Raw genomic sequence first — 144179 nt, 5'->3', positions numbered from 1 at the left:
CTATTTAATGTTACGAATTTGTTTTACACTACATCAGTTCATGTGTAAACAGTACCTTTAAACAGTATGGAATATGTTGCAAATTAGTTTAGAAAAGTTGACTGCAGTAAGTGGCTATATGTACTCACGAGTCTAAACTTTTGATGGCAAGTATATAATAGAATCACCACTATGTACTTTTTGCAAAGCTGAAAAAGAAACCATTGTTCATTTGATGTTTGAATGCAGATATGTAAATAGGTTGTGGAAAGACCTTATTAATTGGATTGAAAACAAAACAGACACTATTATGAACCTGGATCCTCCTGGGCTTTCATGAAAAACGCAACGATGTTCTGAACGTGATATTTATCACAACAAAGGAATATATATATATATATATCACATAGATAAATAAAACAGAATGCTTTTTCTCCAACATGTTTCGTTCTTTACTCTTCAGCGAGATAAAACTGAAACATGTTGGAGAAAAAGGCATTCTGTTTTTATTTATCTATGTGATATTTGTGACTGAACACCTGTACTATTTTGGACATTTTGTGCGTATATATATAGAAAACTAGCAAATATACGTCCAACTCTTGAAAGTCCCAAAGCCAAATTAGCAATAGTTTCAGTCTCCATAATTACATTGCATACTCTGTATGCAAATACAGCAAGTTAATGACTTTCTGGTCATCATGCCACAACCTATTCACATGTCCTATCCGATCTCACTTATCATGTTTGTTTTCATTGTGCTATGTATCCGAATAGTGTTGTGTATGAATGATATAACTGTACCAAGCAAAAAAAGAAATAAAGTGAAAAAAAATTAGCCTGGGCTGGACAATCCAGTGACTGACAACACACATCGATCTACGAACTGGATACGATGACATGTAGCAAATGAGCGAGGGAGCCTGGTCATCTCTTTAGCAGTTCTTACCAGGATCTTTATGGGAGGAGACAAGCATGGGTTTCTGAAGATCAGTTCTTTCCAGGATCTTCACGGATAACAAACAGATTGGGAGTGTTGACTGACAATTTCAGTTTTGAATTGTCTTTTCACGTGTGCATTTGATCCGTGTCAATTTAGAAACCCTTTTTTTCTCAGATGGATTTTAGTCTCCCACGAGTGTTATCTTTTGCTTACAAGTGTATGGTATATTCATTAAAGCTGATTCTATAAATGTAGGTATTTCAGTGGCGTACATCGTTTCTTGGCTCAGCGAACAAGGTAAAAGCAACAATATTATGTCACAAAGGCCACACACACTTTCATCACCTACAAACTGGCATCACAAGGATCATAATAAATGAAACTGGGATTCGAACACACGAGAAGTGTGACATGGCAACCAAGGGACATAACTCTGTAGACCAATTTAATGTCAATACGTAACTTCTGATTTGGGTTGGATACTGTGCAGCGTTTCATAATTGCTTCCTGTAGGACTACTTTGTTAATGTTAGCACTTCCCTAGTTTACATCTCTCCAGGCAGATGTCACACGATTTCTCTTGATAAACATCTCTTGGTGAAGACCCGTGAAGGTCCGGGGTAGAATTGATCTTCGGTAACCGATACTTGTCGTAAGAGGCGACTGACTGGATCGGGTGGTCAGGCTCGCTGACTTGGTTGACACATGTCATCGGTTCCCAAATGCGCAGATCGATGCTCATGCTGTTGATCACTGGATTATCTGGTCCAGACTCGATTATTTACAGACCGCCGCCATAAACTAAACTCACTCAATCACTCTTGCTGAAACCGAGAAGAGGAGCCTCCTCGGCTACCGCGTGATGTGTATTCCAGTAGATGGTTCACGAGACATTACATGCATCAAGCTGATGCTAGAACGTTGCATTTACTTTAAGAGGTAATGGCCAATAAATACACATTGAACTGTCATGGATACACTTGTATGTCGTAAAAAGAGTTTTTGAAACTCAGATTTAGTGTCATATGTCACAGGAGGGTCATTCTGTTTTAGGGGCGGTGGGGTAGTCTAGTGGTTAAAGCGTTGGCTCGTCACGGGTACATGGGTACAACGTGTGAAGCCCATTTCTGGTGTCCCCCGCCGTGATGTTGCTGGAATATTGCTAAAAGCGGCGTAAAGCCAAACTCAGTCAGTCAGTCATTCTGTTTTAACTGTGTTGACAACTGTTTTAATCATGAACCAGTTGGACAATGAAGTCAACTCGTGTAAAACATTCTAAATGCATATGTCATACTTAAATGAGCAACTAGCAACGGGGCGTGTTGTTCTCCACCTAGGTATTAAAAGATGCACAAGATAACAGTAACCATGCCTTAACATTGTCTATGTTTCACAGATGCTTCTTCAGATAGATGAGAAGACTCACGAAGAATCTTTCTCCGAAAGAGCTACTTCGTCAGCTGTGGAGCTTTAATCCTGTATGTTTCCAGGGGAATTTTATTGTTTTTCACATAAATTTTCAGATGGTTTAGGACCAAATCAAATTACCATCAACCTTTAATGGTTGAGACGCTTGTCCGATTGTTGGAACTATTCCCTGAACAAGGATATACAAACTTCATCCTCTTTGTAATAAAATCACTTGGTCATCCGCTTCTGCTGGATCGTCTATCTCTCGCTCCAAGAGTTCTCACTGGACGTTTTTCGTTTGAAGCTCACTTTGCTCCTTATGTTAATAATAATATTACAGTGTATTTGTAGAGCGCCTGACTCCATGCACTAAGTCCATGCTCAAAGCGCTACAACTTTTGTTACAATCTGATTATTATTACCCCGGATAACCCAAGCTGCCTGTGAGGTGCTGGAAGGTTATAGTCACATGACTTATCCCACCGGGTACCCATTTTTCTGTTTGGTGAACAGAGGCAATTCTGAACAAACTCACTTGCCTACGGTGAGACCACATGTATCCCATGTGCTTCGTTGTGGGGTAGGACTGAAGTCCAAGAAACTCTCAGGAGTCAAGCTGACAAACACGGTCACCCATCCAAAGAGTCTCCGCGCTCGACGTTGCTTAACTTCAACTGATTTGTGACCTGAGCTCTATTCACGGGACCACGCGCCACCACCATATTGTGTCTTCTAGACTAATGCTTAGTCTCTGAATATATATAATTTTGATAGCAACAAACAAGCCCATTTAAACTGAAAAGGAGCCCGGGGGAGACCAGAGATTCAGAACCTGAGGAAATCTAGACTTGCTTTATTTAGGGTTTTAGCACTGCAGATAGGGCTTGGCAGTAGGGAAAATAATGTGGTTCAGGGACTGTGAGACAGACTATGTGTCTTCCTATACTCCAGACTACACATCCACGGAAGCCACTTCTTTAAAGTGTTAGAGCAGGGGAAGGTCGCGGGTTCGATCCCCGACCGCGCCATACCAGCTGCCTTGCTTATATTTACATCAACGGTCTCAACATATTTAGTAATGTTTCAGCGTTGTTGTTTCTTTCGTTAAACCGCTCCCAGCCGGTTCCAACACCATCATCCTATATATTCTCTAGAGATTCTGGATATGTTGAAACTGTCCCTTGGGCCATGAATGAAAATTGCAGTGTAGATTCGGATATGTAACTGGAGTCAAATAAAATTGCGGTGTCTCTAACTCTTATGTCTGACTACTTTCCTTTCTACAGTTGGCACCAGAGGTTGTTTAGCTTCTAGATGTCTCAGTCGAATTGGAGAGGCCAGTTTGGATCCGTATTCTTACTCTCAAACACGACGAACGTGGCGCAGGTCGGTTTTACTCTCTGAAAATAAGTGAGCGAGTGAAAATGTAACCTCGCATTTGCTGTATTTCTGTCATAGAGCGATGAGATCAAGTTAACACATCTAAGTCCATTATATACACAGTATACACATTCGACAGCAATTTTATGCACACATTTTAGCATTACAATATCATTTACAATTCAAATCACAGACTATAACAATATTTTTAACAATTTAAAACATAGCTTTAACAATTTTATGTACAATTCATGACGCAGGCGCCACCAATAATATTTACAATTTGAAACACGGGCTATAAGCCCAAATGTAAAGGCAAGGAGTTTGTAAAACCCTTACATATGATACAGACCAGTTTCTTCAAAGCAGCGTATTTGTTATGCATGTTTGTTAATCTAAATCCCTTTGCAATTGCAAACTCCATGAAATCAGGCGAAACATTATTTTCTTCGCAAGGGATACATTCAGGAGAAACAGTATCTGAAATTGATGAGTTATTAATTTGTAAAGTTATGAATTCACCATTCACCTGCACATTTTCCATGTCAGTTGACCATTTGGAAAGGTAGTACTTTATCCAAATTCTATCCGTGGCTAGTAGAATTTATTACTTATTATTTCATTGTTCATCCTATCGGTTGGGGTTTGAGTTTTTTAGTCTTCGCACCACCAGGAAATTCAATCATAGGTTTATTCAACATGATTAAAACAGTTAACATGATTCACAGAATGACCCTCCTGTGACATAAGACACTATGAATCTGATTTTCAAAAACTCCTTTTTACGACATATATGTACAAGTGTATCCATGACAGATCAATGTGTATTTATTGGCAATTGTGGTATATTTGTATCTGTAGATAGTTCCTTCACATTCAAAATGCAATACGCAGTTTCTACAATAACAGTTTTACAACAAGATCTCTATCATTACTTCATTTTCGTTGGTCCCAATCCACGATTTGTACTATGACTGATGATGGCTTATCAACTAATATAGATGGCTTTCACACTGCTTCCTGCTCAAGGTCGGACTTCCCGCCCTTATTAAGCCAATGCCAGGCTATACAAGCGGAGCACTGCCCATACAGCCTGATCATTATAATTATGTTGTCCAGTATAAGACCCTTTGCTTGAACAGGATCAGCAGTGCCAGTCATGGTCCGCAAATACGAAATGTGACATTATCCTACTGACCCAGTTCGGAGAAACTTGCTACGACAATAAGGCCATGTCAATGAAATGACATATCCCGGTTCGGAACCCGCTGACAAACGGATTAAATATCGAAAACAGTCGTCCAAGGGATCTCTCCCGACAATCTCATCAAGCCAAACGTCATTACCACAACAAGCTTCGCGTCCGCACACCTCGCAACGAAACGTTGTAATTGGGGACGCGTTTACGACGATGTCTGTGGCAGAATTCTGTTTAGTTGGTTATCAATCCGCAGAGAGCATGTTTTACTGATCTAGAACCGATTGGATTTGAGTTATGTTTCATTGTTGTCTATATTCCGCTCCGTTCACTTAATATTGTGTCCCAAAGGATCGTCCGAATAAATGACCACTCACAATACGTGACCATGGGTCATTCAGTCGGAAAGTTATATCCCTAGGGCGCAAATATTCCGTTCTGGGCCAAAAGTTTTGTCGTCCAATGATGGTTAGGATAATGTGAGGATTTACCATTCCAAGTCTCAACCACAAATGATGACTTTGTGCGGAATAATTTGATAGTAGATTTGGACGATTTCCAGCATGTTCAGTAAGTGGACCCATGCGTGTTGTAAGATGCGACTAACGGGATCGGGTTGTCACAAAAACCCAATTTACTTACTCACTCACTCACTCACTCACTGTGAAGATCCTGGTTAGAATTCAGCACCCAATGGTTGTCGTAAGAGGCGACTTACGGGATCGGGTGGTCAGGCTCTCTGACTTGGTTGACACATGTCATCGTATCCCAAGTGCGTAGATCGATGCTCATGCTGTTGATCACAGGGTCGTCTGGTCCATGCTTACAGATCGCCGCCATATAGTTGGAACATTGCTGAGTGCGGCGTAAAACGTAAACACTCACTCACTCACAAACATATAACACTATATATTGCCTATCAATCGTGAGAAAGGTTCGCGTGAGGATGGAGGTCTTACCCATTACCCATTCAGTTGGATCTGCAGGGAGTTCATCCTGGTTCAGGGTAACAAACACCGACTGATACGGCGCGGAAGGTGCAGCAGAGCGGATGCTGGCAGGATTTCATCACCTCTGTATCTTGGTGAGCCAGGGGAAATTAAAGCCTAGTGGAAGTAGTCATCGTTGCATGAACATACAGTAGCACAAACGGTAAGCAAAGGCAAAGTTAGTTCCAGCAACTTCAGAAAAACTTCGGAAACGTGGCATTTAGGAGTTGTACATTGATGTCTAAGATATTTTTATGGATTAAACTTCTTTATAATTTCCCTCACGACGTTTCGAGACCATTCCAGGTCCCTTCATCAGGTGAACTGACCTGGAAGTTCACCTGATGAAGGGACCTGGAATGGTCTCGAAACGTCGGAGGGAAATTATAAAGAAGTTTAATCCATAAAAATATCTTGGACAACTTCGGAAACGTTGACACGACCACTACACCACGGAGGCTGTTTTGTCGCATTGTCCTGCTGTGGTTAATATACCAGGGGAATATTTGTAAAACAGAATATATAATTTCCTTTTCATAATAAAACGGAATATATAATTTCCTTTTCACAATATAACAGAATACATACTTTCCTTTTCATAATAAAACGGAATATATAATATCGTTTTCATAACAAAACATAATATATACTTTCTTTTTCATAATAAAACATAATATATACTTTCCTTTTCATAATATAACAGAATGCATAATTTCCTTTTCATAATAAAACGGACTATATAATTTCCTTCTCACAACATAACAGAATACATACTTTCCTTTTCATAATAAAACAGAATACATAATTTCCTTTTCACAATATAACAGAATATATACTTTCCTTTTCATAATAAAACAGAATATATAACTTCCTTTTCGTAATAAAAAAGAATACATAATTTCCTTTTTAGTATAAATCGAAATTTTAAACCATAGCTCGGAATTACAATCTTTGATTTAAATAAGACAAGGGCATGGACTGATTGGCGGGTCGTGTAGAATGGAAGCCAATGGAAACCCAGACTGTCTGCTAACTCAAATATTGCAATATCAGTTGGATAGTTGCAGATATACTAAACGCCAAAAGAAACGTTACCCTCCTTCCTCAGTGACGGAAGTACCTATCTTCAGCTGGCGTTGTGATGCGTGGACGTCCACTTCTTGGTCTGTCTACGGTGATCCCAGTCTGTCTGAAGCCCTGAATAAGTCTTATAACCGTGATACGGTGGCATCCGTGGGCGTTGGCAACAACATTGTATGTCGACCCCATCTGCACCATCCCAATGGCTCTTTCTCTCCCTTCAGCTGTTAATCGTGGCATATTTCTCGTATTTGTGTATCAGATCATGTCTTCTAGGCTCTCTTTATACCCTATAGAATCATTCTACATGTGAAATGGATGTAAATACTGCTTGAATATTGCTGCATTTGGCGATTGATATTGCTATGTGTAAACAGAAAAAGGAAAAATGTTACTTTGCAAGCAAAAATGTTAACAAAGATAACTTTAGATGTTCCTAGTAAACATTTTTTCACAATATCAAAGACACGTTTTCACTCATGCAAATCAGTACAAAATGTTTTAAAAGACTGAAATCATAGCAATGATTAGTTTACAATTTGTTTCTTGTTTTAATAGTTGAAAAATGGTGAGTTTAAATGGTTTATCATTGTCCCAAAGCAGAATGTTATTTCAACCTTTCTTTTGGACATCAAAATCACTATTATTGGTTTATTTCGGCATGGACGAATATAGGACAATTTAACTCTTCTGAAAAAAATGCATTTCGCCAAATTATGAATGCATTTGAGAGGGTTTTTTCGTGATTTTCATACAGCTGTGTTGTTTAGCTTTCTTGTAAACTAAAACCTTCCAAAATATTTTTGATGGTTTTTCATTAATTCATAAAGGTAGGAGGGTAACGTTTCTTTTGGCGTCTAGTGTATACTCCAGTTCCACGGACACAATATCTCAGCAGAACACACATCATTAAAAACACCGTATACCAGTGAACGTATATATATGGTTGCGCAGGTGCTCACACCAGCAGAAACTGGTTTACTGGGCTCAAGATCCCAGGCACCACCGAAAGGCCACACCAAGGCGACCCGTGAAGATCCGGTTAGAACTGGTCTTCAGCAGCTCATACGTGTCGCAAAATGCGCCTAACGGGATAAGGACTGATTTGAAAGTTGTGAGTTGGCAGCCAGTTGGAAAGTGTATGTGCGTGTCAGGTTGGCTGGTTTTCCTGAATATTCAACTGGTGTGAGTATGATAATGTTATGTTATGTTTCCAGTCAGAATATGACTATGAATTGTGTATATATATATATAGTAAGATTATTGGTTATTTCACCTTAAAGCATGTAACTATAACTTAGGTGAAATATAGGTAATATTATTGCTGTGGTTAGTAATATGATGGAATTGTGATCAGTATGTGGCATTTGAGAATGTCTCTAAGTTAGTTTACTGGCGTAATGATGATATTCATTCAGCAGGTCACGTGTAATGTATAGTGGTAGTGTTGTGTATCAAGTGACTGTAAAACAGCCCTGTAAACATATCCTGTGTATGATCTATATATATGTATATATATAGAAATATAGAGAGTGTACATGTAAAGTCACCAAGTAAAGGGTGTGCTTTTGTATCCAGTGTCCGTAGGTGTTACAACTTCGTAAGGCTGTCCCGCCGATCGTTAGGGATCGACCCCTGACATGCCGCCCGTGGATGTGAAGTAACATCTGTGTATCTGGGGAGAGGAACGTGCCTCGTCAGTAAGGCTGTACCAACTGATCAACAGGAATCAAATGGACATGCCGCCAAAGCATGTAGAGACTTACATGCAGGGAAGGACCCTAACCTACCACCAAAGACCTGAACTGTCTGGAAACCCCACATGTGGTGACAATAACATCGTCAGTGATGTATACAGCATGCAACTGATTCTGTGCTTTTAATGAATTGTTTACTGATATCATCTTCCATGTACATGACATAATCATATGAATTGTTGTGTGTGTTTCTTTAAAAAGACAATTCTGGTGTTGTGATATTTTGAGTATTGATGTGAGTGTATGTGAGAATGTGTGAATGGTGAGGTATGATGTGCTTGTTTGGGTGTGTAGGAAAGAGTGTGAGTGTGTTTAGTAATGCGAGAATGACGTTGTGGTGCAAGCCTATATTAACTACTGTAAATAGGGTAAATTTAGTTAATAAATTATATTAACTTTTAAATCTGGTTTTGTGTTTACTCTAGTATGTGACGGGATAGGTGGTGAGGCATCCTGACTTGGTTGACATCGATGATCGATGACTATGATGTTGATCACTGGATTGTCTGGTCCAGACTCGAATATTTACAGACCGACGCCATATAGCTGGAATATTGCTGAGTGCGGCGTTAAACAATATACAAACAAACAAAAAATAACATCTTCTGGCGTTATCTAATGGAAATATGTGAGATATTACACAGGATAAGGGTTCGCTAGATTAAAGAATTCAGGAAATCACGTTAATTTGCTGAGGGAATCATTCCTGCTTCAACGTAACCAAAAGCAACCGATGTAATACGTAGCCTGGCAGAAGCTCACAAATGGGAAGCGATTGGCAGAATTAGTTCCAGAGACAACCTTCTGGGTTTATAAAAGAATATGATCCGGGATCCGTTGCCGCTGGAAACCCAGACTGTCTGCTAAACCAAATATTGGAATGTGTCAAATCAGTTAGACAGTTGAGGATTACGCCAATTACACGGACCCAATATCTCAGTATAACATTACTAACATTGTCTAGGTCTTGTGTTAAAAGGACAAGATGTCATGGAATGTGATGCCATTTAACAGAATTGTTTGTATGACGCTCAACATGATCAGGTCGTTCGAACACTGGAACTGGTCTCTGAGAAACAGGGGCATCAATATGCGTAAAGGCAAACACATGGCCAAGTTTCTAACGCGCCGCAATTAGCTGTGCCAGAAACCTGTGGTACTGGGTTTGAATAACAGACTCGTTCTGATTTCATTTTTTTGTAGGTTTGTGCGTGGTAGCAGGAGTGCTGTCCCTTCATAGAACACCGGGTGTCTCTGTTTTAATTAAGTGATAGTGTATAAAAAGAAAATAGTTTAAAGGATATCAGTTCCGTTTAAGAAACCCGTGAAAATCCGGGTTAGAATTGGTTTTCAGCAACCCATGCTTGTCGTAAGAGGCGACTAACGGGATCGGGTGGTCAGGCTCGCTGACTTGGTTGACACATGTCATCGTATCCCAATTGCGTAGATCGATGTACATGCTGTTGATCACTGGATTGTCTGGTCCAGACTCGATTATTTACAGACCGCCGCCATATAGCTGGAATATTGCTGTGTGCGGCGTAAAACAAAACTCACTCACTCACCCATTTTCAAAATATCGTTTATCAAAATCGTAAAAATCGCCTTTACAAGGCGTTGTGAAATGTTTTTTTTTTGGTTATTTAAAGTGTTCTGTATGAAAAAGAGAGTGACTATTATTCCGAAGTTATTTACTTTTTTATAGACCCGTGTCATGATTTGTTTGTATATTGTTCAACGCCGGAAAATTAAGTGAATGACAAGACACGGACAAGACTAAACATGTACAGTTTGTTCAGCTTGACCTGGGGGTAGCCGTGGTTAAAGCGTTGGCTCGTCACGCCGAAGACCCGTTTCCCCACGTGGGCTCGTTGTGTGAAGCCGATTTCTGGGTTCGATTCCCCGTGATATTGCTGGAATATTGCTAAAAGCGGCGTAAAACCAAACTCAGTGAGTCAGTCAGTCAGCTTGACCTGAGCTACTCTACGTATGTATGACCCGTGAGGTCAAATGACACAAACGGCAGGTCGAGTTAACTTCATTAAATAGGGGAGCTGAGAATGTTATTAATGTTGCGTTCGTGCGAAGCATGCATACATGGATTCGTTACAGAACTTGTCCCAGAAAACAACACTTCTGACAAAACAATCATTTCATGTTTTAATTGAATTGTTCATACAGTCGTCAGTTACGTCAATCTGATTCACTATCACTTTACACCCAGTTCAATTATTTTTCTATCAACTGCAATTTTCTGTCACAGGAGTTGCGCTTTTTTCTTTCTTGTTCTGTTCGGCCCAGGGTTGCACTGGAAACACCAGTTGCTGCTGCTCGCTAAGCTAAAGGCCCGAATCGGAAACATTAAACTACCTGTAGCTTCTTTTGCTGACGATTTCTCGACACCGAGACGTCAAACGGCGACCTTGTCTCGGCTGTTCGGACAGGCTGGCAATCAACTGACAGAGGTGCACCCCTTCACAATAATAGACCCAACCAGTTGTGACACGGTCACGCAATGCATTAGTATTCGCTTGATCAGGTCAAGCTGAACAAGCTGTAAAACCAACCAACTCCACAAAATGAGCGTGTGATTTTAGGTGTATGTCGTGTGTGTGTTAACGCCACGTTTACAATCAGACTGCGAAGCACGTCACGAAAAAATCGTATCCTGTCACGTGACCAGTGTTGTATGATGGCCAGTGGTGGAGAAATCCACACTCCGCGCTAAGAACGCTTTTTCTGATTGGTCTGAAATTGACTTCCGTCGCACTGATGGGATCTATAAATACTTCTTTCTGATTGGATCTCGATTGAATTCGTTTTTGGTGGTGACCCAGCTTCAGCAGTCGTACTTCTGTGTTGCTTCCTATAAACGATTTATATTTTCACTCGTGGCCATGCAAACCTAGTGGTTTGCTAATAGATTCCTGATATAAATCTGATGGCATCTGATATACCCCAGCAAAGTGCTCGCGTCCTCGTCTAATGATAACTGATTGTACCTTAAAATACAAGTACGAGTGTGGGCTTGCGTGCGTGTGTGCGTGTGTGCCTGTGTGTATATATTTATACAACCGGTCGGATAGAGATGTTTTTCTTCACCATTTGAGGTGAGGTGAGGTGAAATTGGGTTTAACGTCGTGCTTGAGAATATTTCGCTCATATGACGACGTGCATGCGTGTGTGTGTGTATGTGCGGCTGCTTGTACTAGCCCAGACTGAAGCTGGTTTTATAGTGCTAGCCCACTGAGATACCATGCCGCAGTGAAGCATGAATACCCCACTCAGACACATTATACTGACTCCGAGCCGACCAGTCCTTGTTGTACCCATTAATGCCGAGCGCCAGGCAGGGATCAACAAGTACCATATTTTAACGTCTTTTGGGTATGACGCGGTCGGGGATCGAACCCGCGACCTTCCGCTCTCCGGGCGTACGTTCTAACCACTACACCACGGAGGCGGTCTCTTCACCATTTGCAGCCCAGTGAGTGAGTGAGTTTAGGTTTAAGCCGCTTTTAGCAATACTCCAGCTGGGAACACCAGAAATGGGCTTCACACACTGTACCGGACGAGCGGACGCTTTAACCACTAGGCTATGCCACCGCCCCCGTAAGAAGACAGAACGTTGTACGATAAAGATAATATAAGTGATTTGAAGACAGGTGCTGTGGTAGCGAATCGTGTTGCAGTTTTTGTATGATTAACATGCAGAGTAATTCTGAAGGTTTGTTAGTGCAATATGTTCCAAATTGAAAGGTTTCTTGGCAGTGGTAAAACAAAGTGCTTTGTATAAGAATTGTAAGAAGTACTCAAAGACCAAAAATGCTGTGTTAATGATGAGAATGAAAGGATTGTTTGATTGTGCTGATTAAAAATTGTCTCAGCAGTATTCCAGCTATATGGCGGCGGTCTGTAAATTATCGAGTCTGGATCAGACAATCCGCTGATTGACATCATGTGCGTCGATCAACACAATTAGGATATCATGACATGTGTCAACCAAGTCAACGAGCCTGACCACCTGATCCCGTTAGTCGCCTCTTACGACAAGCATGGCTTGTTGAAGACCAAATCGAACCCGGATTTTCACGTTATCGAAGTAGTGAGTGAGTGAGTGAGTATAAGTTTTCGCAGCTTTTCGCAATGTTCCAGGAATATGGTGAATCCTTCGATGGGACGAGTGAACGCTTTAACCACAAGGCTACCCCATCGCCCCATGGGAGATGACTGAATATAGACAACCGGCTAGAGCCTGGACTAAACAATCCGCTGATTGACATGTGTCGATCTACAAATTGGGATACGATGACATGCATCAACCAAATCATGCCTGACCCGTCCCGTTAGTCGCATAGGATAAAAAAGAAATATATTTTACTCGTACTGAATATTCCATACCATATTTTCTATCAGCTTTTATAACTGAATGTGCTAGACGTGGGTAAGTTATTTCGACTTATACAGAAATATCTAAAATAGGGACCTGTGAAGATCCGGGGTAGAATAGGTCTTCAGCAACCCATGCTTGCCACAAAAGGCGACTATGCTTGTCGTAAGAGGCGACTAAGGGGATCGGGTGGTCAGGCTCGCTGACTTGGTTGACAAATGTCATCGGTTCCCGATTGCGCAGATCGATGCTTATGCTGTTGATCACTGGATTGTCTGGTCCAGACTGGATTATTTACAGACCGCCGCCATATGGCTGGAATATTGCTGAGTGCGGCGTAAAACTAAGCTCACCAACTCACTCTAAAATAGGAGTAATTAATTACAAATAATTGCAATGTTCGTTACTGGATGTACACATGATATCGGGCAATCCAGCGTCATTCTTTGTTATGTTTAACACAGAATTAGTTTACATCGGCCAGATTATGGGCTTGTTTCCTGTGGCATATGGACACCTGTTTTCATAAACTGTATAAGACCAACATTTCTTATTGATTTTGTGACTTAAAACCCACCCAAACTGGTCCGTATCTAATTGAAGGTGAGCTCCATGACCATATGATCAATACAAGTGTAGGTCTAGTGAAGGTCTAGACTGGTAAATTACTGTCTGTTTGGCACTGATTGGGAGACTGTTTGTATTTGTGTATGATTAGCTCAAGATGGAACCAGACTTGTTGGACATCAGCAGCTTGTTAGCCCGTATCAGAAACGATCAAGTTTGTCTGGAAATGAAGAATATTAGATGACGCTAGGCTATCAATTAGATTGGGTTGTGGTGCACAATTATTATCAAAGTTTCAGTTAAATTTGTACAACTTTACATGTGCTGTTTTCGGAGCTGATAAACCAATGTTCATAAATACAGGATCTGGGATTCGAACCTATGACCACGGGATCATTGTACCTCCTAGCAGGGGCAGCGTTGTACAACAGATCGACTCCTGTCGTACCTTTGCTCGTCGTCTTTAAGGAATTAAACGTCTATTTATTATGTAACTTTTCTCATATATCAGTTCGTGTGTGAGTTTAGTTTTACGCCGCATTCAGCAATAGTCCAGCTATATGGTGGGGGTCTGTAAATAATCGAGTCTGGACCAGACAATCCATTGATCAACAGCATGAACATCGATCTACGCAATTGGGATACGATGACATATGTCACCCTGCTCCTCTGATTGGATGATAACTCAAACTCACTCGTTCTGTTTGTTTGTTTGTGGTTTAAAGCAATATTCCAGCCATAAATATAATCGTGTATGACCCAGGCAATCCAGTGATCAACAGCATGAGCTTTAATCTACGCAATTGGGGTACCATACCATGTGTCAACCAAGTCAGCGAGCCTAACCACCCGATCCCGTTAGTTGCCTCTTACGACAATCATTGGTTACTGAAGATCAATTCTAACCCTGATCTTCACGGGTTCTCAATATATCAGACAAATGAACACTGTCGTTGTATATCATTAATGTCCATTCTGCCTTTTTTTTTTTTTGTCGTGTGCAACTCTATATGTATTTTACAGTGCAAATTCTGATAACCTCATGATACGGCGGTGTTTGCCTGTTTTCGAATAGATCGCATAATGACTTTTTCGATGATTTTGTGACGTTTCAGCTGAGTGCTCTCATTTTGTTGGGTGAACTTACAAGTTATTGGTCACGTGTGACACTTGACTACGGATCTTTTTTCATTGAACGTGTCATAAATCAGGGGTAGATACAGCTTTTTGAGAACGGGGTGGTGCACAGTACAGAATGAGGGGGGGAGGGGGGGTGCACAGTACATTTTCACCCGTTTGCCCTAGTTTCAATGGTCATTTAATAAACTTTCAGGAATAAAGGGAGGGGCGTGCACACGCACGCACACACCACCCCTCTGGATCCACCTATGATATTGTCTTTGTATAGTTCATCAGATGTACACAATCTGACGTATTACTTACTATGACACGGGATGACACGGAGCAAATATATGTGGTACTGTAATTCATTGTACGACATTCTTTAATTGTGCTGGGGGATAGTTCTTTAAACAATCTGAAGAGGGCAGGGTATGATAATTACTACATAACATGGTGACATGGATAAACAGGAAGATTCTCGACCATCAAGATTAATCTGGACACTTCTGGAAGCCTTTTAAACATTATATAAAGGGGCACATTCTTTTCTTGTGTAACTTCCAACATATCGGACCGCCTCCGTGGTGTAGTGGTTAGAGCGTACGCCCGGAGAGCGGAAGGTTGCGGGTTCGATCCCCGACCGCGCCATACCAAAAGACGTTAAAATATGTTACTTGTTGGTCCCTGCCTGGCGCTCGGCATTAATGGGTACAACAAGGACTGGTCGGCTCGCAGTCAGTATAATGTGTCTGAGTGGGGTATTCATGCCTCACTGCGGCATGGTATCTCAGTGGGCTAGCACTATAAAACCAGCTTCAGTCTAGGCTAGTACAAGCAGCCGCACATACACATATACACGCATGCACGTCGTCATATGAGCGAAATATTCTCAAGCACGACGTTAAACCCAATTTCACCTCACCTCACCTCGAATCACATCGAGGCCAACAGTAGGTGGAAATCGATATTTTCATCATGAACATACAGGCTATTTATGAAAGCTTGACCACTGTGAATATTCTAATCTCTAACTCTGTTGTAGTTATCACTAGTTTTGAATTAACACTTCCACTACATTTTGTACTGGTATTGTAACCCCCATGCAGGAATTTATCAATATTGGTAAAATTAAATAATTTAACATTACAGCCTTTAATTGTGTATCATTTGAATTATAAACCATAAAATTATTTCAGATTTCAATCTAACTTATCTTTTCAACGTGGAAATCGCCACATAACACAAACTCCGAGTATAGCAATATCGTTAGTGGTAAAGCAAACATTGGCTTGCCCCGTGTGAATCATATTACAAATTTAATATTCTTGTCTCATTTCTCATCGGATGTCTTGTGTCTGTACTTCCTTTTTCATATTTCCCGAAAGATTATGAACAGAGGCCAAGTGTGCTTACATCACACAAAGGCTTTGGGAAACAGCAAACAAGTGCTGGCAAGATTTATCGGAGGGTATTTATCAAATAGATTGCTGTATTCCCAAGATAGAACAAAACATACTACTGGAGTAATACGATATCATTCTTCAAAGGCTGTTAGAAAAAAAATGAATTAGACATTTATTGGAGTTGAGTTTCTTGGTGTCCGGGGTTAAGAAACAAACAAATAATTACTGTTTTAAGCAAATTTGGTGAATTTCGCAAACATTCGAAATCATTAATGATTATCAGTACTCTGTTCATATTTTCATAACGTATTTGTAACCACTAGGAATAATGGAATATGTTGCGCCAGGTAATTTAGATTTCTTCTTTTCTGTTGTTAGCGTTACAGATAATGATAGATTTTCCAACCAGGATGAACAGGGAACAAGAGCTATATCTAACAAACCCATAAAGATGATCATTATTGCGTCAAAGCATTGAACTTCGATATATTAGCATATTAACTCAATGAATATATTGACGATAGGGATGCGATAATGCAGCACCACAATCTGCCTCAAATAGTTAATCCGGATGGGCAAAACCCATTACGTATTCAGATAATATCTCTGCTAAAAGAAGAATCGATTGTAACGATTCCAAGTATATCCTAATGTCTACAGACCCGTGAAGATCCGGGTTAGAATTGATCTTCAGTAACCCATACTTGTTAGGCGACTAACGGGATCGGTGGTCAGACTCGCTGACTTGGTTGACACATGTCATCGTATCCCAATTGCATAGATCGATGCTCTTGATGTTGATCACTGGATTGCCTGGTCCAGACTGGAGTATTTACACCGCCGCCATATAGCTGGAATATTGCTGAATGCGGCGTAAATCTAAACTCACTTATAATGTCTACGAAATGTTATCAAACCGTTATGACACCAGGTGTTGGCCAAAATGTATCCTGCCCAGTCGGTGCACTCGTCACAAACACATGCAAAGGCAAGTATTATTATTCAGGTGCAAACAAAATCCTTAAATATTTATCCTGCAGACACTGCTCAGAGACCGGTAACATCACTCTGAAGCCGTTGGCCTCGTTTGTTGTTGACGCTGCACTCACCAATATCCGAGCTATATGACGGCGGTCTGTAAATACTCCAGTCTGGTCCAGACAATCCAGTGATTGGTAGCATGAGCATCGATCGCTCTGTGAAACGGGGCTCTGGTGTGCTACAATTATAACTATAACATTTTAACTTCTTAACATTTTTATACTACACCGTACTCCCTGAAATGACTCTGACTGTCTGTTTAAATCTACAAATACCTTTCCAAACCTTTCCAACCTGAAATGTGTTTGTGTATGTGCCTTTAAAGGGGGCGTTACACAGAACTCAGCAACACCATTACCGAGGTTAAATATATGTTTTCCTCTCTCCTTCCCGAACATATTAAGACACGACGACTCGCGTTATCCCGGAACCACATTATTTGGTAAGAAATCAACCTATCTGATTGGCCATCGCCAACACGTCGTGAAACCAATACAAGACGACTGGCATTATGCTTGACGTGACGTCTTTTGCGACAGCGGTTGCTTCGAGTTACCAAAATGACAGCCTCTCAAGATAGGTCTAATTGTCACTCACAAATGTTCCACAGTAATACAAGTCTTTGTAACTCTAGAACCCGTGATGTTAAATTTGCAGCTTGTGTCACCGACAGGATGTGGGGTATTCCATGAGATGAAGTTCAGGAGGCACATCCTGTCTGGAGGTCTTCTGGTCAACAAGCTAATCTACCTCGTAAAACTAGATATACTCTTCTACTGAAACACGTAACTCCTAACTTCTGGCACCTTGCAGTAGAAATTAGTTCTGTAATTTGAATCGACAATCCGGAAATTTGATGACGACGCTATTAGAATTGCCCTTCAGAGATTCCGGTTGTAATGGCTCTATTTCAACCTATTCTGGTCAAGTAGACTTAATGGATCCGGTGGTCAGGTGACTTGGTCTATTGCATGTTATCATACCTAAAGGCGTAGATAGTTGGTCTTAATATCAATCACTGGATTGTCTGACCAATATTTTACCAATGCTGATGGAATTTATCTTTAATCTCACGCCACCTTAAATAAAACGAACCTGTTAGGATCCGTGTTAGAATTGATCTTCAGCAACCCATGCTTGTCGTAAGAGGCGACTGACGGGATCGGGTGGTCAGGCTCGCTGACATACATGCATCGAATTCCAATTGCGTAGATCGATGCGCATGATTGATTGTCTGTCCAGACTCGATGCTAATCACTTTAACAGACCGCCGTTATATAGCTGGAATATTTCTGAGTGCGGCGTTAAACAACAAACAAACCTCAATATGAATCACTAGATTGTCTGGTCAATATTCCAATATTGACAGGTCACCGCTGTTTAGTTGGAATATTGCCGATTTCAGCGTCAAATGGTAAATAAGCTACTGGAATTTATCTTTAATCTCACACCTATTTCAACTGGTACTGACCTTTTCGCGATATCGGTCCAAATCGAACCAGAAAGAGCTACCGTTCTGGAGATATTAAGTTCAAAGAAACCGAGGATGGTGAGGTGAAGTCAGAGCTGGAAATCTCCTTGAAGTCTTCTTCACAAGCATCCTTAAGTTTCTGTGTTGAGTAAACATCAGTGGTCAACCCGTTAATGATGCTCAAGACTGCAGCTATATATCACGACGACCTGAAAATGGTCCAATGCTGGTAGATGATTTGGCTGTAGAGAGCAGGGTCCGTTTGTAGTCTGGACCACCGACAGGTTGACAGTGAACAATATATTTACTTAATGATAAAAGAATTTCATTAGATTCTATTTGTGGCCACTACCGATAACCATTGGAAAAAACATAAATGTAGTGGGTTGGGTTTTCGCCACTCCCAGTATTTTGTTTTGAATTGTTACATGAAACAAGCGAGTACAGAAAAGTAGCTGAAAACCATAGACATAATCAAGAGAAACCAGGATGCGAATCCATTATTATAGGTGTCTGGTGAACCGAAGGGACACAATTCCTCACTGCGAATTTTGGTGCCTTAGCTTCATGCAAAATCTCGCTCATCACGCCAAAGACCCGGGTTCGATTCCCCACATGGGTACAATGTGTGAAGCCCATTTCTGGTGTCCCCCGCCGTGATATTGCTAGAATATTGCTGAAAGCCATAAAACCATACTCACTCACTCACACGAGCAAAGTCAAAGTTATCAGAAATTTAGTGTAACCTTAATAGTAGGAAGGGTCATTTGTAATATGAAATGTTTATCAAGGCAATCCAGGTAAGAGAGGCTGGTAGGGTATGTCACTGACATACAATATACATATCGTGTACTGTAGAAATTGTCTGTGCAGGTCATTCCACAAGTAACTCACTCTGCACTGAATAATACAAACATTCTTGAATCTGCTAATAATCGCGTCTGAACCAGACAATCATGTGATCAAAACCATGACCTATGCAATTGAAATATGATGACATGTGTCAACCAAGTCAGGGAGCCTGACCACCCGATCCCGTTAGTCTCTCTTACAATAAACATGGGTTGCTGGAGACTAACCCGGACCTTCACAGTGAGTGAGTGAATTGGGTTTTAAATGTTTTCCACTTTCATTAGGGTGTCAGCTGAATGGAAGCGGAACAAACAAACAGATGCAAGTCTAAAGACATTGACCAATTAGATGAACCCCATGGACTATGGTGCTCTCAAAAAACATAATTTGGGCAAACAGGGATTGTAAACCAAAAGTCAATGTGTTCTTTAATCGGTGTGGTTGAAAAACATGATCGAATGGTATTCGATTCCCGGACATTCGCTGTGTATTTAAAATACGTACAAACATCGCTAACACCATTGTATTGTTACGTCGTCAGCTGTGATGACGTCATTCAAATCATATTGTGACGTAAAGTCTGAATGAGGTCACAAACGAGCAGTTCCAGATGCAACGAAGGGAGACAGCCAAAACGGCTGGCTGATGACACTTCACTGCTGTACCCGTTCTCGATGTCAATGAGTGCAGACACAAATGTGGACCTTTTGGTTTACTTTTGTGTTTACAATGTCATTTGGAACCGACGGCGAATTCCCGTGCTTCAAATACTCAATAACACCCGGAAATTGGCCAACACATGATGTTTATATCCTAATTCGAACCCGCAAACATATTTTCCGGTGTGCGCAAGGCATGCAATCCCAAGCACCTCAACTAAAAATGCTATCCGTGCTCCCTTACAATGTGATACTAACCCGGTGTTGTAGTAATGATGAAATGCAATGGATCAAGGCAAACACGTTCACTACGTCACGCTGAAGACCCTGGTTCGATTCCCCACATGGGTACAATGTGTGAAGCCCATTTCTGGTGTCCCCCGCCGTGATATTGCTGGAATATTGTTACAAGCGGCGTAAAACCATACTCACTCGCTACAAAATAAAATCCTGTTTGTTGCACAACCTTTTATTCCCTATTTACAATAACTGACAAAATATATAAGAAACTCTGATAAAACGCGTATATAATTTATCTGCAACCAGAGGTCACTTTATAAATATCTTCAACAAGACTTCATTTGTCACACAATAAAACAATGGAATATTCAGCTCATCATACTGAGAAGAAAAAAAGTTCAGCTTGTCATACAACAGAACAAAGAAATGAACGGTTTATCAAACAATAGAACAAAGAAATTTACAGCTCCTTATACATTGAAGAAAGAAATGTACAGCTTCTCAAACAATAGAACAAAGAAATTTACAGCTCGTCATACAGAGAAGAAAGAAATGTACAGCTTGTCAAACAGTAGAACAAAGAAATGTACAGCTTGTCAAACAATAGAACAAAGAAATTTACAGCTTGTCAAACAATAGAACAAAGAAATTTACAGCTTGTCAAACAATAGAACAAAGAAATTTACAGCTCGTCATACAGAGAAGAAAGAAATTTACAGCTTGTCAAACAATAGAACAAAGAAATTTACAGCTTGTCAAACGATAGAATAAAGGAATTTACAGCTCATCACACGTTACAACAAAGGAATTTACAGGTGGAATAAACAATTGTTCTACAAATGGTATGAAACATACAAATCTATTTGAATACATAATAATGTACATTGCACTGACTACATACCAGTGCGAGTGTTATCACATCTAGGGACGAGGGTAGAAAAATATGATATGAATAGTGAAATAAGATGTTATGGCTAGTTATTCGTTTATCTATTCCTGCTTCCATGTTCATTCTTTATAATATTCTCCAAGGGATCAGGAAACAATATTGATAAAACATCTACAAGATCAAATGAAAGGAATTTTTTGAATTTTAGAAATCATTTAGAAACTCACATGTCAGATGTCGCTGTTGAAGCTTTGTGAGTGATTCACAGTGTGTTATTGCTATGAATGTGTAAACGCAACTAATATCAAACAATACTAAACGTGGAAAATTTAAAGACATAACACATTTGTGAATGAGTATATGGTATATCCACTGATCAAGTAAAACCTTGTAATGGAAACAACACTTGTGGATCACATTTGTGATTCATTCATCTGTGTTAAACCATGTCAATAATCACAGACTTAAGCTTGTTACCCTTGGATTGACCATTATATTTGATATTTGGGAGCAGAACAAAAAAACAGATACTGCAATAAAATAATACTTACTCCTGAGAAGAATAATTAAAAAATAATATATTTATCCTTTAGCAAAATACAATTTGATTTTGGTCTTTCTTTTTTAAAAGCATGTTTGTTAAATAACGGCTCCTTTAAAAGTGAGGACTGACCTGAACTAGTGACCGTACAAATATCCCATCTCGTACAAAAATATCAGACTCCCCAGGTTATTTAATGGTGGGTCTCTTTTGTTAAGATTCAGGCTAATAGAGTCCTTGTAATAGAAGTGTTCCAGAAATGCTTCTTGGATATTCTTCTATCCACTGGAACCTACTGTGCCGTGCCATAAACCACTTTTACCAGTCAATGAACATTGGTACCAACTGGCCGTTCTCCTGGTACATACATGCAAATGGTGGCTAACACGTACTCTTCTGTCTACAGGAACCTACCCTGTGCCAGGTGGAAGGCCATTGGTCCAAAAGGTCTTTGACCTGGTACATACATACAAATGTGATCAGCAGAGGTACTCTTCTGTCTACTGGAACCTACCCTATGCCTGGTCACAGACCATTGGTCCAAATAGGTATTTCACCTGGTACATACAAATGGTGACCAACAGATGTACTCTGGTCTACAGGAACCTACCCTGTGCCAGGTCACAGACCATTGGTCCAAATATGTATTTTACTTGTAACAATATACTATTGGTCCAAATAGGTCTTTTACCTGGTACATACAAATGGTGACCAGCAGAGGTACCGTTCTGTCTGTCTGCAGGAACCTACCCTGTGCCAGATCATAGACTATTGGTCCAATGTCCAATAAGGGACCTTTGACCAACACCAATGCCATTGTAATCTATCTTTATAACAACCCAAACCGAGACCAAGAACTGACTGTCCATATTTGTTTGTGTGTATTCAGATTACTTTCAGAAGAAACATATCATTGCCCCGGTATACATAACTGAACATATTTAGTTTCAATGACATCTGATCAAAGTTTGGTAACTGCTGCTTGGTCTCAAAGTGAACTCTATGTGAACTGACTATGCTTGTTGATGAGATTTCTTTTGAATATGAAAGGGTTTTGTCAATTTTATTCAAAGTTTTGTTGGTAGTAGCAGCAGCAGCAGTAGTAGTAGTAGTAGTAGTAGTAGTAGTACTAGTAGTAGTAGTAGTAGTGGTAGTGAGTGAGTGAGTTTAGTTTCACGCCACACTCAGCAATATTCCAGCTATATTGCGGCGGTCTGTAAATAAACGAGTCAGGACCAGACAATCCAGTGATCAACAGCATGAGCATCGATCTATGCAATTGGGATGGGATGATATGTTGTCAACCAGGTCAGCGAGCCTGACCATCCGTTCCCGTTAGTCGCCTCTTACGACAAGCATGGGTTACTGAAGGTTCATTCTAACCCAGACCTTCACAGGTCAGTAGTAGTAGTAGTAGTAGTAGTAGTAGTAGTAGTAGTAGTAGTTCGTCACTGTATTTATTTTTAGCATATGGAAATCAATTGCTCTGTTATTAGCATAATGGAAAGTCAGGAGATGAAATATCTATTAAGATCCGAGTTGTAATCTAATAAGTTCTCATGATTTATTCAAAATGTGATTGTTAATCCTTGTTATAACCTTGTGGGACCTGCTTTGAGAGAAGGCTTGAAAATTAGACACAAGATACAAAAATTGGAAATTGATACTGAAAGGTCACTTTATCTTTTTCACATTGAATAATCTTCTACAATGCCCAAAAATATGTCGTTAAGTAGCCTTTCGGAAGTTACAGCATAAATTACTTGAGTTGACTTTGCATGTCAATTTCATAGTTCCAAAACATCACATTGAAAACGTGAAGAATCAATGCGTCAAAACTGTTTTACACTGCAAAACTGTTGTTACAACATCTTGTCCTGGTCACAAAAGTTCAAGGTCACCTCATAAAATGAAAACCAATTTTAGATCACAAAAGTCCTTTTAACATATCAGTGTTAAACATAACACATTATTCCATTGAGTATTCAATCAAATCTAATCATTCTCACTGATCATTCATTATTTTTTTTCTATCTTCGTATTCAGAATATTTTATCACTCCCTCGATAGTTTTGAATTTGTAAACATTAATTTTCATTCCTCTCTAGGAATTTGCAGGACAATTCAGCATAATTGTAATTATTGTAAACACTGAGGCACAGATTAAATGCAGTACATTGTAGCTAGCACAATACATATTGATACGGTCTTGCTCAACTGGTTTTAAATCTCCTGGGGCAGACATATTATTTAGGTTTATGGGATTGGACACTGAAAATTTGGTCGGTTGAAAAAGAAAGTACAAAATGCTTTGTAATTGATTTTTAAAATCCTGTAAGGGTTTGATTTTGGTCGGTAGCTGATAAAAACCTAAAAACATATCGGTCCTTATACAATTATAATGCTAAAATCTGACAGTGCCATTTCAATGAGATTTTCACTGTCAACCCGACTGAGCTGTGCGAGTGATAAAAACCAAGCTTGTAATTCTGATTATGTTTTCATGGGAAAATTATGTATTTTTAAGGTCATCTAATCAGTAAACAAGACCAAAAACACTCATGACCTTAAGTTCTTTGAAATTAAAGTCTGAACAATATTCAAAAGCACAGACTGTAGATGAGTTAGAATACAAGCAAGGTGAAAATGGAAAATAAAGTTATCACAAACAAAATAGACACAATAATAATCATGTTACTTGGTAAAATGTCTTTAAAAAAATAGCGCCATAAGTCAAATTTTCGTAACTCAAATTATTTGTTGAATGTAATGTACAGAATGAGAGTTACCTCCCTTTCAAAGGGCAGCCATTTCTCAGCATCAACACATACACCAACACAGACACAGCATCACAATACAATTTGAACTGGAACAGTACACAAGGATGTTCCATCAAGTCGACACCTGCATGGACACCTAGGATGTTCCATGAAGTCGACACCTGCATGGACACCTAGGATGTTCCATGAAGTCGACACCTACATGGACACCTAGGATGTTCCATGAAGTCGACACCTGCATGGACACCTAGGATGTTCCATGAAGTTGACACCTACATGGACACCTAGGATGTTCCATGAAGTCGACATCTGCATGGACACCTAGGATGTTCCATGGAGTCGACACCTACATGGACACCTAGGATGTTCCATGGAGTCGACACCTACAAGGACACCTAGGATGTTTCATGAGGTCGACACCTACATGGACACCTGTGTCTTGCCATCTGGATGTAGAATCTTCAACATTGTCACAGATCACACGTACACAGATCACAGAAAACACACCAGGTGGTAATGACATGGAGTGCAGGCTTGTCACATATGTGAAGGAGTAAGTGTGTCATTTAGGGTTTGGTTTTGATGCTCAAAAAAATGACAAAGAACAAGTATTTCTGTGATCACTAACAAAGAAACGTGTCACAGCCACTGCATGTTAGATATACACTGAAAGCAAAGGTGTTTATGCTCCAAGAAATAATCACTTCTGTTTCTTTGATCTTAAATCTGGCAATGGTGAGATATGCTGTGTGTATGTATCTGTGTAGTGTGTTTGAGTGTGTCTGTCTATAGTATGTAGCTGTTGGGAAAGGATTTTTAAGAAGCAACATCATAAATCTTTTGGCAACTGCTTTAACATTCAATGAATTCCATTGTGTCTTTGGAAAGAAGAAGCCTAAAAATGAATACAAACAATTCAAATTTTGTTCCTAACATCAGCATGGGAGGTATATATTTGTTATTGTAAAACCTGAGGCAAAAAATGTCAAACACTTTCCAGAACCATATTTCTAAAAACACCCAGGATCCTCCTCAACTTCAGAATATAAACCGGTTAGTGCCTATATGAGGTCTTTAGTAATATGGCAATAATAAGTAGAAATCTGATAGATCATGAAAGGCAACATAAACAGAGAGAAATCCTAAATCTGTTTCCAACAGAATTCAGTTAAATTATGTTTTGTAAGGTCAATGATGGAGGAATGTCATAAGTGTCTTAACTGCAATTACAATGTTAAATATAATAATATTCCAATAGTTTCTCCTCTTTTGTGAATCAGAATCCTCATTTCAATGCTGGACACCTCAAATAAAGGCCTGATTTTGGTGTGTAACGTACCTTTATAAATGTATTTATTATTATTATTATCATTATTATGTGAGAAATGTGAAGGTCATTTCCAGAGATTGTGTTAAATAATTGTAATCCATTTGTCACTGACTTCGTTCATTGCAGTTGTGTTGTACGACAAATGTCACAGAACTGAGGTCAAGGTCATTTATCCTCCAAGGTTAAGGTCACACAAACACATCGTTCATCAGACAGGGAGTGAAAGGTTCTCATTGAAACCACACTGACGACAAGATGACAGGAACGCACAAGGCGATGACTTCACAGCAGGAATTGATGACGTCACGACATCTGATGACAGCAAGTGTCAAGAAATGACATGACATCCCAATTGTCATCACTGGAGTAAAGGTTGGAGTGGAGTGCGGTGTGCAGATACCCACAAAACACAGGACCCTGTTCCACAAGGATTCTGGGTGAAACACTCGTCAACGCACTGTAGCCTCTTGTGGAGGGTTAAGCAGCATGTATTTTGTCCCAATCTGCCACCTTGTACCTCTGATAGTACAAGACATTGTCAATACTTCCTGGCTTTGTATACACTTCATTCCTCCATCACACATGATATCCATGAAGATCCTGGTAACAATTGATCTTCAGCCACCCAACCTTGTCGTAAGGGCCAATGAACATGATTTGGTGATCAAACTCGCTGAAGTGGTTGACAAATTGACAAATATTCCAATTGTGTAAATCAAAGTTGATAATGTGAATCTGGTTCGGGTTATTTACAGATCGATGTTAAATAGCTGGAATATTGCTGAGTGCAACTTAAAATAGCAAACAACCAGTGAGGACACGGGATGGAACTGGTCTTCAGTAACCCATGCTTGTCGTAAGAGGCGACTAACAGGATCAGGTGGTCAGGCTCGCTGACTTGGTTGACACATGTCATCATATCCCAATTGCGTAGATTGATGCTCATGCTGTTGATCACTGGATTTTCTGGTCCAGACTCAAATATTTCCAGACCACCACCATATAGCTGGAATATTGCTGAGTGCGGAGTTAAAACAACAAACCAAACCAAAGTAACAAACAAAAACATCGCCATGGATACATCTGGACACAATGCAGCATAGTTGTGACACATGTGTTTCTTAAACTGTGACATGAGTCATTTAACTTTTAAAATTCAAATGGGCTGTACTTTCTGCATGAAATGTGTGCAAGAAATACAGTTGCCCAATACTGAATATATAGTGGCCAAGAAGAACCACATGTCCACCAAACCAGATTCCAGTGAGTGCCAAACCCTTGAAATCAATGCGTGGAGTGACTCAGCCACAGCTCTGCAGATGTTGTATGAGAAATATTGCCAGCTGCGGGATCCTATCAAAATGTTCATTACCCGGAGCACCTACTGGTGGCTTTGCTCTTCCTCGAACCAGATCATCATCCCTGAACCAGATCATCCCCAAACCAGATCATCATCCCCAGGATGTTGTTTCAATTAGCAACACCACCACAGATGTAGTCACAGGCGATGGAGGAATGTAACGAAAGCCTAAACCCATGAAGTATTGACGTTGGTCATCCCCACTTCACAACCATTTGAGACACATGGTTTTGTTTAGTTCCGTCATCTCGTCGTCGTCCTGGCGTCAGCTGAGGTTGTGCCACCTAGCAACTGCACTCTTGGCACTGATCAGGTCCTTCCAGTGAGCAATCTCGTCTCCTTCGGAGGTGGGACCGAGCTGAGTTTTACCCAGCAGTTCATCGTTACCGATCTTATTGTCATGGTATACTGCAAGCTCCAAGCATATATTGTTGAGGAACTCCTTGCCAAGGTTGAACACCAGTGCTTCATTCCAAACAGGATTTGTTGTGTTGTGTTTTGTTGACGTCTTCTTCTTCTTTAACTTCTTCCCAGAAAAGGATAAGGTTGCTTTCACATACGGATCTGAAAGAGAACATGAAGTGTATGAGAATAAGGTTATTGAACAAAAGTGCAAGAGTACAGTATTTAATTTTATTTAAAGTGAGTGAGTGAGTTTAGTTTTACGCTGCACTCAGTAATATTCCAGCTATATGGCGGCGGTCTGTAAATAATCGAGTCTGGACCAGAGAATCCAGTGATCAACATCATGAACATCAATCTGCTCAATTGGGAACCGATGACATGTGTCAACCAAGTCAGCGAGCCTGACCACCCTATCCCCTTAGCCTCTTACGACAAGCATAGTAGCCTTTTATGGCAAGCATGGGTTGCTGAAGACCTATTCTACCCGGATCTTCACAGGTCTATTTAATACGATTTGTATAAAACATTTTGAATAATTCATATGAGCTTACAGATCACACAGCAAACATTGCACTATAACTGTGGTATTTCCATGTCTATGTTAAAGTGTAGTTATTGGTTTGGTTTGCTTTGTTGTTTAATGCCGCACTCAGCAATATTCAAGCTATATGGCAGCAGTCTGTAAATAATCGAGTCTGGACCAGACAATCCGCTGATTGACAGCATGTGCATCGATCTACACAATTAGGACACTATGACTTGCATCAATCAAATCAGCGAGGCCTGACAACCCTGGACTAGACAATCCAGTGATCAAAAGCATGAGGATCGATCTATGCACTTGGGATACGATGACACTTGTTAACCAAGTCAGCGAACCCGACCACCCAATCCTGTTAGTCGAGGCTACTATTATTATGACGAGCTTGGGTTACTGAAGACCAATTCTAAAGTATAAGTTCTAGTATAAGTTAAAGTATAGGTGCTATGACAGTCATAGCTTTGTGAAACATGTCACTGGATTGCTATTTAAAGGAGAACCAAAGTCATCCATGAACTTCTGCAGTGTTTAAAACTCCCAAAATTCCAAGCCAGACAGCCGGACTGGTAACTTTAAAAAATTACCAGTCTGGATACAAACTTGCCTGTCCGGTTTTCAACAATTAAAAACTGTGACTGCCATTTCCAACTCGCACAAGCTCCATTCACTGTTTGTAGGCATCGCAATGAACTACATAGCAGTAACAGGCAATGCACCGAGTTTAGGTAAACAGAAAGTACATGATTGTGATTGGATATCGTAACACGAACTGTCCAATCGTAAGTAGTTTAACATAATTATCATAATACCTTAAACACCTCAAACTGACAACAAGAGAACCTGTCCGATATTATGAAATATTTACTCTTAGGGGTAAATTATCTACCAGACCAGGCTAGTTTTGAAATTTGACTGTCCGGGATGAAAATAGACCGTTCTGGACAGTCAGGCAGGCGGGAATTTTAAATGCTGACTTCTGTAATACTGCTAAATGTAGAAACTATTCAGCACTTGTAAATAACATGTTTATGCAGTTTCATGCTTCTCAATCACCATCTACTGTTAAGATTATGTATGTCTGTCATTTGTCACCACTTTCTGTAAATAGTATCATTCTGTTTATCAGTTGTTACACTTTCTTTAAATAGTATCATTCTGTTTATCAGTTGTCACTACTTTCTGTAAATAGTATCATTCTGTTTATCAGTTGTTACACTTTCTGTAAATAGTATCATTCTGTTTATCAGTTGTTACACTTTCTTTAAATAGTATCATTCTGTTTATCAGTTGTCACTACTTTCTGTAAATAGTATCATTCTGTTTATCAGTTGTTACACTTTCTGTAAATAGTATCATTCTGTTTATCAGTTGTCACTACTTTCTGTAAATAGTATCATTCTGTTTATCAGTTGTCACTACTTTCTGTAAATAGTATCATTCTGTTTATCAGTTGTCACTACTTTCTGTAAATAGTATCATTCTGTTTATCAGTTGTCACTACTTTCGGTAAATAGTATCATTCTGTTTATCAGTTGTCACTACTTTCTGTAAATAGTATCATTCTGTTTATCAGTTGTCACTACTTTCTGTAAATAGTATCATTCTGTTTATCAGTTGTCACTACTTTCTGTAAATAGTATCATTCTGTTTATCAGTTGTTACACTTTCTGTAAATACTAGTCCACACAACACGAGTAATTGTAATAAGAACTACAATAAATGAGAATCAAAAACATTATTCAGATAATTTTGTATTTTGTCTTTATTAATTTTTTGTTTGGTTTTTCTTCCCCACCGACTGACCCATGTTCATGGAGGCTACATGAGACACACACACAAAAAATGATGCCCTAAATAAGTTGTCACACTTTCATTCATTCATTCATTCATTCATTACTTCATTCATTCATTACCCTAATTTTTAATCATTAATTTACTCACTCACTCACCCACCATAAGCCCTCTCACCCACTCACTCACTCACAATTACCCTAGTTTTACTGACAGCACCAATCTGTCTTATGTTTGCAGGCCCAAATTGAAACTGAGCACCAGGATGAGGAGAATGCCCCTTCAATATCATAAACATACTGTTACAGCCATCAGCTAGAACACAAAGCATTGTCCTTTGAAATTTGAGGTTGCTTCACTGTGGATTTCACACCTCTTATTTCAATTCAGAGCCAAGCTCCAAGCACTTTAACACCACAGCAAATGTATAAACAGGAGGTAATTGAGACGACTTCAAATTTCAAACCAGAATGGAAATTTGCCTCCATTCTACCATGACAAAATTAAACGAAAACTCTTGTTGTTTGCTTTGATATAGTGTTAGGGAAGATATTTTTGGAAGCAGCCCTGTTTGAGTCCAAAGCTTTTAGTGTGTTGTCGATGTGAATTATGGAACACTGATAAAAACCTCTAGAAACATTTCGGTGCCATATAAGCAGACATGTTATTTCAACGCCTCTATGTTTAACTTGTATATATGAGTGGTGGAGTGAGTGAGTGAGTGAGGAGTGAGTGAGTGAGAAGTGCCATATATGCAGAGTGGATTTTAGTTTCAACGCACTCTATCCAGCTATATTAAATAATCTCTGTATCCAGTGAGCAACAGCATGAGCATCGATCTGCTCAATTGGGAATATTTGTCAACTTCAGCAAGCCTGACCACCCGATCCCGCTAGTAAGCCTCTTACGACAAGCATAGTCAGCTTTGTAACGCAAGCATGGGTTGCTGAAGACCTATTCTACCCCTCGATCAACTGTATATAAGACAATGACTAAAGCCAGCAGTGGGAAGACAATGATGCCAGCCTCACAAGGTTTAGTTTAGCACCGAATGTCACCATTATGATTCCATTGCATCACTGTCGGTTCCAGAAAGTGGCAAATCACAGGTTCTCTGTTGTACCTAAAACTTGAATTACACTTAACAATGCAAATATTTTTCTCACAAGCACTTTGAATAATATAGTAATAGCAACTCTGTATTCTGTAACTTATAATTGCACAGTGCAATATATTTATTACCATGACTGAGAAAGAAGTGAGTGAGTGAGTGAGTGAGTGAGTTAGTGAGTGAGTGAGTAGTGGTTTTACACTACTTTAAGCAATATTCCAGCAACATCACGGCCGGGACACGAGAAATGGGCTTCACACATTGTACCCATGTGGGGAATCAAACCCAGGTCTTCGGCACAAAGAGCAAGCACTTTAACCACTTGGCAAGTGAAAGAATTAGTTTTCCATTAGTATTAGTTCCACAGCGATGTGGTGGTCAAACCAGCTGTTTTAATCAGAGGGTTTTACAATGATTTGATACCTCAAAATCGAAACCAAAAATCAAGTATTTTCAAGAATATTGATCATTTTGAGTTTGAACGACAAACCAGCATGATATTGATCACTTTGAGTTTGAACGACAAACCAGCATGTCTTGTTAACAGCATGTTGGTAGTGAGTGAGTGAGTGAGTGAGTGAGTGAGTGAGTGAGTGAGTGAGTGAGTGAGTGAGTGAGTGAGTGAGTGAGTGAGTGAGTGAGTGAGTGAGTGAGTGAGTGAGTGAGTGAGTGAGTGAGTGAGTGAGTGAGTGAGTGAGTGAGTGAGTGAGTGAGGAGTGAGTGAGTGAGTGAGTGAGTGAGTGAGTGAGTGAGTGAGTGAGTGAGTATGGTTTTATGCTGCTTTTAGCAATATTCCGGCAATATCATGGCGGGGGACACCAGAAATGGGCTTCACACATTGTACCCATGTGGGGAATCGAAACCCAGGTCTTCGGCATGACGATCATCTTGGTAACAAACTGAACTGTCATGAGCCCCACCAGTGGCAGGACATATGACAAGCTGTATATTTAAAACGTCTTTTCTATTTTCTGCCACTCTGAAACTATTATCCTGAAAACATATTTTTCTATCTGAATATCCATCGTGCCTTGCGTAAATTGAACAAATTTACATGCTTGAATTTTCACACTTTATTTTTTGCCATCACAAAGTCAACACAGTTGTGCTGCTGTGGAAAACTCCTGGAGTCTGTTGCAGAATATCAGTGGAAACTTGGTGAATTATTGATGAAATATATAAACGGAATACAGCTGGAATGCTCCCTGGACTTACTCAATTACTACTGAAATGTTGCTTAAATGTTGGGACAATATTACTGGAATATTTCAAGAATTTATTAAGATACTGCAGGAATTCTGCTGAAATACCGAGGGAATATTGATGACATATTTCTAGAATGTTCTGGAATACTGTTGAAATATTGTTTGAGTATTTCCAGAATATGCTATGATAATAGTTCAATATCTGGGGAATATTGCTGGAATATTCCAAGAATTATTGGAATACTACCAGAATAGAGCTGAAATTTTGTGGGAATATTGATAGAATATTCACAAAATATACTGGAATAATAGTTCATTATTGTGGGAAAACTGCAGGGAAATTTCTAAAAGTTACCTAAATACTACATAAACACGACTAAAATATGCAGGAATTGCTGCAATATTGCCAAAATATTGCTGCAATAATTTCAGGAAAATACTGTGACATTGCTGGAATGTTACAAGAATGTTGTAAAGACCAAATGTGCCCAGTTCCGCCATGAGAAAATACAATGGTTGAGCCAATGGCCTTTGTCTGCGAGCCTCATTAAATACCCTCCTTAATTTCGCTTCATTTTAGGGTCCTGTGTGCGTCTTCAATAACATTTGTAATTTTCAAGCTGTTTCAGGTGATTGCGGAAGATGACACTGTAGACTATCCACAACAGAAACATTATTATTCCCAGCTGAAGGGCACCCTCGCTGACATTTCCCGGCTCATAAAAGCACCCTAAAATAGATTATTGATGAGAGAAAGAGACATGTCAATTTTGACGAGCCATCAGGCAAAGCCATTAATTCATTAGATTTTCCAGCCTAGCGACATGTGTTGAAATACAGGACCAAGGCTTGTTCATCGTCCTGAACCGAACACTTTCAGTCTTCATCCTTTCATTAACAATGAGATATATAATAGACTCACTGCTTACAATGATTGTCTTGTTCCCAAACCATCTCAAGTTTGAGAGGGCTCTGCAATAATTTCTTAGGCATCTATTAGATTTTACACCATTGTGGAATACAATTAAGAGAACAATTCTATTTCCTTCCAGGAATTAATTTAAGTTGACAAGAACTTTGATGGCTTTTGCTTGTCATTCATTCTTGTTACATTTCGTTTGTACTTCAGTGATTGCTAATTGTTCTTACATCACATAAAAAAAAAATAATTATTTTTTCTCCATTCTGATAACAGACCCTTTGATGAAAATCCTGAAATGAAATGATTAAGAAGCTTTAAAATGAATCAAAATTAAGTTCACCCATTATAAGTCACTTTAAAATTATATGTCAGGTAATTATTTATTTATTTGAAGACCAAAGCAGGCTTTATCGAATTAAAGTACAGAACCTGTCCTTGAAAGTATTAGCATTGAGTGCATCATTATTGGCAAATGAGGACATAATCCCAGCTTTGCATCCAACTGATCATTTACTGCATCAGTGAATTGGAAACCAGCATCCGAGTGCGTTTGATTAAAAGGCACTCAGCCTTTTTGAAGCAACTGGAGGATGAAAGGTAGTCCCTATTGGAGATCTGTTTAGAAGTTTTCACTTAAGTGGACTTGTAATACCTTGTCCGAATGTAATAGTTACTGTGCCAATATTGCTTTCAGTGAATTTAATAACTGGCTGATGTAGAGTGAGAGATGATTACAAGTGGGAATTGCGCTTGGAAACTATGCAAACACCTGTCAATATCTTCCATTTTGTTCAATTTGTAAGGCAGGTTTAAAGTTAATGTGCATTGGAGGTTTAATTTGAAGATGATTTTTCGGAGTCAAACATGGCCTTGATGGAGTCATCTTGTTGTGGAAGTCCCCTGACAGCAGATCACAGATGCTGTCTGTTTGTCATCAGAATTCCAACACAAGCGCCACAAATGAGTTCTGGTGCTCAATGTCGATAGATTGGTTTCCCGCTATAGAAACTTGCAGTGCAAACAAATTACGGACAGTTATAACGTACCAATCAGCTCCAGCTTCATCTTCAGTGTATTGGGAGTGAAACAGAATCATTTCACGCCTAACAAGCTTGCTTATTTACCACACACTGTTTTCGAAACCCTGCACAAACATCACAAACCATTTCACATTTTCAAATGCCAGAGTGCGCATTCCTTCCAAGCCCTTTACACACATGGAAATTCGTTCAAAACTATCCACATCGGTTGAATAACTCCACATTCCTACAAGACCCTATCAGTGCGCAAAATAGACACTGGCCCACCAGTCCGTGACTAGTAAAAATCCAATTGGGCCAGTAAATCACCACAGTCCCTGGCCCGACTGGCTAGTGAATTTCCATGGGGTCATTTTTTAAAATACATCACTCTCCCTGACTTAAGTCAAAATACACTTTTAAATCATGCAAAATTATGGCCTGATAAATTATGGTATTTTACCTTTTTGTAATCTTTTGCTAGGTTTCTACATTCAAATTTTGGGCTAGTGAATTATAATGTGAGCTAGTAACTTTCAGGCATAGCTAGCCCTACTGGCAAGCAGAATTTGGAAACTATTTCGCACACTGGACCCTATACACATCTTCAAAACCCTTCACATTCCTTCCCAATCATTAACACACATACATATCCACAGAGGTTTAACACCTCCACATTCCTATAATGTGTCCTACAAACACCTTCAAAACCCACCAGTATTCCTTCCAAACATTTCACACACCTGCATATTAATTCAAAACAATGGACATGGCATAAAAACCTAGCACATTCCTTCCCAACCACACAATCCTACAAGCCTGCAATATACTCGTCTTCTCGCACAGACCCGTGAAGATCCGGGGTAGAATAGGTCTTCAGCAACCCATCTTTGCCATAAAAGGCGACTATGCTTGTCGGAAGAGGCGACTAACGGGATCGGGTGGTCAGGCTCGCTGACTTGGTTGACACATGTCATCGGTTTCCAATTGTGCAGATCGATGTTCATGCTGTTGATCACTGGATTGTCTGGTCCAGACTTGATTATTTACAGACCGCCCATATAGCTGGGATATTGCTGAGTGCGGCGTAAAACTAAACTCACTCACTCACTCTTCTTGCACACATGCACTCATGCATGGACATTTGGGATAGATAGAAACATATTAATAGTTTGCTTATCTATTGCTTCAGTGCTTTTTTGTTGCTTCAGAGGTTCTTCAATGTTAGACAGATAATGGACAATGAATTACTAAGAGTGAGTCTAAGTTTTGCCGCTTTTAGCAATATTCCAGCAATAACATGGCGGGGGACACCAGGAGTGAGCTTCACTCACTGTACCCATGTAAAGAATCAAACCTGTGCCTTCGGCATGACAAGTGAACACTTAACCGCCCCACCGCCTGCTGACACTTAGACCATCAACATATAAGTCTGAATAGTTACAGAACACCCACACCTGAATGACTGGGTGCAATACACATGAACCATGACAGATTAACTACAGTTATTCGAAAACTGGGGCGGTGGGGTAGCCTAGTGGTTAAAGCGTTTGCTCATCACACCGATGACCCGGGTTCGATTCCCCACATGGGTACAATGTGTGAAGCCCATTTCCGGTGTCCCCCGCCGTGATATTGCTGGAATATTGCTGATAGTGGCGTAAAACCATACTCACTCACTCACTATTCGAAAACTAGTAGTTCTATAAGTTCTTCTGTATATCATTGACATTTTGCTCCATTTTGTAGTGAGTGAGTGAGTTTAATTTTACGCCGCTCTCAGCAATATTCCAGCTTTATGGCGGCGGTCTGTAAATAATCGAGTCTGGACCAGACAATCCAAGGTGCAACAGCATGAACATCAATCTACGCAATTGGGATACGATGACATGTGTCAACCAAGCCAGCGAGCCTGACCACCCGATCCTGTTAGTTGCCTCTTACAATAAGCATGGGTTACTGAAGATCAATTCTAACCCGGATCTTCATGGGTAGGTCCATTTTGTAACCCCTGTAATGAAAGAATCATAGTCAAGCATGCTCTACTTGACTGTGTTGATATTCCATCACAAGGAAAATATTTCAGGATGAAAACAGTCAAGGAACTTTTTATAATGCTAGTTGTTATATAATTGTTGATCTTCTTAATAGAAATTGAACTGCTTGAAAAATTTTGATGAATATGTTTTGTAAATAGATAAGCACAATCATCAATGGATGAAGTGATGGTGTAAATCCAGCTAGGGCCCATGCAGGAAGCGAATGTTCCGTAAGTCCCCATGGTTCCTAGTATGGTGATCTACCTTCAGTTGTTGGCGACCTATAGCATGTTATATGTCTTTTTCTGTAGTTTCAGATTTACAAGCTAGTCTTTCATTTATATCTAACCTCCAGAGAGAGGAGGGTCGCGAGGTTCGATCCTTGGCCACATACCAAAACACGTTAAAATATGGGTACTTGTTGGTCCTGCCTGGCTCAGCATTAATGGGTAAAACAAGGACTGGCATTCATGCTTCACTGCGGCATGGTATCTCAGTGGGCTAGCACTATAAAACCAGCTTAAGTCTGGGCTAGTACAAGCAGCCACAGATACACTCACATGCACGTCGTCATATGAACGAAATATTCTTAAGTACGACATTGAACCCCATTTCACCTCACCTGACCTGATCTGACCTCACCTTACCCCATTTCACCTCACCTCACCCCATTTCACCTCACCTCACCTCCATCTCACCTCACAATAATATCTGTGATATTCTATTTGTTTTACTGTCCTTTTATTTACATTCTTGATAATAATATACAAAAATCCTGAATGTATAACTAGTTTTAGTCATTACATGGCTGAAATACTGCTGATGTGACTAAAAATCTTAACTCCCCAATGTCCTTGTACAGATTGTCTAATGCATATGTCTATCACTGCACAAATCTCAGGGTGATTGCCATATTAATGAGTGTTCGTTTATCACTATCTGCAGTCAATTGTAAAACCTATGGGAAATTGATTCAGTTACAAGGTATTGGCTACAGACTGACTCCCAAACACAACGCCTGAAATACATGGAGCTTCACCTTGCAGTACGGCTAACCATAAACATAAACAACAAACCAGGACCCCTTTCCTCAAAGCGATCGTAGCGCTACGACAGTCGTAAGCCTATGTTAAAGTATGGGAGTTACAATCATCTTAGCGCTATGATCGCTTTGAGGAACGGGGCCCTGGACCAATATATCATCTTCATTCGACATTCAGAGATGCCAACCTCAAAGTGTTGCAAATAGTAGTTTCAAGGATCAAAATTAGTAGTTTGACCATAAAATTAGTAGTCAACTAAATACTTAAAATCATGATGGGTTCTGAGAAAGATGATATGACACTAATCAAGAGTGAAGCTTTAATTCCACATACCTCCAACAGCGGATTTCCTAATTATCATCATTACATATCTTTTTGTCGTCTCTTTTTGGCGAAAATGTATCTAATCGCCGAACATATGTTTTTGTCTATATATCCGAATTTTAATGAATTTTCTTAAAATTTCGTAGAATTTCTAGTGCAATCATATTGGCGTAGTTTGAGGCCAGAATTCGTAGCGACTACGATCAAATCGTAAAGGTTGGCATCTCTGGATATTTGTGATTTTTTAAATTTAAGCTACAGCTGCTAAATGTTTTTGCATCCCTCCAACTTGCAAAGTCTTCTTTTGTCCATCCAGCAAGAGTTTATAAGTGCATCAGATGCAATATTTTACATCTGTTGAAACCTCATACTCCTTAATTTTCAGTCAATCACTTCTGTCTTATGTGGCAACTTTGTATGTTCAAAAGTTGCAAGACAAAAAGAGAAAAAGTCAAACACATAAACACATCTGAATTTCAAAGACTTTTACATAACATCGAAATTTGACATTTCAAGACAGCCCAAACAAACGTTTCATACTCCATTATTTTTTGTGTCAAAAACTTTTGTAAAAACACATCAAAAATACATCATTCCAAACTGATTTACCAACTTTACAAACTGCTATGAAATCTGCATCATCAGCAGATTTTGTCATAATGCCACCATTAACAGCCAAATGTATCTCTTCCCATTTCTTTGATGTGTGGAACGAGCAGGATCCATTGGACAGCCCGTTCGAAAATTACCGATCAAACTCATTTTCTTCAAACAGTAATTTTCTGTGAACATGATTCACAAACAGTAATTTTATTATTTCAAGAAAGGCGAATTAATCATGGCGTCATAAACTGCACTCATTTACCGAACAAACATTTTAATATTGTAATTTCCCTCGGAATAATATACTGCCTGACTTTATGTCCGCCTCTTATGAGATAATCAAGAATACATCAAATACATCAAGACTGTATTACCCCCAAGTGGAATGTAGAATATTATTAACCTTTTTTATGAAGAATCTTCAAAGTGGTTTTAGTCCCTCCTGATAATAGGATAATGTCAAAGAAAAATACTAATCATGATTTTACGACAAGTTTGACAAGCTACGTAACAAATTACTCTGTTGCAGAGCAGACATGCGGGTTTACATTCCCCTGAGATGTACACAGTGTGTTTACTTCGTAATATATGTACATGGAAGAACATCATGCAAGGGGCTCATTTACATGAAAATGATTGAATATATTTGTGTGACTTTGAAACTTAAGAGACACAGTAAACAAATATATTGCAATATGGTAACAGAGATGAATATATAGATAGCTACTTTTCACTCAAAATTAACCTTCACCAAAGATATGGGTGAAATTTAGCAATCTCTCTGAGGGGATATTGTTGCAATGAAAATGCATGCTTGGCACCACTGTGATGTCATCGGTAATGATGATGTCACAATCAAATGACATCACTAATTTCTCAGCTACTTTCCATTCAAAATTTAACCTCCACTGAAGATATGGGTGAAATTTAGCGAATTCTTCTCTGCTGATACAATATACCAATCATACAAACAAAAGTAGTTTACATGAAAACATAAAAAATACAAAAGTACAAACACAATTTTCTTAAGAGCAAAAGCTGAAATTGCCCTTTTCCATAGAATGACCCATTATCATGTATCATTTTATCTCAGAACATATGTTACCATATGTTAACTAAAAACTTTAACAAGAATAAAGAAGCCGCCCATCAAATGTTAACTAAACAAACAAAGGACAATCACTAAAACAATTTTAATCCATTGTGATCAATGGTTGATGCTTATTTGAAAAAAAAAGGGAATTGATTCCCTTACTCATTGTGGCTTTCACGGCGATTCGTGGCACCGAGGTTTGTACTTGAGTGGTGGTGGTGGAATTGGGTTTAACGTCGTGCTTGAGAATATTTCGCTCATATGACGACGTGCATGTGAGTGTATGTGTATGTGTGGCTGCTTGTACTAGCCCAGACTGAAGCTGGTTTTATAGTGCTAGCCCACTGAGATACCATGCCGCAGTGAAGCATGAATACCCCACTCAGACACATTATACTGACTCCGAGCCGACCAGTCCTTGTTGTACCCATTAATGCCGAACGCCAGGCAGGGACCAACAAGTACCATATTTTAACGTCTTTTGGTATGACGCGGTCGGGGATCGAACCTGCGACCTTCCGCACTCCGGGCGGACGCTCTTACCACTACACCACTGAGGCGGTCTGGTTTGTACTTGAAATGTGGTTTTAGCGGCAATTGTCTTTTTTCAAATATGGCTTTCCCGGAAGGACACCGAAGTTGGTTAGGTACACTGATTACACTCAAGGCAATGCTAATTACTGTGTACTAGCTACGAAAAGCTGGAAGAATGATCCTGAATGATAAATAGAATCTCACCTCTGTGTCTTGTGATATCAAACATATCATTGCTTGTCGATAAGTTTAAAATTCCTTTGACAGAGTCAGAGCTTCTAAATTGTATAAACTTTCTATTGTTATATTACATTTCAAAAGACATGAGGGTGAAACTGTTTATCATCCACAGGAGATATCGCTTGGGTGAGATATAGAGATTATTACATGAGTAAGCGTGTCATTCGACTTAAAGGAAACAAATGTCAAATTTTGTATTGTTCGAACGAATGTGTCACGTTCAAATGTTTCATGACGTCACAGACAACGAAATACAGAAACAATGGTTACTAGGCAAAAGTGATATGTGCACATATTATATAAATGACACTGGTTATGTTTCACCATATAAAAAAAGCATATTCTCCTAGGACACATCACTGCAATGAGATTGGGACCATTGTGATGTCATTAGTAACCATGATGTCACAATCAAATGACATCACTGTGCTCTATGCCACTAAAGCTGGTTAGTTCTATTTGTCTAGTCATGAAACCGATTAATACTGTTTACAAGCAGAACAAGGCGGAAGAAGGAATTTGGATGATCAACAGAATCTCACCAAGTGTCTTCTTAGCTGAAATATATCAAGAATTGTTGATAAAAATAAAAATACCAGAGTGTTTATAAATAAACAAAGAGTGAAATTCCCTATCAGTCTGTCTCAGTGTGCGAAATAGTTTCCAAATTTTGCTACCCATTCGGGCTAGCTACGGCTGAAAGTTTAACTAGCCCACAAAATATTTCACTAACTTTGAAAGTGGACACGGGTTTCATCATTAAGCTGCTAATATGATGAACATTTTTATCAGGCCATAATCTTGCATGATTTAAAAGTGTATTATAACTTAACAAGTCGGAGAGAGTGATATATTTACAAAATGTCCCCATGAAAATTCACTAGCCAGTCGGGCCAGTGACTGTGGAGATTTACTGGCCCGACTGGATTGTTACTAGCCACGGGCTAGCAGGTCAGTGGCTATTTCGCACACATAATATTAATGGTAATCATCATCGTGATGTTTGTTTGTTTGCTTGCTGTTGAACACATGACAACAACAGTACATAGACAATGAATCATAGCAAATAAATCTAAACTGCACCAGACAATCCAGTGATTGTGAATACTGATCCCAACCATCAAGGTAAGACGACACACAATTAACCAAATAACACAGGTTGACCACCCAATCCATGAAATTACCACTTACTACTAAAACTAAATTACTTCATAATAATGAGTGTATATTTATAGCACTAAATACTCCAGGAACTAAATGTCTGCTAAAAGTGCTTGCACAGCACATTATTACCCCATATAACCCAAGCTGCCTGTGAGGCGCTAGAAGGTTATAGTCCCATGACTTATCCCACCGGGTACCCATTTCTTAGCTGGGTGAACAGAGGCATGGTTGAACAAACTCACTTGAATAAGGTGAGACCACAATGTATCACATGTGCTTCGTTGTGGTCCTAGGGGGACAGGACTGAAGTCCTAGAAACTCTCAGGAGTCAAGCTACCAAACACGGTCACCCATCCAAGGACTCTCCATGCCCAACATTGCTTAACTTCAACTGATTTGTGACCTGAGCTCTACACACAGCACCACATGCTACCACATGCCACCACCAATTACTTTTTACTTTTAATCAGGAGGTACATACTTCTTTCACATATATTCTTTTAACAATCTCTTCAAGGCATCTGTGTACATTAACTGCAGATGGAGGTGATTCATATCAAGCCTGAATGTCACATGTACACTGTATTTCACCAAACAAAACCAATGGAAATGTGAACAAGAATTTCCTTTTGTTCATGCATCTGGAGAAAAATGGTTTATGAGATAGTTGTTTGGTATAAAAGAGGTGGGCGAGGATGAAAATCTAATTTGTGAGAAGGGTCATGATTGGTTGGATGGTTTGTTAACACCGTACTCAGCAATATTCCAGCTACATGTTGTTGGTCTTAAAATAATCGAGTCTGGACCAGACAATCCAGTGATCAACAACATGAGCATCGATCTATGCAACTGGGAAATGATGCCATGTGTCAACCAGGTCAGCGAGCTTGACCACTTGATCCTGTTAGTCACCTCTTACGACAAGCATGGGTTGCTGAAGACCAATTCTAACCCGGATCTTCACAGGTTTGGGAATGTCATGAACATGGTGAACAAAGATCAATAGCTTCACTGACTGAGTTTGGATTTACGCCGCTTTTAGCAATATTTCAGCAATATCACGGCGGGGGACACCAGAAATGGGCTTCACACATTGTACCCATGTGGGGATTCGAACCCGGGTCTTTGGCATGACGAGTCAACGCTTTAACCACTAGGCTACCACACCGCCCCCAGTAGCTTCAGCAGCATTAGCTTTCACATACTTTCATGGACAAAACACAGCCAGACACCACTGTGTCAAAGTTGAAGGGATCACCTTCTCATTAGGTGGAATAGGAACTGTCATTGCTGACTAGACTAACGCTTAGTCTCTGAAGATATTTGTTTGATAGTGACAAACAATTCTTTTTAAATTGAAAAGGAGCACCAGTGAGATGGAGATCCTGACCCTGAGGAAATCTAGACTTGCTTCATTAAGGACTTTAGCATTGCAGGGACGGCCAGACAAAGGACTTCATGTATTGCTTCTGTGGGAATCAAACCCAGTGCATAGATTTTCGAAGCTCTCTTAGTGCTAAGATAGTCGTAAGTTAATGTTAATGAATGGCACTTACGACTGTCTTAGTGCTAAGAGAGCTTCGAAAATCTAGGCCCAGGTCTTGATGCTGAATGTTCCAGGAAACTTTCAGACTGTCATAGCATCATTTGGGGCTTTACCATTCCAGAAACAGCTGGGCGGAAGGAAAAAAAATGTGGTTCAAGGAATCAGAAACCAAACCCACTATCGATTATCGGAGGACTTGTGGTGAACCATTATCGATTATAATCGAAATATATACATTTTTAAAGTAATCACCAATTTTAAGGGATTTCCCCCAGCTTTTTTCTAATATATTTTCACATCTAAATTATTTATCAGTATATCTCATTATGTTCACGATAGATGTAAAATATATTCATAGACAGGTTACAGTAATATTTACCGTAGTGATGAATACGAAACTATGAATACAATGTGCACAGCTTTACGCTGTTGAGCGTGTTTGTTTGTGATTATTCATCAAATTTATTGGTTAGTTTACTTCATTCAAGTGTGTTATACTAAAACAATAAAATTCTGATTAATCGAAAATATGTTTTTTACAATCGATAATTATTTTTAATCTTTCTTCGATTTTCGATTATTTGCGATGATCGGAACACCACTAGTTCAGGGCTATGAGACAGACTGATGGCTGACATGAATTATTTTAAGTGTACTTTTGTAGCTCCAGTGTCCAAGAACAAGAACCATGTGAATATTTGACTGAGGAATATCCTATTTACAAACAAACATCCATATTGATAAGTATAACAAAGGAATGATCAAAGGGATATTTAAAAGACGTATCCTCAAGGCAAAACCTTCATTTTTTTGCACAAGACATTGATCTTGACAAGGTTGTTCCAAATCTAAATAACCTGACATTGATAATCCAATATTTATCATAACTCATATTATCTGTCAATTAGTGAACATATAGTCTCTAGAAATATCTCAAGTGGTGGCTATAAAAGGACATGTATTGAACACGAAACTGACACCATCTGCAAATAATGACATTAGAAGTTTAATGTGAATATTATTGTGAGAGTTGAGACTCACTAAGAGTGAATTTGGTCTGGAAATATACTACCCATCCAAATTTTATGCTCACTTAAAGCACTTGCTATATGTTATGTATATATATGTGGTTACCGGTACATCGAGGATGAATTTCTCTACTAACTTGGGGGAACCAACTGCAAACCTTATGCAGATGAATTGTATGGTGATCATGCATTAACTTGCTGAAAAGCATGTGCAAATATCATGCATGTGAACAGCTGCGTTTTGGTGTAGAAGTTTTGTTAAGAATTCACCAAGTTTCATCATTTATTGAACTCATGACGGTAATCTTTTCAACGTTACGAATTTGTTTTACAATACATCAGTTCATGTGTAAACAGTACCCTTAAACTGTATAGAATATTTTACAAAATCTAGTTTAGATCAGTTGACTGAAGTAAGTGGTTACATTTACACTAGTGAGTCTAAACGTTTGATGGGTAAAATATTTCAGTAATATAGATCAGGAAAAACAGAAACTGACTTCACAAATTGTACGCAAGAACTCAGGTCTTTGGTGTGAAAAGTTAAACTCTAAATTACCGGCTGGGCTATCCAACGGTTCTCATATACAATGTCCCTCATCAAAAACTTAAAAGATTTCAAACTACATAGATTTTCAGAACTACAAGGTTGTTTTATTTAGTAAAGAAAAACATAGCATTACTATAATAAAATGGCCTAAAAAGCATATGTGACATCGACTGAATTCTAATTGGAAACACTGTTTTTAGTGCAAATTTGCAAATTTGAAATTAGGAACAAAACAGAATTTTAAATTAGAGTTATTATTTATAGCACCTGCTGCAGTGAGATCAGACCCCGACTTCTCGAAACAAACTTCAGTCTTAATTTAAAGTTTTTACTGAAATCTGAGAAAACACAGGAAATGCATTTCCCAGAATGAACTGAAATCAATATTAAACTCAAACATTATAAGTCGATAATTTGAGTTTGGTGGATAGATTATTTAAGTTGTTTAGGCATTTTTATTAAAAAAATGCGGTTGAGCTAAAAATTCAGCTGTTTCAAATTGTCATACTCAGTTTGAAATTTGAGTAAAAACTTAAGTTTGTTTCCAGAAATTGGGACCAGACCCTTTATATTTTCATGCACCAAACCAGTCAAATGCCATATATTTTACTACTCCCAAAACAATATTTTTCAATAAAATGTTACATATTTACCACAAGTCTCATACTGATATAAAAACAACTTTATAATTTTGTTCAAAAAAAAAAATGAAACAATTACATTTTTTCTTAATGTGACGTGTATTCTCAGATAACACCTTATTATCGTTTCAATGTAATGTCATGTTGTTAATTTCATGGTGCTTATATCTGCCACTCAATCACTGAGTCATCGTCCAGGGTCTGAAGCATGTGTTGGGAACACGTTATTATTCACAACTGACACATCAGATGAAACATAATGAAACTGACCTTCACATTTGTGATAATATATATTTTAAGAATTATTAGATAACACATTTACAAAAAGTTAAAAAGGAACAAAAGATGTCACTGTGAAGATGTTTAGAACACATATGTCATCACTGGGTGAAAAGAGTTAATTTTCTTGTCTATCCAAGACTTTACAATACATTTAGTGCAATGATAATGATAAAACCACTGTCTTTTACCAGAAAATGTGAAAATTTGAAACATTGTTTTTTTAGTGCAAATTTGAAAATTTGACCACAGAACAACACAGAAATTTAGATTGAAGTAATTATTTACAGGACCAAATGAAGTGAGACCAGACCCGTTAATAATAGTTCATGCATGTTAGTTTCAGTTATGTTAAAGCAATATTTCTTAAGTTCAAACTCTTATTTAATTGTATTTAGTATTTGGATACATAAACATCATTTTGTTTCCATGCTCTTTCTTACCAAATTATCTTCAAAACATATTAAGAACCAATGCAAAAAGTAATCTATTGTGGAAATGATAACTGAAAACCTATCACATGTATCTTTTGTCTCACTGTTGGTATTATCATGGTGTGACAAGTCCATCACTATAATGTGATAGAAATTGCATTTGCTTGATGTTTTAAGGATTTTTTAAAAACTAAAATAGGTGCTACTTTTGCTCAAAAGTTTATTTGATCAGAGGTACTTACTAATATTTGGCATCATTATTGTGATGTGTTTATCATAATAATTCATACTAATATTCTTTATTAATATTTTCCTAACTTCTGAATCCTAATATATTGCTTGAGAATATTTTGCTCATATGACGACGTGCATGCATGTGTATGTGTATGTGTGGCTGCTTGTACTAGCCCAGACTTAAGCTGGTTTTATAGTGCTAGCCCACTGAGATACCATGCCGCAGTGAAGCATGAATACCCCACTCAGACACATTATACTGACTCCGAGCCCACCAGTCCTTGTTGTACCCATTAATGCCGAACGCCAGGCAGGGACCAACAAGTACCATATTTTAACGTCTTTTGGTATGACGCGGTCGGGATCGAACCCGCGACCTTCCGCTCTCGGGCGGACGCTCTAACCACTACACCACAGAGGCGGTCTATACCTTTTTGAATAGTATGTCTGTGAAATGAAGTTTTGTTACTTTAAACTGGTGTCTTTCTCTAAGCTGTTACTGATCATGATGAAACTAATATTCTTTATTAATTTTTTCCTAATATCTGAATCCTAATATATCACTTGTAGTGATAATAATTTGTAATGAATTTTTCGTATGAATTATTATTCCATGATATGTACAACATGGTCCCAGTTATTTTCTAGTGAACAATTGACTTGCCCTTGCATGTGTTTATGACAGGTACAACTTTTCACAAACACGAGGCATCATTACTGTTTGATAGTGATTCATAAACAAATTGAATGTGTCACACTCTTACAAATGACTTTGCCTTTAGCAGAGGTGTCCTATGACTATCGAAAGAGGTTTGAAGCTTTCATTCATAATTTCGGGCGGTGGGGTAGCCTAGTGGTTAAAGCGTTGGCTCGTCATGCCGAAGACCCGGGTTCGAATCCCTACATGGGTACAATGTGTGAAGCCTATTTCTGGTGTTCCCTGCCGTGATGTTGCTGGAATATTGCTAAAAGCGGCGTAAACCAAACTCACTCACTCATTCATAATTTCATCGTGATATAACTGTTTTGGGGAGGGAGGGAATGGTGGATGGATGTTATGAAACATTGTAATTTCCATGGTCAAATGTCAGTGCATGGATTACAACTTCAAATACCTGACACTGACCTGAAAAAGGGGCGGTAGGGTAGCTAGTGGTTATAGCGTTTGCTTTTAGCAATATTCCAGCAAATTATCACGGCGGAGGACACAATGGGCTTCACACAATGTACCCAGGTGGGGACTCGAACCCGGGTCTTCAGCATGATAAAGGAATGCTTTAACCACTAGGCTACCCCACCACCCCCAAGTGATTGATGTCATGAGCATCAGTCAACTCAACTGGGCTACAATGATATATATATTTGTATAACGCCAATATATCCAGCCCAGCTCAGCTGCTCAAAGGCGCTTTGTTTTTCCCTCGATCATTGGATGTCAATCTCAACGGCACATCATATTTTTCAATCTCAACTCCCTGGGATCATACAACTCTTGCAGCCATTTAGGTGCACCGAGGTCATGGGCTTCCCATTTTTACGAGATACCCATTCACAGCTGGGTGGACTGGGACACATAGTCACAGTACTTTGTCCAAGTTTACTGCACGTAGCTGTACCCGCAACTAGGTGTTTGCATGTATTCATGTGGCCACCATCTGGTCATTTATCAACGGATTCGTGGGTTCTTTTAAGTGCACAGGGTTGTGTACTGTACACTAGGGGTTGTGACAACACTGAAAGAGTCTGCACACAAACTTGACTCCAAGGTTTTTACACCCAGTTACGGGTGGGCTTGATCCTCGCACCTCAAACTCACTGGATCACTAGCCTGGCGCCTTAGATCGCTTGCCCACCGTGCCCCCAAGTCCACATACACCAGCCATCTTGGTAAGCCTGATAACCTAACCCAGATGCCAACCCCTAATACCAAGCATAACCCAGATCTTCTCTTGATTCACTTAATGAATTGAATATGCATTTCATCCCACAGCAGAGTGGAGTCATCCCACAGATGACATCCTTACCTTACATCAGCTTGCTGGCCAGGGTTAAACCTCTTTGATCATGTGGACAAGGCGTCCGACTTCGGAATAGAAGGTTTCGTGGTTTGAATCCCAGCACAGGACTCAGAAATTTTATGGTCGCTACAAATTAATTTCTAAACAAAATCACTTCTAAATGACTAATGGTTTGTTTGTTGTTTCTGGCTGTAATTAGCATTAACATAGAGTCTATAAACAGTTGAGTCAAACCTGTGGTTGATATTAAGAGAACATGCCATGCTGTCAAGGAAAATAACACCAAGAACCAAGATTAATCAATTTTATACTGATCTCATGCTAAGTATAGTTTAACGCCAGATTTAACAATATTGCAGCAAATATATTGACAGGGCTGACTATTGAGGGGGAAACAACTATTGCGATAGTGATAGTCTGTTGCGGCGACATATGTACTACGATAGTGATAGTCTATTGCGACCAACTATTCAATACTATTGCAGTAGTGTTTTTTCTCCTTGTATTGTCTCATTTGAAGTCATTTCCCAAATGAATGTATAGTTTATATGAAATAAAAACAAGTTGAAGTAGTTCTTTTAATAACTGACAAGAAACTTAATGTTATTCACAACTCCGAGTCACATGCCGTGTTTTCCGCCATGTTTGTTTAAGAAGTAACAGGGGCAGATAACTCTAATCAAAGTGACTGAATCTGGTACTTCCTGTATTTTGTGCTGTGCATTTATCAACCGAAGTCAATTACTAAACTATCGAGAGTCAAACATACTATCAATGCATTGATATTTTTTCGGTTCTACCATCGATTAATTGCTATCGGAGACTCAACAATTGCGATACATCGATAGTTTGATGCATCGTTACAGCACTATATATTGAGATACCCGAAATAGCTTCACACATTCCACTCATGAAGGATTTAATTAAAACTGCAAGTTCAGCATGATGTCAAACATTCTAACCACTTGGCTACCTCCACGGCTATTGGAACTTACCTAGAGTTATCTTCCCTTCCTCTGAGTGCCTGAGATTCCTGGCTTTGGTAACAACTATGGTAAGTCTCTCGGCGCTGGGCAAATAACACAGCGAGAACATCAGATCTCCTATAGCATGTTGCTGTGGAAACAAGCATATCATTATAGAAAGATATACACATAACCAACAAGAATGGTCTGTGAGATCATGGCCATTAGTGGTATCCATGTAACATGTTGCTGTGGAAACAAGCATATCATTATAGATATATACACCACCAACAAGAATGGTCTGTGAGAACATGGCCATTAGTGGTATCCCATGTAACATGTTGCTGTGGAAACAAGCATATCATTATAGATATATATATACACCACCAACAAGAATGGTCTGTGAGATCATGGACATTAGTGGTATCCATGTAACACGTTGATGTGGAAACAAGCATATCATTATACAGAAGTATATTTCCTGGTCAAGGGCAAACATCTTATTGGTCAGTCACTGTTTTGTCCGAGAAAAGATCTGATGAATATTGCGATGTCAAATTATTTAACCACGGACCATCAAATTTGAATGGGAAGAGGAGGAAGAATTTTGTTAGAGACAAAATAAGCCTTTGTTCACTGCTTCTACAGTCTGTTTGAGTCAGAAACGGACCGATGAAATGCAAATTTTATCATTGTACAAAATTGCCACATAAATATGAATAGTACACATGTTTATCATTTACTAATACCCAACAGCTTTCTTATATTTGAAAATTTTCCGGACTCCACCAAAAAAGTTGTTCAAGAAACTATCATCATTGAAAACACAAAAGTTGTTATCTGTCGCGGCGGGGTGAAACCGCAGAAATGGAACAGCCACTATCTCGTCGTGCACGGGATACACATGCCTGATGAAAATGAAGTTGAATGCTGACTGAAACAGTTGATGATTAAAGTGTAATGATTTTTTCCGTTACTTTGAAGCTCGAAGGGCAAAACCATTTTATGCCATTAATAAATTCGTACTGGCAGCAAAGCTTTTAGGAGTATCAACAAGGGTACTGACAAATGTTCTCAACACAAACATTGTGAGGGTGATGCGAAGCAGGTAGGGTCGTATCAAAATCACACAAATTAAAACATTTGGACAACTTTCAAAAGAACCTTGTAAGGCAGTCTATCAACAAGCTCTCTATTCTGAAAACAAATACATGTCGCTGAAAATTTTAAAAAGCATTTGAAGCAAGAACACAACCTCAGAGTATCAAAGTACACACTCTGGCTTAATTTTACATTCTTCAAGTATCGCTATAAGAAAAATTTCGGGAGAATAGGTCAGTACTCTGTGAATGCCCTGATATCGCTCAACTTGAGAAATAATTTTCTCAGGGTTATAAAGAAGAAGCTGAGGAAGGGTTCGAGCCAGTGTACTTGGATGAGACCTGGGTCAATGCCTCGCGACAATGCCAGCAGTCAGTGGGTACCGATGGAGGTGATAAGGGAATCACGAGAAAGCTGCCTCTAGGAGAGAGTAATCATTCTCCATGCTGGTTGCTCCAGCAAAGGCTTTCTCCCAGGCTGCGACTTGGTATTCAGGGCAAAGTCCACAGATAACAGAGACTACCATTCGAGATGAATGGCGGCGGTTTTCCCTCGATTGGGTTAAAACAAGTTGGTACCAGCTCTACCAGAGAAGTCTTTTATCGTAATGGACAATGCCCCATACCACAGCATGCAGGACCCGACAGTAAAGCCTCGACATCTAACAGTCTAAAAAGGTGATATGATATCATGGCTCGACAAATTTCAGATCGCGACGCCTTCAAAGGCAACGAAGCCTCAGCTATATGAGATCATAAAACCCACAAAGGTGAACCTTTCTACAAAGTTGACAGTTACATAAAAGGTAAGGGTCACGATGTTCTTATGACTTCCACCCCATCACTGTGACCTTTAACCCCATTGAAATGATATGGGGTATTGTCAAAGGAGATGTTGCCAGATCAAACACAACTTTTAGATTATAGACATAGGAATATTTTCTTCTCTGTTTTATTAAATTTATGAGGACATTTATTAAAAGAACAGTTTTCTTTTATTAATTTTTCTGTAATTTTCAATCATCCATTATTGTGAAGAAACTGATAAACATTCCAAATTCTGTGTACTTTTCATGTCCCTATGGAAGGAATAAAGTCAGGACAGAACCCACTGTCGGCTAAATGCGTGGAGTGCAATATCACGGCAGGGGACACCAGTAATGGGCTTCACACATTGTGCCCATGTGAGGAATCGAACCCAGGTCTTCGGCGTGACAGGCTCTAACAGCTAGGCTATCCCAAAGTCTCCCTTACAGTAAACACAGTTAAACATGAAACAGTGTAAATATATATACCTCCAAAAATGAAAAAGCTGATCATGAATATTTGATTTCATGAGTAAACCTCCCAAACTTCGAAATCCACGGGACAGTGGATTATGAATATGAATCATAGTTTAAGACAAAGAGACTTAAAATTCTCGATAGGACTGAGTGAAATATATTTAACACCTTTTTCAAACAGTTTTTCAAGTTACGTTACGGCCTGATATGGGAAGAAAGCTAGAAGTGACGATGTCTTATGCCTGAACCTAGGTTGGACATGGAATGGGACCCTATAAAAGTGACTTAATCTCACTCCATCAGAACCCTCACACAAATACACCTCACATCAAAACATATCTGTGACATCATTATGTTTTTGAATAATCCATAATTTTTCAGGAATATGTTGAGTCCTCTTGGGCAATTCCAAGCTCCTTCATGACCTAATCTTAACCACAATCCACAGAGTCTTTGGAATGTGTGCCAGACTGTGAGAGCAGGGATGTGTTTTAAGTAGAACAACCTTGTAACCCTCCCTCCTTTAAAAATATTGGCCCAAGCACCTGCAGTGCCTCTGCCCCATTACTGTTATGTAATGTAACGTTACGAGGTTGTTCCCTTCTACATAAGGCTCAGCTCAGCAGGCGAACCATTCCACATGCTCTGTAAGTGTTGGGGTGTACAATTGATTGTTTTCATCTTGAACACATCTTGTTTAAGGAGACACATGTTCTTCAGAATTTGTTATAAATACCACTGACGATGCCTCGTGTGCCTCCCATGAAATTGCTGCAGCTCCTAAAACGTAGGGGTCGTCAAGGTTACTGCACCTATGTTGCAGCTTGCTTACACAAGTGTGTAGCTGCGTGTTTGTTTGTTGTTTAACGCCACACTCAGCAATATTCCAGCTATATGGCAGTGGTCAGTCAATAATCTAGTCTGGACCTAACAATCCAGTGATCAACAGCATGAGCATCAATCTACACAATTGGGATACGATGACATGTGTCAACCAAGTCAGCAAGCATGACTACTTGATCCTGTTAGTCGCCTCTTATGACAAGCATGGGTTACTGAAGATCAGTTCTAACCCGGATCTTCACTGGCTGTGTTGCTGCATATACTTCTGCAGAGCATTAAATAATTTTGGGGGGATCATAGGACCACTGAAATGTCATGCATCTAATGATTCTGAATAATCTTTCATTTTATTCCTTAAAGCCAAATGCAAGGCAAGGTAACAACAAGCACCATCTTTTAATATACTGAGAGAAACAAATAAAGGAACACAGGAAAATTCAAGCTTTCCTTTAATATTTTCCAGTTTTCAACACCAGCTTTGAATAGTGCTATGGGAGGAAATCTGATAAGTAAGGAACACTGCATAAAGTGCTGTTCCCTAATTTGTTTCCCTCAGTATATCTCTTGGTATGACCAAGGGATGAAGCCATCGATCTGGTCATGATAAAAAATATTCAAACCATGCAAGCAAAAAAAAAGCACACATATCTCAAGGACACGAAAATTATACGAAATAGTCATCGTTACTTACATCTTTTTTCTCACACGGTACGATCCCCTTCCACAATATAACCTTTTCACTGAGATCTACCAACTCCAGTGGCACATGCACTTGTCCGATACACTCATCCCGTGAGAACTGGTCATAATCAAACAATAGCACCTCCAGAGTTGTCACGGCTAACTTATGCGAGGACACCTCGAAAACAAACTCCTCTTCAAATTCGGGGTTGACTGTTTTCCTGTGAATCTTGCTTTGTAATATACTCCTTTGTTCGGGAAGTAACGAAACTTTGCAATACGGGTCGGCGGTGCCGCTGAAATCCCTCGGTACGAGGTCCCTTGCTTGTATCATATGTACTGTGAGTATTGACGTCTCCTTGTTGTATTCCATGCTGAGGTTGATGGAGCCTTGCTGCTCCTCCTGGAGTGATGAGACAGAGCTCTGTCGTACTAGTTGCTGTAACAGAGAAGAGAAAGTGAGTGAGTGAGTGAGTGAGTGATTGAGGAGTGATTTACACCATGTTCCTCCAATGAGTGAATTTAGTTTTACGCCTCTTTTAGCAATATTCCAGCAATATCACGGCGGGAGACACCAGAAATGGGCTTCGCACATTGAGCCCCTCTCGGGAATTGAACCCGGGTCTTCAGCGTGACGAGCGAACACTTTAACCACTAGGCTACACCACTGCCCCTTTCCTCCAATGAGATGAGGTGAAATGGGGTTTAACGTCGCACTTAAGAATATATCGCTATTTGTGTGTATGTGTGGCTGCTTGTACCAGCCCAGACTTAAGCTGGTTTTATAGTGCAAGCTCACTGAGATACCATGCCGGAGTTAAGCATGAATACCCCACTCAGACACATTTTACTGACTCCGAGCCGACCAGTTCTTGTACCATTAATGCCGAGCACCAGGCAGGGACCAACAAGTACCATATTTTAACGTCTTTAGGAATGACGAGTCCCGGGATCGAACCTGCTACCTTCTGCTCTCCAGGCAGACGTTCTACCCACTACACCAGGGAGACGATCTCCTCCAACGTCACAACAGGCCACATTTAGCGCTGTTCATGTGTTAAGCTAGGTAGTTTTCAAAAGAAAGGAATACATTAATATTGTGAGTGAGTGAGTGAGTGAGTGAGTGAGTGAGTGAGTTTGAAAACCAGATGTGCACATTCCTGTGGGAAAATGTTTTTCCAGATGATTACTCAGAAAGGAAATTGATTGATGGATTGACTGATCGATCGATTGAGTAAGACTCTGATTGCATTTCATGCCAATCAAAACAGTATTTTGGAAATATCACTTATTGCAAAAGAAACATCCAAGTGATGCCAGATGTAGTGATTTACCACCTGTACAAGACCTACAGACAGGTCCATGGTGGACAGTCGAAGGATCCAATCTAGGTTAATATGGGATTACTGGTCTGGGTACTGATAATGGCATATTGTTGTAACAGGGAGGAGAAAATGATATATTGCAGTAACAAAGAGAAGATAATGATATATTGTAACAGTGAGGCAGAAATGGTATATTACTGTAACAAAGAGGTGGAGACAATGGTAAATTGATCTAACAGAGAGGAGACAATGATATACTGATCTCACAGAGAAGAGACAATGATATACTGATCTAACAGAGAGGAGACAATGATATACTGATCTAACAGAGAGGAGACAATGATATACTGATCTAACAGAGAGGAGACAATGATATACTGATCTAACAGAGAGGAGAGAGAGACAATGATATACTGATCTAACAGAGAGGAGACAATGTTATGATCTAACAGAGAGGAGACAATGATATACTGATCTAACAGAGAGGAGACAATGATATACTGATCTAACAGAGAGGAGACAATGATATACTGATCTAACAGAGAGGAGACAATGATATACTGATCTAACAGAGAGGAGACAATGATATACTGATCTAACAGAGAGGAGACAATGATATACTGATCTAACAGAGAGGAGACAATGATATACTGATCTAACAGAGAGGAGACACAATGATATACTGATCTAACAGAGAGGAGACAATGATATACTGATCTAACAGAGAGAGGAGACAATGATATACTGATCTAACAGAGAGGAGACAATGATATATGAGAGGATACTGATCTAACAGAACTAACAGAGAGAGAGACAATGGCATACTGATCTATCAGAGAGGAGACAATGATATACTGATCTAACAGAGAGGAGACAATGACATACTGATCTAACAGAGAGGAGACAATGATATACTATCTAACAGAGAGGAGACAATGACATACTGATCTAACAGAGAGAGACAATGATCTGATCTAACAGAGAGGAGACAATGACATACTGACATACTGATCTAACAGAGAGGAGACAATGATATACTGATCTAAACAGAGAGGAGACAATGATATACTGATCTAACAGAGAGAGAATGGTTGAGACAATGACATACTGATCTAACAGAGAGGAGACAATGATATACTGATCTAACAGAGAGGAGACAATGACATACTGATCTAACAGAGAGGAGACAATGATATACTGATCTAACAGAGAGGAGACAATGATATACTGATCTAACAGAGAGGAGACAATGATATACTGATCTAACAGAGAGGAGACAATGATATACTGATCTAACAGAGAGGAGACAATGATATACTGATCTAACAGAGAGGAGACAATGATATACTGATCTAACAGAGAGGAGACAATGAGACAATGATATACTGATCTAACAGAGAGGAGACAATGATATACTGATCTAACAGAGAGGAGACAATGATATACTGATCTAACAGAGAGGAGACAATGATATACTGATCTAACAGAGAGGAGACAATGATATACTGATGTAGTAGAGAAGTAAGAGTGAAATAACACAGTACCAGATGGGAGACAGTGGACAGTGACAGGGATAAGACCATTAACAATGTCAAACAGACACAGAATAAAAGACAACTTAATTCTCCATAACAGGAAAAGTTAAAAAAAACAAAAAAACATGATGATGTACCCAAAAGAAAACCATGGATTTATATACAGTAACTTTAACGAACAAAAACCCTGTCACAAAAAGATGTTGCTTCTGAAACGTCTAAAACCATTCCGACACCATGTGGCTAAGCCCACCTCACTGAATAAAACTGACCGAATCTTAACCCTGGGAAGACTACACGTCTGTCTGACAACACTACTAATTGGTGGGATTGTCCGGATGGGGTAGCTATTTCTGTTTCCTTTGCACAGCAGTCCGGATCCGGAAGCTGAATATCTCGACTAACAAGACACAAGAAATATATTTAGTTGTATTGGTAAAACCCCAGCTGAATGTCTGGCAAGAGAATATACAATAGACTTTTGCTTTATTCTCCACAAAATCCCATCTAATTATATATATTTTATTAAATTTTGTATAAAATTTTGATATCCCTATTAATTATGATATCACTGGCATAGCTGCATATCCTGATATCTGAATCTGATTACTGGCTGCCGAACAGTTATCGCAGCATCACAGTTGTCGGCAATACATCAGTATCACGAGTGCACAGTTCCGGTCAGTTAAAATTCTGGTATTTTTCCCATGGTATCTGACAACAATAAAGCACAGCGAAAGAAAATTCTTCACAGTAAGTAGTATAAGAGAAAAATTAAAGATAAAGTTATGAAACCTATAAAAAAATTCAACTTAGTCGGGGTGATGTCACACGATCTATATAATAGCAAGTTCAAGTTCACAATTAAAGTTCGTCATTAATTGTTTCATTCCCTATCAATCTACTGTAAAAATCCCCACTCAGTTAGTCACACAATCAATTATTCGAGGTTACTTTATGATATAATACATATTATTTCACAAAGGACATGAGAAATTCTGAATGGCGATAACTGTTACAGCTGGTTGTGAGAAAACACCTATTTGTACCGGTACTGCCATGGTTCCCTTCCGCCGTGTTATATAAAAACATTATTGGCGGCAGTGAACAGGCTGGACACATCAGGGAATAGCTAATTAAGTATCATAAGTAATTCTGTTTCATTTATTTAACGAATGGTGGAGTAATTTTGTAAATACTGCTAAAATATGGCCATAACTGTTTGGCAGCCAGTAGTGTTATCTTTACTCACACCTTCGGACCACTATGCACTGATCATGAAATCTGTCAAACTGTTTCTTTCTGTCACACTAATGTGGTGATCAGTTATATATTTTAACATGTCTAAATACTATTTATACTTAAATCTTCATCTGAAATATATACTGACTGACTGGGGAAGTCAAGTTTATTTAAGTATTTTATTTGATGTCCCTCAACTATTATAGTCTAACTTCACAATAACCTAAAAGAACGTCAAGAGGAAATGGGGCATGTCATGTCCATAATGTCCATGGCATGTGTGTGTATGAGTTGTTGTTTGCACCAATCGAGACTACAGTCCGTTTGATTTCATTTGAGACCGATGAATTGCTCACTAACACAAAATCTAATAATTGCAACAAAACCACATTTTGCACAGTCACATGAAATTGACAGACCAACTCTGATGATTTTTCTCAAAATTTTGGACACTCGAATAAAAAATAGTTGTTTAACAACGGTCATTATTTTGTTGTCATTTTTTGCTATTTTTACGAGGGGGGACCACTTGCTGGTAGAACAGCCAGGTGTGAGAGTTGCACGCGTAAAATTGAAATTTCACTACACACGCTTGTTGATTACCTGGCTGTTCTACATAAAATATAACAACTCAAACTATTAGCTACTAAAACTGGTTTTAGTTTGCAAATAACTGTAGGTACAGATGGGATAAGTTATGAGGAACAAGAAACCTTACATGTTATCCTCTAGCCACAGAGTTCTGAAACACCTTGGTTACATTGAAAACGGCACCGTGGGAAGGGGAAATAACTCATTGGAGGGGAAATAACTCTAAATGAGATGAACTGGAACTGACCCCAACTAGCAAAATGAAATTGAAACTGTAGAGCCATGTTGATTTTAGAATTAGCTGAATATGAGGGAAGAGAAAGTTGTATATAAACTTTTGTGCCTCAGGCTAGTTAAAAAAAGAGAAAGTTGTATTGGTTACAAAAAAGGGCACCTCTGAAAGGGGAAATAACTTGTTGGAAGGGGAAGTAACTCTAAATGAGAGGAACTGGAACTGACCTCAGTTTACAGAAAGAATTTGAAACTGTAGAGCCAGGATGGTTTTGAGAAACTGCTGATTATAATTTTGGAAACAAAACAAAGTGCATCATTGAAAGGGGAAATAACTCTTAACATGAACTGGAACTGGCTTTAACTAGTTTTAACTGGATGATCAGGTTGACTTGAAGAATCAGCTGAATATGAGGAGCAAGAAAGTTTATGTTATCTTCTTGCCATAGTTCTCAAAACACCTTAGTTACTAGGGCTAAGACGGTTAACCTGGATACCGGGGACGGATGGGTAATGATTTGGACCTGGGTACCCGTTTCAATACCCGGACCCATTATGATCATGTGACTAATAGATTAAACAATGTAATATGTTATTCATTCATGATTAAAATGTTGCATTGTCTTTAAAGATTTAGACATAATTACAGTCACATCTTTGAATATAAAACATGGTTAAGATATGTGGAACTGAATTACTGAACATGATACACACAGCTAGGTAGATTAGGGTTAGGTTCATTTTTAGATTTTTATGCGAAACAAGAAACCTTTTCTCTCTTGCCTAATTGCCAGACAGTTTTCAATGCACGTCATAAAGGCTGTATATATTCAGCTGCAATGACAGCAGTAATGGTGCTATATCTGCACCTAATGAACTACTCAGACCAGCGCTATTACACTACAGCCTCGCCATGTCCTGGTGTTGAAGAGGACACTGATATTGCCTTGTAGGAGAACTGTCAGTCACTGGTATAGAAGCTCTGCTGGCCAGACATTTCCATCTCAGTGTTATCAAGCTACCTGATTACATGTGTATTTATATGCTGCTGTTCTGTCTGCTGATATCATGGTGAACATCGAGGTGGGCAGATTTACAGCTATGTCGACAGTTTTACACCTACATGGACAGATTTGGCTGGAAGTTAATTCAATCTGTGTTTGCTTTGGTTTAAGAGTTGGTTTTCGCTTGGACAGTTTGTGGTAAAACTTTTATATCAAGTGATATCATCTAGGATATCTGGGAAAGAAACCTTTCAAAGTTTCCCACAAGACCACAGGACCAGTGAGTGGACAATAATTAGTGGTCCTGTCTGTGAGTGAGTGAGTTAAGTTTTATGCCGCATTCAGCAATATTCCAGCTATAGTATGGTGGCGGTCTGTGAATAATCAGATCTGGACCAGACAATCCAGTGATCAACAGCAGGAGCATCAATCTACTCAATTGGGAACCGATGACATGTGTCAACCAAGTCAGCAAGCCTGACCACCCGATCCCGTTCGTCGCCTCTTACGACAAGCATGGGTTACTGAAGACCAATTCTAACCCGGATCTTCATGGGTTGGTCCTGTCTGTACTTCACTGGTCAAAAACAACATTCGTAGATTTACTTAACTATCAATACAAAATTCACTGGCCAATAGGACCACTGCATACTTATCATTTAGTTGGTCCTGATGAATTTTTACTTGCCAGGGACCATAGGACCAGCGTAAATGTCGCACACTAGGACATATCTCTATGATGAAATTGTATCACAATAACTTGCAGATTATTGTAACATCACAATGAAATGACATCACTAATTTCTGTGCTTTTTACACTCAAGGCAGGTTATTACTGTTTTGAAACTAAAACAGTTTGCAGAATAATTTGGATGATGACTAGAATCTCATCCATGTGCCTTCGAAACTCAAATATATCAAGACTCGAAGAGGAACACTTTTTTTTGTGGATACACAACTTCTTTATTGCAATAGACGCGATGTTTTGCTGTAGATCCTTAAATAAACAACATTGTCACGCAATCTAGGATCTACACCAAAACGTTGCATCTATTGCAGTAAAGAAGTTGTCTATCCCTACAAACAGTGTTCCTGTTCATCATGTAGGGGGCCGCCTCAGTGGTGTAGTGGTTAGAGCGTCCGCCCGGAGAGCGGAAGGTCGCGGGTTCGATCCCCGACCGCGTCATACCAAAAGACGTTAAAATATGGTACTTGTTGGTCCCTGCCTGGCGCTCGGCATTAATGGGTACAACAAGGACTGGTCGGCTTGAAGTCAGTATAATGTGTCTGAGTGGGGTATTCATGCTTCACTGCAGCATGGTATCTCAGTGGGCTAGCACTATAAAACCAGCTTAAGTCTGGGCTAGTACAAGCAGCCGCACCTACACATACACTCACATGCACATCGTCATATGAGCGAAATATTCTCAAGCACGACGTTAAACCCAATTTCACCTCACCTCACCTCACCTCATGTGGGGCTTCTAAATGCCACTTACTGAAGTTCTGTCAAGACTCACTGACAATAGTTTCATCTACTTTTCTTGATATGCCATATATGACTGTAGATCAGCTGATCTTTTTGCCCAGAAAAAAATGGTTGATGAAACACTTCAGACAAGCTAATGCCGTTCTACAGATTGCTTTTTCTGTCCTCAAAATTTGGTTTATCTGCCGTAAGTAATGATATTTGATCTCAGAAGACTATCAGGTGAGATCCCTACTTTTTGGTAAAACGCATACACACTTATATGGAAGTGACATACCATGTTCATAATGAGTACAGAACCAGCACATCCTGATTTGGCAAAGGGAGACAATTCCACACATTGGCATAAGCTGTTTAGAACCACTGGACCACCATCATCTGGCTTTGAGAATGTGATACAACATCCTTGTACAGGGATTTACCTTGAGTCCTGTATTTTAGGGTTCCTGGGACTCATACTCTTAATTTTCATTGGTCCTGGACTACAAAATGGGGTCCCAGACACTTAAATATTATCATTAATACTATGTTGTAATATTGTTGTAATTCAGTTACTGTTATTGTATTGTGTATCATGATCATCACATTGTTACAGTAATTAAATTGCAAATGATACCATAACCCGGCTAGTAGCAGACTCGGTGATAACTTATTGTTACTTTTTACAAGTATTTGGACTTTTTCTGCGTCCCTGTGGGTACGCTAATCAATTTTGTTGCGTCCATTGTCGATTTTTATGTGTAAAGGACACAGGAATTCGTGTCCGGTAAATCCCTGCTTGTACATATTTCAATTTCATATACTGTAATCGTAGTTATTTTCGCGTGGGATTAATTTTTGCGCTTTTAGCGAAAAATGATTGTGCGTCAATAATCATATTAAGCGAAATATTCATGGTCAAGTCATGACAAATACTCAAGCAGGAACAACATGCAATTTGTTTATTCTTTCAGATAACAACATCAAAACAATATACAAAGGAATAGAGGCATATACTAGTATACTAGTAATAGCGATCACAATCAGCATATGTTTGTTAATTGATAGCTGATTACTCGTAATCACAAAATGAACGAAACTCACTTACATCAGTCACAAATCACAATGTTGACACAAGTATAACCCCACATCTCTCGGATTGTTTTAGTAAACACGATTCAATTATGGCGGCTAGCTTTGATCATTGCATGTCTATGGGGTTGTGAAAACTTTGTGATGGACACCACCACTCAGGTGTTTGAAATGCGCGAAAAAACTACTGCGCTAATAGGTCTTTTGTGAACTTTCCGCGAAAATTGCACCCCGTGAAAATATATACGATTACAGTAGAACTTGTAGACTTGATGTTGTGTATCACTTGAGTGGGAAATATCAGTGTGCAGTATAATTAATTGGAGAAGATGATTTAAACTCAGTGCCATTAGAAATAGTTTGAACACAGATCATATATCTTTAATATACCTTTATCCGACACAATTTGGAAACATGAAACGTGGACGCTAGAGAAGAAACAGTCCCAAATTACTGACTGTACAGATTCCACGAGCTACTGGTGTGAAGATGAAAAATGAAGATTGTATGAACTGATCACTGGTGTGCAAACTGCCATTGACTTGTTGTTTCATTGTTCCCATTGATGACATCTTATCTCCTTCCCTTTGACAGTTTTAATTAGGAGATAAACATCATGTGTCGGCCAATTTCCGGGTGTTATGGAGTATTTCAAGCACGGGAATTCATTCGGAATCGACATTGTAAACACAAAAGTAAACCAAAAGGCCCATATGGGTTTTACTGTCTGCACTCATTGACATCGAGTACGGGTACAGCAGTGAAGTGTCATCAGCTGGCCATTTCAGCTGGTTCCCATGGTAGCATCTGGAACTGTTCATTTGTGACGTCATTCCGACTTTACGTCACAATATGATTTGAATAACGTCACCATTGCTGACAAGGCAACAATACAATAGTGTGTGCAATATTTGTACATGTCAATATGCAGTGAATAGTCTTGCAGTTTCCGGGAATCAAATACCATTCAATCATGTTTTTCAACCAATCAGATTAAAGAATACGGTGACTTTGGTTTACAATGTATTGTATCACAGATCATAATTACATTTATGGAGTCTTATTATCTGAGCATGCGTCTCATCCTGATCAGGCACGTAGCAAGCCAATTTTTGGGGTGAGGTGAAATTGGATTTAACGCCGTGCTTGAGAATATTTCACTCATATGACGACATGCATGCGTGTGTGTGTGTATGTGCGGCTGCTTGTACTAGCCCAGACTTAAGCTGGTTTAATAGTGCTAGCCCACTGTGATACCATGCCGCAGTGAAGCATGGATACCCCACTCAGACACATTATACTGACTCCGAGCTGACCAGTCCTTGTTGTACCCATTAATGCCGAGCGCCAGGCAGGGACCAACAAGTACCATATTTAAACAGGTTTTGGTATGACGCGGTCGGGGATCGAACCCGTGACCTTCCGCTCTCCGGGCGGATGCTCTAACCACTACACCATGGAGGCGGTCCCAATTTTTGGGTGTAAGCCCGATAGGTTGCAAAGCTTTGTATTTAGATAGTATTAAGGGCTTGTCCAACTTTCATTTTTTATGAGACCTGAAGTGTTATCATTTGACCTTTGATGATTTCAATAACTTCAAACTGTTGTTATCTTATCAATATTTTGAAATCATAAGGAGGAGAACTCAGAGTAGTCTACCATTAATTGTAGTCAATATGATTTATTGAGGGATTACCATTTTTAAATTGTTCTGATAACGTGATTGTAGGTATTTTCGGCAAGAATTAGAAGAAAACTTTTTTTTCAGCAAAAACCATGTGTAAGCCTGGGCTTTTTTCTTTTATAATGGTAGCTATGCCCCTGCTGTTTTATTTAACAAGAGTCAGAATTCTTGATTTTCTCCTGCATGAGACTGAATTAATACATGACTTCTTAGGGACCATTCTTAATTTATAGCTAGGGGGGTAATGATGACTTTAGGTGTGTGTGTCTCACGCATTTTCTTCTCAGGGGAGGTGGGGACCGCCTCCGTGGTGTAGTGGTTAGAGCGTCCGCCCGGAGAGCGGAAGGTCGCGGGTTCGATCCCCGACCGCGTCATACCAAAAAGATGTTAAAATATGGTACTTGTTGGTCCCTGACTGGCGCTCGGCATTAATGGGTACAACAAGGACTGGTCAGCTCGGAGTCAGTATAATGTGTCTGAGTGGGGTATTCATGCTTCACTGCAGCATGGTATCATAGTGGGCTAGCACTATAAAACCAGCTTCAGTCTGGGCTAGTACAAGCAGCCGCACATACACATACACATGCATGCACGTCGTCATATGAGCGAAATATTCTCAAGAACGACGTAAAACCCAATTTCACCTGACCTCACCTCAGGGGAGGTGGGGTGAGGTGGGGGGTGGGGGTGTCCCATCACATTCGTACACATGTCTAGGGGTGGCGGGTCATAGATTATGTACATGAACCATCCCTCAATCCTTTCTTTACTAACTATTAACTTTTTATCACTTTTAGCTCCCTTTAGAAAAAGAAATGACACGACAGCTGTCTTACAAATTTGTTGATGACGTGCACCGACATCAGTACTTATTTCTTGAGTGACATCATTCTGACTTTATGTCACTGTATGAAATGAATGACAGCAATGACGTCCATAGCATATCAAATATACACTGTTGTATGTGAGATGATATTTGCACTTATGATTTTTGTGAACCCAGTTATTTCTACCTAATAATGTCTTAACAACTTACCCTAACACTTGCTGTACCAAGACAAACACCAGAATATTTTTCTGTCACAGCCTTGAAATAAATACCATCAACAATAACTAAAAATCCTCTGAAATGCTATTTATTGTCGACAAGTAGTTAAGTCACAGCAACCAATCAGAATGTCTGTAAAAATACTATGTAATAACCGTGTTCTGCGCCCAATCTCCTGACATCATTAATAGACAAAAGCCCACCATATTAGTACAATCATTATAGACAACCCGAGGACAACCGAGAGCTATATATGACCAAACTCAGGCACAAAGCTTCTTGAAATCACCTAATGCTTGTGTCAATTCCATTCCTTCGTATAATGGTCATACCAAATCTTCTCCAAACCCTCTTTCGTAGGAGGAGTATTTGAAGCGAGGTGGCTCAGAATAGCAAAGCTTTTCTTCCAGCCTGATGTAGCATGAATCTGGAAAATTATCAGTTGCCCACCAGATCCCTTCTGTCTACAGAAGGTAACTGTATGCCTTGTTCCAAGAGGAAATTCAATTTCAGGAAAGACTTCAGTCTGTGCCTTACACTAGACAGGCCAGTACAGATTCTTGTTGGCGAATAGCCTTAAGGCTACAATCTCATTCTCAAAGTGTGATAAGATTTGCTGTCAATTTTGTCCTGGTTTTGAAAGATTTGAGTGGAAAGAAGTTGCTTGGAAATGAGTTTTTAGCATCTTCAAACACCTCTTCCATCTTCAAAGCTTCTAATTTTGGACTTTTTGTGTAATGGTGGTTTCCTTTGAGATACAACTGTGTACAGTTTAAGGCTTGTCATTCTCAATTTATTATATGAATTTAGAATCTTATTCCAAAGCAATATTTAAAAGAGGCCAAAAACCTATTACATTTTATTTTTAAGAGTAAGGGAATGTTCGAAGTTGAGAAATGTAATTATTGTTCAGAGAAGCTGTAATCACAGGGATATAGTGGGTCGAGTTAAACTGATTAATTAGTGATGAGATTTGACATTAATCAATATTGGCATATGATAATTAAATCTGATCATTTAATTTCGCTGAATGAGAGTGAGTGCATTACGATGATGTTGAAATTTTAAAAACAGATTTTGGTTGCTGAGGAGTCTTTTACTGATTTTGATATTAAATCAACCCTTATGTAATTTGAATTTTTATTGTCTTCCTTGGCATATTTACAAAGTAACTCTTTAACAAAATAGGATATGCTCACCTTTTGGTATAAAATTTCACTGCATGTTAGTGCCTTGTAGTGAATGAGAGAGTTTAGTTTTACGCTGCACTCAGTAATATTCCAGCTATATGGCAGCGGTCTTCAAATAATCGAGTCTGGGCCAGACAATCAAGTGATCAACAGCATGAGCATTGATCTACGCAATTGGGATACAATGACATGTGTCAACCAAGTCAGCGAGTCTGACCATCTGATCCCGTTAGTTGCCTCTTACGACAAGCATGGGTTACCGAAGATCAATTCTAACCTGGATCTTCATGGGCAGCAGGGTTTCTGAATTTTATGATTCTAAAATAAAAGCTATAATCCCCTGTCCCTGGCTTACAAATTATTTCATTAATCATAAAGGCAAATTTTAAAAAGCGATTTTGGACTGACTAACTTGAGATTTGATGCAAAAAGAAAACTTAATGGTTCAACTTATAATTGCTGTTAGAGCTGATAAAATGTAAATTATAGTGTCTGATTTCAATAGAGCTGATGAAATATGTAAATTTCACAGTCTGATGCGATTAAACTGATGAAATTTAAATTTCAGTGTCTCATGTCATTAAACTGATGTCATTTAAATTTTCGTGTCTCATGTCATTAAACAAATGAAATGGAAATTTCAGTGTCTGATGTCACTAAACTGATGGAATTTATATTTGCATGTCTGATGTCATTTAAAACATTGAAATTCTGTTTCTTAAATCTCTGATCACAATCGTCCTGATAATTGATGAAATGTAAAGTACAAAAGAGTAAACATGATTGATCAGATATGATAATTCTGCCTTTGCTGCTAACAAACTTGTTCAATCTAATTAAAATCAGATATTGTATTTTGATTGAAACCTCCCCTAACAAAAAACCTACTACTGTCCCAAGCAAACTTTGATCCTTAAATAGAAATGAATAATGCATTGGTTTTTGAGCTGATCAAATGTTACCCTTTGCCATGCTTTCATCAAACTGGTAGCTATGGACAGCTTTTACAGGGAATTTTACTCGTGAGTGAAGGGTGAGATTCAAATCTATGCACATCTAAAAATCCTTGTTGATTTGTAAAAACTGAATTGACATCATGTAAAATATCCACACTATCACACTGTCATTACCCTTCATTCAGAACTGCCTCATTACATTCGTTTCGGAGCTCTGAAATCAGATATACTGCAATACCTCCACTCACTTGTAAAGAGAATTTAAAAGTCTCCACCATGATTGGCTGAATAGAAGTTCACGCGATGTAAGATATCGATGTGTAGTGATTACTAAAAGATCTGATTCAAATTAGATTAAAGGCAGATGCACGAAATGAAATTAAAGCCAGGTGATGAGAAAAAATGAGAAGCGTATATTTTTCCTCTCCTAAAGGTATTACGCTGACTTTACGTCGTCGCCAACGAAGAGTCGGATTCTGAGCCTAATGATATCTGACTGTTGGATGCAGTAGCGGATCACAATCAGATGTCAGTCTAGATACAGGGCATCCACTGTTGCCCGGGACGATACTCTCTACCAGGGAAGAATTAGTACATAGGATCACCATCTGTCTGGTGGGAAGCAACATGGCCGATATTTCCAGGAAGACGAAAGAAATGGTCGACTAACTGGTCATCTCCAATGAAGTCAGATAAGCTTAAATGGCTTAATATGTTGCCCATTAATTGTGACTGAAGATTGTGCAAGCCTTTGAGAGTTGGGTATATTGGATTATGGGGCTCAGCAATGGCTTAAACAGATTGGAAAAAAGGATTAGGAATAGGTCTTTCGTGCTGGTCTGTTTTCGGTGGAGGATCTGCAATCCAGAAAAAGAAGTGCTACAACTATTGTTCTTTAGTCTTGTTACCAAATGGAACTGCAATGTTTTGCCAATGCTTTGTTTCGGATGCTGTGCATATGGTCTTCATTTTGCATCCAGATGTGCATAAAAATTAGCATCAGTTTTGAAGGTGTCTACAGTGGTGTGCAATAGGGTTGGAGTGGTAAACAGAAACATTTAAGATGACCAATATGGAGGTTTTGTTTGTTTGTTGTTTAAAGCCACAATATCCTGTTAATACTCGACCGCCTCTGTGGTGTAGTGGTTAGAGCATCCGCCCGGAGAGCGGAAGGTCGCGGGTTCGATCCCCGACTGCGTCATACCAAAAGACGTTAAAATATGGTACTTGTTGGTCCCTGCCTGGCGCTCGGCATTAATGGGTACAACAAGGACGGGTCGGCTCGGAGTCAGTATAATGTGTCTGAGTGGGGTATTCATGCTTCACTGCGGCGTGGTATCTCAGTGGGCTAGCACTATAAAATCAGCTTCAGTCTGGGCTAGTACAAGCAGCTGCACATACACATACACACGCATGCACGTCGTCATATGACGTTATATTCTCAAGCACGACGTTAAACCCAATTTCACCTGACCTCACCTGTTAATACTCAAGTCTGGAAAAACCAAACCAGTGAATGATATTATGAACAATGTTGGCTGGGTATGCCACTCAAGTCGCCTTCTATAACCTTCTAGGTTGTTGGGGACAAATTCTAACCAAGCTTCCCCACAGGGTAATGAAGCAAAGGTGGCATATTTCATTTGGATGAGTAACAGAAGGGAAAAATGTCTACTGAAATCTATTTGCCTGAGGTGATCGCTCAAATTATCAAACTTCTTCCTTAATACAAGACCTGTGAAGGTCCGGATTAGAATTGATCTTCAGTAACCCATGCTTGTTGTAAGAGGTGCCTAACGGGATCGGGTGGTCAGGCTCGCTGACTTGGTTGACACATGTCATCAGCTCCCATCTGCACAGATCGATGCTCATGCTGTTGATCACTGGATTGTCTGGTCCAGACTTGATTATTTGAAGACCGCCACCATATAGCTGGAATATTGCTGAGTGCGGAGTAAAACTAAACTCACTCACTCCCTCACTCCTTAATACAACAAAAAGATCAAGCTGCATCAAGAAGTGTCAATAATGGACAAGCGGAGACATCCAGAATACCTGTATATCATGACGAGGAAGAAGATGAACCATATGCAGTGCTCAAACAGTAAAATAAAATAACTTATTGCATACCTTTCATGTAATGATCCAAAAACATTGCTCAGCTGACTGACTTAATGTACTTATGAATCTCTAAATCTTATATTGTGTATTAATCAGCTGACAAAATGGCCACTTATGAACAAGAAAACAAGTCTCCTGACAAATGTCTTCTTCAAAGATGATTTTTCAAATTTGGTGTTGTCCTCATGTGCATTAAGAGAGAGAGTGAGTGAGTGAGTTCGGTTTTATGATGCTTTTAGCAATATCCCAGCAATATCATGGTGGGGGACACCTGAAATGGGCTTCACACATTGTACCATGTGGGGAAATGAACCTGGGTCTTCAGTGTGATGAGCGAACACTTTAACCACTAGGCTGCCCCATGTGTACAATATAACTACCAGGACAAAATCACTCCCAATGGTTCCTTAGAACTGATTTAATATCAAGAATCCCTATTAGATCAATCATCAATATTTGCAAGTGTTTTAAGATATGTGTGATGGAAGTTGCAGAAACTATTCCAAATTCCTACAAATATTAAAATGATCCCCAGACTTTTTATTTTTCATTTATTAATGTGAATTTTAAAATTGATAATCTGGAAAAAGTAAATGAAATTTGTAAACCAGCAAAAAAGGTTGTTTCATAAACTGTATGAACCTGAAATATTTTAGCTCATTTAGCTTTGAACAAAGAAGACATAACTCTCAGTTTTCATGGCCCCGAAAATACAATATACTGTATCTATATGAAACAAAGTGTAAAATAGGTTTAAACACATAGATTACTAAACACTGTGAAAATCTGATTTTTAACTAAGTATTTCACATGAATGAGTGAGTGAGTGAGTGAGTAAATTTAGTTTTATGCCTCTTTTAGCAATATTCCAGCAATATCACGGCAGGGGACACCAGAAATGGGTTTCACATTTCATATGAATGAAACATAATGGATTATCATGATTCACCATATATTCTAGGTTGTAAAGAAAAATGCTCAACAAAATTTACCTTTTTGTCATAAAGTCTTGTGTCAATTTTAGTGAAATCGATAGCGTCGTGCATCGAAGCTCTTCTTCGTTGGTTATAGGCAGGGGGTGGGGTCGATGGAACAGCCTCGGATCCCATCATTGGGCCGGTCAGCTTCTCACTGGGAAAGGTGAAGGCCAACTCTCGGAGACCAGGTATTGAGGCAGGTGTAACTACACCGGAACTTATTTCTGTAACAGAAACAGAGAAACTATATTTATGAGAAATACATACTTGCATCAGAAATTATCTCTGCAGTTGTATATTAGATTAGTAAAACATAATCTGGAAATATGCAGACAGGCCAAGCTGAGCTGAGCTGTGCTGTGCTGTGCTGTGCTGTGCTGTGCTGTGCTGTGCTGTGCTGAGCTGAGCTGAGGTGAGCTGAGGTGAGGTGAGGTGAGGTGAGGTGAGGTGAGGTGAGGAGAGAGGAGAGGAGAGGAGAGGAGAGGAGAGGTGAGGTGAGGTGACACGAGGAGGGCTGAGGAGAGGAGAGGAGAGGAGAGGAGAGGTGAGGAGAGGAGGTGAGGAGAGGAGAGGAGAGGAGAGGAGAGGAGAGGAGAGGAGAGGAGAGGAGAGGAGAGGAGAGGAGAGGAGAGGAGAGGAGAGGAGAGGAGAGGAGAGGAGAGGAGAGGTGAGGTGACACGAGCTGGCTGAGGTGAGGTGAGGAGCTGAGGTGAGGTGAGGTGAGGTGAGGTGAAATTGGGTTCAACATTATGTTTATTGTCACCTTGGCCTGTCTGCATGTGCGTGTGTGTGCATGCATGTGTGCATGTGCTTGTACTTTTAGCATTAAAGTCACACCAATTGAGAGTCAGAGCTTGACAATGTTGTCTGCGACTTTGGTAACAAAAATGGCAATGTCAGTTTTGGATGACGTAATCATCTATATAACGACACAATAAATTTTCTCAACCCCATGGGCCTTTTGTGTGTCTGGTTTGCGTTGACACAATTTCATGCGAGTGTGGGTGCATGCATAGGTGGGTGCATGCATGTGTGTGTGTGTGTGTGAGTTTGTGCATCTATGAAACAAACACCCTTATAACGAACTGCAAGATGTAACAAACAGCTTTCACTGTCCGTCAACTTGTACATTTCAGTCGAACAACAAACTGAAATCAGCAATGTGTTTAAATTCGTTACAACCATAGTTTACTGTATGTATATACATACATCATATACGCCCAGTGAAATCAACACCGACAGCCACATGTCCATAGCTGTCAAACACATGCCTCACATTTATTGATTTATGTCACCGCAATCAGCAAGCTTCCTCCTTGTCAGCAGTTTAATCTGCCACACAATATACAGTACTATCTCAACTCCCTGCAAATTATGGGTCTCAGCTCTAGGACTATTCAATTATTTCCACCACGATCTCCCTTGCACTGATATCAACGCTGACCCAGCATAGGAAACACATGTTCCAACCCAGCTGGTCTGTGTGGCATCGATACGACGGATACATGAATGGTCTTCATTCATTTATTTCATTTTCTCCTGCAATTTTTCAATTTTTATTGAATTATAATATTAAGAAGAACAAATTTATGTCTGTTATATAATCAACCGACTTCGACTTTTTAAAAAATTACAAAAAGTGCTATGTCGGTTTGAAATTATGGTTATGTAACTTCTTTTGTACGTAGCTCCAGTTTATGCCAATTTCAATTTATAAACCAATTTCATAAATTGTTTGATGGATAGAGCTGTAACTTTTGTCTATTTCTCATTTTATTTTAAATCTATAATGGATTAAGTAATTGTGTCTAACAACCCTTTATCTAAAAAATTGATGGTGTACTGACATTTTGTTTGTGGTGTGCTTCTTATGCTTGCTCAGCAAAACTTTAGTTCAAAGTGAGGATAGCAGTTTTTCACAGAACACTTCGATCTCAACAAGAAACCATGGCAACAGGAACTATTCAGCATTAAATTTAGTTACAAGTTTTGTGCATTTGACATAAAAAACAAATTTAATCTTTATTTTGTTAGTTTTAAGACCACCTCACTATTGGTATTACAACAGGGGAAATCTGCAAGACAAGAAAAGCTGACCCAGTTCCAAAGAAGAAAAATGTTCAGATCAACTTCTGTTAATATAATGTTGATTATACATTTTGATATTTACACCACTTGTCATATTAGATCCTTGTTTGTGCTGTTGATCACTGGATTGTCTGGTCCAGATTTGGTTATTTATAGACTGCTGCTGGAGTATTGCTGAGTGCTGCATTAAACAACAAACCAATCAACCGAGGAACCAACTTAATATTAATCATCAAACATGTGGACCTTCTGAGATATTACTGAGGAAAATAATGTATGAATGAAAATTAAACTCGAACAAGTAGGAACTTATTTTCTCAAATATTTCACGAATCCTTTACACCTCCAAGTTTTGGAAGGCTAGCCTCAACTATGGTTGCTATAGAAACAGCATCTGATATTATGGAAATAAAAATCCAAAGATTAGTTTGGATTCAGAACCGATTCTGCTCCGTCAAATGAAACAGATTGTGTAGATGTGTTCGCCATTATAAAACAAGTAAAGTTATCAATGTCGTATATATTGGAATAAAAAAGTTGGAATTGTATATCCATGGAACTATCCCCTTGTTCATCACACCAACTTCTAAATGCTATGCAAATAAGTCACTTTACATCTGTCAAGAAGATCAGTACTTCTGTTAAGAAGATCAGTACATCTGTCAAGTCTAAGATCAGTACATCTGTCAAGAAGATCAGTACATCTGTTAAGAAGATCAGTACATCTGTCAAGTCTAACATCAGTACATCTGTTAAGAAGATCAGTACATCTGTCAAGTCTAACATCAGTACATCTGTCAAGAAGATCAGTATATCTGTCAAGTCTAAGACCAGTACATCTGTCAAGAAGATCAGTACATCTGTCAAGTCTAAGATCAGTACATCTGTCAAGAAGATCAGTACTTCTGTTAAGAAGATCAGTACATCTGTCAAGTCTAAGATCAGTACATCTGTCAAGAAGATCAGTACTTCTGTTAAGAAGATCAGTACATCTGTCAAGTCTAAGATCAGTACATCTGTTAAGAAGATCAGTACATCTGTTAAGAAGATCAGTACATCTGTCAAGTCTAACATCAGTACATCTGTTAAGAAGATCAGTATATCTGTCAAGTCTAACATCAGTACATCTGTCAAGAAGATCAGTATATCTGTCAAGTCTAAGACCAGTACATCTGTCAAGAAGATCAGTACATCTGTCAAGTCTAACATCAGTACATCTGTCAAGAAGATCAGTACTTCTGTTAAGAAGATCAGTACATCTGTCAAGTCTAAGATCAGTACATCTGTCAAGAAGATCAGTACTTCTGTTAAGAAGATCAGTACATCTGTCAAGTCTAAGATCAGTACATCTGTTAAGAAGATCAGTACATCTGTTAAGAAGATCAGTACATCTGTCAAGTCTAACATCAGTACATCTGTCAAGAAGATCAGTATATCTGTCAAGTCTAAGACCAGTACATCTGTCAGGAAGATCAGTACATCTGTCAAGTCTAACATCAGTACATCTGTCAAGAAGATCAGTATATCTGTCAAGTCTAAGACCAGTACATCTGTCAAGAAGATCAGTACATCTGTCAAGTCTAACATCAGTACATCTGTCAAGAAGATCAGTACATCTGTCAAGAAGATCAGTACATCTGTTAAGAAGATCAGTACATCTGTCAAGTCTAACATCAGTACATCTGTTAAGAAGATCAGTATATCTGTCAAGTCTAACATCAGTACATCTGTCAAGAAGATCAGTATATCTGTCAAGTCTAAGACCAGTACATCTGTCAAGAAGATCAGTACATCTGTCAAGTCTAACATCAGTACATCTGTCAAGAAGATCAGTACATCTGTCAAGAAGATCAGTACATCTGTTAAGAAGATCAGTATATCTGTCAAGTCTAACATCAGTACATCTGTTAGAAGATCAGTATATCTGTCAAGTCTAAGATCAGTACATCTGTCAAGAAGATCAGTACATCTGTCAAGTCTAACATCAGTACATCTGTCAAGAAGATCAGTACATCTGTCAAGAAGATCAGTACATCTGTCAAGAAGATCAGTACATCTGTCAGGAAATCAGGACACCATTTCTGTTTGAAATGTCGATCCCACTCAAAATTAAGAAACAGTATTCTTTATAAATGCTTTCTTGTACTTCCCACTAAATGTAAATTTCAGCATTTTTGTAACATGAATTGTGAGTCAGAGGCAGAAGAGGTTTCCTGCTACTTTGGTAAAAATTGGCAATGTCTGGGTTGGATGATGTAATCATATACTGGACAAAATAAGTTAGGGATATTGGTATTTTTATGATTGATATTTTATCAGTGTGTCAATGAATATATAGATCATTATTCATAATTTCAAAATTTACATATATCCCTAACTATTTTTGTCCAGTATATATATAACGCCACTATCAGGTTCCTCAACTCTATTTGCCTTTTACATATCTGGTGTGTGTTTGTGCAATCTCATGTATGGCTTAGATCAAACGTGAAGTGTTCCTTAATCAAAACTGACATTGATATTTTGCATATTTCAACATCTGGTTTCAAACATGATTTGCAGAAATTCACAAAAAATACCATTATGATGCAATATAACTACCATCCAAGTAGACCGCCTCCGTGGTGTAGTGGTTAGAGCATCCGCCCGGAGAGCGGAAGGTCGCGGGTTTGATCCCCGACCGCGATCATACCAAAAGACGTTAAAATATGGTACTTGTTGGTCCCTGCCTGGCGCTTGGCATTAATGGGTACAACAAGGACTGGTCAGCTCGGAGTCAGTATAATGTGTCTGAGTGGGGTATTCATGCTTCACTGCGGCATGGTATCTCAGTGGGCTAGCACTATAAAACCAGCTTCAGTCTGGGCTAGTACAAGCAGCCGCACCTACACATATACACATACACACGCATGCACGTCGTCATATGAGCAAATATTCTCAAGCACGACGTTAAACCCAATTTCACCTCACCTCACCATCCTAGTAAGATTCGGATGCTGACGATGTTCAGTGATGACAGGTTTGACTTATGAATTACTACATGTCTTCACACAATGTCACTTAAAAAAAGAACATAAAAAACATGTTATATTTATACATAAATGTCATGTTTAGGATTACTCTTTAAAAGTACAGATTCTAGTAATTTGGGGATCCTGAGTCGCAACAGAAATTCGAACCAACACTCTCAGAGTCAGGCACCAAGTTGCCAGCACAATCGGGAAAGTGTAATCCCAAGTATAACATAAGTTACAACACAATGTTCATCTGAGAGTAACCCGTGAAGGTTCGGGTCAGAATTGATCTTCAGTAACCCATGCTTGTCGTAAGAGGCGACTAACGGGATCGGGTGGTCAGGCTCACTGACTTGGTTGACACATGTCATCAGTTCCCAATTGCACAGATCGATGCTCATGCTGTTGATCACTGGATTGTCTGGTCCAGACTCGATTACTTACAGACCGCTGCCATATAGCTGGAATAATGCTGAGTGCGGCGTAAAACTAAACTCACTCACTCACTCATCTGAGAGTTATTACTTGTATATTACCTTTGAGAAACCAATATGAGTGAGTGAGTTTAGTTTTCAACTCAGCAACATTCCAACTATATTTGGAAAACCAAATATGACAGTTAGAGACTGCAAAATGTCATATTGGAATATTATCTCTCTCTCTTTTGTGGGAAGTGGGGACTTCAATCTAAATTTGAGTAAAAAGTATTCATGCTCACCAAATCAAAGAAATGGTTTGATTCCCCTCATGGGTACAATGTGTAAATCCCATTTCTGGTGTCCCCCGCTGTGATATTGCTGGAATTTTGTTAAAAGCAGCTTAAAACTAAACTCACTCACTTTCTCTCTCTCTTTCATGTATAGACTTGTATTCTTGAGATTTTCTTTTGTAATCTTAGCTGCATCAACCCTCATAAATGTAAACTAACAGTGATGATGATGATAAAAATGAATTCCAAACATTTTAATTAACCATTTGTGGCATAAGCTGAACTTTGAGAGCTACAGATTATTATGCTGCACTGTCTAAATATAACCCTGCACACTTGTAAACGAATAAGGAACATGTATTTGTTTAGAAACGAATACCAGTTGAGAAAAGCTTTCAATAGCCTCACCCCTCATAATGCTAAAAACACATTGATTTCAAAATGAAAACAAACGACTTGCTAAATATAAATTTTGGATTTTTAAAACGAAATTTCAATCACACAGAATGAAGTCATTCTTTTCTAGATCTTAATATCATTTAAGACTTTTCAACAATAATTTCCTTTTCTCAACAAGTCCAAGATCATTAGGAAATAGGAGAGCTGATCTTCAAACAGAAATAGACAAATACTCCCACGGAACACCTTTGAATTCCTGAAGGTTGGCAAAGTATTGACCAGCGCCATATCAATGAACTCTTGTGTTGTCATTACATTGATATCTCCAGATTTTCCAATAGCGCCACCATCATGGAATCAATTCCCACATCTTTCCTTCTTTCCTCAAAACATTACTTTGTAATGGATTTCTCACTTGCTGATATCTTTGACAGGAACAAAGGTATTATTCCAGCGAGATCAATGTTCTACTGGGAACACTGCCATATTTGCATGCCGATAAACCATGCACGGAGGAAACCTATACGTCAGTAATTTACGGCCTTTCAAATTACTAACACTAAAAGAATAAGCTGTTTTTCCAATACTAGAACCACGTGGAACGAACAGGGACTGAATTAGGTATTAATGTTCCTTCTATTCTGTCAGTCTGTGGAAAAATGGTAATTCCATGATTTATACAAATCAATTGGTTACGTTTCCAAGATTATTTCCAGATCGAGTTTCATCAGAAAGTTTACAGCTGCGTTTGATTGTTTTAGATATAAAGCAATGTTTCAGTAGCTCTAATCTAAGATTTACTGCTTTTCAGTGAGTGAGTGAGTGAGTGAGTATGGTTTTATGCCGCTTTTAGCAATATTCCAGCAATATCACTGCCTCGGACACCAGAAATGGGCTTCACACATTGTGCCCATGTGGGGATTCGAACCCGGGTCTTCGGCGGATGAGAGCGGACGCTTTAACCACCAGGCTACCCCACCGCCCCCACTGCTTTTCAGGTAGAATCAAGCATGGTATTAGTGTGAAGTCATTAGGACTCTTGTCCAGAGAATGTTACAACCTTAGGCCTCAGTACGGTATAGTTTTCAATGACAAGACTGACTGACTGACTGAGTTTAGTTTTACGCCGCTTTTAGCAATATTCCAGTAATATCACGGCGGGGGACACCAGAAACGGGCTTAACACATTGTGCCCATGTGGGGAATCGAACCCGGGTCTTCGGCGTGATGAGCCAACGCTTTAACCACTAGGCTACCCCACCGCCCCTTCAATGGCAAGAATTGTGTCTGATGCAGGTCTGTGTTTTGATTTGTATCATACGATCCTGTGTCCTGTGTTTTCTGATGAACAATTACCTTGCCTTTGCATGAGTTTGTGATGGGTGGCACTATTTCTGCAGGATGTGCTCACCTTGTTGTGAACACCTTGTCTCATGAATATTTGATTGTGATTCATGTACAATGATAATGATAGTTGGTGAATCGCCCGCCTCCGTGGTGTAGTGGTTAGAGCATCCGCTCGAGAACGGAAGGTCGCGGGTTCGATCCCCGGCCGCGTCATACCAAAAAATGTTAAAATATGGTACAATGCTTAATGCGGCATGATATCTCAGTGAGCTAGCACCATAAAACCAGCTTAAGTCTGGGCTAGTACAAGCAGCCACACATACACATGCATGCATGATCGAAATATTCTTAAGTGTGACGTTAAACCCCATTTCACCTCACCTCTCAATGGTGAATTCTTGTGATTATGAAAAGTGTTTTGTCACTTTTATCTATATTTAGTGACTGATAGAGTCTGATGGATTGCAGCAGGTATTAAAATGCTCCAGCATGTCTGTTTTAGAGGTATTTGATCAAACAAATATTGAAATCAGGTTTTGACACACAGGTACTCAAGTACATTTCCTTTGTTGTTGCAATCTATGTATGTAGTAATATCATCATCATCATCATGAAAAACATTTATATAGCGCCAATTCCAGTCCAAAAGTACTGCTCAGTAGCGCATTCCAACAGCTCAAGAAAGAAAAGTTAGACACTGTATGTTTTCTTAAAAAGGTATGTCTTCAGTTTGGATTTGAAAATCTTCAGGTTGTTTATTGCCCTTAGCTCCAGTGGAAGATGATTCCAGAGAGTGGGTCCTGCCACCTGAAATGATCGATCCCCAAACCTGGTGCTGGACTTAAAGTGTGGGACAACAAGAAGACCAAGCTTTTCAGATCAGAGACTTTGGTGGGGCTGATATCTGGTGATCAGGTCAGATCATGCCACCAACATCAAGGTTGGGACACCAAGAAGTGACTTCATGTATAGCTTCTGTGGGAATCAAACCCAGGTCTTGCTGATGAATGTTCCAGAAACACGCTTTGAAGAGGTTTGGTGGGCTTTGGGGTGTGGTGGGCAAGCTGTCTAAGGTGCCAGGCTAGTGATCCAGAGAGCTTGAGATGCCAGGATCGAGCCAACCTGTGTGCAGACTCTTTCAGTGTTATCACAACCCCTAGTGTACAGTACACAACCCTGTGCACTTAAAAGAACCTACAGAATCCGTTGGTAAATGACCAGATGGTGGCCACATGAATACATGCAAACACCTAGTTGTGGGTACAGCAACATGCTGTAAGCTTGGACAAAGTCCTGTGACTATGTGTCCCAGTCCACCCAGCTGTGAATGGGTACCTCATACGGATGGGAAAGCCACATTAACTCAGTGCAGCTAGTAGCTTCAAGAGTTGTATCTTCCCCAGGGAGTTGAGATTGATGATAAGATGTCCCGTTTAAAATTGACATCCAATGATCGAGGGAAAAACAAAGCACCTTGAGCAGCTGATCTGAGCTGGATATTGGTGCTTTACAAATATATATATAAGTGAATAGAACAAAAAATAAAAAAGGACTTTATGTCATCGATCTTTGCCATGCTTCAACACTACCAACAGCCCTCACCATCAGCTCCATCATTCAAGACCTACTAAAGACCTACCTTCACAAGCAATCCTATTCTGTCTAAATTCAACATCTCCAAACCCAAGCCATGACGTTATCTTTTCTGTACCATATCCTGTCTCAACGTATGTATATATAAATGGAATCTGATGAATAATAAATGGGTTCATCATTATGCATCTTCAGCATAATGAATTATTGTATTAACCACTTGAATCCCACACCAGATATTTGTCTGCATTAATTCTGTAACTGGAAAGGTTTGAAGGTTAGAACATGAAAGCGCTTCTTCTATCCTGCAAAGGTTTGCGTCAGATTTTATAGCCATGCTGATTGAGTGTTGTGGAAGAAATTCTGCCAAATAAAAATCTGATTTATTGCCATAGAAATAAACCGTGAATATTGACACTTCCTTTCTTACGGTGTAAAAATTATTCAGAGACAAACATAGAAAATTATTTATGAATATTTATAACTATTCTTTGTGTTGGATTCGTATTGTAAAATAAAGATTATCTCGTATTGTAAAATAAAGATTATCTCGTATTGTAAAATAAAGATTATCTCGTATTGTAAAATAAAGATTATCTCGTATTGTAAAATAAAGATTATCTCGTATTGTAAAATAAAGATTATCGTTTCTTCTATATTTTATTCTCAATAAAAGAAGCAGTTATATTTAGATAAACTTATCGACACTGAGTCAATGCTGAATGTCATTTTGCTCTGAACTAAGAGATGAATTATTGCAAAATGTTGCCCTTGGAAGATGGAGATTATATTGATGACATGCTCCTGAGACGTTTATTTCATTGCAATGGGAGCGGTGGGGTAGCCTAATGGTTAAAGCGTTGGCTCGTCACGCTGAAGATCCGGGTTCGAATCCCCACATGGGCACGATGTGTGAAGCCCATTTCTGGTGTCCCCCGCCGTGATGTTGCTGGAATATTGCTAAAAGCGGCGTAAAACCAAACTCAGTCAGTCAGTCAGTCATTGCAATGCAGAAACAGTTGGGACAGCTACAAATTCCAAATTGAAATGGGAATGAAAAGAGATGGTAGAACCAATGACAGTAATGATGATATTCTAGCACTACTTTTCCAGAAGTAGATGCTGGACTTTTTGCAGATACTGGGTCAAACCAAACTGGCAGAAAAATACCAGGTTAGCAAAACAGAAAATGACTGGACCCATTTCGAAACTCTGCAGGGTCGTGTGGTCAGGCTCGCTGACTTGGTTAACACATGTCATTGTATCCCAATTGCGCAGATTGATGCTCATGCTGTTGATCACTGGATTGTCTGGTCCAGACTCGATTATTTACAGACCACAGGTATGCAGATGGAATATTTGTGTGTGTTGAATTAAAGCTTAGATGCAACCAACAAAATAAGCGTAATTAAAACACACGTATCCTTTACTCATGACATATAATATACATCGCTGATTATGAAATAAACAAATTAGAAGTGTACAATTGCAAATGAAAAGTGCAATATTTTGTACTTGGGTTTACTACCCTTGAAACGAAGCACCCGGGATACCAAACCCAGTCAGAGTGGGTCAGTGTGCACTCAAGTGTAATGAAGTCTTTCATTGGTTGGTTCATTGCCAATACGCTTAGGGCTCTTTGTGTGTGTATGGGCATCCCGGCCCAAGCCACAGGAACCCATTCACTGCGCATGCGCAATGTGCGCAGTGCAGCACAGCTGTTGAAACCACTTTTCACCCCAGCTAGGATTTTTTTAGTTAATTTTTTTAATTCTGATCGCATTATTTTTCAACTGTAGAAGTTAAATTTGCATTTTTGATAATGTGTTACTGCAAGTCCATACCGAAAGGTATCAGAATCTGCAAAGTTGGGTTTTGCGTTGCATGTAAGCTTTAAACAAAAAACATACAAATAGAATCTATACAATGAATGGTCCTAAATTTGCTATGAAGACATAGAGGTTCTACAAAACATGACACTTCTAGAAAAAGACAGTAAATGAATGGTCCCAGTAAGAAACTGTACAATACATTGTTCCCAACTAATGCTGAAGACATAAAGAATCTGCAAACACTTCCAGAAAAAAATAGTAAGTGAATGGGCCCATTAAGGAACAACGAATAGTCCCTGAGTTATGGTGAAGATCAGAGGATCCCCGACTTTCAGTAAAACAGTACAAGAATGGCCCCATTACGAGACCATGAAAGGAATGGTCCCTAACTTGCGATGAAGAAAGACAGAAATGTTTTGAAATACATTACTTAAAGTGAGTGAGTTTGTGAGTAAGTTTAGTTTTACACCGCACTCAGCAATATTCCAGCTATATCATGGCATTACTTTAAGATTACAGACATTATAGCTGGACTATTGCTGATTGTGGTTTTTAACAACAAACAAATCATTGGTAATAAAGGCCCTGCTTTTGTCCCTGGAAAATAGTTTTCGTCCAACAGACATACTGAACACTTAACACATAAAATATGGCTGATATATACTGAGGGAAAAATAAAGGGATCATATGAAAGCACAAGGGTTCCCTTATTTTTTCCCAGGTTTCTTCTCAAGCTATGCGATACATAGCTTGTGAAGAAACCTGGAAAAAATAAGGGAACACTTGTGCTTTCATGTAATCCCTTTTTTTTTCCCTCAGTATATATTCAAAGGTTTAACAGTAGTATCATTAAGTTTTTTATCTCTGTCAAACATGTGTCAACAGGTGCCCAAACATGACATCCGCGATTGGCGTACATTTCATTATTACTGAAATGGCAATCTGTTACCAGGAACAGGACGGTGTCGAGAAGTGAAACCTACGTCAATCGATGGTGAAAGTCTCACATTTCACAATGTTTTGTTTCTATCTCTAAAACACCTGTTACTTACAACGCTCATAATAGCATCTGGCTGGAAAATCAATATTTTAGAATAGACTTTGTCTTTGTAATTATAGTTTTCACAAAGGTCAGGGTGACTGTATAGTAGAACAGTAGTCTGAATAGCATGCATATTTTGACAGTCTGGAAGTTTAACTAGATACAAAAATTGATAGCTATAAAAGATTTTATTGTTGTCAAGGTCAGTGAGTGAGTAGGTGAGTGGATGAGTGAGTGAGTAGGTGAGTGGATGAGTGAGTGAGTAGGTGAGTGGATGAGTGAGTGAGGTGAGTGGATGAGTGAGTGAGTAGGTGAGTGGATGAGTGAGTGAGTAGGTGAGTGGATGAGTGAGTGAGTAGGTGAGTGGAGAGTGAGGTGGATGAGTGAGGATGAGTGAGTAGGTGAGGGAGAGTGAGTGAGTGAGTGGAGTGGTGAGGTGAGTGAGTAGGTGAGTGGATGAGTGAGTGAGTGTGAGGAGTGGGTGGATGAGTGAGTGAGTAGAGTAGGTGAGTGGATGAGTGAGTGGATGAGTGAGTAGGGTGATGTGGAGTGGTAGGTGAGTGAGTGAGTAGGTGAGTGGATGAGTGAGTAGGTGAGTGGATGAGTGAGTGGTAAGGTGGGTGGGTGGGTCAGTATGTGAGTGGGTGAGTGATAGGGGTAACTATTGAGGTGAAACAACTATTGTGATAGCGATAGTCTTTTGTAACATACTATTGCAACAGCGATAGTCTATTTCTCCTTGAATTGTCTCATCTGAAGTCATTTCCCAAATGAATGCATTGTTTATATGAAATAAAACAAGCTGAAGTAGCTTCAGTCACTTTTAATAACTGACTAGAAACTTGAAACCCAGATCAAGTTTGTTTAAGAGGTAACAGGGGCGGATAACTCAAAATCAAAGTGAACAAATCTAAAACTTCCTGTATTTTGCACTGGTCATTTATCACTTAGTCAATTACTAAACTATCGATAGTCACACATACTATTAATGCATCGATAGTTTTTCATTTCTCCCATCAGTTATCAGAGACCCAACAATTGCAATCCATCGCTAGTTTGATGCATCGGTACAACCCTACTGAGTGAGTGAGTGAGTGAGTGAGGTGGTGAGTGGTGAGTGAGTGAGTGAGTGAGTGAGTGAGTGAGGAGTGAGTGAGTGAGTGAGTGAGTGAGTGAGTGAGTGGTGAGCACTGTGGGCACTACGAAGTATATATCCTCCACAGTCAATTTCCACAAAATTTGGGGCGGTGGGGTAGCCTAATGGTTAAAGCGTTGGCTCGTCACGCCGAAGACCCGGGTTCGAATCCCCACATGGGTACAATGTGTGAAGCCCATTTCTGGTGTCCCCCGCCCTGATGTTGCTGGAATATTGCTAAAAGCGGCGTTAAACCAAACTCAGTCAGTCAGTCCACAACATTTACAAGTCAAAAGTACTTGATATGCAATGATAAATATTTGAGTCCATCTACAGGGCTCATCCCTGCAAAATTCCTTGTCGAAAGGATTACCTGGTTGCAGATCACAGAGTTCTATTCAATCAGCACCATGAATCAATATCCATCTTTCATGAGCCACAGCTAAATTTTTTTTAATGATCCTCTCCTGAACCGGCCCTGCTTTTGTGATCTCTCCCCGAATCCCTGAAGCCCATACAACTGTGTATTAAATGACAGGTCCCTCAAATGTGAATAAAATATCTTGACACAACTGCTTCGACTACCGTCCGTTCAGCTGCTACACAAGAAACCGCCTCTGGGCAGATCAGTTGAAATTCCACATGGATAAATTTGATTTTCACAGAGAGTGGCAAAAAAAAGAAAGAATTTGGCAATCAATATCTTAAAATGGCAAGACAAGGAATTTTGCTGGGATTTGAACATGTTGCCTTGGCAATAAAAGTCTTTCTTTAAACCACATCAAAGCAGAAATGATACTATTCTCCTGACAAGCAATTACAGTCCAAGAATGCAGTGTCACATTGCTCGGGAAGGATCTCATTTTGCGGTTTCTATCAATATTTCACAAGTGTATTGCTGGCTTGACTGGGTCACACTTCATCAAGGATTGATTTTGTGGTGGGAAGGTGCTGCTATGATTGTAAGGTGTTGCTATGATTGTATCAAAGGTTCATGAGAAATAAGGTGACATTAAGAAGTCCTCGGCCGGCAGGAGCTGATGTATTGTTCTCTTATACAAAACATTGTGATAAAATTACCTACACTCCGAACGTATGTGTCACTATGGGACTACAGGCCTTGTACTACAAGTCACCTGTCTCACTACTGAGTGGCACATTGTCCTGTGCATAGAGCTCAGGTCACAAATCAGTTGAAGTTAAGCAAAGTTGAGCTTGGACTGACTGACTGACTGAGTTTGGTTTTACGCCGCTTTTAGCAATATTCCAGCAACATCACGGCGGGGAACACCAGAAATGGGCTTCACACATTGTACCCATGTGCGGGATTGAACCCGCGTCTTCGGCATGACGAGCTAACGCTTTAACCATTAGGCTACCCCACCACCCCAGTTGAGCTTGGAGAGTCCTTGGATGGGTGACTGTGTTTGGCAGCTTGACTCCTGAGAGTTTCCAGGACTTCAGTCCAGCCCCACAATGAAACACATGTAATAAATGTGGTCTCACCTCAGGCAAGTGAGTTTGTTCAAAACTGCCTTTTTTCACCCAGCAGAAAGTGGGTACCCGGTGGGATAAAGTCATATGACTATAACCTTATAGCTCCTAACAACAGCTTGGGTTATCCAGGGTAATAATGTTGTGCTGTTTGTGCGCTTTGAGCATGCCCCTTTGTGGTGTGGAGTATTACGCGACATAAGTATCCTCATTCTTCTTATTATTATTATGTTTTACAGATTAAAGATAGTATGCAGCAGAGAGGGTTCGGGTGATCCTGGCACAGTCAGGCTGGTAAGGCTCATCATCAGCTCAGGGCCCTTGCCCCCTCTACACGCAGCCTGCCCCCTCCACACGCAGCCTTTTTAAGGTGGTTTGACCAAGATATTCTTGGTCGGGTTCTGTGCCTTCCCCTGGGGCAAGTCCCATCTCCAGTATGGTTGGTGTCACTACCGGAGGAAGGCTGACTGGGCTGCAGAAGTGAATTAAAACTTTCCTCTTGGCTGTCTGTAACCCAGTGAAAAACCAGCTTCGGGGGTCAGCCCTAACTGGGTGATGCACGTTTGGTTCAGGGAATATAATTCCCCTGTCTAGGCCCACAACGGAGAGGCGTACATCTTCAGGCCCTTATTATTATTATTATTATTATTATTATTATTATTATTATTACTGGACTACAAGAAATCTGTCTCATTAATGACTTGGTTGACACCTGTCATCATATCTGAAATGTGTAGATCGATGCTCAAGATTTTAACCACTAGATTGTCTGGTCCAGACTAGATAATTCACACACTGCCATCATATAGCTGGAAAATTGTGTGGCATTTATTTTAAACAACAAGACAATATTACCCTGACTATATTTGCATTGACACAAACTTAATGGCATCTGTCAAAACCATTAACACAGTCTCATATTAAAAATTAAGGAATTAATGAAGCTGTAAATTGACACATTTAATACATTTGAGAGTCAGCTGTGATAGTCAATTCCAATACTTTCCATGTTTTCCATCCTCTCCCTTTTCTTTGCACCATTTATTACTTCCATCACTTTTTTGCCTTTTGAACTAAGTAAAATCAGCTGGAAGATCAAGATTGGTTGGTCTCAGGCCTTGACATTTTGATTTTAATTAAAACAAGACATCCTTATTTCTCTCTTCAGTTATTAAACGATATTTTACAATCTGACTGTGTTCATGAATCTTAACTTCACTTCAGTATGATATATCATAATTTTACAAATCAATTCATACCCAGCAACCAGATTACAAAAAAGATGCCTCCACAAATAGCTATGTTGATTTTTTTGTGTGCTGATTGACATCATGTTGGACTGAAGGCTGATGTAATTCTGAATTGAAACAGTGCAGTAGACCCCTTCTGAACCCATTTGTCAATCAAACAGACACATGCATAAGTTAATGTAATCAGTTTTACAGACCTTTAAACTTAACGTAATTATGCATATTTTGATTTGTCAAAAGTTTTTCCCAACTAGCCAAACAAGATTGATACTTAATTTGATTTTATTTCGTAAAAAAGTTCCATCTCCTAAAATGGTGTTGACACAATGTACGGAAATATCGAGAATTAACTGACAAGAACAGTGCCTGCACGGTTCTTTGTGAAATTGTCTGAACAGTGAGTGAGTGAGTGGGTGGGTGAGTGAGTAAGTGAGTGAGTGAGTGAGTGAGTGAGTGAGTGAGTGAGTGAGTGAGTGAGTGAGGTGAGTGAGTGGTGTGAGTGAGTGGGTGGGTGGGTGGGTGGGTGGGTGGGTGGGTGGAGTGAGTGAGTGAGTGAGTGAGTGAGTGAGTGAGTGAGTGAGTGAGTGAGTGAGTGAGTGAGTGAGTGAGTGAGGTGAGTGAGTGAGTGAGTGAGTAAAAGCCTAAAATGATAATAGTCTCAAATAGCACCATTTTCATATGCATGAAAATCGGGTTATTAGATTTTAACTCACAATCACGTCAGCTCTTGGACTAAACCTGCAATCAAAGATCATCCAGAGTTGCCTATTATTAGGGTTTTAAGATTTGGGTTCACATCTAATATTTGCCCAGACTAAAACCAACAGTCCATTCATTATGGTCATAACTCCCCACAAAGTGTGCGCTAAAATCAAAAGGTTCCATTTGAATCAATGAAGGCAAGCTTAAAACCTGAGTCTATAATCGGCGGCTAAGGATCTAAGTGCCTGCAGGTGACTTCCTCCTTATTGTTTTTCACATATTGGTTTTGATGGCGCCATAGATGAGTGAGTGGGTTTCATTAAAGATGCAAAAATTCTGGAACCCGCATGACTTCAGGCATTCCTCCCACATGAAACAGACCTGCCATGATGTAACAGAAATAAAACCTCAAGGCGCCGTTAAACCAACTCTCTCCTCACTGTCGTAAGAAATGGGTTCTCAAGGAATCAGCTTCCAAATCTGCCAATACTAATCATCCAGCTATCGGAGGAAGATGGAAAGAAAGTTGAGAATTATAAATGATCTGCCCCTAAAGCTGGAATCAATACAGATGTAATTTAAATAAGGTTTTTCAATCTACTTTGAACTTCCGAGTCGTAAAAAGGAATAACACGAGACTTTCAAAACCATGTTAATTCCAGCTGAATGAGTGGTCAGAGTTTTTACGGCATTCATGATATCAATATACTCTGCATCATCAATGGCAATGAGAGTATTTGTTTACAAATAGAGCTATTTCAAATGTGAAATACCATTTCATCCAGATCAGTTCCTTGATGGTGTGACGTTACGGAATGCGATGATTGAAACAAGTAATATGACAATGCTTGAATGTTCTGCATTTACAATTAGCTGTCATCAGGCTGGTATTTATCGTAGTTCGATGTTATAGAAGCACAGGATTCAGGATTCAAAGCTCTATGAAGATTTTGAACTGGTGTGGTGCTTGAGTGAATATAAGAAGAACTTAAATCCTTGTCAAAGGGTGGGTGTGTTTGTTGCAATTGTTAATGTCACACTCAGTGATATTCCAGCAGCATGATGGTGGACAGTCTGTGATTAGACTGACTGACTGAGTTTGGCTTTACGCCGCTTTTAGCAATATTCCAGCAACATCACGGCGGGGGACACCAGAAATGGGCTTCACACGTTGTACCCATGTCGGGATTCGAACCCGGGTCTTCGGCATGACGAGCCAACACTTTAACCACTAGGCTACCCCATCGCCCCAGTCTGTGATTAGACAATCCAATGGTTGATGTAATGAGCATCAATGAACACTTCATGTTATCAACCACCATATCCATTCAGCTGACGCTTACCATTTCGGCCAGTTCTAAGCCACAAACCCCATAGGTTCATTCTGCATGCAAGTCTGTCTACCAGTGCACTATGAAGAGAGTTTGACTCAAATTTAGATTGAATTTTTCTGGGCTCCATTTGGACTTTATTTCACATATATTTTTAAATAAGATTTCTATTTCTGTGACTAAATACGAGTCTAGCTGGCCTGTCGACACTTCTCTGTGTGTGAGTGAGTGAGTGAGTGAGTGCGTCCGTGCGTGCGTGCGTCCATGCGTCGTGCGTCGCGTCGCGTGCGTCGCGTCGTCGCGTGCGTAGGTGGTGTGCTTGGGTGGGTGGGTGAGTGAGTGAGTGAGCGAGCGAGCGAGTTTAGTTTTACGCCACTTTTAGCAATATTCCAGCAATATCACGGTGGGGGACACCAGAAATGGGCTTCACATATTGTACCCATGTGGGGAATTCGAAGACAGGTCTTCGGCATGACGAGCAAACGCTTTAACCACAAGGCTACCCCACCACCCCTATTTATTGCATTAAAGGTTATAGACCCAGATACAATAGTAATTATGGAAAGGGAGTGAAAGAGAGAGTGCATGAGTGAGTATTGTTCTATGCCACTCTTAGCAACACTTTCCAGCAATATCACAGCGCCGGTCACCAGAAATCGGCTTCACACGATGTACCATTATGGGATATTGAACTGTGATTTTCAGAGTAACAAGGAAATATTTTCACAACTAGAGTGCCCCTCCTTCCCTCCCTTTCAGTAATCAGACAAAACATCATTATACTGCTTCTTGTGATCCTTAGGACCAAAAATTCTTAAAACCCTTTGCACTAGGAACTCATTAGTGAGAATTAAACAGCCATGATGTAATTACTTGCACTTGTTATCCTTAAATTTGGTGAAAATCAACAATTACATCGATTAAAGCAAATAACTTCACTCACATCAGCTAAAATGTGTCAATGATCAGATGACTCAAGCATTTCAAAGTTACAGGAAAACATGATTAATTATCGGAGGACTTGTCCTACGTCTTTTCAAATTTAATTTACTGTTTAATCCTTCTATTAAGCCTACTCTGTCTGGACACTAATCAACATTTCCACCCAAATTATCGACTAATGTTTATTGTCTTGTTTGTCGACACTGGTGAGACAGACAGGTCATTTTGAACTCTTGACCTTCACAATCTTTCACTGGCTAACTTGGTCTTGATTGACTGAATAAGTGTTGACTTGAGATGCACATTCACTCAATGCCAGACAGATCAATTTAACAGAGCAAGTTCTCGGACATTGTTTTGGTTCTCATTTGTCCTGCATAAGTGTTTAAGGCATCATCAAGATCAAATACTTGAGAATTTAAAGTCAGGTGAAATTGGGTTTAACCATTCAGGCTTTTCACTTTCAATTCTCTAGCCGGAGAGCGGAAGGTCACGGGTTTGATCCCCGACCGCGTCATACCTAAAGACGTTAAAATACGATACTTGTTGGTCCCTGCCTGGCTCTCGGCATTAATGGGTACAACAAGGACTGGTCGGCTCGGAGTCAGTATAATGTGTCTAAGTGGGGTATTCATGCTTCACTGCGGCATGGTATCTCAGTGAGCTACCACTATAAAACCAGCTTAAGTCTAGGCTAGTACAAGCAGCCGCACATACACATACACATGCATGCACATCGTCATATGAGCGAAATATTCTCAAGCACAACGTTAAACCCAATTTCACCTCACCTGGTGCTCATGCTATCAACCACTGGGCCGTCTGCTCCAGATTCAGTTATTTACAAACTGCCGTCATGTAGCTGGAATATTGCTGAGCGAGGCAACGAACAACAAACAAATGATTCCCATCTTGCCGAACCTACACGAGCCCTTGGATCCATTCTCATGATTCTAACAAACTTGAATTACCTGCCCTTGATTTATATTACTATTTTATCAACCATTCAAACCCTGACATAGGGAGAAAGGAAATTGGTAAGGGAGGTAACTCATACTGTCTAAAAACCAAAGCCGCCAGTTTTAATTGACAAGAAGACATGCCTTCCATCAAATGTTTTTTCGGCTTTCCTTTGTCAATAAGGTTTACAATGTTGAATTTCTTGCCAACTGTATTGTAATCAATGAGACTGACCCAATGTTATCCCAACAGTTACTGGTTTGCGACTCTCATTTACATTGGTCTGTTAGATTTGGTAGAGTAGCAAACAAATCGGCAAATGAAAATGAAGGGCAAGTCATTTGAGATCATGAAACCCCCCGGAATGGATCTGGGGTTGGTGTAGCTTTATTGAAATGCATCCCTGGAGATACAGAGGATGCACACTCCTGATGACATCATTATTATACGTGTGGAGACTCTGTCAGTAGCTAGGTAATTAATTACAGAATGAATTAGGAAGAAAAACAGATTATCTGTTTCAAGTGAATTAATGTGCAATTTTCAACATTATTTCCCTTAGGACTGATTCCCTAATTCTTGAGTAGGGAGCAAGAAATTATCCCGTGTATTACCATATATATCACAGTGACAAAGGTGTAATGTTTTGCCACTTTGTAGAAAATATAAGTATGGATATGATCTGACAGACACACAATTTGAATGCATAGACATAGGATCCTTGCATTCCCAAGGGACATAACTCTGCAAGTGTGGTGACTTAAACCACTGCTCTACTCATGTCATCAGCCGGTATCTGTGAACAACTTAATCAGTGGCATAACTACATTGCATAAGATCCTAACATTCCCAAGGGACATAACTCTGCAAGTGTGGTGCCTTAAACCACTGCTCCACTCATGTCATCAGCCAGTATGTGTGGACAACTTAATCAGTGTCATAACTCCCATACAGAAAAAAAGTAATTGCCTACACATAACATATGGTACAAAAATAACTTTGTCAATAATAACCTTTCTCGGCACTCCATCGGTCAGTCCATTAGTAGAGCTTCTTCTGTCTTTTGTTGGGAAACCATATGCATGTTTGCTGGTTTGCCCAATCATTACTTTGCGATAACATTACGAAATGTAGATCGCTGTCCCAAATAGAAACGAAGTAAAACTTTATCTTTTGGACAAATCCAACTGTTTTCAGCTTGAAAATGACTCTTGCTCGAATTCCGCAAAAATATGGTAACTGACCTTATTTAAGTGTTCTTTAACATTGCGACCGCCTCCGTGGTGTAGTGGTTAGAGCGTCTGCCCGCGGAGAGCGGAAGGTCGTGGGTTTGATCGCCGACAGCGTCATACCTAAAGACGTTAAAATATGGTACTTGTTGGTCCCTGCCTGGCGCTCGGCATTAATGGTTACAACAAGGACTGGTGGGCTCGGAGTCAGTATAATGTGTCAGAGTGGGGTATTCATGCTTCACTGCGGCATGGTATCTCAGTGGGCAAGCACTATAAAACCAGCTTAAGTCTGGGCTAGTACAAGCAGCCGCACACACACATACACACGCATGCACGCCGTCATATGAGCGAAATATTCTCAAGCACAACGTTAAACCCAATTTCACCTCATCTCACCTCTTTAACATTGCACACTTCAATGTTACCTGGGGTGGTAGGGTAGCCTAGTGGTTAAATTGTTCACTTGGCACGCTAAAGACCCGGGTTCGTTTCCCCACATGAGTACAATGTGTGAAGCCATTTCTGGTGTCCCCTGCCCGTGATATTGCTGGAATATTGCTCTAAGTGAACTACATCCATTGCACACCAGTGCACAGTGCTTCAGAATTCAGGCCAAATTTCAGTCTCAGATCTTATGAGGAAGTTAGGCATTGCCTGACTTTATTCACTTGTCCAAAAGATGTCAAAACTAGACTTTGTAAGACCAAGTTTGAAAATCTTGTTTCATTTGCTATTGATTGTTTGTTAGATGCTTGATTGGCATTTAAGAAGATGCTATCTGATGAACATAAAGAATTTTCTGGATTTCTTTTTTATTCTTTTGATACAATGTTTTTTACCTGATGATGTAAAACTCTGCAAGTGTGGTGCCTTAAACCACTGCTCTATACTCATGTCATCAGCCGGTATCTGTGAACAACTTAATCAGTGGCATAACTACATTGCATAAGATCCTAACATTCCCAAGGGACATAACTCTGCAAGTGTGGTGCCTTAAACCACTGTTCCACTCATGTCATCATATGAAGATGAACAGGCCCCGAAACGTTTTATCAAAGATAAAAGAAGATGAAATCCAGAAAATTCTTTTTGTTGATTGTTTGTTGTTTTCAGCCATACTCAGCATTATTCCAACTATTTGACAACATCCTGCAAATACTCAAATCTGGACCAGATAATCCAGTGATTGACATTATGAACATCGCAGGACAGAAGTCGACTACCATGACATTCAATGAGGAAAGTCACTGAGTATAAATATGAAACACAAATGTGATACCATGACATACAGTGAAACAAGTCACAGAGTAAGAATCCAATCACCTCTGATGGAAAGCATAGGTTTGGGACCTGAGTCCCTAGAGAAGAGTTTCACAGAAATTGATGGTCTGGTGACAGTCCATGTCTAGACTCTGCATTGAGTGCCTTGTGTAAAGGGAGAAATTGTGTCTCTGTGGTGAGCCTAATCATTAATTCATGAATTGGTGCACAGATTAACAAAGTGGCCACTGATTAAACAACATAAATCAAACTAGCCAACACAGACATTGCCTGAGAAGTTCAATATTACAATAGGAGAGGTATTGTCAGATTGGGAAAAATGTTCCTTTGTGGTGAACAGGGTGAGAAGAGGTTGCTGTGTTGGTCTTTAGGGGTGACTTATTGGATCAGAAGGTCAGGTGTGGTGGCTGGCTGCTTTGTCATTATACAACAACAAACAACCTGAAGATTTTCAAATCCAAACTGAAGACATACCTTTTTAAGAAAACATACAGTGACTAACTTTTCTTTCTTGAACTGTTCGGAGAGCGCTACTGAGCAGTACTTTTGGACTGGAATTGGCGCTATATAAATGTTTTCATGATGATGATGAACAATCCAGGCTGGAGGTCTCAAGAAGCAACTTACTGGATCAGTCAACCTCAGTTTCTGGTTGATCGCAAACCATTGTACCATGGTTCTTTTGATCAACCATTGCTGGCTGCAAGAACCAACTTAGGGGATCAGATCATCAACATCAGTTTCTGGATGATCACAAGTGATTGCACCATGAAGGTGTTGATCAACCCAGCCTGGAGGTCTCAAAAGGCAGCTTACTGGATCAGTCAACCTCAGTTTCTGGTTGATCACAAACCATTGTACCATGGTTCTTTTGATCAACCATTGCTGGCTGCAAGAACCAACTTAGGGGATCAGATCATCAACATCAGTTTCTGGATGATCACAAGTGATTGCACCATGAAGGTGTTGATCAACCCAGCCTGAGGGTCTCAAGAGGCAGCTTACTGGATCAGTCAACCTCAGTTTCTGGTTGATTGCAAACCATTGTACCATGGTTCTTTTGATCAACCATTGCTGGCTGCAAGAACCAACTTAGGGGATCAGATCATCAACATCAGTTTCTGGATGATCACAAGTGATTGCACCATGAAGGTGTTGATCAACCCAGCCTGGAGGTGTCAAGAGGCAGCTTACTGGATCAGTCAACCTCAGTTTCTGGTTGATCGCAAACCATTGTACCATGGTTCTTTTGATCAACCATTGATGGCTGCAAGAACCAACTTAGGGGATCAGATCATCAACATCAGTTTCTGGATGATCACAAGTGATTGCACCATGAAGGTGTTGATCAACCCAGCCTGAGGGTCTCAAGAGGCAGCTTACTGGATCAGTCAACCTCAGTTTCTGGTTGATTGCAAACCATTGTACCATGGTTCTGTTGATCAACCATTGCTGGCTGCAAGAACCAACTTAGGGGATCAGATCATCAACATCAGTTTCTGGATGATCACAAGTGATTGTATTGATCATGGTGTTGATCAACCCAGGCTGGTGATCTCAAGAGGTAACTTAGTGGATCAGATGGTCAACCTCAGTTTCTGGTCGATCACAAGCCATTGTACCATGAAGGTTTGATCAACCCAGGCTGGTGATCTCAAGAGGTAACTTAGTGGATCAGATGGTCAACTTCAGTTTCTGGTCGATCAGATTGTACCGACATGAAGGTTTGATCAACCCAGGCTGTTGATCTCAAGAGGCAACTTAGGTGATCAGACCGGCAACGGCAACTACAGTTTCTGGTTGATCTCAGTGATTGGACCATGATGGTGTTGATCAACCATAGCTGGCTTTGAGAGGCAACTTTGTGAATCAGATGGTCACCCTCTGTAACCATGTTTGCTCATACTATCAATCACCAGTGAGTCATGTCTAGACTTGATTATTTACAAACTGCCTCACATAACATGGACATTACTGAATTTTGCGTAAATCAATAAACAAACAAACTCGCCAAACAGAGTAAACAACTTAATCACAGTAAAAATACATTTTAGCACAAACTCTTACAAACTACCTGATCGATTCAGCTTGTTTCTGATAAAACAGGACATGTTTGCTGTACCAATAGCATCCTAATATAGGCGGAGGTTTGTATTGACTACTCAACCCTGCAAGCTGTGAACAGATGACAAACATGACAAGGATGTCCTGCAGGGAACAACATGAAATGACATCAATGAATTACATTCAGCAAGTTTTTGTACATTTAATTACACGAGCATCTCCAACCGACAAAACCATCGATCACTTTGCAAAGCCTTAATGCAGCTGTGATAGTTGCCCCAAGGGATTCTGGGTAAGAATGTAGGTCCCCAACAACCTATGAAACAGCCTTGAAAGAGGCAGCTAAATGGATCATGAGCACATGACTTGGTTGATTGTGTTCCATCAGATGGTTCCTCAAAAAAGATCCAGTGAGCGAACTAATTACTGGTCCTTTGGTTAGTGTCAAGCAAGAAAACCATAGGGCAAGTCAAATTTGTACTTAAAAGCATGCAACATAGCTAATTATAGTAGTTCAAACATACCATATATTATCATACATAAGACCGTAGAATTTTGAAGACCAAAAAAAGCAGTCTGTAGAAGGGAGATCGGCTTACCAAGGGGATGTAGGGGGGTACCCTTTTGTCTAGATCACATAGAAGACCAGGGCGCAATGCCCCACATGGACACAAGGTAAGATTACAGAATACCGGATACCTTCCGCCATCTTTGAAAGCATGTGAGTTTACTTTTGGTTAGGGTTAGGGTAAGGTTTAGGGTTAGTGTAAGGGTTAGGGTAAGGGTAAGGGTAAGGTTAAGGTTAAGGTTAAGGTTAAGGGTAAGGGTAAGGGTAAGGGTAAGGTTTAGAAGATAAAGCTACTCTGTTTTCAATTTTGCGGTCCTTTATCGTTGACTTAAGACCGCTAAATGTAATTTAAAAACCGAACGCATTAGCGTGAGGCTTTAAATTAAACATTTAGCCGTCTTAAATCAACGATAAAGGACCGCAAAATTTAAAACAGAGTAGCTGTATCTTCATTCTAGCACAACTGATAAGCGTTTTAAAACCGAACTGTTTGACGTGCAAGAACACAAGGCGCAAAGGGAACTTTTTCCTGGAAATTGCTTGGAATCGACCCGTTGAGGGACAGGTTGTGTAATGAAAAAAATAACACATTTTCAACAACATAAATGCTATATTTCAGGAACCAGTATGCTTGCATTTTGTAACAAGTAGCATACATAAATATAAAAAATACAGTTTATACTGTGAGCAAGTACAATTATTTGATTTTTCTCAAGCGAATTATTGATCTCCCCTTCTGTATGACAATCGACTCGCCCAAATGCAAGCCGTGAACTCGCTCAGTTTAGTTGCCGCTAACTTTATTCACGGAAATAATTGTTGATAACCACTCTACTATTCCCAATTTGGAAAAGACCTGACATGCCACGTTTTATGTGGGATACATGGACAGTGGACGTGGAAGGACTGGGCATTACGGCTGGGACGGAAGCGGTCAGGTTAGGACGTGTGGGCCGACGTGTGTTGTCGACGTCAACACACATAGATCTGGACCCGCTTTGAATATACTGCCGCTTTTGCGCTGCTGGTGGATTTTCCAGCTTCGTAGTTTCTTCACTGGGATTAGGGTCAAGAAATTCTTCTTCAAACCATTCGCTTTTTACTTCAAAACCAAAGATGCTGCCGAGATAGAAATTGCCGATGTCCGACATGTTTGTTTACAAACAACAGGGTCAACAAGTTCGTTGTATTCATACGCGGTGAATCGGTCACTTTAATTAACGGTCCTAAACTGTCATTTAAGTACGGTTTTGATGAGCTCTCAGCCAATCAGAATCGAGTATCACACATTGTCGTGCTAGAATTAGGGTTAGAGTTAGCATCAAGGTGACATGACACTAAACAATATGGCTGGTAGGTATCCTGTATTCTGTATGTGTACCTGGACACAATGCTGTAATATCAGCAGAGGCGCAGATAAGCTGCGTATCCGGGTAAAATACGCATAGAAAATTTCCAATTACGCATTGAAAAATAGTTGTTGCGTACCCATTACGCAATTAAAATGTTAGATACGCAAAAAGTTTAAAACAAATGCGTACGGAATGTATTTATAAAAATCGCTTGCGTAATGAAAAAGACATCGATTGCTATCAAGTTGTACTGTTAGTATAGGACAAGTGTTGTACTGTCAGTATAGGATGAGTGATCTTTTATGAAAGCATTTCCATTATATTTAAGTTGGTTTTAATTAGGTATGACATGAGGCAGAACATACCTGCTTAGTAAACTTACTCAATGACATAATACTTAGGTGAGTAAAATGACTGAAATACGCACATATCTGAAAGCAGTGGGTAACGGAAAATGAAATATCCACTCAACATTCATAATACCCACTCCAAAAAAACCCAGTGGGTACAGTACCCACATGAGCTAAATCTTATCTGGAGCTCTGATCAGAATATTGCCAAAAGCAACATAAATCGATCGTCAGTAAAAATAAAGTCTGTATTGACTTAGGACATAAGTTCTTGCATTCTTTATCTGTGTTTGGGATGGATGCCACCAAAGGTGCATGATACGCTCATGTTTTGGGACACTCTTTCGTGAGTCAGAAATGTACAATCAACACCACACCACAGTAACCATTGAGATGTGTGCTTTAAATATAACTCCTTAAAACACGCAAGAATCTTTATTATCACATACCCATTTGTCTTAGGATAGGAATACAGCCGTGCAATATGGCAACCTTAGGTGAGATCATTCTATGCTCCGATATCTGTATTGCAACATACAGAAACATTACCATTTTTAATTGGAACTTGTTTCATGTCAACTATTATTCTGTTTTGTTTCTTTCATGATCAGAACCTGGCACTTGATCGATGATGTCAGGCGGAAGAATGTGTGTGATTTCTTGCAAGGAGTAATATTCAGGTCACGGTAACCTCAATGCGGAAGTTTCAATAGTGATGTTTAAAGTTAGATTAAAACAGTCTGTGTCATGAAAAGGGTGTGTAATAAATACACAACATGATACTTATCCATTTGGACCTTAGTATTAAACACAAAGATGTCAGGATTGGAGAGAAACGAGTTCGTACACATGATATCTCTTTATTCAATACATGAGGTGAGGTGAGGTGAGGTGAGGTGAGGTGAGGTGAGGTGAGGTGAGGTGAGGTGAGGTGAGGTGAGGTGAGGTGAGGTGAGGTGAGGTGAGGTGAGGTGAGGTGAGGTGAGGTGAGGTGAGGTGAGGTGAGGTGAGGTGAGGTGAGGTGAGGCGACATTTTGTTTAGCGTCGCACTTAAGAGATATTTCGCTCATTTGGACCAGTTGGGCAGCAGAGGTGAGGTGAAAAGTGACGACATGAATGCGTGTGTATGGGTGGCTGCTTGTACTAGCCCAGACTTAAGCTGGTTTTATGGTGCTAGCCCACTGAGATACCATGCTGCAGTTAAGCATGAATATCCCACTCAGAGACATGCATTATACTGACTCTTAGCTGATCAGTCAATGTTGTACCCATTAATGCCAAGCGCCAGGCAGTGACCTACAAGAACCATATTTTGACGTCTAAATGCACCAGTATGACGTTCTACACATATATTCACTGATAGGACCAGTTGGGCAGCAGATATATCATGTGCCAGTTTTATTCATCAAGCTGGCCTTAATGACCTATAATTGTATTTACCGGTAGATTACCTTCCCCTTGTTACTGATGTTTAAAGTGAGCTGTGTTTAAAGCCACTTTTAACAGTATTGAAGTATCACAGCCAGAAGGTTTGATATAAGAGAAAGGCATAGGATGATACAGAAGATATGTGAGTAAGTGAGTTTAGTTTTACGCCACACTCAGCAATATTCCAGCTATATGGCGGCGGTCTGTAAATAATGAGCCTGGACCAGACAATCCAGTGATCAACAGCATGAGCATCGATTTGCGCAATTGGGAACCAATGACATGTCAACCATGTCAGCGAGCCTGACCACCCGATCCTGTTCGTCGCCTCTTACGACAAGCATGGGCTACTGAAGATCAATATTCGAATCTAGACCTTCACGGGTCTACAGAAGATAAAGTCTTTGAACGTCATTCAGAAGTAATACACATAAAGACAAGAACATATATGGAAGTCAACTTCTTTATTTTGAGGATATGACATTTCAGAGTATATTGTTATTCCTCCATCAAGTGGTGGTGGTGGAATTGGGTTTAACATCGCGCTTGAGAATATTTCGCTCATATGATGACGTGCATGCGTGTGTATGTGTATGTGTGGCTGCTTGTACTAGCCCAGACTTAAGCTGGTTTTATAGTGCTAGCCCACTGTGATACCATGCCGCAGTGAAGCATGAATACCCCACTTAGACACATTATACTGACTCCGAGCCGACCAGTCCTTGTTGTACCCATTAATGCCGAACGTCAGGCAGGGACCAATAAGTACCATATTTTAACGCCTTTTGGTATGACGCAGTCGGGGATCGAACCCGCGACCTTCCGCACTTCGGTCGGACGCTCTAACCACTACACCAAGGAGGCGGTCTCCATCAAGGGAAAGTCATGTTCCTTAAATACAGAAGTTGACATCCATGAATTCTCGCCTTGATGCAGATGTTTACCACATCTGCGAAAACTAATGATCACTGGTTCAGTGCTGGCAAACCCAGAAATCTAATTACAGTGGACCTGAGGATTCCCCTTGCCATCTGATAGTGTTTCATGACCCAGGGCTGAACTGGGATATAAGAAACAAGAAAATCAATTTCACAGCATCTCATGTGATTCAGGAACTGGAGACACAGGATTCTTTGCATGTTATTATGATACAGATAGCACACCTTTCTGGATGATCATAATTAGTGTATGATCCCCAGGGAGTTGAGATTGAAAATATGATGTGCCGTTGTGATGGACATCCAATGATTGAAAGAAAACAAAGCGCCTTTGAGCAGTTGTACTGAATATCGGCGCTATACAAATGTTTGTATAAAAAATAAATAAAAAAAATAATTGTGTAATTACTGCTGGAAAATAGGGTGATGTGGGGTAGCCTAGTGGTTAAAGCGTTCGCTCTTGGTGCCGAAGGCCCGTGTTCTTTAGTACCCACATGGGTACAATGTGTGAGCCCATTTCAGGTGTCCCCCACCATAATATTGCTGGAATATTCCTAAAAGCAGCATAAAACTATACTCACTCATATACTCACTGCATTTTGTTTACAAGAAAATTTGTTTGGCTGTTTCTTGTTTAACGCTACACAATATTTCAGCTCTATGGTGGCATTCCGTAAATAGTGTAGTCTGGACCAGACAATCCAGTGATTAACATCATGAGCATTTATCTAAGCAGTTGGGATACGATGACATTTGTCAATCAAATCAGCAACCCGACCCAATCCCATTCTAACCCTGGATCTTCATGGATACTATACAAAATCAAAGTTGACATAACATACATGATTACAAAGCCTGTGCCACAGAACTTTATAAATTGAATGTTTAAATGTATCAGAAATATTCACTGGTAACCTGATGGTTGATGGTGTGAGCTTTGATGCACATCTTTTGGTGACACCATGCAGATGAAAAATATTGAGCATGAGTAGGGGTATTTCTTTTATGAAGCTACTGATCATGTTAATGTATAAAAAAACAAATTATTAGGGCTGCGCAATGTAACCGGTTTACCTGTATTTACCGGTTCAGACATGAAATCGATACGTATTGCGATACCCGGATCGAAAACTGGTTTTTCGACATGCATTCGGAAAACTTCGTAACACTCGGAAATCTTTGGATATTTCTGTTTTTCACACCAGAAATCAAGTTAAGTTCGGTTTGAAGTTGTGTTCTTAATTTTTTTTCAAGTGTTTCGCAAAGTTTTGGATCTGAATGTTATATATTTACTCATTAATGACCAGTGATCCCTGATATGTCCTGACCAGGTCAAGTTGCTGTCAATAATCCCGGGGCTTTTTTGATAGTGGAGAAACTAGTTCAAACTAGTAACCACTGTGTTGATGTTTTCCTTGTTTCCTTCATTTTAACATGATTAAAAGTTTTTATTAAAGCTTAATCAAGCTTAGTAATTTTGTTGTGTTTTTCCTTTATAAATCAAGCATTGACTCGATTATAAGTAAGTTTTGGTGAAACAAATATTCTTGCAATACATTGCAATACATATCGCAATATATGCTTTCGAATAGCAATATATCGCAATATGAAAATTCTCTGCAATACCCACCCCTACAAATTATACAATATATTTTCAAGAAAAATAACAATTAAATCAATTAATTATGCTAATAAATGCCAAAAAAATTCACCAAATATATAATGCTAGGATTTATATTTTAAGTCCACCTCTTTTAGTGACCTTGTTAGGTGACTGGATTATGTTCGGAACTGAGTAAAACCCTCCGAGATGACCTTCACTCCATGTATTGGCATCCTATGCATATGTACTGAAATTAGCACTTCCTGCACACAACAGTGACACATCTGACCCTCCACTGAAACCATGTTGAATGTCAACAAATGTTTAATGTTTTACTGTTGTCAGTTTGACATTTTCCCACGATGAAACTCCATCATCAAAATCACTGACAACTTACATATTAAGAGATCTGTTACTGTGATTTGAAATCCTGATTCATCAACCAGCTCAGGTCACAATCAGTTGAAGTTAAGCAACGTTGGGCGAAGAGAGTCCTTGGATGGGTGACCGTGTTTGGTAGCTTGACTCCTGAGAGTTTCTAGGACTTCAGTCCTGCCCCACAACGAAGCACATGTGATAAATGTGGTCTCACCTTATTCAAGTGAGTTTGTTCAAAATTGCCTCTGTCCACCCAGCAGTAAAATTGGGTACCTGGTATGATGCGATGGTAGTCTGAATTTGAACCTTGAGCGCCTGACAGGCGACCGGTTGTATTCTCCACAGGGAGTGTTCTGTACTCTGTGACCAGGGGTAATATGTCAGCCCTTTGAGCATGCAATGTGCATGGATAAATACGCAATATAAATTACAGTGTTCACGAATGGTGTTTAAAAGTAACAGGACATTGGGTCCTGTAAGTTTAAGATGTCTGTCTGACCCATTGAAAATTCACAGGACCCATGGAATAAAATTAAACACATTTCAGATTTAACATTTCTTATAATTGGCATTGAAATTATTAACAAACATAAGAAAAATTAAGATAAACTAAACAGCAAACAAGTGTCACATGTCACATATAACAACTTCAGTCAAAGTCATTGTGAAATATACAGTCGGACACTGGGGCCGGTGGGTTGTAGACTTCTATCGGACCGTTGGCGAATCTGCCGGATTTGTCAGAGGGTCAGACACTATTCGCGAACGCTGATAAATGGACTATTATCATGCTGTTAGAAAGTCCTGACAATAAATAATGAAATTCCAAACTTTAACAAGCTTGACAAATGAAAGTCCAGTTTTAACACAGGTAAACTGCATCTTCCCACTGTTTCCTCTTTGTTTTGTTCAAGTTGGAGTTTTAAGATACCAGACTAGTGTGGACACAAATCCACTTGTTCTCCAGTTCATGCATGAAAGTCTCAACAATGGATAATGACATTCCAAACTTTAACAAGCTTTACAAATGAAAGTCCAATTGTCTGCAAATTTGCGTAAGTACAAGAAAGATTATTTGTTATCCATTGTAAATACTCCTAATTCACCTGAGGACGGGGCAGGAACTTGCCCTGAACCTTTGTGTATGTACAAGAAAGAAGTTGCTATCCATTAGAAATACTCCAAATTCACCTGAGAATGAGGCAAGAAGTTGCCCTGAGCTTTGTATAAGTACAAGAAGGAAGTTGTTGTCCATTATTTATACTCCTAATTCACTTGAAGAAGAAGGAGAAAGTAGCCTTGAAACTTTGTGCTTGCATACAAAAGAAGTTCTTATTCATAACACTCCTAATTCACCTGGGGATGGGGCAAGAAGTAGCCCTGAAACTTTGTGTTTGTACAAGAAAGAAATTTACATTCATAATGCTCCTAATTCAGCTTATCACGGAGCAAGAACATGCCCTGAATGTTGCATAAGTACAATAAAGAAGTATTTATCCATAATAATACTCCCTGCCACGTTTACGTCCAGCGTCTAAATCCCAATCCAGACTCTCATTACCATGGAACACACAAAACTCTTCTAGCAGACAAACAGAGATGACTTGAACGTGAATTTGAAAACAATTTTTTTTCAAAATAGCAACAACATATTCCACTTGATCTCTTTTCATGGGTTTTTGAAGCTTTCACGATCCTTGTCATGCTAATACATCATAATGAAAATACTTCCCACAGGGGGAATTTCTTTCACATACACTTCTCATCCAGAAAAAAGAAACTGCCATTGATTCTTGCCAAGCAAAACTGCTAAACAATGAGCTTGTATGGACACTGGTTTCCACCGACAGCACTTGACGGATGATGGGGCTAAGAGTCATCAGCATTCCTGAACACTATTTCCTGTTTTTATTCTAAACATTAACCTTTACAGAGCTAAAACAAAGTTTGTAAGGATTGGACAAGCCCAACCCGGGAAGATCTGGGTTAGAATTGGTTTTCAACAACCCATAAGTGACTAACAGGATCGGGTCTCAGACTCGCTGACTTGGTTGACACATGTCATTGTACCCCAATTGTGTAGATTGATGCTCATGCTGTTAATCACTGGATTGTCTGGTCCTGACTTGATTATTTACAGACCACCACCTGGAATATTGCTGAGTGCAGCGTTAAACAACGACCAAATCAAACCAAACATGTCCAAATTTGTCACTTGTTTAATTGACACCTTAGCAATTGTCTAAAAGTTGTGGAGAAAATGTCTGATTGGGAATTCTTTTAACAAAAGCCCTGACAAAGTTGGCTTGAGTTTTATCTTTTCTGAAACAGATAAAGTTTGTTGTAAGGTGAGTGAGTTTGTTTTTTATTTATACCGCTTTATTCCAGCAACATCATGGCGGGGGACACCAGAAATGGGCTTCACACATTGTACCCATGTGGGGAATCGAACTCGGGTGTTTAGCGTGATGAGCGAAGGCTTTAACCACAAGGCTACCCCACTGCCCCTTTGTAGTAAGGGTTTTGTTGTCAGAAAACGTAGCAACTTGAAGTTTAGTCATGGATTTTTATTGGTATTGGTCTTAATAGGTTTTGTAGTTCTGTAGGTACACAGGTCATGTGACCCAGAGCCCTTCCAACCTGTGAACCTGAGTTACCAGCATGAGCCCAATCACAAGTCTTGTTCTGCAGGGCTCGATTTAAGAAATGTCAACCTACTTGCACCAGGTGCAACCTAAGATAAAAACCTAGTTGCACCAGCCAAATTCCAGTTGCACTGCTTTTATTGCAATATGTAATGAAAGAAATATGCTTTTGAATTATTTAGATGTTTAATTCAGAAGTTTACCCACTCAAAAATTGACTTGCACCTGGTGCAAGTTAGGATAATAATTATGTTGCACTTTGTAATATTGGCTTGCACCAGTGCAAGTAACAAAGCACTCAATCGAGCCCTGTTGTGTCTCATAAGCTTGTTCATAGTACTATTGTCACATGGTTTGGCATAGACATGTAATTCACAAACAATTTGTGTAATCAATTTCACTCAAAACTAAATTCAATGTCACCTTGACAAATCTGCATTTTAGTTTCTTTTTGTTAAGTTGTTTGAAATATGTGTCTTTTAGATGATCCATCAAACAAACATATTCTGAAATAGATATTCATTTCACATTTGATGCACAAGAGTTGACAGTTTCCATGAAAAAGAGCATATCTCATTACAAGCATGAAATTTACATCTTACCGACAAGATTCGTCAATTACAGTTCATTCATAACAAATATAACTGCCACCTCGAAACTTCCGAATTTTTTACACATCTTGTTACAATGTTCAAAAATGGCATGTTCACTAACCTAAACAAGCAAAGTCTCCAACAGCCACTAAATTTACATCTTACATACATGAGTCGTCAATTTCATTTCACTCATGACCAGTTAAAGTCCTACCTCGAAAACTCATATCTCGTTACAGTGTCCAAAATAGCATGTTTATCAATCAAAACAAAGTCGAAAACAGCCATGAAATTTACATCTTACAGACACGAGTCGTCAATTACATTTCACACATGACAAGCTAAACCGCTACCTTAAAGACTCATAAATTATTAACGTATCTTGTTGACTTTCAAAACAGCACGTTCTCGAACCTAAACAAACCTTGTCAGCGACAGACATTAACATCACATAAGAAGCCGAAAATTTGTCAATTTCCCTCAAGACAACATTTTCTGCAATGGACATGAAATTCCCCTACGATGGACATTATTGATCCTGAAGCTTAAACGGGAGACAGACTGATAAAAACTGAGCTACACTGTATCAACATCTTCAATACAGGAGGTGCTGTCCAGAGATAGTCTGCAGAGGATCCCAGGATCCATTAACGAACATGGCCGTTTTCAATTTGGGAGAGACCTGATGATATTGAGTAGCGCAGGAGACAACTGAGGGATAAGAACCTCAAAGGAGACTATCTACACAGAATGATGGTGATCCGCACTTTGATCTTCGCTGTAGTTTGATCGTTTGATCGTGTTGGGATCAGTGAGTCTGTGTCTGAATTCCGATATGCGGAGGTAGAGAATGATATGGACGGGTAAAGATTGATTATAATTGACATTGATTCCTTAAACATGTCCTGTCAAGCTTGAGGAAACTTTCCTGGACTTAAATGGAATGTCTGTTTGGCAACAATATTTGGAAAACTTATAACCAAGAAAATGAAAAGCAATATTTGAGGAAAACTTTAAAGAACACAAAGAAGCACTATTTTTTAATCCATACATTTTTAACAGAATAAGGATAATTTCTTCACATATTGAGTACACTGGCATATATCTCCATTTTGTTCTGAGCATCTGGTTGAACATAAATAATGTCCCATCTTAACAACAATGACAATTCCACCAATTCAATAATACTTTACATTAACAGCAATACATCTCTCAAATCAGAATCCATAACATCTCACCTTAACATAATTAATGTCTCACCTAAACAGTATTAATGTCTCACCTTAACATAATTAATGTCTCACCTTAACAACAATGAATATCCCACCTTAACATCATTAATACATTATCCTAACATTGATAAGTCTCTCAACTTTTGATCCAAAATTTCTCACTTTGATATCAATAATATGTAACCACAAAATCGGCACTACGTAACCATAACATCAGGTATTGCACCACTAACTCAGTGAGCTATATCTCCTTCAACATAACTATGTCTTAACAGCCTTAATTTCTCACCTCAATTTCAATCAAAACTCAAAATAAACCATAACTTTTATTTTTATATCACAAAACTTCTATTAAATCAAACTTTAACTTCAGTAATGTAACATATTTCAAACATGATACCTATATCTTTTACAAAAAGAATACTGTGGCATGTAATTTGAACTCCATACTGTTTAGTTAGTAAGAGATATTGCCTCCTGTAAGGTATTTGAGTATCATTTGTTTTCAGTATATACAACATGTCGACTGTCTTATGTAATGTGAACCCCAGTAGCTCTTGGGTAACAAAGCATGCATGTTGACTGTCGTGCACCATATTGATTCCAAGTTTCAGCTAATGATTCCTGCTGAATGTGGAATGTAACTTGAACAGCAGTGGGTTTCAGTTAAAAATGCATGGTGAGTGTGGAATGTAATTTGTACAACAGTTGGTTTCAGTTAAAAATGCATATCGATTGTATCAAATTATGTCAACAGCAGTTGGTTTCAGTTAAATATACATGATGATTGTACCAAATTATGTCAACAGCAGTTGGTTTCAGTTAAAAATGCATGGTGAGTGTAGAATGTAATTTGAACAGCAGTTGGTTTCAGTTAAATATGCATGATGATTGTATCAAATTATGTCAACAGCAGTTGATTTCAGTTAAAAATGCATGGTGAGTGTGGAATGTAATTTGTACAACAGTTGGTTTCAGTTAAAAATGCATATCGATTGTATCAAATTATGTCAACAGCAGTTGGTTTCAGTTAAATATACATGATGATTGTACCAAATTATGTCAACAGCAGTGGGTTTCAGTTAAAAATGCATGATAAGTGTGGAATGTAATTTGAACAGCAGTGGGTTTCAGTTAAAAATGCATGGTGAGTGTGGAATGTAATTTGAACAGCAGTTGGTTTCAGTTAAATATGCATGATGATTGTATCAAATTATGTCAACAGCAGTTGATTTCAGTTAAAAATGCATGGTGAGTGTGGAATGTAATTTGTACAACAGTTGGTTTCAGTTAAAAATGCATGATAATTGTATCAAATTATGTCAACAGCAGTGGGTTTCAGTTAAATATGCATGATGATTGTACCAAATTATGTCAACAGCAGTGGGTTTCAGTTAAAAATGCATGATAAGTGTGGAATGTAATTTGAACAGCAGTTGGTTTCAGTTAAATATGCATGATGATTGTACCAAATTATGTCAACAGCAGTTGGTTTCAGTTAAAAATGCATGGTGATTGTGACAAATTATGTCACCAGCAGTTGGTTTCAGTTAAATATGCATGATGATTGTATCAAATTATGTCAACAGCAGTTGGTTTCAGTTAAAAATGCATGGTGATTGTGACAAATTATGTCACCAGCAGTTGGTTTCAGTTAAAAAGTGCATGATGAGTGTGGCAAATTATGTCAACAGCAGTTGGTTCCAGTTAAAAATGCATGATGATTGTATCAAATTATGTCAACAGCAGTTGGTTTCAGTTAAAAATGCATGATGAGTGTGACAAATTATGTCAACAGCAGTTGGTTTCAGTTAAAAATGCATGATGAGTGTGACAAATTATGTCACCAGCAGTTGGTTTCAGTTAAAAATGCATGATGAGTGTGGCAAATTATGTCAACAGCAGTTGGTTTCAGTTAAAAATGCATGATGAGTGTGGCAAATTATGTCAACAGCAGTTGGTTTCAGTTAAAAATGCATGATGAGTGTGGCAAATTATGTCAACAGCAGTTGGTTTCAGTTAAAAATGCATGATGAGTGTGGCAAATTATGTCAACAGCAGTTGGTTTCAGTTAAAAATGCATGATGATTGTATCAAATTATGTCAACAGCAGTTGGTTTCAGTTAAATATGCATGATGATTATATCAAATTATGTCACCAGCAGTTGGTTTCAGTTAAAAATGCATGATGAGTGTGGAATGTATTTTGAACAACAGTTGGTTTCAGTTAAAAATGCATGATGAGTGTGGCAAATTATGTCAATAGCAGTAGGTTTCAGTTAAATATGCATGATGAGTGTGGAATGTAATTTGTACAACAGTGGGTTTCAGTTAAAAATGCATGATGACTGTGGAATGTAATTTGAACAACAGTTGGTTTCAGTTAAAAATGCACGATGAGTGTGGCAAATTATGTCAATAGCAGTGGGTTTCAGTTAAAAATGCATGATGACTATGGAATGTAACTTGACATGAGTTGGTTTCAGCTGATGTTCCATGTTGATGATGGCATGTAATACGACCACTAGTTGGTTTCAGTCAATAATGGACATTTGGCTCTTCCTGTTGAGAGAGCTTGGGACATGCATGACAAAAAAAGATGTTTGTAAAGGTCGGAAACGTTTTTAGGTATGCCACCAGGTTGTCATTGTCTTTTAAAGGCCACTTTAAGGACAGAAGAGAGTTCTTGAATGGATTTTCTCTATATCGATCATGGTCATAAAGTTATAGCCGTAAATTGCTGCAAAGTGTAAAAAGGTAAAATATTTGAAATAAAACAATGACAAGCCAGGCTTATTGTGTTTCAGATTCATATTTCCGATTTCAGCTGTATGACCGTCAGGGGGAATAGACAGAAACGGCAACAGAGTGTTGTATACTTTGTACAGTGTTCCAGTTTTATCACAGTATGTCTGTGGTCGTATTCCACAGAGCTGGAGGTCCTAGACCTTTCCACTAATTATAAGCAGTGTGCTGACAAATGGGAAGATGCGGGTTAGAAATCATCTTCAGCAACCCTTGTCATAAGAGGCAACCAACAGGACAGCACACAGCGGAAAACTTTAGTTCTGGGTTCGTTTCCCTGTTCATCCAGATTATGTTTTTCGGTTTGTGAGCACCATAGCCATGCTCTTGGGGGATCATCTATTTGGTAAAAGGTCTCAGACCTTTCATGTGCTCTTTGGCTGATAGAACTGAAATCTGGCTTAACGCTGAACTCAGCAACATTCCAGCTATAAGCGAGCAGTCAGTCAATAATTGAGTCTGGACCAGACAATCCGTGATAAAAAACATGAGCATCGATTTATACAGTTTGGATACGATGATATGTGTCAACCAGGTCAGCGAGCCTTCCCAACCAATCCTGTTAGTCACCTATGGGTTGTTGAAAACCAATTCTAATCCAGATCTTCATGGGTTGAACCTGACCACCTGATCCCACTAGTCGCCTCTTACGACAAGCATGGGTTACTGGAGACCAATTTTAAGCTCGATCTTCATGGGTCTATCAAGTGACATACTCTAATGAGGCGTTGGAATTTACAACACCTGGGTTACAGAGGCTATAATCTTGTTATCCTCATGTACAACCACAGGGCCGAAGGGATAATCTGTCTGTTGCACATAATATTTTCATCAATACAGATTACTACATGAGGGTGTGTGTCTTCGAACATGAATGTACAATATTTGATTTCCCATGCAAAATAGATGGAGCAAACATTAGTCTTTCTCAAAGCCCCTTAACCACATTATTTTCCCTACTGCCTAGCCCTCCATGCAGTGCTAAAGCCCTCAATATGAAGCAAGTCTAGACTTCCTCAGGTTCAGTCTCTCAGGTCTCCCTAGGGCTCCTTTTCAATTTAAATGGGTATATTTGTTACTATAAAAATTATATATATTCAGAGACTATGTGATAGTCTTGAGAAAACATCAGGGGTATATGGAGGCCAGTTTCACGAAAACCAGACATGGTATTCGCTTTTTATTTCACAAATTGAAACGGTACATAAAAGAAGTCGAATCATTTTAGAAATCTGACGTGATGGTTTACGATGGTACCATCAGATATTGAGAAGAAAAATGTCATATAATGAGACAGATATCTCGAGGACCATACTGTGATATATACGTGGGACTCTCACCAGCATAAGTTTTTTCGACAGAGTGCAATAATACTGCAAGATCAGTGACAGATACACTATAATGTTCAACATGAGAGAGAGACAATGGGTGTGTTACAAGCTGGGAATTGCTTACAGGAAGCAAATGAATCACTTAACCCGGGCTTGCAACAGCTCCAAACATTTCACCCTCTTCCAAAATGGCGGGGTGATTACCGTTTGCTCGCCTGGTCCTAATGAAGAACGTGTCAGAAGATCCTCGATGACGAGTGATGAATTTATGATTGTTGATAACTACGTTGAAGATGTGGAACAAACTAAGGATGCTGGGATGTAAGCTGTCTTTGCCAATTTCCCCACTGATCAAGTCAAACAATTCTTGTTCAGGCGTCGAATTCAAATTTCAAGCCGCCATTTTGGTTTGAGAATGAAGCAACCTCATCCAGCAATTGGTGCGATTGCAAGCTGCTGAAAGTTAGCACTCCATTGTCAGGCGAATTGCTGTACATTGCTTGCAAGCGATTGCTTGTTTGAACGTACCCTTGGGTTTTGTGCTGCTTTCAGCATATATTATAGCACTATCAAGGGATATGAGTATGGGCTTAACACATTTCACCCATGTGGGGGTTTAAACCTGGGACCTCGGAGTGATGAGTGAATTCTACAACCACTTTAACACTCTACTTCCCCTATTCAACATGATGATCGAAGGCTACCACGTTCTGCTGGGGTAGTCAGTAGTGGTTCAAACATTTACTCATCCTGCCTAAGGCCCGGGTTCTATTTCCCACATGGGTACAATGTGTGCAGCTCAATTCTTTGGCATGACAAGCGAATGAGTGAGTAGTGAGTGAGTGAGTGAGTGAGTGAGTGAGTGAGTGAGTGAGTGAGTGAGGAGTGAGTGAGTGAGGAGGAGTGAGTGAGTGAGTGAGGAGGAGTGAGAGGGAGGAGTGAGAGAGAGTGGGAGGTGAGTGAGTGAGAGTGAGGTGAGTGAGTGAGGAGTGAGTGGAGTGAGTGAGGAGGAGGAGTGAGTGAGTGAGGAGTGAGTGAGTGAGGGTGAGTGAGAGGGGAGGAGTGGTGAGTGAGAGTGGGTGGGTGGAGTGAGGGTGAGTGAGGAGTGAGTGAGTGAGTGAGTGAGTGAGTGAGTGAGTGAGTGAGTGAGTGAGTGAGTGAGTGTGCAAGACCAGATATATATATCATATCACAAACCACAATCCACATACACACATCAAGGCCAATCTGATCAGATTCAGCAACAGAAATTCAAAAGGACGAAAAGAAATCCCATGTCACCAAAGATGTAGTGAAACAATCAGGAACGTAATTGACGCACTGACAAAAAATGCCGTGAAAATTGCTTCAGACACAGACACCTTATCACCATCTTTTTACGTAGCCATCACACAGCTTTGTATAGCCACCAGACAGTAAGCTCCCTGTAGGGATCTTCGATAGTGTGACACTTCATGGCCCATCCATTAGAAAAGAATCTCTTGCCAATCTATATTTGCTTTTTATGTTTTTCTTTGCATGACAGGTGTGGATCTTTCGTCTAAGAAAAACGCCTGTCATGAATAAACTGGTGTGTTAGCCCCAAGGGAGTCTGGGGTGTGGAGATGACAAACTTAATTTAGACACAAATGTAATGGTGGCTGAACAAATACTTTGAAATAAAACTTTCACATTAAAGTAAAGGAAGACTTTGAGATGAAGGTAATGATAAATTTTGAAATAAAAGTAAATGCAAACTTTCACATTCTCGTAGACTTGGTGATAAAAGTAATGGCAAACTTTCTGGTAAAATTGCAAGAAATTTTCATATTAAGATATAGTAGACTTGGTGATTAAAGTAATAGTAAACTTTCTGATAAAAATAACAATAAACTTTCATATCAATGTATGGAGGACTTGGAGATAAAGTAATAGGAAACGTCCTGATAAAAGTTACCATAAACTTTCACATTAGAGTAATGGTAAACATGGAGAAAACAGTAATGCAAACTTTTAGATAAACAGTATGATAAATTTTGAGGTAAATGTAAAACTTTCAAGCTTATGTAATGGTAAACATTGTGATAAAATAAATAGTTAACTTTGAGATAAAATTAATGTTACACTTTCAGACAAAAGTATGTTGAACTTTGAGATAAAATTAATAGTAAACTTTGAGATAAAAGTACATGTAACTGTGAAGTTTCCAATAGAAGTAAGGTAAACTTGGAGACAAAAAGGATGGTAAACTTAGAGATAAAAGTATAAAAGTGATGGTAAACTCTGAGATAAAAATAACAGTTAACTTTGATACATAAGTACACAATTCAGGGACTGTGAAAAGTGAAAGGTAAATCTATAAATATATGATGGCGATGTCAGAGAATATTCTGACAATTACCAGATGAAACAAATACCATTGGACATAAAAGACTAAATCATGGTGAAAATATAAATGAAATATCAATGGATCCATGAAAATGAGTGACAACATTTCCTTCCCTACTTGTAGCACCAGCCACTCAAACAGTCTGCATAAAAAAGTACCGGTGTAGCAGCCCAGAATAACCCCCCACCAGATTATACCCCGGGGTAAACTATAGGCTAGCCCAGTTTATACCCCGGTGGTATATTCTGGACCAGGCCAAAGTATACCCCTCCAGGCCAGACTATACCCCTAAAAAATTATGCTGACAATTCACTCAATATGAGTGTGTGACTCGAGCAATGGTCTTCGATTCTCCACACGATGCAATGTGTGAAGCCCATTTCTGATGTGATTTTCCTGGAATATTGGGAATACAGCAAAGGCTGGATGGAGAGGAACATGATAGTGCTCAGCATCTGACTGTTTTGTTTGTTTGTTTGTTTTTTGTTGTTTAACATTCCAGGTATATTGCAGCAGTCTGTAAATAATTGAGTCTGGCAAGCCAGGAAAATAACATTAGGATATTTTATGATTGGTGTTGATATCATATCCAAATAAAATGTATATTTTGTGTTTATCACTATTATTACTGACTGAGTTTGGTTTTACGCCGCTTTTAGCAATATTCCAGCAACATCATGGCGGTGGACACCAGAAATGGGCTTCACACATTGTACCCGACTATTATTAAGAATGGTGTGAAATGATAGTACATAAATAGTGAGTTAGTGAGTTTAGTTTTACGCCGCACTCAGCAATATTCCGGGTATATGGCAGCAGTCTGTAAATAATCGAGTCTGGATGAGACAATCCAGTGATCAACAGCATGAGCATTGATCAACACAACTGATGACATATGTCAATCAAGTCAGCGAGCCTGAGCATCTGATCCCGTTGGTCGCCTCTTATGACAAGTATGGTTCCTGAAGACCAATTCTAACCCGGATCTTCACAGGTGGCTGTCAGAAATTGACTAGTACACTAGGGCCTACATTTTTGAGCTCTCTTAGCGCTAAGATAGTCGCAAGTGCCATACATTAACCTTAACTTACGACTATCTTAGCGCTAAGAGAGCTTCCAAAATCTAGGCCCAGTACCGCTGCTAAGAGATGATGTCCAAACAAGAAAGCATATTTCCCAGACTGGTGCACATGGTTTAAATCCTCTTGCATGAGTGGTGATCACACGTGAAACAGCACCGATCACTCAGACAGTGTCAAGTCAGAAAACTTCCTGATATTTTTCACATGAAACTATCTCTCTAACCTTTACAAGTATTTCATGTAGTGTTTTGTCAATCCAAATTAATGCAGTATCGCTGTCAGCTGAGTATTGACGAGTGCTAATGCGACACGTTTCTCCATAGCAAGATTCGGATAATCAATGTGAGAAATCTACACCCCGCTGCGATCTTGTCTTGTCAACACAATTCATCACTCCCAGAATTACACTAGCTTTCATTAAGGCTGCATTGTCATATTTACACTGCAGAGAGACGTGAGAATTGGGAATGATTGTGAAGACTTGACAGCTAAATGCTAAATGTTGGGCTAACAACAGCATGTACCTACAGCTGAAAGTTGTTCATTTCAACCTCTATCTCGTTAATCGATAACAGTGTAAAAAGAAATGGCAACAAACAAACTTCCATCCCATGTGAATTAATGGTCAATGAGCAATGACACAATTTTCATTTTGTTTGGATGAAGATCGAATGGCTAGCTGAAAGCATTACTTAAACCAAGCATGCCAATATTTCTAATGCATTTGAATTTTCAATTGTTTATATTTTGAATTTAACCTTACATTCAAAAATTTGCACAAAAACACTGTTTACAAAAACATTAATCCAGTCAGTGCATATTTAATATCTTGCAACATGAAAAGAACAGGATTAAACAGTGACCCCTGCTATGAACCCTTTTAAAAAAATGAAACTTTTTTTCAACTTTAAACATAAAATACTAAACTCAATCTTATTTTAAACTTAAACTTCAGAAAAATTAAGATGAACAACAAGGAGAGTTCTATGGATATACAACTTCTTTAATATAATATGCCACTCAAACAAGTTAAAATTAAGATGTCATGCTAGTAATTCAATCATGATGGCTAACACATTTCCCTATAGAAGTGTCTATAGAAGAAGTCTCAACTGTACTGTGGTAATAGGATGATTGACCGATCTATAGACAGCAAACATTACCCAGAAGTGTACAATGACCCTGTGTTGTACTTTTTCAATATTTGCAATGCTGATTGGTCAATTTAAGCCATGTGACATCATGGTGCTTGATTGTTTGAAGGGTGCATGACATGACAGCATCAATTGGTCATGTCACTGATTGGACATGTGAACTACGGGTTGCCTTCTGGATACATTTTTCAGCAGTGTTTCTTTGTCAGTGGGTAATATACCATAGCCTATCTGAGCATAGCAACATATATTCACCTATCTGTCCTTTGTGAATTAATTCTATAAGTCTCTCATCAAAGGCTTGACATTAACACCATCAATTCACCTGTCTGTCCTTTGTCAATCAATGCTAAAGTCTTTCACCAAAGGCTTGACATTAACACCATCAATTCACTTATCTGTCCTTTGTCAATCAATGCTAAAGTCTTTCACCAAAGGCTTGACATTAACACCATCAATTCACTTATCTGTCCTTTGTCAATCAATGATAAAGTCTTTCATCAAAGGCTTGACATTAACACCATCAATTCACCTATCTGTCCTTTGTCAATCAATGCTAAAGTCTCTCACCAAAGGTTTGACATTAACACCATCCATTCACCTGTCTGTCCTTTGTCAATCAATGCTAAAGTCTCTCACCAAAGGCTTGACACTAACACCATCCATTCACCTGTCTGTCCTTTGGCAATCAATGCTAAAGTCTCTCACCAAAGGCTTGACATTAACACCATCCATTCACCTGTCTGTCCTTTATCAATCAATGCTAAAATCTCTCATCAAAGGCTTGACATTAACACCATCAATTCACATATCTGTCCTTTGTCAATCAATGCTAAAGTCTCTCACCAAAGGTTTGACATTAACACCATCCATTCACTTATCTGTCCTTTGTCAATCAATGCTGTAAGGCCTTGCCAAAGGCTTGAGACATTCACTTGAGACAGATAATCCTCAATTTCTTGGTGCTTGTTATTCTCTTATTATCAAAGCAATATGCATGGATGATGAGTCAAAATAACAACAGCTGACTGATGAGGATACAGATTATGTTCATAGGACATTTCTATATACAATGTTCTCAAAGATCCTGAAAACATATACATAAAAGCACATCTTCAGTGATTACCGGTAAATAACAAACAACCGAACCTAATATCATTCAACCACAAAACTGATCTACAAGGCTTAAAGGTCATCTGTTTAATCAAACTTTAAACTAATTGAAGTTAATGATTTCTTCATGAATTACTTTAAGAAGAACATACGTCATGTTCAGTACAGATGTACTGGATTAAGTGAGAGACCCTAGCATGTGCATCCCGGCTATTAGAAACACACTCATCACGTTGACATACAAATAACATATAATTGAATCATTTCATGACATTTTTCAACATAAATAACAATTAACTGACTATTTTTGGCAGGAAATGCTTCCCTTATTATTTCCATTCATTTTTTTTCTTTTTCATTCTTTTCTACAACCTTGTTAATTCTTCAGAAGCATATAAACCATGTTGACATATAAATAACATGTAATTAATATATATGGTGACATTTCCTCAACTGAAATAATTGCGAAGTGACTATTTTCTTTCACAGAAGTTACTTCCCTAATTATTTTCATTCATTGGGTGTTTTAAAATTTTAAGTGCACTCTCTTTTCAGCATCCTTGCTTACCTTAGAAGCATATAAACCATTTTGACATATAAATAATATATGAATCAATTATACAAGATGTTTTTTCTACATAAATAACAATTAACTGACAAATCCTTTGTAGAATTGCTTCGCTGATTATTTCCACTCGTTATTTATTTATACATCAAGTGAATTTTTTTTTCCTGTATTCTTGCCGTTATTGTTTACTTTAATGCTGCATGCATATTATATTTGCGGAACTATTAATCTAATGTTTAACAACCCTCATAGGCCTTTCAGAGAAGTTTTAATTTATACTTGTTATCATACAATTATTATTATCATATACAAACTACATAATAGTAATGGGGTGGTGGGGTAGCCTAGTGGTTAAAGCATTCGATCGTCATGCTGAAGACCTAGGTTCGATTCCCCACATGGGTACAACATGTGAAGCCCATTTAAGGTGTCCCTGCTGTTATGTTGCTGGAATATTGCTAAAAGCGGCGTAAAACAATACTCACTCACTCACTCACGCAATAATACCACTGTCTTTATAAAACATATGTTTCTGATGACATTTTTCATACAAAATAACCAATCTTTAAAGTGTTACACTAATTAAATGTTCCCTACACCATCTTACGAGAATGTCAACTCTTGAATATTCTCGCACATGAATAAAAGTTCTCCTAACGCAGGAATATTTAACATATTAATGAGTAAAATATTGATTTGAAGCCATCAAAACATGGACCCTATTCTGTCAGGATTACACAACATGTGTTTTTATTGTAGAATTGAGGAAGCTGAATACATGAACAGTGGGACATGCCAGGGAATCAATCGGTGTTAATTTCACTGCTACACCTGTCAATCAAAGTGTTAATCAAAATAAATATCGCAAGGTAGGGTAACAAGGACGATGTGTGTTTAACAGCTTCCACATGGGACTTGTTAATCAGGCATCAGTTACATCAGGTAGATTCCGATATTGTCAATTTCAGGTATCGTCAATATAGCATAGGTGAAAATTCTCGTCAATTTCAGGTATCACAGATGGACCCTAAATCTAGCCAGTTTCAGGTACTGATATGTCAGGTAGATGTTGATTCTCATCAATTTCAGGATTATTTGCATGAAGTGTAACAGATTCTAGACAAACATTGAAAGACAACAGGCCATTTCATTCCTTAAATTCAAGGTACTGGTATGTCAAGAAAATGTTGATTCTCGTCAATTTCAGGTGTCAGAAACATCACACAGGTGAACATTCTCGTCAATTTCAGGTATCAGGTATCACAGGCAGATCCTAAATCTAGCCAGTTTCAGGTACTGGTATGCGAGGGAGATATTGATTCCCATCAATTTCAGGTGTCAGAAACATCACACAGGTGAAAATTCTCGTCAATTTCAGGTATCAGGTATCACAGACAGATCCTAAATCTAGAGTCTGGTACTGGTTTTTCAGGAAGATGTCAGTTTCAGGACATTATGAGACATCATTCCATTTCATTCCTTAAATTCAAGGTACTGGTTTTTCAGGAAGATGTTCATTCTCGTCAATTTGAGGATTGTTTGTATGAAGTGTAACACAGATTCTAGACAAACATCACGAGACAACAGTCCTTTTCATTCCTTAAATTCAAGACGAGACAATGGCGTCATGAAGGATTACCAAGTCGAGACACATTCTTGAAAAACACCACACATCGTACTTGATAATACTCTCTCCAGGCACCAAATACAATCAATAGACAAGTACCCAGATGTCTGAACAATGAACAGGAGCGATTCATAATTGACAACAGCATTCAAAGACTGTCTTGATCCATATGTAACATTACACAATAGAAACACAAAGATCAACTCTCATACATATCTTATGCTGAGGATGTCACAAGAAACAATTAGTTTAGTTAGAGACAATCCCTTTATTCTCAGTTTTGATGAGTCGTACGCCAGCCGGTAATGAAGTAACGTGTCATGACTGTGTTCATCAGAGCCTCTGTGGGCGGAAGCATCTGTTTACATGTATTGATGAAGTACGACTATGCACAGCGTGACTGAACCAGTAAAATAGTCATATAATGTGACAAAAATTCATCAATCAAATTTGATATCAGGTTCACGAATGTGGGGAAAACTCTTGTAGTTGATTATGGACTGAGAGTTAGGTCCATGTCACTTTACCAACCTGTATTAAAGTGAACCCGCTTAATCCAAAATATTAAAAAATCCAAACTAGTGAAACAAAGATTAATAATCGCCAGATTAACAGCATATTTCAAGTGAAAACTGCATTGATTAAAACATTAAGGGTGAAAAACCCTTTTCCCTGTAAACAGCTTGTTATAAAAGACAAAAATAATTAAATAAAGTTTGAATAAACAATAACCAACTAGTCTAATACTGTATGGATGAAAATCACCTTCAGTTTGATATCGCTGAGTAAGATCTGAATGCTGGTTGAACTGATTGGAAACATAACGTCTACTGAAATTCAGTTCACCTCAAATCAAAAATCAATCACTGATTTTCTAAGGAAGCCATCAGTGGCATCCAATGTTGTCATCAATTGTGCATCATTAAAAACATGCTCTGGAAAAAATAACATCAAAAGATGACGACCCTGGAGGAACTCACAGGAACAGATAATGATTCATTCATGAACCACCAGGTAATTTCTATTAAAATCAATTATCAATATAATAAATAAACAGAAAAATATCAACCTACCTTCGTCACTATCATTGCGGGATAGAGAAGGTACCAGACTCTGCGCTCGTTTCCGTTCAATCACTGTCGGTGGTACCCAAAACTTTTCACTGGCATCGGCAGTTGGCGAACTGGGACTACTCCCCATCTTGCGGACGTTTAGGAGCCATTCGGTCTTTAAACTCCCAGCCCGTATCCCTCTTCCTTTGGCTGTCCCGGACATGAATGAATTTGCTTGGTCCCTTCGTAACAGTGGACTCACCTGGTCCGAACACCTCTCTTCCAAAAGTGTACGCTCATACCAGTTGAGGCGGTAACGTTTGGAGCAGAACACATACAGAAGCACTATCACCAGTGTGAGTACCACAGCCGGTATGCAGGCGTACACTGCTATTAAATAGCCTGGTATGCTTTGACTGGTCATGGTCAATACAGGCTGAATGGGATTATCTCCCTTGGATAATACTGTCCCAGCTAAATGAGATTGGAATCAGTGGGGAGCTAGATGGTGTTTGACATGAATGACTTATTCATCGTGATTAGCAGGTGAGAGACGCACTCCGGGTAGGGATGAAAGGTCGGATTATGCACCTGGAATAAAGAAGCATTGTCATGAGAAATGATTGTTGTTCGTGGTGTTCCAAAACTAGGTCACTTTTTTCTACCTATACATTCATAGGTGTGTCTGTAAGGCTGATGAGAGCATGTATACACTATAGTACAAAGAACTCACATGACTAAATTTACTCCATTATCCACAGATAGGTGTGTCTGTATATATTTAAGTGAATGTATCCCCTACAGAAATGTACAGAGTTTTTCCATGAGTAAGTTTATTGCTCTGAGTTCACAACCTTGTGTCTAGTCATTGTTAAGGAGAAATCTATATACCTCACTCAGCTGGCAAGTGAATGTTTAGAGTGGCATATAATCCTCTTCGACACAACCCAGGTATTTCAATAGAAAGTATTACGGGAATCAATTAACGATAACGCAAATATTATTGAGTGAATCAGGTCAATGATGAACATTTGTTTCAATTGAAATGTACATTAGTGTGTTCCATTCTAATAAATTAGGTCACACTGGTGTCAATCAAATATGTCAATCATATATTTCACTGTCCTGAAAAATGTCTTGTCCTAATTGACATATCTGACCAAAAAAATCCACCACCCCCCACCCCCCCATGATATATTTGCACTTAAATTCTATGTTTAACCTTCGTGACCTAATTATTACACATTTCAAAGTAAATGTTGACTTACTGACTAATTTGCATAAACCAGCTGAACTGAAATAAGAAATATTTAGAAACTGACCCCCCCAAAAAAAACAACTTTCATCAGGCATATCATGCACCACTAGGGGCGGTGGGGTGGGGTAGCCTAATGGTTAAAGCATATGCTTGTCATGCTGAAGACCCGGGTTTGATTCCCCATATGGGTACAATGTATGAAGCTTGAGTCCTAAGATATTGTCCATTAATACTGGAATATTGCTAAAAGCAGCATAAAACCTTACTCACTCACTCACTCACCACTGATTCTAAAACAAACACTGAAATAACAATGAAAACAATATGGCATTAACAGCAAGATTAACAGCAAGATTTGGTGGATTTTCCTGTAAGCTTAGCATAAGTGTCACTTCAATCAGTGGGGACTGATGGCTTAACTGTAGGATTAATGAAGATTACTGGGCTAATTAATTTGACATCCCTTCAAAGTACAACATGAGGTATAAATAAATGTTCATATATACCCATATTATTGGTTCCTGGACAAGAAATGATTGTTGTTTTCTTTCTAATCATATGAATGCCTGTAAAACATCTCGATAACTTATATTAGATAACTTTATCCTTAACACAAGCCATCATTCAAAAAGTAAGAATGTCTCTCTGATACAACCCCCTTCACTATAGCCCAAGCAAGCACTGCAGTCCAAAAACATATGATGTCAAAAATCCTATGATCCAACTATACATGCTCGAGTATATTTTTAAAAATATTTTTTAACATGTACACATGGCAACATAACTCAATACATCATCATCATTAAATAAATACCTACAAACAAACTCCAAATCTTTACTTTTTCTGTGACCTGATTTAACTGTAGGCGGACCGACAACAAGAGGATTACTGACGTGTAACAACACTTTATCTGTCTCAGAAACACAACATGTAAGTGAAAACAGTAAGTTTAGAATAAGCCTGAAGACATCAGTTTCTTGATATTTCCATACATCCCATACAATTTTCAGTTGTCAGAATTACTAAGAAAATCTTTGTTGGAGAATATCTATTGAGAAGGTGTTTTTCAAACATGAAGCAAATTATCAGGGGATATCCAAAATGAATGTAAAGCTCCAATGGGTGGTGGGGTAGCGTAGTGGTTAAAGTGTTTGCTCTTCACACCGAAGACCCTGGGTTCGATTCCCTACATGGGTACAATGTGTGAAGTTCCAATATGGAGACAAACTTATTTCAGGTACTGCTAAACTAAGGCCTTTTTTTTCATTACTTGGTTTACGGATCCGTCGACCCAAAATGTGAAGAAAGTGGGGAAAAAAGAAGAAAAAAATTTACATTTTTTTCTTGCCAGTATATGCCACCGACCTGATAAAAAACAAAGAAAGTGAAAAAAAAAGGAAAAAAAAGGAACAGATAGCAAATTATACCTTTCAAATATTTCCTGATACAGCGGAACAGAGAGAAAGGTAATGCCACATACTGCTCAGCTGGCATGCTGCACCTGGCTTATAGGATATACTCAAGTGTGAAAATAACATCTCCATACTCCCTTCTTTTTTCCCCTCCCTACCAATCTAAAAATTTTGTTTAAAAGTCTGCAAACCAAGTAATTTTAAAAAAAGGCCTAAAGAGAAATGTGAAAACACATGACGTACTGAAGTTCAAATCAACTAGAATTACCAAACCTTAACTGTTTTAATACCATTTTAGTAAGAATGTTGCCAGCTTGAGGCAGGTATGTTAAAAGATGTATGGGACTTTCACTCAAAACTTAAACCACAAAGGCTTGTAACCAGCGGTCAAAATAGCTACTGCCCTGCTAGCCAAATGTTAGCTGATTATGAATCTGGCTAGTAATATATTGTTAAAGCAGTCCCGACTGGCTAGCTGAAAAATCTCAGATACTTTAAGATACTTCTTCAATGCACATGAATTTAATCAGTAAGGTGTTTAAAGTCCGTCCGCAAAAGTTTCGTGATATTTATTATCTCTTGTTACATGAAGATCGCTATATAAAAAATGTTAATAGTGTTGTGAAAAACATACAATACAAATGTAACGTTTAACATCTTCAGTTACCAAACATCACACCAATTCTTACCGATGTGTGTTTTGATGTTGATATTTTGAAGGGCCAGTGAAGTATGATGTGGGCTAGAAACATTTTTACTTTGCTAGCCCTCCTGGCCAGTGACTTTTCAAAATTTATTCATAAACTGCTTGTAACACAAAGAAATGACAAAAAGAAAAACGAAAACAGCAACAAGAAATACTTGTATATTGTCACTGACAGCCTTAGCTCTATTATATAGACCCTGTGAATTTAACCATTGGTATCTGTCATTTCTCTACCCTGTCCGTTGTGTTAGAACCACTTCAGGAACGCTGATCCCAGAATAAAATTGTTGTGATGTTGTAATTACAGCAAAATAATGTCTTCCTCGTCCTTGAAGGAACATGGGTTTATTTATACATTGCTAAGGCTGTAAGTAAAAAAACGTGGGATCTTTGTATAGAAGATGTGATCTCATCATTCACTCTCTTTCATTGCAAACATCTAGATTACAGGGAGCACCATTAGAAATCTAATAAATAGTTAGAAACATGTTTAGGTCATTTTTAAACATTTTCTGATAAATTGTTCATATCTATTTATATATTTCCCTTATTATAGTACAAGCAGCCACACATACAAATACACTCGCATGGACGTCGTCATATGAGCGAAATATTCTCAAGCACGACGTTAAACCCAATTTCACCCCACCTCACCCTTATGAATGTTCTATTTTATACAATATGTTAAAATTGAGTTTGTGTATAAAGAATTAAGTGTTAGCAACATGCTCTGACTTTTCCAAGATCTCAGTGAGAAGCTTATTTATAAAATAGTAAATCAAAAGGCTTTCACTACAAACAAATGTTGTGCAAGGAGATTTCATTCAAGATGCTGCAGATATTTGGATTAATGGGGTTGTTTTAACTTATCACTGACATAACATTTTCACCATATAAATATATATAGAGAATCTCACCCAAGTGTCTTCTGATATCAATTATATCAACACGAGTTGATAAAGTTACAAATATCCGAGGCTTGCCGAGGATATTTTTTACTTTTATCAACGAGTGTTGATATATTTGATATCAGAAGACACGAGGGTGAGATTCTATTTATCATCCACAATCACTCTTCATTAACTTTCAATGAAAAATGTACATCTCTGAACATGGTACTGCCATTAGACTTGCAGTGCAGCGATGTCATAGCATTGTGACGTCATCAAGTACATGACGTCATAGCATTGTCAGGGCATTGTACAAAATCTACTGTCAAAACGATATCTCCTAGGAGATATCGTTTGATCTCACACAAGCGATATCTCCTGTGGAACACAGTTTTGGATGATAAACATAATACCTTGCAGAGAGCCTAATATCACCCTTAAAGATGGTCTGTGGTGCTAAGGACAAATTATGCGCAAAGTGCAGAGATTATTACCCCAGTTATCCCACCGGGGGTACCCATTCACTGCTGGGTGAACAGAGGCAGTTTTGAACAAACTCACTTGATTAAGGTGAGACCATATGTGTCACATGTTCATTGTGAGGCAGGACTGAAGCAGCTAAACATGGCCACAACCCCAAGGATCTCAACTGTTCACCACCACAATCATCACATTAATTGTCTCCTAATTATAGTAATAAACATATTTCCTTAGGATTTGATAACAACGTCAATTACAACACCTATATAAAAAAGACCTTGTAAAGAATTGGTTCAATCAATACTATCATGTGTCCCTTTGGATGCATTGTACTCTTTTCTGTGTCCATTCTATACATTTGTGTGTTCTGTAGAACTCGTAATCACCATTTAACATGAATTGAAAAAATAAAGAAACCAAAAAAAACCCGGATCAGTATAACTCGTAATCACCATTTCACACAAATTAAAAAAGAAAACAACAAAAAACACTAAAAACTAATTCAATACACTTAAAACCTCTCACAAAATCCCAGTTTACAAAAAACAACGCCCTTGAAATGCACATCGTCAATTTCGAAATCAGGGCATCTTTACCAGGCTGGTTGTATCGGTGATTTGAGAATGATGTGAAATAGAGTGCTGTCTATTTCATGTTCAGGAAGGTGAGGCAGTGTGTTCCCACTGACCTGAGATGTAGGTCAAGTGGCAATGATGGGTCCCCAGATCTTATGGACACTTATGACAAAGCAATATCAATACTCGTCCAGCTTCACCTAATGGAAGAGGTAATGGCTGCTTCAGCTGATGGAGAAGTGCATTATTTGAGGACGATGTCCGATAATAACAGTGTTATTTTGAGATGTATTTCTGCTCCTTAGCTGAAGGTGAAATTAATAGAGCTTGGGCATTTTATTTCTATGGATAAGAACCTCTTTGTAAACATAAATTGTGTCTGTTTTGTCAGTCATTGCAAATGGCATCCATCATTATAAAAAAATGCTGATCATGCAATAAATATTTTCAATTCATCAGGAATGTGGATTAAAACAAATTAATTTCAGTTTCATTACGTGGTTTATTTATGTGGTTCCCAGTCAACATATATATGCGAGTGAGTGAGTGAATGAGTGAGTTTAGTTTTACGCCGCAGTCAGCAATATTCCAGCTATATGGCAGCGCCTCTCACGACAAGCATGGGTTACTGAAGATCAATTCTAACCAGGATCTTCACGGGTGACATATATATATGTGAGGAAGATATCCAAAGATAACATATTTCTCTTGAGATGTTGTTACACTTACTGGTAGGAATCTTATTCCTTAGATCCTGGATTAACCAACGTAAAGTCATGAATTTGGTTCAAAACTAATTTCAGGATATTATAATCATATTTGTGAAAGTGCAACAACTCCCTTTCAATATAACATATGTTATATTTGGGATTACACTTTCTTAGTAAAGTACAGATTCTAGTACTTTTGTTGGGTTGAGTCCCATCCGGGATTCGAACCCACACCCTCACAGTCAGGCACCTAACTGCCAGTACAATAATCATGAGAAATGTCTTCCCAAAGAATGTGCTAAATATTTCATGCAAATAGTGAGGACAGAAAGTGTTTGTTAAAAGGTGTGCCTATTCTGCTCCACCTGTAGCTCCCATCATAAACACATGCAAAGGCAAATCAATTATCACCTCAACATACACAGGAGCATATAGAATTGCATCAGACACAATATATACCATTCAAAAATGTAGGGGATATTCCATTTTGCGAGCATACCACTAGCTAGTCTGTCATACAGACCCTGAAGCAAATATATCCAAGAAAGCCCACACAAGTCTAGAAAATGTGGCAAGTCTAGATTTCCTCAGCTTCTGGAAAATGAAGAAAGTCTCAGGGCTCCTTTTCATTATATATATATTTTTTTACTATGAACTTTTTTCAGTAAAATATGTTCATTTCAGAGATTAGTTGTCAGTCTAACCACTAGCCAATGCCAGTGCATATGAGAACAGTAATGTATATCCGTACAGGTGAAACATTTCCAAAGGAATGGAAAAAATTGTTACATTTTCCCTTAATTTCTCTTCATCGTCTGTTTCCTCTTTGGCTTCATCATTTGCACTTTATCAATCTTGTAAATCCAATATCCCCTACTTTTTGAATAGTATAGTCACTGGCAGTGACAGTTCCATTTCTTATTTGTTCATTGACAAACTTCATCATTTTTCACACTCACCCACTCAACCACTTACTCAGTTATCTTACTCATCAGCACAACTCAGATGTTGAATAAACTAACATGTATATCCATTTCAGATTCAGTCTCCACAGACAACAGTACAGGAAGAGTTGTCTCCCATTAATTAACAAAATGTATCTTGTGACCCTAAAATATTGAATTCATTTTATGAATAACTTTTAATTTGGCCTACACTGAACACATTTCCCCGACAGTTTGTAAATGGATGTGTATTGATTTGTAAAAATACCACAATATCATTCTGAAATAATATCTTCAGACAACTTATAAATAACATTCTGTTTCCAAGGTTACCACTGAGTTGATCTGGTCATGGACTATTCTCTCTGTGTAGTTTATACTACACCAAATCAGATTCCGTAGTTTTGATTGGATGATTTTTGTGAAAGATTTTTGTATTTTTTAAAAGCACATCCATCCAGTAATTAAAACGGACCATATTTTTCTACATTTAAAAATAGTGCTGTCTTTTTTGACACAATGATATATGCTGAATATGTACAGAGATATTTTCAAGTAGGTGACATTTGGTGCGGAACTGTGGTTGGTGTGTTCAACTTCCTGTACTCGGAAAAAGAACTTGTTAACCCAGCCAAAATGTGTGTCTTTATTGTAGCTTTAAGGCCATACTGTGCATTTATATATAAAGGCTGTTAACAACTTGGTTAGTTTTTAAGACAAAATAACATAACTATGGAAGTCTATGCGAAAACATTTGGTTTTGTGTCACCTGTAATGAATGTCAAATCATAGGACTGACTGACTGACTGAGTTTGGTTTTACGCCGCTTTTAGCAATATTCCAGCAACATCACGGCGGGGAACACCAGAAATGGGCTTCACACATTGTACCCATGTGGGGATTCGAACCAGGGTCTTCAGCGTGACGAGCCAACGCTTTAACCACTAGGCTACCCCACCGCCCCTCAAATCATAGGACAATACAAATACATCATGAATTTTAAGGAAAATTAATTTTCATTGAAAGAGATAATATGTTAAGCACATTTCCCAGTGTGTGCAGTGCTTGTTAGGACATTCTCGTCAGTCTTGAAGCCATAGATTTTCTCCGGACGGTACTGATAGAGATTGGTTTTCATCATTTGAGGTTTTTAAGGCATGAAATCCAAAGTAAAATCTAATATCCCCACAATAATGCAAAAGCATTGGATTAAAGCATGTTCAGGAAATACTGTTAATAGCATTGTTGAACTTCACTCACTCACTAAAATTTAGCGAGGCGTAAAATCTACCTATCAGTTATTTTCCAGTGATACTAGTCATCTTCCGTAGACCTAAATCTCGGTTCATGGCAGGCAGTGATCATGTCTACCTTTATTGAAACAGTAGGACATATCAAACAACAATTAGTTATCAGGATTCAAGATTTGTCATCCCGGTGAAGATCCGGGTTAGAATTAGTTTTGAGAATCCTGTGTGTGTTGTGACAGATGACCAATGGGATCAGGCGGTCAGACTTGCTGACTTCGTTCATGCCTGCCATCCTATTCCGGTTGCAATGACAGATGCTCAGAATGTTGATCACTGTTTTTTCTGGACAAGACCCTAATTTTTACATGTCCTCGAGGCTTTAAGCAAACAAACAAACATTAGCACTTCAACCATTACCAAGTTCAGGAAACTTAGATGCAACATTGAAGCTGACATAAAATCACAGGTTTGTGTAATATTTTCACACAGGACATCTCAGATGCTTGATTGGCATTTTAGAAGATGTTATTTGGTGAACATAAAGAATTTTCTGGATTTTATCTTCTTTTATTCTTTCATACAACGTTTCGGGGCCTGTTCCGGCCCCATCATCAGGTAAAACTAATAAACAGGTAACTGTGCCCGTGACGTCACAATGCTTATGATGTCACAATGCTTATGATGTCACAATGCTATAACGACACAATACATGTGGAGGTCGTAATGGATACTGCTAACAGGGCTAACAGGAATACATGTTATGAATATATAAAATATTGTTTACTGCAAAATTATTGGATTGATTTAGAAATGTTCAGATACTTATTATACAAAATTAGTTGAAGAATTTAGAAATCTTGACTGGGAATTGACAATTAACTATAGTACGAAAGGAAATAGAAATAAAATGGTTTTAGTGTTTATTTCGTAGTTTTTAACACAACTTAAGTTTGACTGTCAAATATTCTGTGACTATTGTTTTCCCAAATTTTTGTAAAATCATCTGAAATAGATGAGTTTAGAGGAGGGCAAATTGTGTCAATTCTACCCCTTGAAATATCATCAAAGTCAAAATGTATGTTTCTGATGCAAGTTATATAATGCAAATGAGATGGAATCTCCATAGGTTCGCATACATAATATATTTTATGAAACACGTCATATATCATTCATCCTTTATTTCTTTTATCCTAGTTGATATACAAAATAATTGATTTAGGGATTTTCTCATTACATTTTTCATGCCTGTACTCTTGTTGAAAGTTTACTATTTATTCGTGTTCATTCATAGCTTTGATTGTCAACTGCACAATCGCTATGGCAACGCACATGCAGATGCATCTTCCTGTCCAAACAGTGCTGCAGGTACAGTCTTTTTGAGACAAAATGATACCAATGAATTGCAATCTAACACAAAAACAAATAGACATAAAAGCATCAAACCAACGCAGACTGCAATAAAAACAACAGACCAACTCCAGAAAACAACTGCATAATTTTTGTCATAAAAATAAAAAAGTTGTTAAGAAACTGTCATGATGATGGTGATGATGATGACAATGATGATGATGATGGTGATGATGACAATGATGAGATGATGATGATGATGATGAGATGATGATGATGATGATGATATGATGATGATGATGGTGATGAGATGATGATGATTATGATGATGATAACTATGATGGTGATGATGATGATGATGATGATGATGATGATGGTGATGATGACAATGATGAGATGATGATGATGAGATGATGATGATGATGATATGATGATGATGATGATGATGATGATGATGATGATGATGGTGATGATGATGATGATGATGATGATGATGATGATGATGATGATGATGATGATGGTGATGATGATGATGATGATGATGATGTTGAGATGATGATGGTGATGATGATGAGATGATGATGATGATGGTGAGGGTGAGATGATGATGATGATGATGATGATGATGATGATGATGATGAGATGATGATGATGGTGATAATGAGATGATGACGATGATGACGATGATGATGATGATGATGATGATGATGATGATGATGATAAAATCTATGCTTCTACAGCTACAACAGGGCCTCGATGGCACTCTGTCACATCCTCATTATCAATTATAAATGTTGTGTCTTTGATTCAGTGAAATGAAAGATAATGTTTTTTAGTAAGACAAATGACAAGCATCACTTGTGTCAGACCTGAACGATAAAAAGTCCAGCTTATGTCAACAGACCAGTGGAGGATCATGAAACCAATATCTCCTTGTCAATATCGTTTGATCTCATGTACAAGTGGTATCCCCTTTGGGAGAAAGATGTGGAAAAGGAAATGCAATACTGTTCAAATAAGCGTTTATTCAAACATCAATAATAAGAGGAATCTCCTCACTGTAACATTTTCTTCTTATTTGCACAATTGACTGACTGACTGAGTTTAGTTTTACGCATGTGGTCAGTGATCGAAGTTGTGTATTGAATATTGTCATTAGCAGACTGACTGACTGAATTTGGTTTTAAGCCGCTTTTAGCAATATTCCAGTAACTACCACGATTCAGAAATGATGATGGTGATGGTGATGATGATGATGATGATGATGATGATGATGATGATGATAATAATGAACTGAGAATAGAAGAGAACAAAACTTTACACAATCTACCCCAAAACTCTTAATCGGTCTTTAACACAAATACCCGTTGCACAAATACTGTGGAGTAAGAATGTTAATGTAAAGTCACCATAATTATAAGTAAGATTGCAAATAATCAAATCTGGGTCAGTAAAACCAGTTATAAGTAAGATTGCAACATTCCATCAAATCTGGGTCAAATCTGAACAAGACAATCCAGTTTGTCTGTTTGTTGGTTGTTTAGCACCATTGTAAATAACTGGACCTCTCCAGACCAGAAAATCCAGTGATCATGAGTGGGACACTGTTTTTAGAACAACAAAACACCAATATTGATAACAATCAAGATAAAGCGCTGTGATATAACTGATTTGTTTGTTTGTTGTTTAACGATGCACTCAGCAATATTCCAGTTAAATGGTCGGTCTGTAAATTATCGAGTCTGGACCAGAAAATCCAGTGATCAACATCATGATCTATGCAATTGGGAAATGATGACATGTGTTCATATACATGATGAATCTGCATATCAAGTACAATTTTGGGTCCAAATACCACACATCAGAATCCCAGCTACACTCTTCAAAGACTCTGATCCTGCATACTAAAAGGGGTTGTGACCGACTAAATAAACAACTCGTGAAGATCCGGGTAAGAATTGATCAGTAACCTATGCTTGTCGTAAGAGGCGACTAACGGGATCGGGTGGTCAGGCTCGCTGACTTGTTTGACCCACATGTCATCACATCCCAATTGCGTATAACGAAGCTCATGCTGTTGATCACTGGATTGTCTGGTCCAGACTCGATTATTTACAGACTGCTACCATATAGCTGGAATATTGCTGACGGTGGCGTTAAACAACAATCAAACCAAACCTCTTCAAAGACCCCTGATCCTGCATACCAAAAGGCCCGGTCACATGCACTGCGGTGGAGCTATAACAGTATGTCTTCCAATTACTCAAATCTGCTGGCAGTGCTTTGATACGTTCATGCTGGCAAAACATGCAAATTGGTAAAAAGGCAGTTTCTTTGGAAGCTGCTCATGTTTGCTCACGCCATGGAAAGGAAAAGATTTCATTGATTTTCTAGACCTTAAAAAGACAAAACATACAAAGCCGACATCAATAAGGATTTTGAATCGAATACAATACAGGAGTAAACAGTCAAGAGGAAGACGTGGCTGGAATCTGTCTTCAACAAGAAGATACAGAAAATATTTCCTCAATACAGGAAGTCCACCATAGGAAGTTAACTCAACATGATGCAGCTAGACCAGTCAGCATCAGGACCGTCATCAAGGAAGCAAACTCACAAAGCAGGTTTTCTACTTTAATCAACGAATGGTAAATATTTTATATCAAAAGACACAAAGAAGATAATTATAATGTAAACATTCCCTCTGGATTATGGTAGCCTTATTCCTGTGGATACACAGAATACATACAGAAAATCAAAAGAAATTTTAACACTTAGTCATAGCAATTCCTAGTTATATACCTAGTTTACCCCTGAGTTATCTCCCTTGAGTTATCTCCCTTGATCCTGACGTCACTGTATTGTTCTCCTAGAACCCTTCATAATTTTTTCTGTATTTTCACATGCATGGCGTGCAGAGAATCGAGCGAAATTTCATTTCAAATCAAGACTTCAATTCTTCATATATAGGTCAGTTACAAATAGCATTCCATTTAATATTCAATTGCATTGCTGTTTTGCATTTAAATTAGATATATTTCCAACGTATTTAGGGTCTGAAGTTTTCCTGCCCTTTTTGATTGACAAGTATGGGGCAGAGCAAATGTCTGCAATGTCAGAAATTCATGGCGGATGTTGATCCCCACTCTTTGTGTGCTTCCTGTTATAAAGGCTTACCTTGCTCAATCTCGGATCGATGCTTATTGTGTCAGGAAATGTCTGAAGAAGATTGTTTGTTGATGGGCAAATCTTGTTCCTTAGTTAGGAAGCGTAAACATTCATTGTCATCAGAATGTTCTAAGTCGAGAAAGTTCAGGGATCGCCGCCTTTATCTATTAAATCTGAACCGAAGTCTCGTTCTAGATCTAAATCCAAATCCTCTCCCCAGTTTGATATATCTGCGTTCTCAGAACTTTTGGCGGGATTTAAGTCCAATATCCAGGTGGCCACGGATAAATCTGTACGGGATATGGAGATGAGGAATGACGAAAAATTTAATTGTCAAAACATTTGGAGGATCCTGTTTTATCCAGCAAGATGGCAGATAGCCGCAGTGGCTTGGTGGTCGATGGCAAGAGCCGGGGGGCCAAAGTCACTTTCTACGGAAACCATGGGTGCAATGACTGGGAAAGCCAGTTTTACCATGCCCTGGCGTACGTAGGAGGCCGGTCCCCTCAGGGGGAGATGCCTAGGGCTTCAAGCGATGGGGATGGTGTCGGCCCAGCCGGCTCCGGATCCGGGGTGACCGTGGCTCAGGCTACACATTCTGCGTCCTTTGTCCCCGGGGGCCAGTCATCCGTGGCTGCTCCCTGTCACATACAGCCTGCTACCTTCTCCCACGGGGAGACCGGGCTGCAAGCGTTTCACGGGTCTGACTCGGTCCAGACGGCACATGATTCCCGCCTCGGCTTTAGCCAGGCCACTGGGTCGGCTGCTATGGATAACGGTGTATCAACCCAGCAGTCTGATTTGCATGGGCCTAGCGGTTCAGAGGACACGGCTACGGACCCGCAAGGTTATTTTGACACAGACAATCTGCCCTTAATCCTGTTAGTGTCTGATGTGACGGATCAGGAGGATTCATCGGTTTATCCTTTTTCCATGAAAGAAGGGTTGTTGACGGTACAACCTATGGACATGTCAGCACAGGTTTTAAGCCGGGCTGGTCATTTAGAAAAAGCTGGAACTTTTGCACAGACTTTATCCTAATACTCTACCACTGCCGTCGGACGAGAAGGAGATAGATATTCTCGTGGAACTCGGATTATCAGGTTGTCTTCCCCCGGAACGGATGCCCAGGCTGTCATTACCACATTCATCATCACTTAAGAAAGTGTTGGAGAATTACAACTTAGGCCTCTCTAAGGCTACAAACTTGAGTTCTTTGCCTAGGGTTTCTCATAAACCCATTTATTCCATTCATGATCGTGTTATCCCAGCCAATCAACCAAGTTTAGACAAGGACTTTAAACAGTTACAGGATGCTAGAGGCTCTCGTGACTATGCACCTTTCTGTACTTTCAAGGATTGTAGGGAATTGGATACGGCAGCCCGTTCGGCGATTGATACCCTATCTTATTAAAAATGGTTTTCTGCGGAAGTTCGTGCCTTGCTCCCACAGGTGTTTTTCAAGATTATATGGGAGTTAAGAAAGACACTTTGATTTCCATGACTGCTCAAGAGGTGGCGTTAGCGCATTTGTTTCTGGATGTAGTGTATCAGTCCTTAGCCGATGCGATGGCGACTCAAGTGAATATATTGGGACGACTTACAGCTATTGAGTGGATAAGCGGCTAGATTCAGTGAGGAATTTACCGGATGTTTCAAGGGATTTTCTGTTTCACCAGCCCTTGGAATCGGAAACACCTTTAATGGACAATGTCAACAGGCTATTGAGGCTGGAGAAGCTTTGACGTTGAGGAACTTGAATCAACGTTTGGCGTCGGCTCTTTTATTCCAAAATAGAGGAAGGGCTGACACTAGATCTAGAAGAGGTGCCAGTGTTATGTCTCGTTCTGCTCCATCTTTATCAAGTCGTAGTCAGAATTTTCAGAGGTCTGCATTTGAACGTGACTTGGATTCAAGAGCGTGTTCAACAAATGTGGCTTTTACTAGAGGCTCATCCTCATCTAGATCAAGATCATCTTCCAAGAAATATTGACTCAAGTCTCACTGTTCAGCGTTCTCTTCCTTACAAATCGGAAACGTACCTCGACATGATATTGGAATTGGACTTTGTATGTCCGGTGACACAATTTCCACTGACATTTCCTAAGTGGGATTTAACGTTAGTACTTCAATCTCTTCAAAAATCTCCTTATGAGCCTATGCAGGACGCTTCTCTAAAGTATCTGCCATTTAAGACAGCATTTCTCTTGGCATTTGCAACAGCTTCCAGAGTTTCGGAATTACATGCTATAGACTTTAAATCCATCACTTTTTCGGAAGGATATAAACAGATAACTTTTAGAACTGTGCCGGAGTTCATTGCCAAGAATCAAACTTCCGCTTGTGGTCCATTGGGACATAGGATATATCGTATACCTCAGCTTCCTACCTCTACCTCTAGATCGGATAGGACTAGACTTTTGTGTCCCATACGTGCCTTGTGCTGGTACATTCAGCATACTTTGACGTTTAGACGTAATCGTCGCAGACTGTTTATTTCATGTAAGACTTTTGTGTCCCATACGTGCCTTGCGCTGTTACATTCAGCATACTTCGACGTTTAGACGTAATCGTCGCTGACTGTTTATTTCATGTAAGACAAATGTAGACTCTGAGATATCCAAGAATACCATATCTTCATGGCTCAGAAAGACTATATCTTTTGCTTATAGGGATCAGAATGAAGACTTAATTGATCTTAAATTCTCCCCATGAAAATAGAGCCCTAGCTTCATCCTTATCAGCTTCGTCGTCAGTTCCGTTAGAACAAGTTGTGTCTAGTTGTCAATGGAAATCTCCTAATACCTTTATCCATTTTTACCTCAGGGATGTTGCTCCCTCTATTGAAGGTTTACAATCATTAGGACCTTTAGTAGCGGCTCAGCACCTTGCCTCCGCCTGACTGCCCCTTTTGGTGTGCGTGTGCGTGTGCGGCGCGGCGCGGCGCGCGCGTATGCGCGCGCGTCGCGCGCGTATGCGCGCGTCGATGCGCGTATGCGTCGCGTGCGTCGTCGCGTGGCAAGGCGTGTCATGCGTCGTGTGTGTCATGGCCTGGCATCTACATCTTCAGGAAGGATGACGCAGTGGGACAGCATGTAGCAAGACAAGTTGACATGGTAAGAGGATTTACATTTGTATGTATCACCTAACCGAGCACAATATGGACAGAGTTTCTAACTTCTGAGCTATGGTTGATGGCTTCAGGTTAGAATATGATTTACAAGCTCAAGGTGGTTACCTTAAGTTGAATAAAATTCTGAGATTTAAATGGTCAGTTGGCAAGGTCCAATTATGAGGATTCGCATTCTTAATTTCATCTTATTCAATTTACTTTTTTGTTTAAATTGACATTCATCGGTACGTTTTCAATGCAAACAGACTATAAGTCATAGTTATTCTCAGGAGATTGAGTAATCAACTCTCAGTTAGTGGTATAGAAGGTAGTATCTTCCAAGGGTTACCCTCCTTCCTTACTTGGGATTCAGGCTGCCATAATCCAGAGGGATGTGTTGTTTTTAGAAAAATTATGAAGGGTTCTAGGAGAACAATACAGTGACGTCAGGATCAAGGGAGATAACTCAAGGGTAGACTAGGTATACCACTAGGAATAGCTATGACTTAGCGTTATCCACAGGAATAAGGCTACCATAATCCAGAGGTAAGTTTACTAACAATTACTAACAATACATGTAATTGTTCCTTTTCTAAGCATTACATATATGAACAGAAGTGAGAGAGTTCAGTTTTATGCTGCACTCAGCAATATTCCAGCTATATGGTGGCGGTCTGTAAATAATTGAGTCTGACCACCTGATCCCGTTAGTCTCCTCTTACAACAAGCATGGGTTACTGAAGATCAATTCTAAACACAAGCAGATTCAAGTAGTAAAACCCCATGCTTGATGAAGAGACTTTCTGCTTGTATTGACAAATGTTGATCATATCAGGAAAAAAGAGGATAACATTTTATTTGTTATCCAGAATCATTCATAATCAAAAAGTACAAATACATCTCGGTGAACCTGTTGACATTAGACACCATTTAAAAATGGTCACAATGCATCACTTCTAAAACAAAAAAGCATCACTGTGTTCAAAAGTGTTCATCAATTAAAACTGTTCAGAGAAAAGTGATTTCTTTCCTGCCATAGCATAGGAAAAAGAAACCCATTGTAGAAGTGCTAGACTTTTGAAAAACTGGCAAAAAAGCTGATATCATTAACAATTTAAGTATATCGTTAAGGACTTCAAGATATCATGAAGGATTTCAAGATATCATTAAGGACTTAATGATATTGTTACGGTCTTCAAAATACCAGGAAGGATTTCAAGATATTATTAATGACTTTGAGACAGCATGAAGGACTTCAAGATATCATTAAGCCTCCGACTTTGAGATATCATAAAGGACTTCAAAATATCAAGAAGGACTTCAAGATATCATGAAGGACTTCAGGATATCATTAAGGACTTCAAAATATCACGAAGGACTTCAAGATATCATTAAGGACTTCAAGATATCATTAAGGACTTCAAAATACCATAAAGGATTTCAAGATATCATAAAGGATTTGAGATATCATTAAGGACTTCAAAATATCACAAAGGGTTTCAGGATATCAGTAAGGACTTCAAGATATCATTTAGGATTTCAAGACATCATTTAAAATTTCAAGATATTAAGCACTCCAATTCCAATACAATAGATGGGTAGACAGTCAAGAGGCAGACATAGGGGAAATGTCTTGACTGAGAAGACACACATTTTCCGTAATACAAGAAGTCCGTTCCTGTAATGACCCAAGGTGAAGCAGCTGAACCAGCCATCATCAGATGGTGATTAGTGATCATGGCTGCGATGTCACGACCAGCTTTAATCTGGTCAAGCTTCTGCCCAGTGTGTGATGTCCTCATTAACCTTCTGGTGTCATGGCCGCCGCTGTGACTGGTGGCAACATGTACGTTGGATAAGACAAATTTGATCGACATGAGTAAACATTCTAGCATATTTCTGGCAACCAGATTTGGCTGGATTCAACCTTAGTGTAGTCAACCAGCATTAATCAAGGGGAAGGTAGGGCAGTAACCACACTAAAGTGCATAAAATACAACCTTGGTTACAGTAACGCTGAAAGGGTCGTTGTCGGCACGGTTACTACAGATGTGTACCCCAGGTATGTTTCTGTATACAGAAAATGTACCCTGGCCATAATCAGAATACAGAAATGTACCCTAGGACGATTCCATTCTGCATTGTGGAGTTTTCTTGATCGGAACTGTCATACTGTTGTATTAGATGCATTTGATTGCGTTATATAAGAGCATACACAGAATAACGAATATTTCACGGTGCACAACGTACACACACTCGCAATCAGCTGAACGGGAATAACTACATACGGTTTCGGTATTGGGTCGCCGAATATGGACTCGGCCATCGTTTAGGGTACCGCTACGTTTCTGTAGTTTGACTTTGTTTAGGGTACATGTCTGTATACAGAAACGTACCTGGGGTACGTATCTGTAGTACCTGTGCCGACAAAGACCCCTTCAGCTACAGTAACAGCTGTCAGGAGAAGAAGAAGTCAACTGAGTCAGGTTTTATTCCACTTTTAGCAACTCCACTACTATCTCCTGAGGATCCAGTTGGGTTTATGGTTTACACCGCTCTTAGCAGTTCCAGCAATATCACAATGAGGGACACCAGAAATGGGCTTCACACACTGTACCCATGTGCAATCCACAGAAGATTGACAACAGTACAAGACTCTAGGGCTGGGACGGGTCCAAATTTTCTACCGGGTACCCCACCCCCTATTACCCTACCCTTCCCGGATACCCATTATGTTAATTCCTGACATCAAATTTGCAAGAAATGGCAATATATTCTTCAGCTCGAGGGTAAAATTTTTTTAGCTTTTCAATATCTTAACCATGTATTATATTCAAAAGAAGTGACTGTAAATTATGTCTAAATTTTCAAAGACAATACAACCTTTTAATCATGAAAGAATAACATATTACATTGTTTAATCTATTAGTCACATGATCATAACGGGTCCGGTATTGAGACAGGAACCCGGGTCCAGTTCATTACCCACCCGTCCCGGGTATCCGGGTTACCTGTCCCAGCCCTACAAGACTCTGCATTGAAACGTTGCACTCACGAAATAAAGAAGTTGTTATCCATAAAGATATCTTTATTGTACTTCCTAACTTCTAAAATGCCACTATCTATATTGTTTAATGTGCCTGTACATAATGGGTTTGATTCAATTTGTACTCATGAACCCCTGCAAACATTTCATGTCTTACGTTGTTTCACGCAGTGTGTTTTGGTTCTGGTTGTCATGAGCGAATACGTTAATAAACGAATCACATTGTACCTCATGGGCTGGAAATAGATCTTCATCTAAAGAATCATCATGTTTATCAGTCACTCTCCTTCATCAGTCCATCAATGAAACCACAAGGCAAATCTCACAATGGTCAGGTACTGACGTCATCGTGTCAGGTATTTTTGCAAGACGATACATGAGACTCGACCTACCAGTCAATTAACCAATATTGTACATTTTGTATTTTCAAAGGGAACCATGCCCCTTGTACTTAATGGCGATAAACACTTAATTGTTTACTCGGGTATCACTGACTGCTCAAGCCATTTTGAATTCAAGACCAGAATCTAAAGTAACAAATGAGACAGGGAATTAGAAAAAGAAATAGATTTGTATTGTCATCTATTCTAAGTTTGTTTTACTGCATAAATAACTGTTATTGATATAATAACAAAAATAACAGGTAGGTATAAAGCCATTTGACAAGAGCAACTTTAATCTGAAGTATAAGTAAGGCCATACCAATTTTATTTCTTGTTTTACGGATCCGCCGGTTAAATTAAGTTTCCGCTCAAAAAATAAAATTCTAATGAAAAAAACATAAGAAATTTCTTTAATAATTTTTTGCCCCATATTTTATTTCTTGCTCAAAACATAAAATTATAATTAAGCCAAAAATAAAATGTAAACCTGCAAGAAATTTCTTTTTAGATTTTTTTTGCCCCATATACACTTCATAAATTGCCAAAAGTAACATACTTTTAGTATTTAGAAGGAATATAGCTTTGACTGGTGATTTTAAAAATTATTTTTACCCTCCTGCCTTTGGGTTTTCTGAGGTAAAAGGGCGGTCTGAGGACAAAACCCGGCTTCGATCCCCACATAAAATAAGAATAAAATCAGTCAGGTCTGGCCTAAGTTGGTCTGGCCTAGAAAATGAATTTCAATCAGGAAGGTAGTCCATCATAATCTTAGGTCATCACCAAGCAGCAGCCAATCACAGACCTGGAAATCGATCTCACACAAATGTTAGATCCTCACACAAATGTTATGATACTTGTTTTGACATCCAGTGAACCAAAGCACCTTTGAGCAGCTGAGCCTGGATACAGGTGTGTATGTGTAAGAATAATTCAGATATACCAAAGCAAATTCAGAATTTGCAGAATTCAGTGGAAACACTGAAAAATATTGCTATAGACAACACTTGAAGCTCTACTGATATACCGGTTATGCCAAAAAACATGAACAGAGAGAAAAAGAACAATGGTGAGTGAGTTTAGTCTTACTCCTTTTTAGCAATATTCCAGCAATATCACGGCAGTGTCACCAGAAATGGCATGGGCTCCACACATTGTACCCATGTGGGGAATCGAACCCAGGTCTTTGGCGTGATGGGCAAAGGCTTTAACCACAAGGTTACCTCGCCACCCAAAAGACTGACTGACTGAGTTTGGTTTTACGCCGCTTCTAGCACAATTCCAGCAACATCACGGCGGGGAACACCAGAAATGGGCTTCACACAATGTACCCATGTGGGGATTCGAACCCGGGTCTTCGGCGTGACGAGCCAACGCTTTAACCACTAGGCTACCCCACCGCCCCTCCACCCAAAAGAACAATGGCAATGTCAATTATGATCTGGTATACAACACTTATCAAAAGTCATCAGAACATGACATATCCCCCAGTCAGGCTGTCTACCCACCTTTGGTTCATTGCCATTGGATTCCTTCAGTTCACTGAAAACAACGCTGTTTAGCACACTTCAATATCTTAATTAATAAAAGGCACCAGTTCATCAATGGACCTGGGCAGTGGGGTAACATAGGGGTCAAAGTGTTCGCTCATCCCCACATGGGTCACATGTATCACACGGTGAAATTGCTTGAATATTGCTAAAAGTGATGTAAAACCGAACTCACTCACTCACTCATCAATGGACAGTATTGGAGGTACGAATGCTACCAGAAAAGTTACGAGATCTTAGACTTATGAGAGTTTTGTGAAACGGGGCCTGATTGGTATTGAAAGTTTCATCATGAAATATTAAATGGAAAACTGATCACAACCCTTATTTTCAACATAAGTCCTTGTCATATACCTTTCAGTACAACTTGTCATAAAATAAAAACAACCAGAAAAATACACTGGAACTCCCAAATCATCAAAAGTCCCAACTTTATCAATAGTTTGTTTGGTGTTTAACGTCAAAATATTCCAGCTTATGGCAGCAGTCAGTTAATAATTGAGTTTGGACCAGACAATCCATTTATCAACAGCATGTGCATCGATCTATGCAGTTGGGATACAATGACATGTCTGAACCAAGTAAGAGAGCCTCACCGCCCGATCTGACAACAAGCATGGGCTGCTAAAGACCAATTCGAACCTGGATCTTCACAACTGACTTATCTTCACAGCAAGTTTCAGGAAGAAATAGTCAGTGGTTTTGGAGGTGAGGTGAAATGGGGTTCAACGTCGTGCTTGAGAATATTTCGCTCATATGATGACGTGCATGTATGTGTATGTGCGCCTGCTTGTACTAGCCCAGACTGAAGCTGGTTTTATAGTGCTAGCTCACTGAGATACCATGCCGCAGTGAAGCATGAATACTCCACTCAGACACATTATACTGACTCCGAGCTGACCAGTCCTTGTTGTACCCATTAATGCAGGGACCAACAAGTACCCTATTTTAACGACTTTTGGTATGACACGGACAGGGATCAAACCCACGACCTTCCGCTCTCAGCAGCAGCTGTGAGGTTTCGACGGATGACCAGAAGTCGAGAACGGTTGTTCCCACAGAAAGCACCCCACACCATGCAACTTCTGCCCCGAATCTGTCGACTTCCTGTACACAACATTGGGCATACTGTTCACGACGTCGTCTCCAGACTCTATGCCTGCCGTCCGCGAATCTGAGGGTAAACCTGGATTCATCACTAAAGACGACTTGATTCCAATCTCTCTGGGTCCATCGGAGGTGACGTTGGGCCCACAGCAGACGCTGACGTTGATGAAACGGCGTCAATATTGGCCCACGATATGGACGTCGAGAATGGAGATTGGCAGCCCGCAACCGATTTCGAATGGTCTGTGAGGACAGTCGACCTCTAAACATCTCAGCCCTGGTTCGTGTAGCCGGCAGAAATCTGTCACGTAGGTGACGTAGGACGATTTGACGGTCTTCTGCTCGTGACGTCACACGTGGATGACCCGACCTTGGGCGATCAGAAGTGGTGCTAGTTTGTTGTAGACGACCTCGCAAGTCATACACAGTACGACGGCTGCATCCCATTGCTCTTGCGACGTCAATAACTGATCTTCCCGCTTGCAACATGCCAACAGCACGTTCACATTGCACATTTGACAATCGTGGCATTTCAAGTACCGTTAGAACTGTGGTTTAAAAGTGTTTATTCAATTCTTGAGGCTTCAAAACTTCGATGCGAAGATCACGTGATCGACTGCACGTGCAAAACCTGATTTGGCACTAACGTCATTTACACGATGAATGGATGGGTTTGAGTGGGTTTTGCTAACGTTTTTCTAGAGTCGAAAGATAGGGATCCCATTTCGGATACATAGATGTATCATCAGAGAAAAATTATTCATTATTTTTCAAATTACATTTTGTGAAGTTTCTTTTTTGACTCAGTATATATATGGTAAAATGGATGGACATGCTGATTGCAGTATTCTCTTGTTTTTCAAACCAAGAGGAAAAAATGGAAAGGAATCAATTTGAAAATGTCACTTCCATTATTTGGATGAATGCAGTTGACAAACTAGCAGGTGAGACTGACAAGAGCTGCTTGTGACATTTCTAGATGTCTTCTATTCCTTCCCCCACCCCCAGGGACAACCAGGATTGCTCACACAGGTTAGGTGGCTGACTTTGTGTGCTGGCAATAAGCTGCCTGACTCTGAGGGTGTGGGTGATGGGACTCAACCAAACAAAAGTACTAGAATCTGTACATTACTAAGATTGAGTGAGTGAGTGAGTGAGTGAGTGTGTCGCACGCACAACTAAGGTATTTCGGCGACGGGGTAGTACACTTATTAAGAAATGAGGTGGAACAAAAAATAGAAAATTTGAGAGAAAACTGATTTGAAAAGTTAAAAGAACATATATACATATTTATAACAATTTTTAAAATGGTAAAAAGTGGAATTATTGTATTATTGTTTTGGGAGATTTGATGGTCTATGGACACATTGATCAGTGATTAAGGACGTGAATTCGTTAACAAAGTGATTGACTGCATCAGTTACAGCCTGACAGGATCCGAAGACAGTCACAGCACTATCCGAGATCGAGTGGTTCAGCATACGAACAATGACATTAATGATGAACTAAAACATTTCCTGAACCAAAATGTCAATGAGTACATCACAGATTCGGGAATTTCACGAGATGGAGTGTGGGCAACAGATGCAGAAGTTATGTCAACAGCCAGTCTGTTAAAATGTGACATTTATATTTACAGTGCAGTTGGCCAGTCAATGCAATGGCTGATGTACCCTGCCAGCTTCAGCTTGAAAACTCACACTGATTATGCTTTGTATCTGGAAAATGTATCGGACCATTTCAATGTTGTAACCAGTGTTTAATTGTGTCAGAAGTACAATACAATTATAGTAGTATCCTTAATCACTTGTTTTCTGTAGGGGTATAATCTGGGCTAGGGGGGTATACTATGGCCTAGTTCAGAATATACCCCGGGGTATAAACTAGGCTAGCCCAGATTATACCTGGGGTATAGTCTGGGCTAGCCCAGTTTAACCCCAGGTATAGTCTGGGACAGGGGTATACTCTGGCCTGTTACACCGGGTCTTCGTCGTGACGAACAAACGCATATGTTACTAAGACAATGTAATCCCATATGTAACACATGTTACATTTGACCACTTTTTAAATGGCATTGTGTATTCACAAATTTATAACCTTTAGATTAGGCCAGACCAATTTTATTTCTTGTTTTACAGATCCGCCAGTCATATTTTTTCAAGAATAAGGAAAAAAAACAATAATCAATTTTCCCCGTTCAAAAAATATAATTCTAATGGCCAAAAATGTACCGGTATACATGTAAGAAATTTATTTTTAGATTTTTGGGACCCCATATACACTTCATAAATTCCCAAAAGTAATATACTTTTAGTATTTAGAAGTATTACTTTGACTGGTGATTTTTATAAAAATATTTTTTCCCTCCTGCCTTTAATTAGGTTTTCTGAGGACAAAAATCCAGAAAACAAGTAATACAATTGGTCTGGCCTAATGAAAAATCCCAGCAAACAAGAAAACCTACCGCTAGATTGATATCTCTCAGCAAACTCTTATAATGTCAACAGTATTTTTCCACAGTCTAATGTGATTCAATAAGTCTGTCTGTTCCTACAACTATAACAACATGGGGGCTCTGGAATTATTCCTGCTTCATTAAACAATAATCACTCCCTTAAACAGTAGTACGACCACTGTTATTGTGAGTCATAATCTAGACTATACACAAACATGTCTAAATTGGTTGCCATAGCAACATGGAATAGATGGAAAACTCAAACCAGAGGTATCCAGCCAATCAGTCACAATGGCTGTAGCTCACCTACACTATTTCTTATTTTACAATTTTGGAAAGAAAATCATGTTTGGTAGGTGAGAAAAGAAACACAGAGTTACTGTGGAGAATTTATTAAATCCTGTATGTGAAGACAATAACTGTATTATAGTCCAAAAAGGGAATAAACTGACAAGAGAATGGTAATGTTCATTGTTGGGTTGTTTAAAGAATAACGACTCAATACAGGAGTAGGGACTTTAGGGAGACAAGCCTCTTGGCCACTAGAGTGGAACTGATAATTGACTTTCGGAGTAAACCCACTGGAAATGCTTCCAGTGATAATCAACGGTGAATGTGTTGAGACAGTGTCGGAGTATAAGTATCTGGGAACCTTCATTGACTCTAAGCTGAACTGGAACTCTAACACTGAAGCCCTATACAAAAAGTGTCAACAACGTCTTCATCCTAATGTTAACCCATCTGTGATGTCATCTTTTTATGTAGCATTTATTCAGAGTATTTTAACATTTTCCTTCCATTGTTGGTACGGGGTCTCTCTCAGTTAATCTCAAATCTAAAATAAACAAAATTGTTAACACTGCAAGTAAAATCGCTGTAGTCAGATTTGAATGTTTATCATCAATATATGAGCGGCAAATCGTGAATCAAGCTGTCAAATTCATATCTGACCGTACTCAATACTTAAATTCGGAATACAACCTCCTCCCTTCAGGCCGCCGCTACAAAGTTCCAATTGTGAAAACTAAGAGAGCCTGTACATCCTTTATTCTAAGTACCATATCTCTCTTAAACAAATGTGATGATACCTAAATCAAAGAATTTATATAAATATGTATGGTATCTCTCTAATGTGTCAGTAGCTCTGCTGATGTAACACAAATTCCTGAAAAGGCATTAAAGTATTATTCTATTCTATTTATTCAGCAGCCTCTGCATGTTACATCACTCAGGGATTTATGGGACACGAATTCCTGAGTCCCATACACAAAAAAATTGAGAATGGACACAACGAAATTTCTTAGTGCATCCAGCGGGAGAAAAAGTCCAGATACTTTTTGCAAGCATTCCAATCAAGTAACATTAAGTTATCACTGAGTTTGCTACTAGCTGGGTTAAGGTATCATTTGCAATTTAATTACTGTAACAATGTGATGTTCATGATACACAATACAATAACAGTAATTGAAATAAAATAATATTACAACATAGTATTAATGATAATAATAAGTGTCTGGGACCCTCATTTTGTAGTCCAGGACCAATGAAGATTAAGAGTATGAGTCCCAGGGACTGTTATAGGGACTAATTCAGGACAGCCATCGTCCAAATATTTAAAAGTCCAATACTATGTACTCGAGACATGTGAGACTTTTATTGTAATATATATGACGCTAAGCTGTATTTTTAATTGTACTGTACATCT

The 144179-nt window shown here is 39.1% G+C and overlaps 1 protein-coding gene across 2 annotated transcripts; it reads right to left on the bottom strand.

Annotated features, from left to right (window-relative positions):
• Positions 1–26988: 26988 nt before the first annotated feature.
• On the bottom strand, positions 26989–118653 carry LOC124289245 (synaptotagmin-5-like). Of its 2 annotated transcripts, XM_046725850.1 has the most exons (6): positions 118105–118653; positions 69497–69705; positions 53028–53456; positions 49141–49261; positions 40794–40808; positions 26989–27945 (listed from the first exon to the last, which is right to left on the bottom strand). In XM_046725850.1, the coding sequence occupies exons 1-6, from the start codon at positions 118505–118507 to the stop codon at positions 27647–27649; spliced, it is 1476 nt and encodes a 491-aa protein (XP_046581806.1). In that variant the 5' UTR covers positions 118508–118653; the 3' UTR covers positions 26989–27646. The 2 variants fall into 2 exon arrangements, with proteins under 2 accessions (XP_046581806.1, XP_046581807.1); XM_046725851.1 differs by lacking the exon at positions 40794–40808 and having other exon boundaries at positions 118105–118651.
• Between the last annotated feature and the right edge of the window lie 25526 nt (positions 118654–144179).

This window comes from Haliotis rubra, unplaced genomic scaffold, assembly GCF_003918875.1.
Source record: "Haliotis rubra isolate DU_JTF1 unplaced genomic scaffold, ASM391887v1 Scf437, whole genome shotgun sequence".
In the NCBI taxonomy this organism is placed as follows: domain Eukaryota; kingdom Metazoa; phylum Mollusca; class Gastropoda; order Lepetellida; family Haliotidae; genus Haliotis; species Haliotis rubra.
Note: the sequence above shows the minus strand (reverse complement) of the source record. Positions and strands in the feature narration are given on the sequence as shown.

Bases quoted from the DNA above. Each gene is read 5' to 3' on its own strand.
- LOC124289245 (XM_046725850.1), bottom strand. From the start codon at position 118,507: ATGACCAGTCAAAGCATACCAGGCTATTTAATAGCAGTGTACGCCTGC. The intron at 53,457-69,496 runs GTAAATTTTGTT...TCTCTGTTACAG, and splicing joins CAAGACTTTATGACAAAAAG to CAACTAGTACGACAGAGCTC. The intron at 49,262-53,027 runs GTAAGTAACGAT...TTGTTTCCACAG, and splicing joins TACCGTGTGAGAAAAAAGAT to CAACATGCTATAGGAGATCT.